The 144179-nt window shown below is 47.0% G+C and overlaps 4 protein-coding genes and 1 long non-coding RNA gene across 8 annotated transcripts; 1 reads left to right on the top strand and 4 right to left on the bottom strand.

The window, feature by feature from the left end:
• Positions 1-17675: 17675 nt before the first annotated feature.
• LOC140399493 (tubulin alpha chain-like) lies at positions 17676-22526 on the bottom strand. Its single transcript, XM_072489063.1, has 4 exons — positions 22326-22526; positions 22064-22212; positions 20198-20878; positions 17676-18095 (listed from the first exon to the last, which is right to left on the bottom strand). Exons 1-4 carry the CDS (start codon positions 22444-22446, stop codon positions 17796-17798), a joined length of 1251 nt encoding a protein of 416 aa, XP_072345164.1. The 5' UTR covers positions 22447-22526; the 3' UTR covers positions 17676-17795.
• Positions 22527-53370: 30844 nt separating this feature from the next.
• On the bottom strand, positions 53371-64022 carry LOC140398991 (tubulin alpha chain-like). Of its 2 annotated transcripts, none has more exons than XM_072488022.1 (5): positions 61708-64022; positions 57616-57838; positions 57074-57222; positions 54276-54956; positions 53371-53756 (listed from the first exon to the last, which is right to left on the bottom strand). In XM_072488022.1, the coding sequence occupies exons 1-5, from the start codon at positions 61723-61725 to the stop codon at positions 53460-53462; spliced, it is 1368 nt and encodes a 455-aa protein (XP_072344123.1). In that variant the 5' UTR covers positions 61726-64022; the 3' UTR covers positions 53371-53459. The 2 variants fall into 2 exon arrangements, with proteins under 2 accessions (XP_072344123.1, XP_072344124.1); XM_072488023.1 differs by lacking the exon at positions 61708-64022 and adding an exon at positions 58443-58465.
• Positions 64023-65034: 1012 nt separating this feature from the next.
• LOC140398990 (uncharacterized) lies at positions 65035-84884 on the top strand. Its single transcript, XR_011937607.1, has 3 exons — positions 65035-65090; positions 77595-77857; positions 84372-84884. It is a non-coding gene; the product is annotated as an uncharacterized lncRNA (long non-coding RNA).
• Positions 76789-93798, bottom strand: LOC140398989 (tubulin alpha chain-like). 3 transcript variants are annotated; one of them, XM_072488021.1, is made up of 5 exons: positions 93757-93798; positions 85462-85684; positions 85201-85349; positions 77648-78328; positions 76789-77181 (listed from the first exon to the last, which is right to left on the bottom strand). In XM_072488021.1, the coding sequence occupies exons 2-5, from the start codon at positions 85580-85582 to the stop codon at positions 76885-76887; spliced, it is 1248 nt and encodes a 415-aa protein (XP_072344122.1). In that variant the 5' UTR covers positions 85583-85684; positions 93757-93798; the 3' UTR covers positions 76789-76884. The 3 variants fall into 3 exon arrangements, with proteins under 3 accessions (XP_072344122.1, XP_072344120.1, XP_072344121.1); XM_072488019.1 differs by lacking the exon at positions 93757-93798 and adding an exon at positions 92705-92898; XM_072488020.1 differs by lacking the exon at positions 93757-93798 and adding an exon at positions 86263-86285.
• A 22336-nt stretch (positions 93799-116134) lies between these two features.
• On the bottom strand, positions 116135-120690 carry LOC140399492 (tubulin alpha chain-like). The gene is made up of 5 exons (XM_072489062.1): positions 120666-120690; positions 119928-120150; positions 119675-119823; positions 117049-117729; positions 116135-116520 (listed from the first exon to the last, which is right to left on the bottom strand). Exons 1-5 carry the CDS (start codon positions 120666-120668, stop codon positions 116224-116226), a joined length of 1353 nt encoding a protein of 450 aa, XP_072345163.1. The 5' UTR covers positions 120669-120690; the 3' UTR covers positions 116135-116223.
• Positions 120691-144179: the final 23489 nt, after the last annotated feature.

Genomic DNA, 144179 nt, shown 5'->3' with positions numbered 1-144179 from the left:
TGCGCTGTATTGTTCTATGTTCTATGTAGAGGCATGGATAGATTGAATAGCTAGAGACTTTTCTCCAGGGTGGAAATGGCTGTCACGAGGGGACATAATTTTAAGGTGATTGGAGGAAGGTATGGGGAGATGTCAGAGGAATGTTCTTTACACAGAGAGTGGTGGGTGTGTGGAATGCACTGCCAGCAGAGGTGGTGAAGTCAGAGTCATTCGGGACATTTAAGGGACTCTTAGACAGTCACATGGACAGCAGTAAATTGAAGGAGTGTAGGTCAAATTGATCTTTGATTAGGATAACATTAGCGCTGCATCGTGGGCCGAAGGGCCTGTAGTGTGCTATACTGTTCTGTGTTCTATGTTCTAAACCGGATCACCCGGAGGAAACCCACGCAGGCACAGGGAGAACGTACAGACGCCACACAGACAGCGACCCAAGCTGGGAATCGAATCTGGGACCCTGGAGCTGTTAAGGAACAGTGTTAACCACTACGATACCGTGCCGCACCAAGGTGTGTGTCGTTAAGCTGAGATCGATTTCCAGAGGGTTATTGTGATCTATTGATTGCATTTCTCAGTATTCCCAGAGAGGCCGTCTGAAACTAATAAAAATGTTAACAACTTTTTCCATGTACTTTATATATGGAAGATAAATGAGGATGTTTCTGATAACTGGGAACATATGTTCTGTGGCGCAGATGTCTCTTTCATCTGTAAACATCAGTATTATTGCAGAAAGTCTGGTATCAATGTGGTTATATTGACAAAACTATTTTGCCAAACTATGTTTTGTTGTGTCTGACAATGTTTGGTATAAGACTATTAAACATGCATGTATGCTGGAAGTGCGTCCAGCAGCAGTTCCTGCAAGCTCGGGTTTCAGAGCTGGAACTGCGAATCGGGACACAGGAGCATCCTGTGTCTGAGAGAATCTTGGATAGCACGTTGAGAGAGGTGGTCTCGCCGCAGTGGAAGGGAGTGGTTGCTGTGGTGCAGGGCTGAACCAAATTCTGGGGAAAGACGCCGGTGGCTGAGATGTTGGTGAGCAAGCATTAAAATGATAGCGACCACAACATCATACAGTTTAAGCTTGTTATGGACAAAGAAGTAGACAAGTTGAAAAAAGGAGTTCTGCATTGTTGAAGAGGGGAGATTAGTAAAATAAGGCAGGTTCCGGCCAAGGTAGACTTGGAGTAGCTACTTTTGTAGAAATCCAGAGAAGAGCAGTTGGGGGTGGGGATTTAGGGTATGGGAGGGGCGAAAAGGAAATGGGGGAACAGGGTCAAAATGTTCCTACAAGTGAAAGGAAGGACTAAAAAGCCCAGAGAACCATAGGCACTTAAAGATAACCAGGTATTTTTTGAAAGGGAAAAGATAAGCTTTTAGCTGGTACAAAGGGTGCAAATCAGCGGTGCAATTTGTGGAAAAAGTGCAGCGTGGAGCTTAAGAAAGTAATTGGGACAGCGAACAGGAAATATGAGAAAGCTCTGGCTGGTAAAAGTTGAGAAAGTCCCAGTAGATGCTCAAAGTATATTAATGGGAAGAGGGTAACCAGACAAAGAGATGGACCCATGATTGACCAACCAGGCAATCTGTGTGTTGAGGCAGAGGGCATTGGTAGGGTGAACGAATACTTCACACCCGACTTCATCCAAGAGAAGTAGGATAGGGGGTTGCAACTCAGGGAGAGAGACTGTGAGGTTCTTGAGCAATTTGACATAGGGAGTGATAAGATAATGGAGATGTTGTCTGGCTTAAAAGTGGACATATCTCCAGGACTAGATGAGTTGGCCCAGACTGCTGTGGGTGGCGAGGGCGGAAATTGCAAGGGCTCGGATGTAATTGTTAAATTCCTCTCTGTCCACGGGGAGATGCCAGAGGATTAAAGAACAGCGAATGTGGTTCCGTTGTTTAAGACGAGTTGAGGAGATAAGCCAGTGAGTCTCACGTCAGTGATAGGGAAACTATTGGAAAACATTCTGAAGAACATAATTTACATGTTCTTGAAGAGGCAAGGTATGATCAGAGTTAGTGAGCATGGCTTTGTCAGGGGAAGGTCGTGCCTAACATCAAATCTCTCAGATACAACTGCATCAAACCTACATTTCTTGGACACGACCTATCAGATCCTCAGTTATCAGGCACCCGGTTGTTCACTCCCATTTACCATAAATCCATCTATCAGGCATTAATTTCTCATCAATATAACAGTCACATTCCATGAGAAACTCTGTATCAGATCACAAGGTCTCATGACTATATCTGTAAGACCAAAATACCGCACACGGCTCCTCTCAGACCCACCAATGAACTCCTCATATTCGGGTGCGTCAGAATCCCATGTGTCAAGCGTAAGTCAATCAGACCCTGATCTGTCACAACACAACCGTATTCTCTCACCTTTACGACACACATCAATCTGCAATTCAACATATTTCACACCTACATATATCAGACACTCATCTGTCAATCCCATTTCTCTGCTCCTAGTAAAGCTGATGTATTTGGGGAAAATGGGAGAAAACCGGAGGGTGTTTGCGAACTGAGGATCGGATAAGTCGTGTCCAAGAATGCCTTTCCCATCAGCAGCACAGACATAAGAACATAAGAACTTAAGAACTAGGAGCAGGAGTAGGCCATCTGGCCCCTCGAGCCTGCTCCACCATTCAATGAGATCATGGCTGATCTTTTGTGGACTCAGCTCCACTTTCCGGCCCGAACACCATAACCCTTAATCCCTTGCTTCTTCAAAAAACTATCTATCTTTATATTAAAAACATTTAATGAAGGAGCCTCTACTGCTTCACTGGGCAAGGAATTCCACAGATTCACAACCCTTTGGGTGACGAAGTTCCTCCTAAACTCAGTCCTAAATCTACTTCCCCTTATTTTGAGGCTATGCCCCTTAGTTCTGCTTTCACCCGCCAGTGGAAACAACCTGCCCGCATCTATCCTATCTATTCCCTTCATAATTTTATATGTTTCTATAAGATCCCCCCCTCATCCTTCAAAATTCCAACGAGTACAGTCCCAGTCTACTCAACCTCTCCTCGTAATCCAACCCCTTCAGCTCTGGGATTAACCTAGTGAATCTCCTCTGCACACCCTCCAGTGCCAGTACGTCCTTTCTCAAGTAAGGAGACCAAAACTGAACACAATACTCCAGGTGTGGCCTCACTAACACCTTATACAATTGCAGCAGAACTTGCAGCAGATTGTAGTTTAGTCGGGCAGTATGGTCGGCACGGGCTTGGAGGGCCGAAGGGCCTGTTCCTGTGCTGTACATTTCTTTGTTCTTTGTTCTTTGTTCCCTAGTCTTAAACTTCATCCCTCTAGCAATGAAGGACAAAATTCCATTTGCCTTCTTAATTACCTGTTGCACCTTAAAACCAACTTTTTGCGACTCATGAACTAGCACACCCAGGTATCTCTGCACAGCAGCATGTTTTAATATTTTATCATTTAAATAATAATCCCTTTTGCTGTTATTCCTACCAAAATAGATAACCTCACATTTGGCAACATTGTATTCCATCTGCCAGACCCTAGCCCATTCACTTAGCCTATCCAAATCCCTCTGCAGACTTCCAGTATCCTCTGCACTTCTTGCTTTACCATTTATCTTAGTGTCGTCTGCAAACTTCGACACCTTGCCCTTGGTCCCCAACTCCAAATCATCTATGTAAATTGTGAACAGTTGTGGGCCCAACACTGATCCCTGAGGGACACCACTAGCTACTGATTGCCAACCAGAGAAACACCCATTAATCCCCACTCTTTGCTTTCTATTAATTAACCAATCCTCTATCCATGCTACTACTTTCCCCTTAATGCCATGCATCTTTATATTATGCAGCAACCTTTTGTGTGGCACCTTGTCAAAGGCTTTCTGGAAATCCAGATATACCACATCCATTGGCTCCCCGTTATCTACCGTACTGTTAATGTCCTCAAAAAATTCCACTAAATTAGTTAGGCACGACCTGCCTTTTATTAACCCATGCTGCGTCTGCCCAATGGGACAATTTCCATCCAGATGCCTCGCTATTTCTTCCTTGATGATAGATTCCAGCATCTTCCCTACTACCGAAGTTAAGCTCACTGGCCTATAATTACCCGCTTTCTGCCTACCTCCTTTTTTAAACAGCGGTGTCACGTTTGCTAATTTCCAATCCGCCGGGATTAAAGTCTAGTTAATTTTGGTAAATTATCACGAGTGCACTTGCAATTTCCCGAGCCATCTCTTTTAGCACTCTGGGATGCATTCCATCAGGTCCAGGAGACTTGTCTACCTTTAGCCCCATTAGCTTGCCCATCACTACCTCCTTGGTGAATACAATCCTCTCAAGGTCCTCACCTGTCATAGCTTCATTTCCATCAGTCACTGGCATGTTATTTGTGTCTTCCACTGTGAAGACCGACCCAAAAACCCTTTTCAGTTCCTCAGCCATTTCCTCATCTCGCATTATTAAATCTCCCTTCTCATTTTCTAAATGACCAATATTTACCTGAGCCACTCTTTTTTGTTTTATGTATTTGTAGAAACTTTTACTATCTGTTTTTATATTCTGAGCAAGTTTACTCCCATAATCTATCTTACTCTTCTTTATAGCTTTTTTTAGTAGCTTTCTGTTGCCCCCTAAAGATTTCCCAGTCCTCTAGTCTCCTACTGATAAGCTACTTTGTATGCTTTGTATGCTTTTTCCTTCAATTTGATACTCTCCCTTATTTCCTTAGATATCCACGGTCGATTTTCCCTCTTTTTACCGTCCTTCCTTTTTGTTGGTATAAACCTTTGCTGAGCACTGTGAAAAATCACTTGGAAGGTTCTCCACTGTTCCTCAACTGTTTCACTATAAAGTCTTTGCTCCCAGTCTACCTTAGCTAGTTCTTCTCTCATCCCATTGTAATCTCCTTTGTTTAAGCACAAAACACTAGTGCTTGATCTTACCTTCTCACCCTCCATCTGTATTTTAAATTCCACCATATTGTGATCGCTCCTTCCGAGAGGATCCCTAACTATGAGATCCTGAATCAATCCTGTCTCATTACACAGGACCAGATCTAGGACCGCTTGTTCCCTCGTAGGTTCCATTACATACTGTTCGAGGAAACTATCGCGGATACATTCTATAAACTCCTCCTCAAGGCTGCCTTGACCGACCTGGTTAAACCAATCAACATGTAGATTAAAATCCCCCATGATAACTGCTGTACCATTTCTACATGCATCTGTTATTTCTTTGTTTATTGCCTGCCCCACCATAATGTTACTATTTGGTGGCCTATAGATTACTCCTATCAGTGACTTTTTCGCCTTACTATTCCTGATTTCCACTCAAATGGATTCAACCTTATCCTCCATAGCACCGATGTCATCCCTTACTGTTGCCCGGATGTCATCCTTAAATAACAGAGCTACACCACCTCCCTTACCATCCACTCTGTCCTTCCGAAAAGTTTGATACCCTCGGATATTTAACTCCCAGTCGTGACCATCCTTTCACCATGTTTCAGTAATGGCCACTCAATCATCGTCATTCACGCTGATTTGCGCCATCAACTCATTTACCTTATTCCGAATACTACGAGCATTCAGGTAAAGTACACTTATGTTGGCTTTTTTACCTCTGTTCTGAATCCTAACACCTCGATCAGTAACCTCTCCTAAGTTGTATTTCCTCTTACTTTCTCCTAATTTTCCTTGTCGTCGAACCCATACCTTCATGTAACAACCTGCTGCGTCGCTTACCATTAATGTTTTCACTTCCCGTTTTATTTCTTTTAGTATTCCTGGTACTATTCACTGAGCTCCCCGCAGTCACTGTACCTTGTACTGTCGCCCTTTTTGATTTTTGACTATGGCTTCTCTGCCTTACACTTTCCCCCTTACTGCCTTTTATTTCTGTCCCTGTTTTACTACCTTCCAACTTCCTGCATCGGTTCCCATCCCCCTGCCACATTAGTTTAAAATCTCCCCAACAGCTCTAGCAAGCAGCCCCCCCAGGACATCGGTTCCAGTCCTGCCCAGGTGCAGACCGTCCGGTTTGTATTGGTCCCACCTCCCCCAGAACCGGTTTCAATGTCCCAGGAATTTGAATCGCTCCCTCTTGCACCATCTCTCGAGCCACGTAGTCATCCTCTCCAACCTGACATTCATACTCTGACTAGCTCGTGGCAGTGGTAGCAATCCTGAGATTACTACCTTTGAGGTCCTACTTTTTAGTTTAACTCCTAGCTCCCTAAATTCAGCTTGTAGGACCTCGTCCCGTTTTGTACCTATATCGTTGGTGCCTATGTGCACCACCACAGCTGGCTGTTCACCCCCCCCCCCCCCAGAATGTCCTGCAGCCGCTCCGAGACATCCTTGACCCTTGCACCAGGGAGGCAACATACCATCCTGGAGTTTCGATTTCGTCCGCAGAACCGCCTGTCTATTCCCCTTACAATTGAGTCCCCTATCACTATAGCCCTGCCATTCTTCTTCCTGCCCAGCTGCGCAGCAGAGCCAGCCACGGTGCCATGAACCTGGCTGCTGCTGCCTTCCCCTGGTGAGCCATCTCCCTCAACAGTATCCAAAGCGGTATATCTGTTTTGCAGGGAGATGACCGCAGAGGACACCTGCACTGCCTTCCTACTCTTGCTCTGTCTTTTGGTCACCCATTTACTATCTCCCTCAATACATTTCACCTGCGGTGTGACCAACTCGCTAAACGCGCTATCCACGACATCCTCAGCATCGCGGATACTCCAAAGTGAGTCCATCCGCAGCTCCAGAGCCGTCAAGTGGTCTAACATGAGCTGCAACTGGACACACTTCTTTGACGTGAAGGAGCCAGGGACAGTGGACGTGTCCCTGAGCTCCCACATCGCACACGAGGAGCATGACACGGGTCTGAGATCTCCTGCATACGACGCAGCATACGTGCCGGAAGACTGGTCTATAATTGGGGTGATGTCCTACCGATCCTTGACATCGCTCTGGACACCGTGATGCTGCTAGGAATCATATCAAACATGGTTAGGGAAAGCTTCTGCTCATTACCAAGTATCGCATATGCCTCTCCAATCCCACCCACGCTCCCTTCAGCTGATGCATCGGTTCTGCGCCATGTTGAAGACTACTTGGAGAAACCACTGAGGCCAGTTAACCTGTTGTGATAAATTGTGCAGGAACCACACCAGGTAAAAATAAAAATGATGTGTTCACCTGTTGAAGCTACAACAGAGGAATATTAAGGATCCAGAAAGCATAAACAAGAAATGTATAGAGCCAAGCGATTCCCCAACCGATGTTTAAGATCTGAGCTCTGCAGTCCAACCACATTCAGTTGTGGGCGGCGGTGGGCGATTCAACAAATCACACCTGCTCAAAAGTTAAGGCTGAAACATTTGCAAACCATCTTTAGCTAGAAGTGCCGACTGAATGATCCCTCTTGTTATCGCCCTAGGTCCACAGCTTCACTGATGCCCGACTTCAACAATTCGATTCAACCCATGTGATATCAATAAAGGCAGCACAGTAGCACAGTGGTTAGCACAGTTGCTCCACAGCGCCAGGATCCCAGGTTCGGTTCCTGGCTTGGGTAACTGTGCGGAGCCTGCACATTCTAAGTGAATGGGCTAGGGTCTGGCAGATGGAATACAATGTTGACAAATGTGAGGTTATCCATTTTGGTAGGAATAACAGCAAAAGGGATTATTATTTAAATGATAAAATATTAAAACATGCTGTGCAGAGAGACCTGGGTGTGCTAGTGAATGAGTCGCAGAAAGTTGGTTTTCAGGTGCAACAGGTGATTAAGAAGGCAAATGGAATTTTGTCCTTCATTGCTAGAGGGATGGAGTTTAAGACTAGGGAGGTTATGCTGCAATTGTATAAGGTGTTAGTGAGGCCACACCTGGAGTATTGTGTTCAGTTTTGGTCTCCTTACTTGAGAAAGGACGTACTGGCACTGGAGGGTGTGCAGAGGAGATTCACTAGGTTAATCCCAGAGCTGAAGGGGTTGGATTACGAGGAGAGGTTGAGTAGACTGGGACTGTACTCGTTGGAATTTAGAAGGATGAGGGGGGATCTTATAGAAACATATAAGATTATGACGGGAATAGATAGGATAGATGCGGGCAGGTTGTTCCCACTGGCGGGTAAAAGCAGAACTTGGGGGCATAGCCTCAAAATAAGGGGAAGTAGATTTAGGACTGAGTTTAGGAGGAACGTCTTCACCCAAAGGGTTGTGAATCTATGGAATTCCTTGCCCAGTGAAGCAGTGGAGGCTCCTTCATTAAATGTTTTTAAGATAAAGATAGATAGTTTTTTGAAGAATAAAGGGATTAAGGGTTATGGTGTTCGGGCCGGAAAGTGGAGCTGAGTCCACAAAAGATCAGCCATGATCTCATTGAATGGTGGAGCAGGCTCGAGGGGCCAGATGGCCTACTCCTGCTCCTAGTTCTTATGTTCTTATGTTCTTATGTTCTCCCCCTGTCTGTGTGGGTTTCCTCTGCTGCTCCGGTTTCCTCCCACAGTCCAAAAGTGTGCAGGTTCGGTGGATTGGTCATGCTAAAATTGCCCTTAGTGTCCAAAAAGGTGAGGTGGGGTTACGGGGATAGGGCGGAGGTGTGGGGCTTAAGTGGAGTGCTCCTTCCAAGGGCCGGTTCAGGCTCGATGGGCCGAATGACCTCCTTCTGCACTGTAAATTCTATGTTCTAAACGGCACACCTACTGGATACTGTAAAGGCTATGGACCCTTACAAAACTTTAGAAATGGTGCTGACGACTTGTATTCAAGAACTTTCCACACTAGTAGTCAAGCCGCCCAGTAGAGTTAGGACACTGGAATCTACTGTCAAATATTCGAGTAAATTCTAAACATAAACAAATCATGCCAATGTAACTTGGTTAGTAATCACCCACCACCATAGACGGGATCTTCAGTAAAGTTATAGATCACCAAAGACTGGACAGGTGAAGCATGTCATTAGGAAACCGAATAGAATGTTATCATTTATATCGAAGGGAATTTAATGCAAATGTTATGTTTCATTTATACCCAATCTAATGAGACCCCACTTGTGGATCTGTGTCCCAGTACCGGCCACGTTAGTTAATGAAGGATGTCAATGCGTTGGATGAAGTTCAGGAAAGGCAGTCATGACTAATGTCTGGAAGATGATTTCCGGTGGCGACCATGGGGTGAGCATTCGCGCGATGTGGCTACCACTCCTGGTGGACGTTTTGGACCTTTTCCCCGGCTACCGGCGGAGCTGAGTGATTATATAACGGGCAGGAGAGGTGGAAGAAGAGAGTATCCCATCGGTTTATGGATTTGTGGATCAGAAGTGGTCGAAAAACGCGGGAATAACTGTTCAAAGTTGGTGTGGAGCCTGCGACACATGGGAAGATGGCGGAGGGTTAGGGTCCGAGCTTACCAGCCCAGTGGTCGGCAGAAAAGCTAGTGAGCTTCGGCCACGAGAAGTTTGCCCAGCAGAGGAAGGAGAAATTGGAGGGGCTGGCAAGGGTGGTGGATTCCATAAAGGCCTGGAACGACCGTATGGAAATGAGGTTGGAGGCCCAGAGTCAGGCGATCCGGAACGTGGAGGAGTCAAGCAGCTCGCTTCGATGGCTTCGGGCAGCACGGTAGCATTGTGGATAGCGCAATTGCTTCCAGCTCCAGGGACCCAGGTTCGATTCCGGCTTGGGTCACTGTCTGTGCGGAGTCTGCAAATCCTCCCCGTGTGTGCGTGGGTTTCCTCCGGGTGCTCCAGTTTCCTCCCACAGTCCAAAGATGTGCAGATTAGGTGGATTGGCTGCGATAAATTGCCCTGGGTGTCCAAAATTGCCCTTAGTGTTGGCTGGGGTTACTGGGTTATGGGGATAGGGTGGAGGTGTTGATCTTGGGTAGGGTGCTCTTTCCAAGAGCCGGTGCAGACTCGATGGGCCGAATGGCCTCCTTCTGCACTGTAAATACTATGATAATCTATGATGGCTGTGGAGTTGGAGTTGATTAGAGATCAACAGATCTGCAGGACAAGGCAGAGGACTTGGAGAATAAATCGAGCAGGCAGAACTTGATTGTAGGCCTGCCGGAGGGCAATCAGGGAGCGGACACCGGTGCATATGTTTACTTGGCCCTTGGAAGTGGACCGGAAGCACAGGGCACTTATAAGGAAGCAGCAGAGAAACGAGCTGCCCAGGACGGTGATTGTGCGATTGCACCGGCTCCTGAAGTGGGCCAGGCAGATGAGGTGCTGCACTTGGGAAGGCAGTGAGCTGCGCGTCCATCAGGACCTGGGTGCGGAGCTGTCCAGAAAGAGGGCGAGCTTCAACAAGGTGCAGTCGGCTCCCTTTAAGAAGGGGGTGACGTTCAGCATGTTTTACCTACCACGTCTGGGGCTATCGTATGAAGGCCGGGAACTCTATTTTGCGTCGCCAGAATAGATGATAGAATTTATTAGAGACAATGGACTGCCAGGAGAATGAGGACATTGAACACTGGAGGGGTTGTTCTTATGAACCACTTTTGCACTGTACTTGGGAATGTAGCTCTGTTTTGGGCTTTGGGTCTGTTTGGTTTTGATGGGGGGTGGGGGTTGCTTTTTTCTTTGTGTTTGGTGGGGATTGTAAAGTTTGCATTGGGAGGATGGTTTAACGGGGGAGGGGAATCAATGGGGAAGTAGGATGCTAAGTGCCACGGGCGAGCCTACCAGACCAGCTGGCGGGGCTAGCTCATGGAAGCGCAGTGCGGGGGACGAGCAGGTGGTAAGTGTGTTGATGGGGTTTGGGATCATTATCTTGTTATTGGGTGGGGATGGAGGGAGGGCTGTCGAAGTCTGCTGACAGGCGAAGGACTGGTGAAGGATGACAGGTGAGTGTCGATGACGGTGGGCTCCCGTGGGCGGACCTGAGGAGGTGCGAGACGTGGGCTGGAGGCTGGTCTAGGAAGGGCAATGGTTGATCGGCAGTGGTGCGGAGTGGGGCACTCCCCGACCAGGCTGATCACATGGAATGTCAGAGGGCTGAATGGGCCAGTCAAGAGGGCCTGCGTGTTCGCATACCTGAAAATCTTAATGGCAGACGTGGCAATGAGGACCACGACACCACACAACCCTGCCATGGCAATCTCTGCAAGACGTGCCAGATCATCGACATGGATACCACCATTACACGTGAGAACACCACCCACCAGGTACGCGGTACATACTCGTGCGACTTGGCCAATGTTGTCTACCTCAGGCGCTGCAGGAAAGGATGTCCCGAAGCGTGGTACATTGGCAAGACCATGCAGACGCTGCGACAATGAATGAACGGTCATCGCGCGACAATCACCAGGCAGGAATGTTCCCTTCCAGTCAGGGAACACTTCAGCAGTCAAGGGCATTCAGCCTCTGATCTCTGGGTAAGCGTTCTCCAAGGCGGCCTTCAGGACATGCGACAACGCAAAATCGCCAAGCAGAAATTTATAGCCAAGTTCCACACATATCAGTGCGGCCTCAACCGAGACCTGGGATTCATGTCACATTACATTCATCCCCCACCATCTGGCCTGCGAAATCATACCAACTGTCCTGGCTTGACACAATTCACACCTCTTTCACCTGGGGTTACCCCATCTCTGGATCTGTAAAGATTTAATCACCTGCTAATGCCTGCATTCCAAGCTTTATCTGGCATCTTTGAATTTGTCTATATATATGTTTCTGGAACATACCTCTTCATTCACCTGAGGAAAGAGCAGCGCTCCGAAAGCTAGTGATATCGAAACAAACCTGTTGGACTTTAACCTGGTGTTGTAAGACTTCTTACTGTGCTCACCCCAGTCCAAAACCGGCATCTCCACATCAATGATAGAGGAGAGACACCTGAGAGTGGTGAATCAGAATAGGCTGTGGAAGGGGTGGATAGGGCAAGTATTCCATTCGGGGCTAGATTTCAAAACAAGGGGAGTGTTGATTCCGATGAATATGCAGTTGACATTTGAAGTGGGAAGTATAGTGGCGGACTCGGGGGGGGGGGGGGGCAGATACGTTATGGTGAGCGGGAAGTTGAATGGGATGCCGGTGGTGCTGGTGAATATTTATGCACCAAACTGGGATGACGTAGAATTTAAGAGGCGGGTGTTGGGGAAGATTCCTGATCTCGATTTTCGAGTGGGGGGGGGGGGGGATTTTAATATGGTTATGGATCCATGATTGGATCGGTCGAGTGAAAAATTGGGAGGGCATCAGCGGCTGCGAAAGAAAACGGGTTTATGGAACAAATGGGAGGCGTAGATCCGTAGAGGTTTGGGTGGCCAAGAACGAAAGAGTTCTTATTTTTTCCCATGTACACAAAGTGTACTCCCATATTGACTTTTTTGTCATGGATAGGACGTTGTTGGCTGGATTGATGGATATTCAGTACTCTGCGATAGCAGTGTCGGACCACACCCCACACCTGGTGTATTTACCGGTAAGCAAGGGAGCGGGGCAGCGCCTGCACTGGAGATTAGATGCAGGACTATTAGTGGAGCAGGAGGTGCGTGTGCTGGTGAGGGATGTCACTCGGAGATGTTTGGAGATCAACGATATGGGGGAGGTCTCGGCATCTACGTCATGGGAGACATTGAAGGCACTGGTGAGAGGGGAGTTCATCTTGGAAAGGGCACACTAAGAGCAGGTGGAGCGGGTGGAGATGAATAGATTTATGAGGGAGATCCTCCAGGTGGACAGGAGGTATTGGGCGGGGTTGTTGAAAGAGCGGCAGAAACTGCAGATGGATTTTTGGTTGTTACCTATGGGGAAGGCAGCAGGGCAGTTGACAAAGATGAGAGGGACGGAGTATGAATATGGGGAGAAGGCTAGTAGGATGCTAGCACACCAGCGAAGGAAACAGGGGGCGGCAAGGGAGATTAGAAAGTGAAGGATAAAGGGAGGAATACGATCTTGGACCCGGTGGGGGTAAATGAGATGTTTAGGGACTCTTATAGCAGGCTGTACGAGTCGGAACCCTCAGCGGGGTGGAGGGGATGAGGCAATTTTTGGAAGGACTGGAGCGTCCGAAGGTTGAGGAAGATCTGATGGAAGGCCTAGGAGCCCCAACTGGGCTGTTTGAAGTGGTGGAGTCCTGGAGGCTATGCAGTCGGGCAAGGTTCCCGGGCTGCTTGGGTACCCGTTGGAGTTTTATAAAACATTTTCAGGAGTGCTGGGGCCCTTGCTGGTAAGGGCATTTAATGAGGTTGGGAGCGAAGGGTACTCCCCCAATGATGTCACAGGCCTCGATTTCTCTTATCCTGAAGCGGGATAAGCACCCGGAACAATGTGGGTCCCACAGGCCAATCTCCCTTCTAAATGTAGATGCCAAGCTGTTGGCCAAGATCCTGGACCAGGCGGGGTATATTAAAAGGATCCAGTTAATGGGTAACATCAAAAGGCTGCTAAATGTGATTATGAAACCCTCCGAGGGAAGGGGGGTTATGGAGAGGGCCTTTGATCGGGTGGAGTGGGAGGATCTGTGGGAGGTCGTGGGGCAGTTTGGGTTTGGGCATGGTTTTGTGGACTGGGTCTGGCTGCAGTACCAGGCACCGGTGGCGAGCGTGCGGACGAACTGAGTGAGTTCAGATTATTCTAGGCTGCACCAGGGGACGAGGCAGTGATGTCCTCTCTCCCCACTGTTGTTTGCCTTGGTTATAGAGCCTCTGGCAATGGTGCAAAGAGGTTCAAATAACTGCCAGGGGATAGTGTGTGTCTATATGTGTGTGGGAGGGGGGGGGGGGGGGGGTTGGAGCACAGAGTCTCGTTATATGCGGATGACCTACTTTTGTATATTTCTGACCCGCTGGGGATGGATCGGACAGATTATAGTGATCCGAGGAGATTTCGACCGGTTTGCGGGATACAAATTGAATATGGGCAAAAGCGACGTCTTTACGATTCTGGCGAGGGGGCAGGAGAGGAGATTGGGGGGGGGGGCACCATTCAAGGTGGTGGGAGGGAGCTTTCGGTATTTGGGCATCCAGTTGGCACGGGAGTGGGAGCAGCTGCACAAGCTAAATTTAGCTCGGTTAGTGGAGTAGATGAAGGGGGGGGGCGGGGGTTTAGAAGGTGGGATATGCTCCCGTTGCCACTGGCGTGAGGGTGCAGACAGTAAAGATGACAGCTCTCCCGAGGTTTTTGTTTGTATTTCAATGTCTGCATATTTTTATCTCGAAGGCTTTTTTTAAGAGGGTGTACACGAGGATCTCTGATCGTATGGGCCGGTAAGATCCCAGGTAAAGAAGGGGCATCACGGTAGCATAGTGATGAACACAATTGCTTCACAGCTCCAGGTTCGATTCCGGCTTGGGTCACTGTCTGTGCGGAGTCTGCACGTTCTCCTCGTGTGTGTGTGGATTTCCTCCGGATGCTCTGGTTTCCTCCCACAGTCCAAAGATGTGCAGGTTAGGTGGATTCGCTAAGCTACATTGCCCTGAGTGTTCAAAATTGCCCTGACTGTTGGGTGAGGTTACTGGGTTCAGGGGATAGGGTGGAGATGTGGGCTTGGGTAGGGCACTCTTCCAACATCCGGTGCAGACTCGATGGGCCGAATGGCCTCCTTCTGCACTGTGAATTCTATGATAAGGTGCTGCCCGGAGCGGGGTCGAGGAGGTGGAGCGGGGAGAGGGGGGGGCGGCGGGGGGGAGGGGCTCATCCTACCGAATTTCAGGAACTACGGGGCAGTGAACATGGCAATGATCAGGAAATGGGTAGTGGTGGAGGGGTCGTTGTGGCAGCGGGTGGAGGCGGCATCATGCAGGGGCACAAAGTTTAGGGACACTGGTAAGGCACCTCTTCCTTTCTCGCCGGCTAGGTACTCCACAAGCCCGGTGGTAGTGGCGGCTTTGAAGATGGAGGAACAGTGATGTGAGAGTGGAGGGAATGTCTGTATGGCCATCAATATGTGGCAATCACCGGTTTGTGCCGGGGGCCTAGATGGGGGGGGGGGGGGGTTAGAGGTGGCAGTGAGCTGGGGTTGAGCGGTTAGGGGACCTGTTTATTGAAAGCAGCTTTCCGTGCCTTCCGAGGAGGTGTTTGGCTGCCAGATGGGAATGGGTTCCGCTACCTGCAGGTGAGGGACTTTGCATGGAGCAGGTCTCAACCTTTCCGCACCTACGCCCCAGGGGATACAGGATAATGTAGTGTCGAAAACAGGAGTGGGGGACGGGAAGGTCTCGGAAATTGATAAAGAGATCATGGAATGGGAGGGAACCCCGATAGGGGAGGTAAAGCGAAAATGGGAGGAAGAGTTGTGAAAGGAGTGAGAGTCAGGGCTGTGGAGCATGCCTTTGGTAGGGTTGATGCGTCCTCGTCGTGTGCCATGCTTAGCCTGATATATTTAGGGCAGCACGGTAGCATTGTGCATTGCACAATTGCTTCACAGCTCCAGGGTCCCAGGTTCGATTCCCGGATTGGGTCACTGTCTGTGCGGAGTCCGCACATCCTCCCCGTGTCTGCGTGGGTTTCCTCCGGATGCTCCGGTTTCCTCCCACAGTCCAAAGATGTGCAGGTTAGGTGGATTGGTCATGATAAATTGCCCTTAATGTCCAAAATTGCCCTTAGTGTTGGGTGGGGTTACTGGGTTATGGGGATAGGGTGGGGGTGTTGACCTTGGGTAGGGTGCTCTTTCCAAGAGCCGGTGCAGACTCGACGGGCCGAATGGCCTCCTTCTGCGCTGTAAATTCTATGATCTATGATCTCTATGACTGTGGAACGTATGAGCAGGCTCTTTAAAGGGGTGGAGGATAGGTGTGGGCAGTGCGCGGGAGGGCCCGCGAATCATGTCCACATGTTTTGGGAATGTCCAAAGCTTAGGGGATTCTGGCAAGGATTTGCCGGTCATGTCCACGGTATTAAAGATACGGGTGGTTCCGAGTCCAGAGGTGGCGCTCTTTGTAGTGTCGGAAGACCCGCGAGTCCAGGGGGCGAGAGAAGCTGATGTTTTGGCCTTTGTCCTCTTGGTAGCCGGAGATGGATCTTATTGGTGTGGAGGGACACGGAACCCCAGAAATCGGGGATATGGGTCAGTAAAATGGCCGGATTTCTCGGGTTTGAGAAGGTCAATTCGCCCTGAGAGGATCGATGCTAGGGTGTGCCCGGAGGTGGCAGACGTTTATTGACATTTGGGGGGAAAATTAAGCTGTCAGCAGATACAAAGGTGTGTGTGTGGAGGAGCAAGGGAAAGAGGAAAGTTGGTTGAGGCGGGAAACAGTTAGTTGGAATTGGAGACTGGGGAACCGTGAAGGTAAGCTAAGATGGCTGGGTATGGTTGGTGGTTGTTAGTTGGGTGTTTGTTATTTACTTTGTTGTTTTTCCTCTTGAAAATTGTTTAAAATTATAAATGCTTTAATAAAATATTTTCCAAATACTAATGCCTGGAATGTCTTAAAACGTAAGTTTGGACAGATCCGACTTCTATAGGCTGGAGTTTGGAAGAGTAAGATGTGATTTGTTTGAAACACAGGGGTCCAGAGATAGCTTATTTGGAGAGGATGCTTCCTCTTGTGGGAGAATATAGGTGTTACTGCCTAAACTCAGGGGACGTTCCTTTGGAACCCTCTTCCCAAATAGTTAAGAAAGCATTATCTTTGAATACTTATAAGGAAAAGGGAGATAGATTACTGGAACTAGGCGGATGCAGTTGAGGTTACTATTAGATCAATCACGATCTCATTGAACAACGGGGTAGGTTCGAAGGGCTAAATGGCCTCTCGTGCCTTGTTCGTATCTCTGTTTGTATGTTCGTAAATGTGTCAGGGAGAAAATTGCAGACCGGCTTGTCTTTTATCAGCTGTAAGGGAAAATGCTGGAATTAATTATACGTTGTATCACAAATGGACACTGGGAGAACATTGATATGATTGGCACTGTCACCGTGGTTTTGTTTGCAGAAAAACCTGCTTCAAGGCCTTGTTGGTGTTTGTTGAGAATTTTTAGCAACAGAATTTTTAAGGGGCACTAAGTGGATGGAGGATTCTTAGTTTCCGAAGGTTTTGATAAAATACCCCACAGGACTGTGGTTCATAAACGTTGGTCAGGAGGGAATTAAGTGGTATGGATTAGGATTGGGCTACATGCACAACACAGAGAGAAGGAATAAACGGATCATTCTGACTCTGCCACACTGTGACTAATTGGGTACTGTAGATTTTAAGAATCTCTGATCACTAAGCAGATTCAGGGCATTACTTGATGTGATTGGTAATTGAGTGCGGAACATCTTGATCAGGTAACATTAACCATCCCAATGTCGTGCCATCATTGGGATGGGTAGGGCCGGCTGAGGGAGTGTTTATGAGGAAGATGGATGGGACGGATTGTCAAGGTCCATGTGTTCAGAGACTACTGTGCCCAGAAGCTGGAAATCTGCAGGAAGTTGTGGAAAAGAACCCTTGGGTCAGGTTATCTCCAAAAGGTAGGGTAGATAAAGCGGGGAGAGAGATAAAGGAAGACAGACCAATTGAGAGAAAGGGAGGAAGAGAGGACGAAGAGTGAGGAACAGGAAGTTGGATTTTGCAATTTGCCTATCGTTTGCTCATTTAATTATAGCATCCGTCCCTGGTGCATTTATCATCTTTTCACTTCAGCTGTTGTTACACCTGGTTTCCACCCACTTTCAATGTCTAACTTTCATATGGAGAAAATCGTTGTATGGTTGTCATATAATTTATTTTATTAGTTATGATTAGTAACATCAACGGAACATTAAGTTAAAGTTTTTAAATTAATAAGTTGATTTTGGAACATGGAAAATTTCGTGAAAGCATTTGAATATTCCAAATAAATAAGTATCATTCTCCCTCCTCCTCCCCCTTTCGGTCCAGATAGGAAGAGTCAACACCCACTTCTTCATAATCCTTCTCGAGTGAGGCCATGTCCTCACGTGCATCCTGGAACTCCCCTTCCTCCAGCCCCTCCCCCACATACCAGTGGACAAAGGCCCGCTTGGCGTACATCTTATCGAATTTGATGTTGAGACGGGTCCAAGCAAAAGCAATGGCGGTGGTGTTGCTCAGCATACAGAGGGCCCGTTGTACCTTTGCCAGATCACCCCCTGGTACCACCGTCGGAGGCTGGTAGTTGATGCCAACCTGTAGGACGAAGGAATTAGGTTATGTAAGAAACAATTACAGCACATTATTTCACGGAAAGATATTTTTATGAAAGAGGAAATGTCTTTCACTGAACAAAACGTCAGCTCTTCAGCTCTTGACCCAGTTACAAAGCCACAGTTACAGACATAATTTAGAATTTGTAAAGACCCTGAACTTAGGAGTTAAACAGTTTATATTTTCGTGCACACTGAGCATGTGGAATATTTGTCCTCATGCAGTTAGTGCTGCTTTGCGGGTGGTTGGGACCCACAGGAATGTCCACAATAAGGATAATCTATTTCTTCTGTGTAGCAGAATTCATTATTTACATACCATTCCTGGTAATCAAATGCATTAAACAAGTATTCACGAAACGCAAGGGCCCAACAGTCAGAATGATTAGCACTAACCCTACTGCACTACCATTAGATGAAATAGAACTGCAATATTATTGTTTAAATGTTACTGATCAATCAATTATTTGACTGTATTATTAACATATTGCTAATAGATTAATACTGAATCAGTATAATCAAATTCGATTAATTGATTAATTATTGTTTTATAATAATGAATCTTCAAGAACAAAGAAAAGAACAAAGAACAAAGAAATGTACAGCACAGGAACAGGCCCTTCGGCCCTCCAAGCCCGCGCCGACCATACTGCCCGACTAAACTACAATCTTCTACACTTCCTGGGTCCGTATCCTTCTATTCCCATCCTATTCATATATTTGTCAAGATGCCCCTTAAATGTCCCTATCGTCCCTGCTTCCACTACCTCCTCCGGTAGCGAGTTCCAGGCACCCACTACCCTCTGCGTAAAAAACTTGCCTCGTACATCTACTCTAAACCTTGCCCCTCTCACCTTAAACCTATAACAATTTTTGCTGTAATGTTTGTAATGCAAAGCTTGCCCACTCTATTGTTGAAAACTGCAATGACAATATGAGTTCTTCGCGCTTTTACCTATCCTATCGCATTTACTATTTTGTGTTATCTTATTGTGATATATCTCACTTGATCTTTCGATTCATCAAAGGGCAGACTGATAGTAATCAACTATTTCCTGATAGATCAGATAGGTTGAAAGGCTATTTTAATGTAAATATTAAGATCCAGTTTTAATACCCATTTTCAAATGAAGATTTCAGCACTCATAACTTCAGGTCATGACAAAACACATAGCTTCAACAGAAACACAAAAGCCTGACACATGCATAAACTAATTAGAGATAAAAACAACATTTTCACTGAACAAGATGAAAAGGCTATTGTTCTGATGAACATATTTTCAAAGTCAGTTTGACATTAAGAAATAAGCTGTACCAGTAATCAAATCAAGGATAAGTAAGCACCATAGCAATGTGAAGGCACCATTGTCCAGAATACGGCTAAAGCAAAGTCAGCAGAAAACTAATAGAAACCAGTCTTGATAAAACCACAGAATCGCATTTCATAATATTCAAATATTCAAACATGAAACATTCAGAACGTATGTTGCACATTAAGGATTGACAGTTAACCATCGAATCAAATGCATTTGATTCTCACCCAAACCAATTACGACGACATAGAGGTGTAGACAGATGGCTTCAGACTGATAAAATTCTCTTTCAACACGATGGTCCGCACGGCCATCTTTATTCCTGGATCATCCTATACTTTGACCTAACTATTCGCTATCTCTAATTTCATATTTTCACTTTTCCACTCTAACTTTTTAAGTAAATGCAAGCTGTTTTGTCGTAAGCAAGAAACCATTTCTGTGTTATTTTGAAAGTTAAATTGTTTGTAAGTTACTTCTCTTTAAGTCCTTTGTTCGCCGGACTTTATTGAGAATAGATTTAAGTGTCTCTCAACTGTAATCAAATAGGGGCAATAAAAGATTCTTATTTGCATCCGAGACGTTTGACTAAAATTTCTACTGAGTTTTAGTGTTGTCAGACTTCACTAGATCCGCATGGTAGATCTCTTCAATCATGAATAGTGTGTGTGTGGGGGGGGGGGGGGGGGGTATGTTCCATTCCTGTTCTGAATGGAGAGGATTTCCCAGGTTTTCCATATTTCCGTGAGTTGAACACTAAACCCACACTTACCTTGAACCCAGTCGGACACCAATCAACAAACTGGATCGAACGCTTGCTCTTGATGGTTGCGATGGACGCGTTGACATCCTTCGGCACCACGTCTCCTCGGTACAGCATGCAGCACGCCATGTACTTGCCCTGGCGGGGGTCACACTTCACCATCTGGTTGGCAGGTTCAAAGCAAGAGTTGGTGATCTCCGACACCGAGAGTTGCTCGTGGTAAGCTTTCTCGGCCGATATAAGAGGGGCGAAGGTTGCCAGAGGGAAGTGAATGCGGGGATAGGGGACCAGGTTGGTCTGAAACTCAGTTAGGTCCACGTTAAGGGCACCGTCGAACCGGAGTGAGGCCGTGATGGACGACACTACCTGTCCAATAAGTCTGTTGAGGTTGGTGTAAGTTGGTCTCTCAATGTCAAGGTTCCGCCGACAGACATCGTAAATGGCCTCGTTGTCCACCATGAAGGCACAGTCAGAGTGCTCGAGGGTGCAGTGGGTCACCAGCACAGAGTTGTACGGCTCAACCACCGCGGTAGAAATCTGGGGAGCAGGGTAAACGGAAAACTCCAGCTTGGATTTCTTGCCGTAGTCGACAGAGAGTCTCTCCATCAGGAGGGAAGTAAAACCCGACCCCGTGCCACCTCCAAAACTGTGGAAGATGAGGAAACCCTGTAACCCTGTGCAGAGATCAGCCTGTGGGTTAAAAACACACAAAGCACATCAATTATGAAACTCTCTACATCTGTTTGGATATAAAGCCTGGACAGGAGGAATAGTGCTGATCTGTCAGTGTTGGGATGTGACAGTGGGACACTGGGATTGGGAAGTTTGCAGTTGAGATATGGAGCCACATTTGGGGAGGCGATATACAGAACCCAATGTTTTACGGCACGGTGGCACAGTGGTAAGCACTGATTCCTCACAGCTCCAGGGTCCCAGGTTCAATTCCGGTCTCGGGTGAATGTGTGGAGATTTCACTTTCTCCCGGGGTGCTTCTGTTTCCTCCCACTGTCTAAAGATGTGCAGGTGAGGTGGACACGCCATGCTAAATTGCTCCTTCGTGTCCAAGAAGGCTAGGTTGTGTTACTGTATTGCGGGGATCGGGTGGAGGCATGGGCTTAGGTAGGGTGCTCTTTACAAATGTCGGTGCAGACTCGCTGGGCCTAATGTAAATTCTATGAATTCAATGATTAAGGAACAGCAGAATCTCAGTGTCTGTTTTCAGACCCCTCTTAAACTTGGCCTCGTTCGAGAATGAAAGTTAAGACTAGATCGTGCGGTGAACCACAGGGTAGATGATCAGACATGAGAGTTCTCATTACATAATGGAGCGATGGTAGTCTCGTGCTAATGGAACATGAGTAGTTAATCATTCAGCCAGACTCATTAACTGGGGAACCTGTTCCGAATCCCATCATCAAAGCTGGTCGAATCGAACTTCAACTCAGTATCTGGAATTGGGAAGCAGGGGTGCTCAATGGTGACCATGATAACTGTCATCTATTGACATTAATACTCCACCTGGTTCAGTCATGTACGTTATTTAAGTAAATGTACACTTCTCCCCTGCTCGCGGCCTAAATGCCACTCCAGACCCATAGAAATGTGCTTCGCTATTTCCGGTCCACAAGGAATTACCCACATCTGATTGACAGAATGGAATTACAGTAGTGGGAGGGGGGCGGTGAATATGGAAACGGGAAGGGGCCACTGCGGCGGCATTGAGACGCATCAGCGGGGAAACATCAGTGAGTCTTCAATCCACGATTTCTGTGGCAGTGAGTAGCACAGGCTGATGGAGTCATTGCCAACTCCTTTCTCAGGGAATGTCAGCAGGAACACGAGACAGGAATGCAGAACACCAAAGCGAGAACTTACCACCTTCCGGACACGATCCAGGACCAGATCCACAATCTCCTTGCCCACGGAGCAATGGCCCCGGGCGTAGTTATTCGCCGCATCCTCCTTACCGGTGATGAGCTGCTCGGGGTGAAAAAGCTGTCGGTACGTGCCGGTCCGGACCTCATCTGGGGACAGGGAGCAGAGATGTTGGCAAAAGCGACACAGAGACTGAAGGAAATATTGCACAGTGTTTAGTGAAACTCTGACTGTTCAACCCATCAACAATCTCTCCTCTTACCAATCACGGTGGGCTCCAGGTCTATGAACACGGCTCGGGGAACATGTTTCCCCGCCCCTGTCTCACTGAAGAAGGTGTTGAAGGAATCGTCACCACCTCCGATGGTCTTGTCACTGGGCATCTGCCCATCCGGTTGGATGCCATGCTCCAGACAATACAGCTCCCAGCAAGCGTTTCCGATCTGCACACCCGCCTGACCAATGTGGATTGAGAGACACTCACGCTGAAGAGAGGAGAAAGCTGATTATTTACACAGGAATGAGGATCAGACATGTAATATTCAGAATGGTGATGGATGGCGAATTCCCCAATTCTGCTAATCTGTTGACCCATCTCTTCCCCATTGGGTCTGGTGCTGGCGATTACCCAAAGGCCAACAGAAATTCCGGATTTCACAGATTATCAATTCTGCCAAAATCTCCAAATCCATTTTGGCGGTTGGGATTAATGAACGCCGCAGCCCTTTCGTTTTGACCTGCCCCAACTCAAACAGCAATAACTAAAACCTCCCTCAATCAGGCCCCCAACTCAATTTATCCCCGCAATCAAACAGCCCAAGAGACTCCCAATCAGAGTCCCCTCGATGAATACGACACCAACCCCCTCCGTCTATCCCGCTAAATACGACCTCCCTCAATCAGATCCCACTTACAGGCCGGCCTAACTAAATCAACTCCCATCATTAAGTCCAGCCCCCGTTAAAAAAAAAGAAATTTCAATCAGACCCGCCCACTGTCATCGTCTGTTGATGCCTCTTTTTGTGCGGAACACAGTCTCTCTCCACATTCTATCCGTGTTCTTACCATAATGTCCTTCTATACTCGCAGTTCCTGCCAATGTGCTGCGTATGTGGCCGCCCGCGCTATTTATACAGCCTCATGATATTCCAGGTCGAGGATCTGATTGGTCTGTAAGAACAATGGATCCTGGTTGCTTGGAGATAGTCAAAAACTAAGAGAGTGAACAACGCTGATTGGGTGCTTTGTGCAAATTGCGGGGCCGCTTATGATGGGGGAAGCACAAGGCAACCAGGGAGGGAACATTTGACTCTCAGCCTCCCAGATGAACGGCAACGCAACTCCAACCCACATTATCAGGGGCACGGGAGGGGGGAAACCAGGAGTCAGACCCATTTAAACAGACTTCTATCAATCTGACGAATGGTACAGAACCACATCTTTCACAACGTATATGATAAACTTACGACTCTCAGAGGGAAGTCCATCTGTGACCCAGCTGTAAAACGTCCATCCTCAATCCCCCCATCTAACAGATCCCCATCTGATAAAATCCCACAAATCACAACACATTTGTAAGACCCTCATATCTTAAACGTCTTCGTCAGATTGTTGCTGTCAGTGCTACTCCGGGAGAATGCGAAAACTCCACATGGAGAGGGACCCTGGGGAGTGATCCAATCCGGATCGTTAGCGCCGTGAATCAGCAGCCTGATAGAAACATACTGATTTCTGGAGAATCCCTGAAGATTAGATAATGAGCGACATTGTGTTTATGAAGGGTACCAGATCTGTCTGCAGTTTCGCAGTTTGATATAGGTTTGGCAGTATGAACAAAGAACAAAGAACAATACAGCACAAGAACAGGCCCTTCGCCCCCCCCCCCCCCCCCCTTGGCAAAACCTTCAGCACTTCCTTGTGCCGTATCCCTCTGGACCCATCCTACCAATGTTATTGTCAAGATGCCTTTTGAACGCTGTTAATGTATCTGCTCCATAACCTCCTTGGCAGCTCCGTTCCAGGCACCCAGAGTCCTCTGTGTGAGAAAACTCTGCTAGAAGATTTGAAGCATTGTCTGAAAGTTGAGAAAATGTGATAATTAGCTGAGAGCTAATTGGCTGACCCTTATTTCAGTATTAACTTGATACACACCAGTTCGCTATTTTCCAACAATTGGCTGAACTGGGCTTTTTATATTTTCAATGGATCCGCTGTCGAGTGCCTCAGCAGCCCACAACACAACCATACCCACCATCACAGCTTCCGAAGTGAGATTGGCCTTCCTGAACGTGAACCCTCGGAAGGCGACGGGTCTGGACGGGATCACTGGTCGTGCACTCAGAGCCTGCACAGACCAACTGGCCGATGTGTTCGTGGACATCTTTAACCTGTCCCTACTCCGCTCTGGGGTCCCCACCTGCTTCAAGAAGACCACCATCGTACCAGTGCCAAGGAAGAGCCAGGAACGTGTCTCAATGACTACCGTCCGGTGGCCCAGGCTTCAATGAAGTGCTTTGAGAGGTTGGTCATGAAGCTCATCACCTCTATACTCCCAGAATACCTTGATCCACTGCAATTCGCATGCCGCTACAACCGGTCCAAAGCAGACACCATCTCCCTGGCCCTACACTTATCCCTAGAGCATCTCGACAACAATAACTCCTACATCAGACTCCTATTTATTGACTACAACTCCGTCGTCAACACCATAATCCCGGCCAATCTCACATCAAAGCTCTAAAACCTAGGATTTGGCTCCTAACTCTGCAAGTGGATCCTCGACTTTCTGATCCACAGACCACAATCAGTTAGAATAAACAACAACACCTCCTCCACAAAAGTCCTCAATACTGGGGCCCCACACGGCTGCATACTTAGCCCCCTACTATGCTCCCTGTACACACACGACTGCGTGGAAGAATTTGGTTCCAACGCCATCTACATGTTTGCCGACAATATTACCATAGTGGGCCGGATCTTGAATAACGACGAGTCAGAATACAGGAGGTAGATAGAGAACTGTTGCTTTTATTAGCCTTAGTTTTATTAGCTCTAATTCTGTCACCTTTGCTCACGAGTCGCCAGGTATCTTTCTGATACCGCCACGTGGTTCAAGCTCAAGTAATAATTAATAATGCAGCACACTGCTTAGTAAAAGTTAAATCAACGATCATTTATTATACAGCAATAAATACTTATACAATAATCCTACTTCTAGACTACTACCTACCACTAAAGGCCAATACTTAACTTTGCAAATGGCCCACCAGGTCAGGGAAATGAATGGTCTATCGAATTGGTTCTGGCCTGCGGGATTCAAAGGCTGGTACAAGTCGATAGTCAGGAGCGCCTATCTGGTAGCGATGGCTGGAGTAACACTTACAGTTTTCTTTGTCGAAGGGTCTCGAAGGTTGCGAGCAGGAGAAGAAGGGTCGATCTGAACTTGGCCCCTATTCTTATAGTCCCCAGGGGCTTCCCGCCTCTCGGGGCGGACCTCGTACCTGGTCCCACGTGATTGGACTTGGTCCCAATCACTTGGTTCGATATGCTCCAATAATGGGGCGATTCCCTGATCGGGGGGTGGTTGTTCACCTTCCTTTGTGTCAGCCCCTGCTGGCGCCGAAAGGTCTGGATCGGCTTTATGTTGCTAATATGTAGCAATTGTCCCCGGGGATGACTGCTTAATATGCAGATAGCTGGGTTGTTGTGATGTTGATGGCTGCAGGTATCGGTCTGGGCTGACTTCCCCAGAGCCGAATACACTGTTTTGCCTGCAGCTGTCCGTTTGAGTCCTGTTGGCTGATTTTCCCATCAGCCTCTTTCGTTCGCCATTTTAGATCGGGGTATGACCATTCTAATCGGGAATCAGCCATTTTAGGTGGCTACAGAACCTAGCGCAGTGGTGCAGCGACAACAATCTATCCCTCAATGCCAGCAAAACTAAATTGCCGGTCATTAACTTCAGGAAGCAAGTAATCAACGGGGCCGAGGTGGAGATAGTCAGAAGCTTCAAATTACTAGGGGTGAACATCTCCAAAAATCTCTCCTGATCCACCCACGTCGACGCTACCACCAAGAAAGCGCAACAGCATCCAAGGTTCCTCAGGAAACTAAGGAAATTCGACATGTCCACATGTTCAGTAACAACATTTACAGATGCATCATGGAAAGCATCCTTTCTGTTTCACCCGATGCCGATGTATGTTTCACCTGATGCCGGTATTATGTCGTTACATTGTGTAGCTTGTATTGCCCTATTATGTATTTTCTTTTATTTCATTTTCTTTTCATGTACTTAATGACCTGTTGAGCTGCTCGCAGAAAAATAATTTTCACTGTACCTTGGTACACGTGGCAATAAACAAAATCCAAATCCAAATCCAAATCTGGCTGCTTCACAGCCTGGTATGGTAACTGCTCGACCCAAGTCCGCAAGAAACTTCAGAGAGTCGTGAACACAGTCCAGTCCATCGCACGAACCTGCCTCCCATCCAATTACTCCATCTACACCTCCTGCTGCCTGGGGAAAGCGGGCAGCATAATCAAAGATCCCTCCCATCCGGCTTACTCACTCCTCCAACTTCTTCCAGCAGGCGGGAAGTGCAAAAGTCTGAGAACACGCAAGAACAAACTCAAAACCAGCTTCATCCCCGCTGTTACCAGACTCCTAAACGACCCTGACCTGTATGCTTCACCCGATGCCGGTGTTATGTAGTTACATTGTATACCTTGTGTTGCCCGATTACGCATTTTCTTTTCTTTTCATGTACTTAATAATGTGTTGAGCTGCTCGCAGTAAAATACTTTTCACTGTACCTCGGTACACGTGACAATAAACAAAATCCAAATCCCAAATCTAAATCTCCTGAAATCACTGACATCTCCTTTCCGAGGGAATGTGAGCAGGAACATGACACAGGAATGCAGAACCCCAAAATGAGAACTTACCACCTTCCGGGTACAATCTACAACCAGATCCACAATCTCCTTGCCCACAGAGCAATAGCCCACGGGCGTAGTTAAAAGCCGCATCTTCGTTTCCGGTGATGAGCTGCTTGGGATGAAAAAGCTGTCGGTAGGTGCTGGTCCGGACCTCATCTGGGGACAGGGAACAGACATTTCAGAAAAGGAGCGCAGAGACTGATGAAATATTCAAATGGCTTTAGTTAAATACTGACTGAACAACCCAACAACAATCTCTCTCCTCTTTCAAATAATGGTGGGCTCCTATCAATGAATATGTCTCGGGGAACGTGTTTCCCAGACCCCGTCTCACTGAAGAATCAAACAATCATAGAATTTACAGTGCGGAAGGAGGTCATTGGCCCATCGAGTCTATACCGGCCATTGGACAGAGCTCCCAACTTAAGACCACGCTTCACCCTATCCCCTTAACCCAGAAACCCGACGTAACCTTTTATACACTAAGGATAATTTAGCATGGCCAATCCACCTAACCCGCACATCTTTGGCCAACGGGAGGAAACGCGAGCACCCCGAGCACCCCGAGAAAACCCACGCAGACAGAAGGAGAAAGTGCAAACTCCACACAGTCACCCGGCAGCGGAATTGAAATCGGGACCTTGGAACTGTGAGGAACCATTGCTAACAACTTTCCCACCGTGCCCCAGCCACTGAGGCCACCAGCTATCCACCCCATGGGCTGCATGCATCGGACTGTCTAACACTGTTGTTTGCTGGCCCTTCCCCCATCCCAGGAGAGGGCCACCCACAAGAGCGGCGGCCCAGAGGAAAGGGAGTTGGCCTCCGGCCGCGAGGAAGTGAGACGCATCCCCATGAAAGGCATGTCAACTCCCAGCAACACCACCTCCACATCACCCTAACCACCACCCTCACCCCCACCATCACTCCCACACTACCCTCACCATCACCCTCATCCCACAGAATCCTCACCCCCACACCACGCCAACACCACCCTATACCACCCTTACACTACACCACCCCATACCCCCACCCAAACGCCCACCCTCATCGTCCCCCGGCCCACGGTCTAATCATGCATCTTTTCTTGTGTCTTACAGAACCAGCTGGTGATGGGCGGGTCCATCAGGCATACCCAACCCCCAGCCCGTGCCACAGCTGGAGATCCCCGTGAGCGAGCAGTGATGGGAGAAGTTCAGACACCTCCGCCTGTGGGCCGCCGGCAGTTTGCAGCCAAGCGGGGAGTGGTATGATGGAAGGTTGGGTATGCCGGTGGGGTGGGGGCGGGGGGGGGAAGGGGGGGGCGGGGGGGGTGGGGTGGTTCACCTTGCAGAACCAGGTGCCAAGTTGTGTGGTAAGTGGGTGTGCAGCACGATGTCTGCCTTGTAGGCTGCAGAACTGGCCGACCGGGGCTGGACACCGCCTCAGTCCCGTAGGGGGTCAACTCCGGCCACTCTGCCTGTTCTCGGTCAGCCCACTTCCCTGGCTCTGGCAGGGCCCCCACCAGGGGCAACCCAGCCAGTTTCGGGTCGTCAGCCCACAGTCGCTCTTCACTATGTTCCACTTCCTCTCTCTCCCTCATCAGCGACGATGCCAGTTTCATGATTTTTAAAAGCACAAGTGAATCGCACCATCAGGAACTCAGCCAATTATAGAATCATAGAATTTACAGTGCAGAAGGAAGCCATTCGACGCATCGAGTCTGCACCGGCCCTTGAAAAGAGCACCCGGCTCAAGCCCACGCCGCCACCCTATCCCCGTATCACAAGAACCTCACCTGATCTTTATAGACATGAGGGCAATTTAGCATGGCCAATCCACCTAATCTCTACTTCATTGGACTGTTGGAGAAAACCAGAGCACCCGGACGGAACACATGCAGGCACGGAGAGAATTTGCAAAGTCCACACAGGCAGTGACCCAAGGTGGGAATTGAACCCGGGAGAAGGAGCTGTGAAGCAACAGTGATAACCAGTGTGCTACCATGCCGCTCATCGGAAGAGGAGAATCGTGGAGGACACGGAGAATACAGGGTCAGGCCCTCTAATGGTATGCAAACATAAGAATATAAGAACATAAGAACTAGGAGCAGGAGTAGGCCATCTGGCCCCTCGAGCCTGCTCCGCCATTAAATGAGATCATGGCTGAACTTTTGTGGACTCAGCTCCACTTTCCGGCCTGAACACCATAACCCTTAATCCCTTTATTCTTCAAAAAACTATATATCTTTATCTTAAAAACATTTAATGAAGGAGCCTCTACTGCTTCACTGGGCAAGGAATTCCATAGATTCACAACCCTTTGGGTGAAGAAGTTCCTCCTAAACTCAGTCCTAAATCTACTTCCCCTTATTTTGAGGCTATGCCCCCTAGTTCTGCTTTCACCCGCCAGTGGAAACAACCTGCCCGCATCTATCCTATCATTTCCCTTTATAATCTTATATGTTTCTATAAGATCCCCCCTCATCCTTCTAAATTCTAACGAGTACAGTCCCAGCCTACACAACCTCTCCTCGTAATCCAACCCCTTCAGCTCTGGGATTAACCTAGTGAATCTCTTCAGCACACCCTCCAGTGCCAATACGTCCTTTCTCAAGTAAGGAGACCAAAACTGAACACAATACTCCAGGTGTGGCCTCACTAACACCTTATACAAATGCAGCAGAACCTCCCTAGTCTTAAACTCCATCCCTCTAGCAATGAAGGACAACATTCCATTTGCCTTCTTAATCACCTGTTGCACCTGTAACCCAACTTTTTGCGATTCATGCACTAGCACACCCAGGTATCTCTGCACAGCAGCATGTTTTAATATTATATCATTTAAATAATACTGCTGTTATTCCTACCAAAATAGATAACCTCACATTTGTCAACATTGTATTCCCCCTGCCAGACCCTAGCCCATTCACTTAGCCTATCCAAATCCCTCTGCAGACTTCCAGTATCCTCTGCACTTTTTGCTTTACCACTTATCTTAGTGTCGTCTGCAAACTTGGACACATTGCCCTTGGTCCCCAATTCCAAATCATCTATGTAAATTGTGAACAGTTGTGGGCCCAACACTGATCCCTGAGGGACACCACTAGCTACTGATTGCCAACCAGAGAAACACCCATTAATCCCCACTCTTTGCTTTCTATTAATTAACCAATCCTCTCTCCGTGCTACTACTTTCCCCTTAATGCCATGCATCTTTATCTTATGCAGCAACCTTTTGTGTGGCACCTTGTCAAAGGCTTCCTGGAAATCCAGATATACCACATCCATTGGCTCCCCGTTATCTACCGCACTGTTAATGTCCTCAAAAAATTCCAATAAGTTAGTTAGGCACGGCCTGCCTTTTATTAACCCATGCTGCGTCTGCCCAATGGGACAATTTCCATCCAGATGCCTCGCTATTTCTTCCTTGATAGATTCCAGCATCTTCCCTCAACAGTATCCAAAGCGGTCTATCTGTTTTGCAGGGAGATGACCGCAGAGGACACCTGCACTGCCTTCCTACTCTTGCTCTGTCTTTTGGTCACCCATTTTCTATCTCCCTCAGTACCTTTCACCTGCGGTGTGACCAACTCACTAAACGTGCTATCCACGACGTCCTCAGCATTGCGGATGCTCCAAAGTGAGTCCATCCGCAGCTCCAGAGCCGTCAATCTGTCCAACAGGAGCTGCAACTGGACACACTTCTTGCACGTGAAGGAGCCAGGGACAGTGGACGTGTCCCTGAGATCCCACATCGCACACGAGGAGCATGACACGGGTCTGAGATCTCCTGCCATGTCTTTAAACCTTCGGTTAGCTTCAACAATTTCAATTTCCAAAAATTAAATAAAAAAACAATGAAGAAAAACGGTGTTTACAGTACGAGCATTCCAGAACGCATTGATGCCTGTCAAGATGACGCTGAATTGCGAATTGGCATCAAATCATTGTCCGCCATGATTTTGGTTTTGGAACCTAACCTCCGCCCAATCGCATTTCCCGATACTTGGGTCCGCCAAAGCAGAATCCCGCCCAAGCAGAATCCCGCCCCAGAGCTCACAGATTTTCAATGCTCTCCGGATCTCCAAACCCGTTTTGACGTTTGGGATTAGTGAACACTGCAGCCGTGTGGGTCTCACCTTCCGCAACTCCAAAAGCATCAATCAACCCACACCCCTCCATCCGATCAATCAGACCCGATCCCAATTAATCGAACACTCGGTTTTTTCTCACTGGAACGAAGAAGGTTGAGGGGCGACCTGAGTGGGGTCACAAAATTATGAGGGGCATAGACAGAGTGGATAGTCAGAGACTTTCTCCCGGGGTAGAGGGGTCAATTACTAGGGGGCATAGGTTTAAGGTGAGAGGGGCAAGGTTTAGAGTCGATGTACGAGGCAGGTTTTTTGCGCAGAGGGTAGTGGGTGCCTGGAACTCGCTACCGGAGGAGGTGGTGGAAGCAGGGACGATAGTGACATTTAAGGGGCATCTTGACAAATACATGAATAGGATGGGAATAGAGGGATACGGACCCAGGAAGTGTAGAAGATTGTAGTTTAGTCGGGCAGCATGGTCGGCACGGGCTTGGAGGGCCGAAGGGCCTGTTCCTGTGCTGTACATTTCTTTGTTCTTTGTTGCTTGTAACACCCAAAGAGACTGCCAATCCCTTCTATGAATCGAACACCCTCCCCCGTGTCCCCCGCTAAATCCGACCTCCCTCAATCATACTCCACTTTCAAGCTGGCCCCCTAGTCCATCAATTCTCCCCACTAAGACCAGCTCCTTTCAAAACACGATTCAGTTAGACTCGCCCACTCTCAATTCTACTCGCCCATCAATCAGGCGCCACCAATCAAACACCATCAGACTCCACCAATCAACACCTGTTTATGGCTCTATCTATGGAACAGTGTCTCAGTCCACTTTCTATCATGGGTTCTTACCACAATGCCCTTCTATACTCGCAGTTCCTGCTAATGTGTTGCGCATGTAATAATAATAATCTTTATTATTGCATACAAGAAGGCTTATATTAACACTGCATTGAAGTTACTGTGAAAATCCCCAGTCACCACACTCCGTTGCCTGTTCGGGTACACGGAGGGAGAATTCAGAATGTACAATACACCTAACAAGCACGTCTTTCGGGGCTCGTGGGAGGAAAGTGGAGCATCCGGAGGAAACCCAAGCAGGCATGATGAGACGTGCAGGCTCTGCACAGACAGTGACCCAAGCGGTAATCGAACCTAGGACCCTGTCTCTGTGAAGTAACCATGCTAACCATTGTGCTATCGTGCCGTTTTCCATCAAGTTCCCAGACATCCAACCCACATTTTCAGGGGCCCGTGTGAGGAAGTCAGGAGTCAGACACATTTAAACTGAGTTCCATCAATTTGATTCATATCTGTTCAAACTAATGTCTTCAGGACCCATGGTACTGACCCATATCTTTCACAATGTATACAATAGACTGACGACACTCAGAGCGAACTCCAGCTGTGGGGGTCTTACAGATGTGTTGTAATATTTGGAATTCTACCAGATGTGGATCTGTTAGATGATGAGATGGATGCTGGATGGTTTATATAAACCATCCATCATCCATCTCACCATCTAACAGATCCACATCTGGTAGAATTCCAAATATTACAACACATCTGTAAGACGCCCATATCTTCATCATCTTCGTCAGAATGTTGCTGTCAGTGCTATATATTAATGGGGTTAACACTTAAGAAACTGGATGCGTTTGACAGGCTGGCTTTTGTGAAACCTGATTTGTTGAGTATGTAGACATCCTTTGTTATCTGGGAAGTGAGGGTTGAAATTGTCGAGACCTTGTCCATAGTTTTACCATCATGTTTTCAGATCGTTTGGAGAATTGAAAATCTTCACAAAACAGGCATGTACGGATACGAATCAGAGGCTGCTAAGGGTAACCTCCGTAATGGGGATCGTTTTAAAAATGGTGCTTGGGAACAAAATTAACTGTCACTTCGTCAGCCGTGTATGAATTAATTAAAGCCAACAAGTATTTCTTACGCTACAATCTAGTTTTTCTCATTGGCTGCAGTTTTGGATGCGGTAACAAACAATGAAGATCACGTTAATACCTTTGAGACAATGCTACATAATTGGTCTTTAAACAAAGATCGCGGAATACAAGGGGCAATAGCCACATGAAACCGGGATTGGCCGAGTGAGGGGAAACAGGGTTCAAGTGATTAATTCTTTTCTGGCCTGCAGGACGCTTTGCAGTTCAGTTCTTCAGAGGTCATTGAAACGACACTTGCTGCTCTTCACAGAGAGTCGCGATCCAGGCATGGATGGACAGGACACATATTCAATATTTGCAAAATACACAGAGATTTGATTGATACTGATCTATGAGGAGGAATCACATAATTTACAGTGCAGAAAGAGGCCATTCGGTCCATCGAGTCTGCACCGGCTCTTGGAAAGAGCACCCACTTAAGCCCGCACCATCCACCCCATCCCCGTAACCCACGAACCCCACCATTGGCAATTTAGCATGGCCAATCTACCTATCCTGCACATTTTTGGACTGTGGGAGGAAACCGAAGGACTCGGAGGAAACCCACGCACACACGGGGAGAATGAGCAGACTCCGCCGGGAATCGAACCTGGGACGCCGGAGCTGCGAAGCAACTGTGCTAACCTAACCACTGTGCTACCTGGGACGCCGGAGCTGCGAAGCAACTGTGCTAACCACTGTGCTACCGCGCTGCCCGATGTAGAATTGACTGGTACAATGGGCTGGCAAGTGGCCAATGACGTTAAATGTAGTGAGGGTAGAAAGGATTAATTTGAAGCAGGTGGAGAGGGAATTAAATATCGGCGGCATATTTGAAGGCCGATTATTTAGCAGCTTCTCAAAATTGGTAGCCCAATTCGGCCAGTCTTTTACCTCAGCAAGTCCTCAAGCAACTGGGTTAACCAGGAGCTGTGATTAACAAGTGCACGCAGGATTTTCTTCTATATTTCACGTTTATGAAGTGACTCATAATCTTGTTCCGAATTATTTCTACGACCTTTCCCATCACAGAGGTTGCCCGGGTGCAAGAACAGAGGGGCGTGGTTGACTTTCATTAAAGGAGGCAGCAGGCGTTCAGAAATCAGATACGAAATGACATGTTTAATCATGAGCTTTAAAACTAGGGGCTGAGAGTACATGGAACACCAGAGTGCATGAAACGTCAAGGAAATGCCGATCAATATATCTACATTAGAAAATGAGCCTCTGCTGAAGTACAGCGTCCATTTCTGTATAGCACATCTCAGTATGGATGTGGACGCACTCGGAAGAATTACCAAAAATGATTCCAGGAGTGAGGAACGTGAGTCACGGAGATGGATTGGAGATGCTCTGTCTGTGTTCATTGGAGCGAAAAGACTGAGGGCAGATTTGATAGGTTTGTTCAGAATCATGACGATTCTAGACCGAGTAGGTGGAGAAAAAGTATTTACAATGGTGAAAATATCGAGAACAAGAGCACGGAGATAAATGATATCGGAATTGAAAAGTCACCCATCCAGCACCCCTTGACAGCACTGGCAATATAAACCTAAACTCCTGAAGGACAGCCCATCATTCAAGGACCCATCATTGAATCATTGATTCTCCCCAGTAATCGACTCCACCTATCACTTGACAATCAATGTGATTGCAATAGATAATGCTGCAATGATCAGACAGAACATTGCTATTCAGCAAACACCAATTATCCCGCCAAGAACTGCCAAATCCGTCTATCATCCCTTCAATCAGATACTAATATGACGTGAACCAGAGAATAGGCACCGCACGGAAGGAAGTCGATCATGTCCTTGTCAGCACTCCCTGCAAGAGCAAATGACATTTTCTATATCCCGCGAGTCCTGTAATTTCTCCATCATCCAACTCTGCCTTGAGAGCCAGGACTGAATGTTCCTGCACTAGCCTCTCCAGCAGTACATCCCAGGCTATGAAACACGCGGTGTGGAAAATAGTGATTCCAGCTATTGAGATTGCTTCTGTTGTCATTTACATACAACGGGTTTGCTCCACAGTGTCATTGATGTTTACAGCATGGAAACAGACCCTTCGACCCAGCTTGTCCATGCTGCCCAGTTTCTATCACTAAGCTATCCCACGTGCCCACATTTGTCACATATCCCTCTATACCCACCCAGCCCATATAACTGTCTGCCTGTTTTTTAAAGGAAAAAATTGTACCCGCCTCTACCACTGCCTCTGGCAGCTCATTCCAATCCTCGGAAATCTCAACATGCGCAGCTTCACCATATCTAGTGGCAGAGAATAAAATGGACACGAGCATGTGTGCTTATGACACATGTCAGGTGGATCGTAGAACCGAGCATGAGCTTGAATATAGAAAGTTCGGAGGAGAAGTCAAACGGTAAATAAATGAGAAGAGGTGGACAGCTAATAGTGAGGTGTCTTCTACTCATATACATGATAACCAGTTGTAAAAGGCAGACTGTGCGAAGTAGGAATTAACGGAAGACAACATGGTGAAGTAATTCAGTAATTCTTAATACTTTGTAGTTTGATATTTATCACAGTCTAGCGCACCAAGGCTCTTGCTTTCAACTTCAACCTTGGCCTGAGCTTGGCACTCGGTCTCTGTTCTCTCCCCGTATCTTTTGCTTCCCTGTGGACAGCAGGCACTGGCTTTGGAACAGTGAAAAAAGAACAAAGAACAAAGAAAAGTACAGCACAGGAACAGGCCCTTCGGCCCTCCAAGCCCGAGCCGACCATGCTGCCCGACTAAACTACAATCTTCTACACTTCCTGGGTCCGTATCCCTCTATTCCCATCCTATTCATGTATTTATCAAAATGCCTCTTAAATGTCACTATAGTCCCTGCTTCCGCCACCTCCTCCGGCAGCGAGTTCCAGGCACCCACTACCCTCTGTGTAAAACACTTGCCTCGTACATCTACTCTAAACCTTGCCCCTCGCACATTAAATCTATGCCCCCTAGTAATTGACCCCTCTACCTTGGGGAAAAGCCTCTGACAATCCAGTCTGTCATTGCCCCTCATAATTTTGTCGACCTCTATCAGGTCGCCCCTCAACCTCCGTCGTTCCAGTGAGAACAAACCGAGTTTATTCAACCGGTCCTCATAGCTAATGCCCTCCATACCAGGCAACATTCTGGTAAATCTCTTCTGCACCCTCTCTAAAGCCTCCACATCCTTCTGGTAGTGTGGCGACCAGAATTGAACATTATACTCCAAGTGTGGCCTAACTTAGGTTCTATACAGCTGCAACATGACTTGCCAATTCTTATACTCAATGCCCCGGACAATGAAGGCAAGAATGCCGTGTGCCTTATTGACTATCTTCTCCACCTGTGTTGCCCCTTTCAGTGACCTGTGACCCTGTACACCTAGATCTCTCTGACGTTCAATACTCTTGAGGGTTCTACCATTCACTGTATATTCCCTACCTGCATTAGACATTCCAAAATGCATTACCTCACATTTGTCCGGATTAAAATCCATCTGCCATTTCTCTGCCCAAGTCTCCAAACGATCTAAATCCTGCTGTATCCACTGACAGTCCTCATCGCTATCTGCAATTCCACCAACCTTTGTGTCGTCTGCAAACTTACTAATCAGACCAGTTACATTTTCCTCCAAATCATTTACATATACTACAAACAGAAAAGGTCCCAGCACTGCAGAACACCACTAGTCACAGCCCTCCAATTAGAAAAGCATCGTTCCATTGCTACTCTCTGCCTTCTATGACGTAGCCAGTTCTGTATCCACCTTGCCAGCTCACCCCTGATCCCGTGTGACTTCACCGTTTGTACTAGTCTACCATGAGGGACCTTGTCAAGGCCTTACTGAAGTCCATATAGACAACATCCACTGCCCTACCTGCATCAATCATCTTTGTGACCTCTTCGAAAAACTCTATCAAGTTAGTGAGACACCATCTCCCCTTCACAAAACCATGCTGCCTCACACTAATATGTCCATTTGCTTCCAAATGGGAGTAGATCCTGTCTCGAAGAATTCTCTCCAGTAATTTCCCTACCACTAACGTAAGGCTCACCGGCATGTAGTTCCCTGGATTATCCTTGCTACCCTTCTTAAATACAGGAACAACATTGGCTATTCTCCAGTCCTCCGGGACATCACCAGAAGACAGTGAGGATCCAAAGAATTCTGTCAAGGCCTCAGCAAGTTCCTCTCTAGCCTCCTTCAGTATTCTGGGGTAGATCCCATCAGCCCCTGGGAACTTATCTACCTTAATATTTTTCAAGACGCCCAACACCTCGTCATTTTGGATCTCAATGTGATCCAGGCTATCTACACGCCCTTCTCCAGACTCAACATCCACTAATTCCTTCTCTTTGGTGAATACTGATGCAAAGTATTCATTTAGTACCTCGCCCATTTCCTCTGGCTCCACTTGCCTATCCTTCAGTGGGCCAACCCTTTCCTTGGCTACCCTCTTGCTTTTTAAGTATGTGTAAAAAGCCTTGGGATTCTCCTTAACCCTATTTGCCAATGACTTTTCGTGACCCCTTCTAGCCCTCCTGACTCCTTGCTTAAGTTACTTCCTACTTTTCTTATATTCCACACAGGCTTCGTCTGTTCCCAGCCCTCTAGCCCTGACAAATGCTTCCTTTTTCTTTTTGACGAGGCCTACAATACCTCTCGTTTTCCAAGGTTCCCGAAAATTGCTACATTTCACTGTACTTCGGTACATGTGACAATAAATCAAATCAAATCAAATTCCTGGAGCTATGCAGTAGACTATAACGCAGTATCCCTCGGGTTGCAAACTGCGGCTTCCTCTCTGTGCCACGTGCTATCGAGCATGTAAACAGGAAAATAGCGGAGATGAATGTGTGGTGTAAGAGTTCGTGCAGGGGATTCATGCATCACTGGGAGCACTTCTCTGGAAGATCGGGTCTGCACAAGGGTGATGGTGTACTTATGAAACACAGCTGGACTAATGTTCTTTCGGCCGGTTTGTTGGTGCTGTTAGGAACCGTCCAAACTAATTCGGCAGCGGGAGGGACACAGACGGTCAGCAGAATAGGGTCGCAGCATAATATTGTAAAGCAATCAAGTCAGAGAGAGTAGAGCTGTTTTAGCTCTCAAGGGGCTCTGGAATATCTGGATGGCGTGACTGGCGAGGAGCTAAAATGTGGAGGCATTGCATTCTTAGTTAAGGAGTCAGTTACTGTGCATAGAAGAGGTGATATATTGGGGGTGGGGCATCAAATTAAACATTGTGGGGCGTGTTTAGGAATAATAAAAAGGTGCAGCGACATTGCGAGGTGTTTATAAAATACCTCCAAATGTGCAGCGGGATTCTGAGGAACAAATATGTGCACAATTCACGATGGGGCGGGCGGGGGGGGGGGGGGGGGGTTGTAAAAAACAACAATATTAAGGGACTTGAACTTTTCCAACATTAATTTGGATAATCATAGTGTTAAGGGCCTTGGCGGGTTGATTTCTGAAATGGTACACAGGACAGTCTTTTAGGTCAATATGCGGAGAATCCAACAGGGGGTCTGGAAAAGCTGGACTAATTCTTCGGAATGAAACTGGACAGGTAGTTATGGTGCATCATAATTATAGCGACCGCTATATGGTACAATTTGATTTTTTTAGGGACAAAGAAATAAACAAGTTGCTAAAATAAGTTTTGGTTTGGGGAAGAGGGAATTTCAGTAAAGTATGGTAGGATCTGGCCAAAGTAGACCGAAAATAGGGTCTTTTGAGGAAATCTAGAGAAGAGGAATCGGGGCGTGGGTGATATGTATCCAAAAATGAAATTGAGCGGGTACAGGGACAAACTACTCCCTGCCGCATTATAGGAGGGGCTAACAAGCCCAGAGAACCATGTATGACTAGAGATATTCAGGAGATATCGCGAGGGAATAGATAAGCTTTTAGTGAGTACAAGGGTTGAAAATCAGCGGCGGCATTAGTGGAGTACAGCAAGCGCAGGGTGGAGCTTAAGAAAGCAATTAGGAGAGCAAAGAGGGTATATGAGAATGTCCTGGCTGGTAAAAGTAGGGAAAATCTCAAGATATTTTGTGAGTTCATCAATGGGAAGAGGATAATCAGGGAAGTAGGAGGGGCTATTAGGGCCGAACGGAAAAACCTGTGGGTGGGGCCAGTTGACATTGATAGGATGAACGAATACTTCGCACACGTTTTCATCCAAGATGATGAGGATATAGATATGGATCTCACGGACCGAGACTGCGAGAGCCTTGAGCAAATCGACACAGGGACTGACAAGAAATTGGAGGTGTTGACAGGCTTAAAAGTGAACATATCTCTAGGACCGGATGAATTGTCCTAGGCTCCTGTGGGAGTCGAGGGAGGAGGTTTCAGTGACTCTGACCCCAAATTGTAATGCCTCACTGGCCACGGAGAGGTGCCAGAGGATTAGTGAACAGCGAATGTGGTTCCATTTGTTAAAGAACAAAGACGAAAGAACAATGCAGCACAGGAACAGGCCCTTCGGGCCTCCAAGCTTGTACCAGTCATGATACCAACCTTGGCCAAAACCCTGAGCAGTTCCTTGTGCCATATTCCTCTATACCCATCCTATCGATAAATTTGTCAAGATGCCTTTTGAACGCCGTTTAGGTATCTTCTTCCACAACCTCCCCTGGCAACACGTTCTAGGCACTTGCCACCCTCTGCGTAAAATACCCGCTTCTCACATTTCCACTAAACTTTGCCCCACGTACCTTAAACCTATGTACCCCATGGTGACTGACCCCTCCACCTTTGGAAAGAGTGCCTGCCCATCCACTCTATCCATGCCCCTCATAATCTTGTAAACTTCTATTAGGTCACCCCTCAACCTCCGTCTTTCCAATGGAAACAGTCCAAGCCTATGCAGCCTCTCCACATAGCTAACACCCTCCAGACCAGGCAACATCCCGGTAAAACTCTTCTGCAATGTCTTCAAAGCTTCCACATCCTTCTGGTAGTGTAGCGACCAGAATATGTGCGCAATATTCCAAGTGCGGTCTTACCAAGGTTCAATAGAACTGTACCATAACTTACCAGTTTTTATACACATTCTGTGTGCTTTCATGACTGCCTTGTCCACTTGTGTTGACACTTTCAAAGATCTGTGGACCTGCACGCCCAGATCTCTCTGACTTTCTAGATTCTTAAGAATTTTGGCATTTACGGTATATTTTCCCCTATGTTAGCCCTACCAAAGTGCATTACCTCCATTTTCCAATCTCTGCCCAAGTCTCCAACCTATCTATGTCCTGCTGTATCCTGTGACAGTCTTCAACATTATCTGCCACTCCACCAACCTTGGTATCATCCGCGAACTTACTAATCAGACCAGCCAACTTTTTCTCCAAATTGTTCATGTATACTACAAACAACAGAGGCCCCAGCACAGATCCCTGTGGAACACCACTAGTCACAACCTTCCATTCAGAATAACACCCTTCGTAACTACCCTTTGCCTTCTGTGACCGAGCCAGTTCTGTATCACCCTTACCACCTCATCTCTGGTCCCCGTGTCTGCACCTTTTGTACCAGTCTACCATGAAGCACCTTGTCAAAGGCTTTACTGAAGTCCATGTAAACATCCACCGCCCTCCCCTCATCAATCATCCTTGACACCTCCTCAAAAAACTGCGTCAAGTTAGTGAGGTACGATCTCCCCTTCACAAAACCCTGCTGGCTTTCGCTAATCAGTCAATTTATTTCAAAATTGGTGTAAGTCCTGCCCCTGAGAATTCCCTCCAATAATTTACCTACGACCGACGTGAGGCTCACCAGCCTATAGTTCCCAGAATAGTTAAGAAGACTTGTGGGGATAAGCCAGGAACTACAGGCCACTGATTCTCACGTCAGTTATAGTGAAACCATTGAAGAAAATTCTGAAGTAGAGAATCAATCTCTACTTAAGAGGCAATGTTTCATCAGGGATACAGTAAGACGTCTTACAACACCAGGTTAAAGTCCAACAGGTTTGTTTCAAATCACTAGCTTTCGGAGCACTGCTCCTTCCTCAGGTGAATTCCCTGAGGAAGGAGCAGTGGTCCGAAAGCTAGTGATTTGAAGCAAACCTGTTGGACTTTAACCTGGTGTTGTAAGACTTCTTAGTGTGCTCACCCCAGTCCAACGCCGGCATCTCCACATCATGGCTATCATCAGGGATAATCAGCATGGCTTCCTCAGAGGGAGGTCATGCCTAACACAGAGGACTGAACATTTTCAGGTGACCAGGTGTGTAAAAGAGGGTATTGCAGTTGGGTAGTTTACATGGATTTCAGCACACCTTTGACAAGGTCCGACATGGGAGACTTATAAAGAAGGAAAGTGCAGATGTGATACAGGGTAATTTTATCAGGTTGATTAAAAATTTGATTAGTTCTGGGAGACAACGCGTGATAATACCGCAGAGCAAGAGTTATATCTGGGGGAAAGGCAATTATGATGCGATGAGGCAAGACTTAGGATACATCGGATACATTGGATGGAGGGGAAAACTGCAGGGGATGGGCACAATGGAAATGTGGAGCTTGTTCAAGGAACAGCTACTGCGTGTCCTTGATAAGTATGTACCTGTCAGGCAGGGAGGAAGTGGTCGAGTGAGGAAACCGTGGTTTACTAAAGCAGTCGAAACACTTGTCAAGAGGAAGGAGGAGATTTATGTAAAGATGAGGCATGAAGGTTCAGTTAGGGCGCTCGAGAGTTACAAGTTAGCTAGGAAGGACGTAAAGAGAGAGTTAAGAAGAGCCAGGAGGAGACATGAGAAGTCTTTGGCAGGTAGGATCAAGGATAACCCTAAAGCTTTCTACAGATATGTCAGGAATAAAAGGATGACTAGAGTAAGAGTAGAGCCAGTCAAGGACAGGAGTGGGAAGTTGTGCTTGGAGTCCGAGGAGATAGGAGAGGTGCTAAATGAATATTTTTCGTCAGTATTCACACAGGAAAAAGACAATGTTGTCGAGGAGAATACTGATTCAGGCTAGACTAGAAGGGATTGACGTTCATAAGGAGGAGGTGTTAGCAATTCTGGAAAGTGTGAAAATAGTTAAGTCACCTGGGCCGGATGGGATTTATCCTAGGATTCTCTGGGATGCTAGGGAGGAGATTGCTGAGCCTTTGGCCTTGATTTTTAAGGCATCTTTGTCTACAGGAATAGTGCCAGAAGACTGGAGGATAGCAAATGTTGTCGCCTTGTTCAAGAAGGGGAGTAGAGGTAACCCTGGTAACTATAGACCAGTGAGCCTTACTTCTGTTGTGGAAAAAAGCTTGGAAAGGTTTATAAGAGATAGGATGTTTAATCATCTGGAAAGGAATAATTTGATTGGAGATAGTCAACACGGTTTTGTGAAGGGTAGGTCGTGCCTCACAAACCTTACAGAGTTATTTGAGAAGGTGACCAAACAGGTGGATGAGGGTAAAGCAGTTGATGTGGTGTATATGGATTTCCGTAAAGCGTTTGATAAGGTTCCCCATGGTAGGCTACTGCAGAAAATACGGAGGAATGGGATTCAGGGTGATTTAGCAGTTTGGATCAGAAATTGGCAAGCTGGAAGAAGACAAAGGGTGGTGGTTGATGGAAAATGTTCAGACTGGAGTCCAGTTACTAGTGGTATACCACAAGGATCTGTTTTGGGGCCACTGCTGTTTGTCATTTTTATAAATGACCTGGAGGACGGCGTAGAAGGATGGGTGAGTAAATTTGCAGATGACACTAAAGTCGGTGGAGTTGTGGACAGTGCGGAAGGATGTTACAAGTTACAGAGGGACATAGAGGGACATTTGATAAGGTTCCCCACGGTAGGCTATTGCAAAAAATACGGAGGCTGGGGATTAAGGGTGATTTAGAGATGTGGATCAGAAATTGGCTAGCTGAAAGAAGACAGAGGGTGGTGGTTGATGGGAAATGTTCAGAATGGAGTACAGTCACAAGTGGAGTACCACAAGGATCTGTTCTGGGGCCGTTGCTGTTTGTCATTTTTATCAATGACCTAGAGGAAGGCACAGAAGGGTGGGTGAGTAAATTTGCAGATGATACTAAAGTCGGTGGTGTTGTCGATAGTGTGGAAGGATGTAGCAGGTTACAGAGGGATATAGATAAGCTGCAGAGCTGGGCTGAGAGGTGGCAAATGGAGTTTAATGTAGAGAAGTGTGAGGTGATTCACTTTGGAAGGAATAACAGGAATGCGGAATATTTGGCTAATGGTAAAGTTCTTGAAAGTATGGCTGAGCAGAGGGATCTAGGTGTCCATGTACATAGATCCCTGAAAGTTGCCACCCAGGTTGATAGGGTTGTGAAGAAGGCCTATGGAGTGTTGGCCTTTATTGGTAGAGGGATTGAGTTCCGGAGTCGGGAGGTCATGTTGCAGCTGTACAGAACTCTGGTCCGGCTGCATTTGGAGTATTGCGTACAGTTCTGGTCACCGCATTATAGGAAGGACGTGGAGGCTTTGGAGCGGGTGCAGAGGAGATTTACCAGGATGTTGCCTGGTATGGAGGGAAAATCTTATGAGGAAAGGCTGACGGACTTGAGGTTGTTTTCGTTGGAGAGAAGAAGGTTAAGAGGAGACTTAATAGAGGCATACAAAATGATCAGGGGGTTGGATAGGGTGGACAGTGAGAGCCTTCTCCCGCGGATGGATATGGCTGGCACGAGGGGACATAACTTTAAACTGAGGGGTAATAGATATAGGACAGAGGTCAGAGGTAGGTTCTTTACGCAAAGAGTAGTGAGGCCGTGGAATGCCCTACCTGCTACAGTAGTGAACTCGCCAACATTGAGGGCATTTAAAAGTTTATTGGATAAACATATGGATGATAATGGCATAGTGTAGGTTAGATGGCTTTTGTTTCGGTGCAACATCGTGGGCCGAAGGGCCTGTACTGCGCTGTATTGTTCTATGTTCTATGTTCTATGTTCTAGATAAGCGGCAGCGCTGGGCTGAAATGAAAATGAAATGAAACTGAAATGAAATGAAATGAAAATGAAAATGAAATGAAATTAATGAATGAAATGACAATGAAAAATAAAAATGAAATTAAATGAAAGGTGGCAAATGGAGTTTAATGCAGAAAAGTGTGAGGTGATTCATTTTGGAAGGAATAACAGGAAGACTGAGTACTGGGCTAATGGTAAGATTCTTGGCAGTGTGGATGAGCAGAGAGATCTCGGTGTCCATGTACATAGATCCCTGAAAGTTGCCACCCAGGTTGAGAGGGTTGTTAAGAAGGCGTACGGTGTGTTAGCTTTTATTGGTAGAGGGATTGAGTTTAGGAGCCATGAGGTTATGTTGCAGCTATACAACACTCTGGTGCGGCCGCATTTGGAGTATTGCGTGCAATTCTGGTCGCCGCATTATAGGAAGGATGTGGAAGCATTGGAAAGGGTGCAGAGGAGATTTACCAGAATGTTGCCTGGTATGGAGGGAAGATCTTATGAGGAAAGGCTGAGGGACTTGAGGCTGTTTTCGTCAGAGAGAAGGTTAAGAGGTGACTTAATTGAGGCATACAAGATGATCAGAGGATTGGATACAGTGGACAGAATGAGCCTTTTTCCTCGGATGGTGATGTCTCGCACGAGGGGACATACCTTTAAATTGAGGGGAGATAGATATAAGACAGATGTCAGAGGTAGGTTCTTTACTCAGACAGTAGTAAGGGCGTGGAATGCCCTGTCTGCAACAGTAGTGGACTCGCCAACACTACGGACATTCAAATGGTCATTGGATAGACATATGGACAATAAGGGAATAGTGTTGATGGGCTTTAGAGTGGTTTCACAGGTCGGCGCAACATCGACGGCCGAAGGGCCTGTACTGCGTTGTCATGTTCTATGTTCTACGTTCTATAACAGACATCTGCTTTAGTGACTGGGATTCACTGTCCCTTGATATAATACAGGGATCTGTGCTGGGTCCCCGATTTGTCATATGTATAATAGACATAGATGATTATGTCAGGGGTAGGATCAATAAGTTTGCAGATGACACAAAGAATGACCACATAATTAACAGTGAGGTTGATTGTCTTGGGTTACAGGAAGAAATAGACAGGATGATCGAAGGGGCAAATAAGTGGCAGATGGAATTTAACCCTGAACAGTTTGAGGCAATACCCGTGGGAATGAGTAATTTGATCAGGCCGCATTCAATGAATGGCATGACACTAGGTAGTTGTGAGAAACAAAGGGACCTTGCCGTATGTGTCCATAGATCCCTGAAGGTGGAACAGCAAGTGCCTTTATCAATCGACACATAGATTACAAAGGAAGATAGGTCATGTTGGAGTTGTACAGAACTTTGCTGAGGCCACAGCTGGAGCACTGTTTGCAATTATGGCTGTGACGTTACTGGTATAAGATTCACCAGAATGTTCTCTGGAAAATGTAAGTTATGTAGAAAGGTTAGATAGGCCTGGGTTATTTTCGAGCACAAAAGACTGAGGAGCAACATGATCGGCATGTAGAATATTATGAGAGGCATTGCCAGGGAGGATAGAAAACCTGTTCCCTGAGTTGAGCGGTTAGATTCACGAGGGGACACAGCTTTAAAGGGCAGAATGTAAGGGGAGGGGGGATGGTTGTGAGGATTTCTTTTTTTACCCAGATAGTGGTGATGATGTGGAATATAGCGCATGGGCGAGTGGTAGATGTGGGTTGCCTCACTTACATTACAAAGTCTGGGGATGAGCACGTCATAATATTCAAGGCTATGGACCAAGTGCTCGTAAATGGGATTAGTTAGGTAGGTCGGGTGTGCCCATGTCGGTGCAGACTCGATGGGCGAGGCGTCTCTTTTGCTGTGTGATTAGATGATTCTTGAATGTGTCGTCTGGTCAATATCGACTGTGATGCTGAAAGAAAGTTTTTTTTTTTAAATATTTTTATTAAGGTTTTGCAGAATTTTTCAGAATAAAACAATAGTAACAATAATAACAAAACAAACTAGAGTGAACATTTACATAGTGCAAAAAGAGAATATACAATAACAATTAAATAGACATAACCCCGCGTCACTCAGCCTTCCCCCACCATCCCAATGAAGCACTCACCCCATCCCCGACCCAGCCCCCTCTACGGATTGCTGCTGCTGCTGACATTTTAATTTTCCCTGAGGAAGTCGACGAACGGCTTGCCACCTCCGAGAGAACCTTAACGTGAACCCTCTTAAGGCAAACTTTATTTTCTCGAGGCCATGTAATTAACCCAAGTCTCTACACTCGGGGGCTTCGAGTCCCTCCATATTAATAAAATCCGTGTCCGGGCTACTAGGGAGGCAAAGGCCAAGATGTCGGCCTCTTTCGCCCCCTGAACCCCCGGGTCTTCTGACACTCCAAAGATCTCTATCTCTGCACTCGGCTCCACCCGTGTGTTAAGCACCTTGGACATTGCCCTCGCGAACCCTTTCCAGAACTCTCTAAGCTCTAGGCATGTCCAAAACATGTGGACATGGTTTCCAGGGCTGTCCTTGTACCTCATACAACTGTCTTCTACCCAAAAAAACTTGCTTATTGACGCTGCCGTCATGTGTGCCCAGTGGACCACCTTAAATTGAATTAGACTGAGCCTGGCACATGATGAAGAGGAATGAACCCTGCCCAGGACCTCTGCCCAAGGACCCGCTTCCAACGCCTCACCTAGCTCCTCCTCCCACTTGCCCTTGAGCTCCTCCACCGGGATTTCCTCCGCCTCCTGTAAGGTAAATGTGAGGTCATGCATTTTGGAATGTCTAATGCAGGTAGGGAATATACAGTGAATGGTAGAACGCTCAAGAGTATTGAAAGTCAAAGATATCTAGGAGTACAGGTCCACAGGTCACTGAAAGGGGCAACACAGGTGGAGAAGGTAGCCAAGAAGGCATACGGCATGCTTGCCTTCATTGGCCGGGGCATTGAGTATAAGAATTGGCAAGTCATGTTGCAGCTGTACAGAACCTTAGTTAGGCCACACTTGGAGTATAGTGTTCAATTCTGGTCGCCACACTACCAGAAGGATGTGGAGGCTTTAGAGAGGGTGCAGAAGAGATTTACCAGCATGTTGCCTGGTATGGAGGGCATTAGCTATGAGGACCGGTTGAATAAACTCGGTTTGTTCTCACTGGAACGAAGGAGGTTGGGGGGCGACCTGATAGAGGTCTACAAAATTATGAGGGGCATAGACAGAGTGGATAGTCAGAGGCTTTTCCCCGGGGTAGAGGGGTCAATTACTAGGGGCATAGTTTTAAGGTGAGAGGGGCAAGGTTTAGAGTAGATGTACGAGGCAAGTTTTTTACGCAGAGGGTAGTGGGTGCCTGGAACTCGCTACCGGAGGAGGTGGTGGAAACAGGGACGATAGTGATATTTAAGGGGCATCTTGACAAATACATGAATAGGATGGGAATAGAGGGATACGGACCCAGGAAGTGTAGAAGATTGTAGTTTAGTCGGGCAGCATGGTCGGCACGGGCTTGGAGGGCCGAAGGGCCTGTTCCTGTGCTGTACATTTCTTTGTTCTTTGTTCTTTGTCCTGGTAGATATCCGACACATCCAGGTGCCGGAGACCACCCTGTCCTGTATCCTCAGTGGCGGCAGCGTCGGAAAGGCCACGACCTGTTTTTTCAGGAAGGCTCGTACTTGCAGATATTTAAAGGCATTTATAGAATATATAGAACAGTACAGCACAGAACAGGCCCTTCGGCCCTCGATGTTGTGTCGAGCATTATCCGAAACCAAGATCAAGCTATCCCACTCCCTGCCATTCTGGTGTGCTCCATGTGCCTATCCAATAACCGCTTGAAAGTTCCTAAAGTGTCCAACTCCACTATCACAGCAGGCAGTCCAAACCTTTATTGGCGGCAGATTAAATTTGTCCTCTAGCGCCTTCAAACTGGGAAAGCTTCGGTCTATGAACAGATCTCCCATCCTTCTGATGCCTGCCCTCTGCCAGCCCTCGAAGCCACCCTCCATCCTACCCGGGACAAACCTGTGGTTGTTACATATCGGGATCCAAACGAACGCTCACTCCACCTTCTTGTACATCCTCCACTGTCCCCAGATCCGCAGTGTCGCCACTGGACCTGTGGAGTAACGGGTTGGTGAGAACTGCAAAGGAGCCGTTATCAAAGCTCCCAGATTAGTATCTTCACATGACGCCGCCTCCAGCTGCTCCCACGCCACCCCGCCCCCCCCCCCCCCCACCCCATCGGCCACTTCCTAATCATAGCTGTATTGGCCGCCCAGTAGTAGTTGCGAACGTTCGGCAGAGCAGACCGCCCCCCCCCCCACCCCGACTGCGCTCCAACAGCGATCTCCTTACTCACAGGGTCTTATTCGCCCACACAAAGCCCAAAATGATTCGCCCGCTTAAAAAAGGCCTTAGGGATGAAGATGGGGAGGCACTGAAAGACAAACATAAATCTCGGGAGGACAGTCATTTTCACGGTCTGCACCCTCCCTGCCAGTGACAGCGGGAGCATGTCCCACCTTTTAAAATCCCCTTCCATTTGCTCCACCAACCGGGTCAGGTTGAGCCTGTGCAGGGCATCCCATTTCCTGGCTACCTATATACGCAGGTAACAAAAACTTTCCTCTACCATCCTGAGCAGCAGCTCCTTCAGTCTCTCCTCCTATCTCTTGGCCTGGATCAGAAACAACTCGCTCTTTCCCATGTTCGGTTTGTACCCAGAAAAACTACCAAAATCTCTCAGGATCCGTAGAACCACCCCCATCCCCTGCACAGGGACCGAAATGTACAGGAGCAAATCATCCGCGTATAGGGAGACCCGATGTTCCACCCCCCCTTCCGAACCAGTCCCCGCCAGTTCCTCGAGGCTCTCAGCGCCATAGCTAGCTGTGCTTTCATTAGGGCAAATAGTAATGGGCAAAGGGGACACACCTGCCTCATTCCCCGGTGAAGCTCGAAGTACCACGACCTCAGCCGGTTTGTACATACACTTGCTACAGGCGCCTGGTACAGCAATTTCACCCAGCCAGTAAAGCCCTCACCAAACCCGAACCTCCCCAGCGTTTCCCACAAGTACTCCCACTCCACCCGGTCAAAGGCTTTCTCTGCGTCCATCGCTGTTACCACCTCTGCCTCCCCTCAATCTGAGGGCATCATAAAAATATTCAAAAATATCCGGACATTAGTATTGAGTTGTCTGCCTTTAACAAACCCAGTCTGGTCTTCCTCTATCACCCTTGGGATGCAATCCTCAAGTCTTGTGGCCAGAATCTTGGCTAGCAATTTGGCATCCACGTTTAAAAGCAAAATCTGCCTGTATGACCCGCAATGTTCCGGGTCCTTCCCTCATTTAAGAATGAGTGAGATCAACGCCTGTGACATTGTTGGGGGGGGGGGGGGGGGGTCCTTTTTCTCTAGCCTCATTGAAGGTCCTCATCAGGAGTGGGTTCAGTATTTCCGAACATTTCTTGTAGAATTCTACCTGGTAACCGTCTGGCCCCGGGGCTTTGCCCAATTGCATGCCCTCTATACCCTTGACAATCTCCTCCAATTCAATCGGGGCCCCCAGCACCTCCACCAGGTCCTCTTCCACCTTTGGAAACCTCAACTGTTCCAAAACTTGCTTCATCCCATCCGCTCCCGTCAGGGGCTCCGACACGTATAGTTTACTATAGAAATCCTTAAAGACACCGTTCACCACCACCCCCCTCCCCGGATCCAAGACCACGTTACTCTCCTTATTCTTTACTGCCCCGATTTCCCTGGCCGCGTCCCTCTTTTGCAGTTGCTGTGCCAGCATTCTACTCGCTTTCTCCCTGTACTCATAGACTGCCCCCCTTGCCTTCCTCAGCTGTGCTACCACTTTCCCTGTGGTCAGCAGTTCAAACTCATAGACTTTACAGTGCATAAGGAGGCCATTCGGCCCATCGAGTCTGCACCGGCTCTTGGAAAGAGCACCCTAACCAAGGTCAACACCTCCACCCTATCCCCATAACCCAGTAACCCCACCCAACAATAAGGTCAATTTTGGACACTAAGGGCCATTTATCATGGCCAATTCACCTAACCTGCACATCTTTGGACTGTGGGAGGAAACCGGAGCACCTGGAGGAAACCCACGCAGACACGGGGAGGTTGTGCAGACTCCGCACAGACAGTGACCCAAGCCGCAATCGAACCTGGGACCCTGGAGCTGTGAAGCAATTGTGCTATCCACAATGCTACCATGCTGCAGACTCCACCGCTCCCTCAGTAGACCCGCCTCGGGCGCCTCCGCATATCTCCTGTCCACTCGGAGTATCTCCTCCACCAGTCTCTCCCTCTCCGCTCTTTCTCTCTTTTCCCTATGGGATCGAATTGAGATGAGCTCCCCTCTGACAACTGCCTTCAGAGCCTCCCAGACCGTTGCCGCTGCTGCCTCACCCGTATCGTTTGTTTCCAGGTAATCCTGGAGGTTCCTGCTAATCCGCCCACAAATCCCTTCTTCCGCCAGCAGCCCCACATCCAGTCTCCAGAGTGGGCGCTGCCCTCGCTCCTCACTAAGCCGCAGGTGCGGGACATGGTCCGACACTGTGATTGCTGAGTTTCCTGTCCCCACCACCTTTGGGATTAACACCCTGCTCAAGACCAAGAAGTCTATGTGGGAATAAACCTTATGAACATGGGAGAAAAAAGAGAACTCCTTCGCTCTCGGCCATGCGAACCTCCAGGGATCCATCCCCCCCCTCCCCCCCCCCCCCCTGCCCATCTGCTCCCTAAAACCCTTCAGGTCCTTAGCCGCTGCCAGTCGCTTCCCTGTCCTGAACTTCGACCGGTCCAGTTCGGGGTCAATGACTGTGTTAAAGTCTCCCCCCATGATCAGGTTGTGTGAGTCTAAGTCCGGCATTTTGCCTAGCATGCGTCTCGTAAGTTCCACATCATCCCAATTCGGAGCGTAGATGTTCACAAACACCACCCGGACTCCCTCCCACTTTCCACTCACCATTATATACCTGCCCCCCTTATCTGCCACAATTCTCCCAGCCACAAATGCCACACCCTTACTGATCAGAATTACTACCCCACTAGTCTTCGAATCCAGCCCTGAATGGAACACCTGGCGTACCCATCCCTTTCTCAATCTCGTGTGATCTGCGAGCTTTAAGTGTGTCTCCTGGAGCATTGCTACGTCTGTCTTTAACCCCTTTAGATGCGCGAACGCACACGCTCTTTGGACCGGCCCATTCAAACCCCTCACATTCCACGTGATCAGCCTGGACGGGGGGGCTAACCCCGCCCCTCCCCCTCCTCCACCACCCCCCCCCCCCACACCCCCACCGCCGACTAGCCACCGCCCTTTTTTGGCCAAACTCGAGCCCATGCCCTTCGCTTTCTCGAGCGCCCCACAGGGAGGCACCGCCCCCGACCCTCAATTGGTACCCCGAAATTGATACTTCCTCTGTCAGCAAAGCAGCATCCCCCCTCCCCTCCCCCCCCAACAGCCTAACGGCCCAAGAAACCCCGCTAAGCACCAGCTGAGCACTTACTCCCCCCCCTCCCCCACTATGCTCCCGAGAGCCAGCTGACCCATGCTGACCCGGCCGCTCCCGCCCCTGGCGCCGATCAGACTGTCGCCTCATTGTCCGGACCCCTCTCCCCACATGAATAAACCAATTAAACTACCTCTCCAGCCTCTGTGAGTAAGTAGTAGTACGAAACGAAAAAATCTCCAGAAGATACTAACATTGCCCAAGGAGGAGACGCTTCTTGAACCAAGGTCCAACTTGCCGAAAAATCATACTAAGTACAGGGCCACCTCCCCTCTCCATATCTCAACTTTGCCGAAAACACTGCACCCTCCAGCCACCACCACAGCTCTTACATGCACTCAACATTGTATACAATCTTATAGTAGAAACGGTACCGTGTTACCCAGCCCCCACCACCGCATTCCACCAAAGCTTAACTCTCCTTTGATTCGAGTCAAGCTTTTCTTGTTTGACGAATGACCACGTCTCGTCCGGTATCTCAAAATAGTGATGCCGTTCCTTGTATGTGACCCATAGCCTCACTGGGTGTAGCATCCCAAATTTCACCCCCTTGCTGAAGAGGGTCGCCTTCACCTGGTTGAATCCAGCACGGCTCTTCGCCAGCTCCACACCCAGGTCCTGGTAGAAGCGTATCACGCTGTTCTCCCTCCTGCTGCTCCTTTCATTTTTTGCCCACCGCAAGACAAGTTCCTTGTCCGAGAAGCGATGAAATCTCACCACCATGGCTCTCGGGGGTTCATTCGCCTTGGGCTTCCTTGCGAGGGCTCTGTGCTCCAGCTCCAGGGGTCGAGGGAATACCCCCGTCCCTATCAGCGTCTCCAGCATCTTGGACAAAAATGCTCCCACATCCGACCCCTCCACACCTTCGGGGAGGCCCACAATTCTCAAGTTCTGTCTCCTGGACCTGTTTGCTAGGTCCTCCAGCCTCTCCTGCCACTTCTTGTGGATCTCATCCTCACTTTAAGGGCCAATACGACCAACTCATCCTCATGGTCAGGTAGCTTTTTCTCCATCTCCTTAATCGCTTTCTCTTGTGTCACCTGAGTTGCGATCATTTGGTCTATTGATGCTTTTATCGGGGCCAGCATGTCCTTTATAAGATCAGCAAAGCAGCCCCTAAGGAACTCCTGTTGCTCCTGTGACCACTGCGCCCATGCACCCTGGTGTACACCGACCTCGGCACCTGCTCGATACGCTTATGTCTGTTGGGACTTAAACGCTTCACCCGGCCAGTCCTGGTCCAGTGATCCATACAACAGAGAGCAAAACCTTTTGGCAGTGTTCGCTTCACCAACGTGCCCCAAAAAGTCCGTGAAAACACGTGATAAAAGGTCCGAGAGTCGGCTCCAGGCGGGAGCTGCCGAATGCGCGACCTACTCCTCCAGGGCCGCCACCAGAAGTCATGCTGAAAGAAAGTTATGTGATAGGTCAGCCTCCCAGCGTTCAGTAAACATATTGGGTCCACATTTTGCCATCATTTGATTAGTGCGGTAACGAAACAACAAAGTAATTGCAAACGATTGTAAACGTTAAACTTTCCTGCAAGTTCCAGATGCGAATACAATCTCACTAATCAAGCATTAACAAATCACGAATAACCAGGTCTTTCAAAACCCAATCACATTCTTGCTCGTAAACAATGAGCGGCCACTAAATCACACACAAATCAACTAAACCTATTATCTTTTCGATCCATCTATTTCTGGGGACAGTATTTTGATAATTGAATTGCTTTGTGACTCCCGGCCTGTGCGCTGTGGAGCTTGTTGGGCTTGACTTACTTTCTGTGTCAATTGACACTCAAGTACCTTCAAATATTTCCTTTTAGATCCCGATTTGCTACCCTTGCCATTTGCGGAGACAATAAATGAGAGCATTCCAAAATAATTTTTAAAACTTTATTGTCTTAAATAAACGTTATAATACCAATGTGAATTAAAGTTAAACCATTATAATTTGTAAATTAATGAATCTTATTCTTCCTCTTCGCCCTTTCTGTCCAGTGAGGAAGAATCGACGCCCACTTCTTCATAATCCTTCTCAAGTGAAGCCATGTCCTCTCGTGCATCCTGGAACTCCCCTTCCTCCAGCCCCTCCCCCACATACCAGTGGACAAAGGCCCGCTTGGCGTACATCTTATCAAATTTGAGGTTCAGGCGGGTCCAAGCCAAGGAAATTGCGGTGGTGTTACTCAGCATACACAGGGCCCGTTGCACCTTTGCCAGATCACCCCCTGGCACCACCGTCGGGGGTTGGTAGTTGATGCCAACCTATTGGAGAGAAGAAAACATGTTCGAATTCAATTGCTTACCATGCAGTTCAACATCAGGTTGCACAACCTCCCATCACTTTTCTGAATGTTTCATTTAGTGTTAATGCTTTTTCACTATTTAAACAGCGAGGTCTGGCCATTCCCTGGGTGATTCCCCTACATCAAGGCTCCAGTATAAATGGAGTATTGATATGCAAATTAGTTTACATTCAAAAGCAAATGAACTATTTTATAAGTGTAATTGCAGAAAGGTCTTGAGTGTCAGCAAGCTTTTTCCCTGCTCAAGGAAGGACTCCTGCTCGAGCATTTTGGTTTGAATTCAACGGTCAGGGAATTGGAAATCCAGCCCCACTTTGAGAGTTTCAATTGTTGCAGGAATGGGACAGTCTGTTCCGGTTTTCTGCCTCTGTAGAAAGACACCTTTGAAACGAAATGAAGTGAACACTGTTGATATGATTTATCGGAGTTTCACATTCTATGATTCCCTGTACCGCGTGGATTGGTCACAAACACTTACCTTGAACCCAGTGGGACACCAATCAACAAACGCGATCGAGCGCTTAGTCTTGATGGTGGCAATGGCGGCGTTGACATCCTTCGGCACCACGTCTCCTCGGTACAGCATGCAACACGCCATGTACTTGCCCTGGCGGGGGTCACACTTCACCATCTGGTTGGCTGGTTCAAAACATGAATTGGTGAGCTCCGACACCGAGAGTTGCTCGTGGTAAGCTTTCTCGGCCGAAATGAGAGGGGCGAAGGTTGCTAGAGGGAAGTGAATGCGGGGATAGGGAACCAGGTTGGTCTGAAACTCAGTCAGGTCCACATTGAGGGCACCGTCGAACCGGAGTGAGGCCGTGATGGACGATACTACCTGTCCAATGAGACGGTTGAGGTTGGTGTAAGTTGGTCTCTCAATGTCAAGGTTCCGCCGACAGACATCATAAATGGCCTCATTGTCCACCATGAAGGCACAGTCAGAGTGCTCCAGGGTGCAGTGGGTCACCAGCACAGAGTTGTACGGCTCAACCACCGCGGTGGAAATCTGGGGAGCAGGGTAAACGGAAAACTCCAGCTTGGCTTTCTTCCCGTAGTCGACGGAGAGTCTCTCCATCAGGAGGGAAGTAAAACCCGAGCCCGTGCCACCTCCAAAACTGTGGAAGATGAGGAAACCCTGTAACCCTGTGCAGAGATCAGCCTGTGGGTAAAAACACAGAAAACATATTAAAGAGGAAACAGAGAATGGAATCTCTCCTGAAAAGGACAGAGGAATCTAACATGACGTAATGTCCCCAGAGTCCCTCCCGTGATGGCGCACTGGGAGCTGCTGAGATTGAGCTGTAGGAGCTTGGGGGAATGATTAATGGACATTGCGGAGGCGACAGAGTTGTGCCATGGTGAAACAGCTGGGAGAGAATCGATGGAAGAGACGTTGTGGTAATATTGGTAGTTACAAATTCATCAGAAGTAATCTCACTATTGTCATGATTGGAGGAAATGTTGTCTAGATTGTATTGCATATGTATATATATATATTGCAGTAATGCTATTAAATGCTCGCGTTTGTTAATATGTCTGTTGTCGTAATATTAAAAAGAACCCGAGTTGAATATCCAGAAATAAATTTTGACTGCCAAACGTGCGATTAAGAACGAGTGAAAGTGAAGGAATCATTAATTGCAACCATGTTTTTAAAGAGACACCTCTTGGAACTTTGTTCTCATTGCAGGAGATTCCCTGACGAGTAGAAAACGTGACACATTGTGTTTAGCACATTTAAGCCGGTTATGGATCTCTGAGTATGATAAGAATGGAAGGAACCACGCCCCCCTGCTGTTTCGCAGTTTGGGACAGGTTTAGCAATCTGCGAGGAGTTTTGCAGCATTGCTTAAAGGAGATATAACGTGCGGTATGATCTGAAATCCAACGGGCTAACTTTGAACTCATTGTCAACAAGTTATAAAGCAATTGGCCATTTTCTAACAGTTGGCTTTACTGGGCTTTCTACGTTCTCGTGTATAATTAAAGGAGGATTTTGATGGAGAGATATGTTGAGTGAACGATTTAGGTAAAGGGAGGTGGAGACAGAGAGATATCTACAGGAACCTGTGGAGAGCTGATGGTTTCACATGTTATCTACCTGCTCAGCACCGTCACTTCGGGTCTTTGTCTGAGAAGCGTGGTGAGAATTCCATTGAATTGTTAAAGTTAAGCTTCTTCTCCTGAAGGATCATTACTGTTAATTACACTAAATTGTCACTTTACTTTCAATCTTTCATACTTGTTTCCTTTATAATGGTAGATATACTTTCTGAATTCATCATTCAAAATCACGGTAGCATTGTGGATAGCACAATTGCTTCACGGTTCCAGGGTCCCAGGTTCGATTGCGGCTTGGGTCACTGTCTGTGCGGAGTCTGCACGTCCTCCCCGTGTCTGCGTGGGTTTCCTCCGGGTGCTCTGGTTTCCTCCCACAGTCCAAAGATGTGCGGGTTAGGTGAATTGGCCAATGATAAATTGCCCATAATGTCCAAATTTCCCTTGGTGCTGGGTGGAAGTGTTGAGTTTGGGTAGGGTGCTCTTTCCAAGAGCCGGTGCAGACTCAAAGGGCCGAATGGCCTCCTTCTGCACTGTAAATTCAATGTTAATCTATGATTAATCTAGGACAAAGGTTCGGCACAACATCGTGGGCTGAAGGGCCTGTTCTGTGCTGTGTTTTTCTATGTTCTATGTTCTAAAATGTTCTTCGTCATTTGGTTACTTAAATTAACCTGCTGGTAGTTATGATTGGTGTTATTGCAAACAAGTGAACTTTATGAATATTCATTCAAATCAGTCAATGTTTCACAGTGGGATGAGGGGGAGGGTCACCCAGGGCCAGAAATTCAGAATGCGCTGAAATGCGCTTTGATCTTTTAACCTAATTTTAAAATAGGATGGATACATACACTGTTTTTCCACAAATTGCATTCATAGGTTTGAAGGAATATGGGCTTGAGGTATATTCGTGGGTCCGACAGGTATATTGATGCTTGGAAATTAACTGACTGGGTAAAAGTAAGGAGGGTTCCAGAAAAAACAGGAATCAGAGCATCGGCAATTCATCGAACTGTTGCCCCCATGGTTTTGGCCCCTTTGCGGGACTGTGATTGGCCTGAAACAACCCGTATAATTTTGCTGGGCAGCATAGGAGGAAAACTTCGCGCTCAAAACTGATCACGCTGATGGTGGTGGAATCACTGGCACCGTCTTTCTCAGGGAATGTGAGCAGGAACACGAGGCAGGAATGCAGAACATCAAAGTGAGTCAACCTACCACCTTTCGGACACGATCCAGGACCAGATCCACAATCTCCTTGCCCACCGAGCAATGGCCCCGGGCGTAGTTATTCGCCGCATCCTCCTTACCGGTGATGAGCTGCTCGGGGTGAAAGAGCTGTCGGTAGGTTCCGGTTCGGACCTCATCTGGGGACAGGGAACGGACACTTGAGACCAGGAACACAGAGGCTGAAGGAAATATTGCAATGCGTTTAGTGAAACTCTGGCTGACCAACCCATCATCAATTTCTTCAGGGGCAGCACGGTAGCATTGTGGATAGCACAATTGCTTCACAGCTCCAGGGTCCCAGGTTCGATTCCCAAGATGTGCAGGTTAGGTGGATTGGCCATGATAAATTGCCCTTAGTGTCCAAAATTGCCCTTAGTGTTGGGTGGGGTTACTGGGTTATGGGGATTGGGTGGAGGTCTTGACCTTGGGTAGGGTGCTCTTTCCAAGAGCCTGTGCAGACTCGATGGGCCGAATGGCCTCCTTCTGCACTGTACATTCTATGTAAATTCTATGTAAATTTCTCCTCTTACCAATCACAGTGGGCTCCAGATCTACGAACACGGCCCGGGGAATGTGTTTCCCCGCCCCTGTCTCACTGAAGAAGGTATTGAAGGAATCGTCACCACCTCCGATGGTCTTGTCACTGGGCATCTGCCCATCGGGTTGGATGCCATGCTCCAGACAATACAGCTCCCAGCAAGCGTTACCGATCTGCACACCCGCCTGACCAATGTGGAGTGAAAGACACTCACGCTAATGAGAGGAAAAAAGGTGGTTACTTCCACATGATTGAGACAAACACTTTACAGATTCAATATGATGGATGGAGAACAGGCTGAGGGGCAGCAAACATTCAGTTCCTGTACATCCCCGATTCCGCCAACACCCAATCGACACTCCATTGTATCCCTGTCCTCTGCCATGCAGATTCCTGCAAATCTGTATCACTGTCAGCCCACTCTGCGACTTCCCCGTGTCTCTGCAGCACCGCAAGAATATACACAACCATCCCTGTTACAATGACCGCGACTCATGTACACCCTGAGCAACTCCCGTTTAACTGTGGACCTCAGTCCTAGTGAGATTCCCGCTCCGTGTGAACCTTCCGTTCCCAGTAAATTCATGTTCTCCCTGATATCTTCTTGTTCCCTTTGCAATGCCGCCCATCCGTCGATTTTGCGGATCTCTCTCCTTCCTTAGGAATTGCGGCTGTCCCTGTGTTTCTAGACCATTCTGACTCCATATTGGATCCTGCAATGTTTCACAGATCCTCTACTCTCCCTATAGATCCTCTCTCCGAGTGAACATGTGATACTGCGGTACACATCCCATTCGCTCTTGACTCAATCTGACCTACCATGATTTCCTGTTATGTTCACAGCTCCTCTCAATGTGTTGCGAGTCTTCCCGCTCGCGCTATTTATACCGAATTCTATGAAGCAAACACGAGTTCCGATTGGTCATCGAGAACAATGCGACGCGGTTGCTCGGGGAAACGTTAACATAAAATGGAACGCCGGTTCACGCCGCTGATTGGTTGGAATCAATACAAGAAGAAACCATGTCGTAGTCACAGTCGATCATGAGAGGAGCTTTGCACAAAAGCGAGATAGGTCTCTTCTGTCAATCGCCAAAACGTCGCTTTGAGTCCAGATAATTATACCCCATCCACCAGAGCCTCGACAATTAGTCCCGATCAGTTAAAACCAGTTCCCTCGAAGAGGCGTCGCCTGTCAGACCCGATATATCAGACCAGACCAGATCAATCGGATTATTATCTATTTGACTCGCTGACATGTGAATTCCATTATTAAAATCAATAAATCAATATCTATCGAAGTGTATTCATCAGACACCATCCGGTAGACCAGTAAATATTAGAGCCCATCCAACAGACGCAATCCATTAATCCAGACATTCTCAGACCCCATCAATCAGGCAGCATCCATTTTAGCAGAATCCACAAGACACCACCTTTCAGGTGTCATCAAATATATCAGAATCCATCAGAGCCATATCATGGAATCATATAATTTACAGTGGAGAGGTGACCGTTCGATCAATCGAGTATGCACCGGCCCTTGGCAAGAGTACCCTACTTAATCAAACACTTCCACCCTATCCACGAAACCCAGTATCCCCACCTAAAATTTTTGGACACTAAGGGCAATTTAGCATTGCCCATCAACCTAAGCTGTACATCTTTGGACTGTGGGAGGAAGCCAGAGCACCCGGACGAAATTCATGCAGAGAACGTGCAGACTCCTCACAGACAGTGACCCACTACGGGAATCGAATCTGGGACCTGGAGCGATGAATCAACAGTGCTAATAAGCACTGTGCTACCGTGCCCCCCATATGTGAGGTACCATCCATTGAATCACAATCTATTAGACCCATCGAAGAGACAACATCCATTAAATCAGAACTTATCCGCCTCCATCAAAAATACACCATCCATTCAATCAGAATATATCTGACACCTTCCATCAGGCAAAATCCTTTGACTCAGAATATATCAGAGCCTGTCCTTCAGACACAATCAATTACATCAGAATAAAATCAGAGAATCATAGACATCTATCGCACAAAAAAGACCTTTCGGCCCACCTATGCATTCTGGTCCCATTTTCCCGCACTTGGCCAATAGTCACAGAGTCATGGATGTGACAGCATGAAAAAAGTCCGTCGGCCCAAGTTGTTCGCCGCTCAGTTTTAACCAGTAAACAAATCCAATTGTACCTATTTGGCCCATGTCCCTCTCCACCCATGTTACCCATATAACTGTCTAAATGTGTTTTCAAAGACAGAATTGCACCGCATCTGCTACTGCCTCTGGCAGCTCATTCCCAACACTCACCACTCTCAGTGTGAACGAGTTGCCCTTTCTGGAGCCTTTTGTATCTCCGCCCCCTCTCACCCTAAATCTGTGCCCTCTATTTTTAGATTCCCCTACCTTTGAGAAAATATATTGACTATGTACCTTATCTATGACCCTCATTATGTCATAGACCTCTATAAGATCACGCTAAGCCTCCTGTGCTCCCGGAAAAAATGTCCCAGTCTATCCAGCTTCTCCTTATAACTCAAGCCATCAAGTCCCGGTAGCATCACAGCAAATCTGTTCTGCACGCTTTCTAGTTAAATAATTTCCGTCCTGTAATATGGTGACCTCAACTGTACACTGTTTTCCAAGTGTGGCCTTACTAATGTCTTGTAGACTTCCGGTGGCGGCGATGTGCTGAGCGGACGCACATCAGGTGGCTCTCCTCCTAATCGGACCCAACATAGTCAATTTATTGGAAATTTCGGCCTACAAAACCCACCAAAACCCACCCGAATACAAAGGACACTGGAGAAGAACATTCCTGGCAACAATAGACCGGGGGACGGCGAGATATCAGGAGTATCAGTGAAGGAAAGGGTCAGAGCAGCGAGCGAGCAGACAGGTGACCACACAAGGCGACTCAAGATCCAATCCTTTCCTCCCTATCTTTTTGCGATTTGAAAGTGACTATTTCCCCTCTAAATACGGCCTTTAGCGCTTCCCAAAACGTAGAGGGTGAGACCTCTCCGTTTTGGTTGTTTTCCGTATACTGGATTGGATTGGATTTGTTAATTGTCACGTGGAGTTGTGGACAGTGCGGAAGGATATTACAAGTTACAGAGGGACATAGATAAGCTGCAGCGCTGGGCTGAGAGGTGGCAAATGGAGTTTAATGCAGAAAGGTGCGAGGTGATTCAGTTTGGAAGGAATAACAGGAAGACAGAGTACTGGGCTAATGGTAAGATTCTTGGCAATGTGGATGAGCAGAGAGATCTCGGTGTCCATGTACATAGATCCCTGAAAGTTGACACTCAGGTTGAGAGGGTTGTTAAGAAGGCGTACGGTGTGTTAGCTTTTATTGGTAGAGGGATTGAGTTTCGGAGCCTTGAGGTCATGTTGCAGCTGTACAAAACTCTGGTGCGGCCGCATTTGGAGTATTGCGTGCAATTCTGGACGCCGCATTATAGGAAGGATGTGGAAGCATTGGAAAGGGTGCAGAGGAGATTTACCACAATGTTGCCTGGTATGGAGGGATGATCTTATGAGGAAAGGCTGAGGGACTTGAGGCTGTTTTCGTTAGAGAGAAGAAGGTTGAGAGGTGACTTAATTGAGGCATACAAGATGATCAGAGGATTGGATAGGGTGGAAAGTGAGAGCCTTTTTCCTCGGATGGTGATGTCTAGCACGAGGGGACATAGCTTTAAATTGAGGGGAGATAGATTTAAGGCAGATGTCAGAGGTAGATTCTTTACTCAGAGAGTAGTAAGGGCGTGGAATGCCCTGCCTGCAAGAGTAGTGGACTCGCCAACACTAAGGGCATGCAAATAGTCATTGGATAGACATATGGACGATAACGGAATAGTGTAGATGGGCTTTAGAGTGGTTTCACAGGTCGGCGCAACATCGAGGGCCGAAGGTCCTGTACTGCGCTGTAATGTTCTATGTTCTATGTACCACTCTAAAAGTATTTTTCTGCGAGCAGCTCAACAGATCAATAAGTACATGGGAAGAAAAGGTAATTAAAGAAAATACATAATAGGGCAACACAAGGTATACAATGTAACTACATAAGCACCTGCATCGGATGAAACATACAGGGTGTAGTGTTAATGAGGTCAGTCCGTAAGAGGGCAATTTAGGAGTATGATAACAGCGCAGAAGAAGCTGTTTTTGAGTCTGTTCGTGCGTGTTCTCAGACTTCTGTATCTCCTCCCCAATGGAAGAAGTTGGAAGAGTGAGTAAGCCGGGTGGGAGGGGTCTTTGATTATGCTGCCCGCTTTCCCCAGGCAGTGGGAGGTGTAGATGGAGTAAATGGATGAGAGGCAGGTTCGTGTGATGGACTGGTCGATGTTCTGAAGTTTCTCTCTGAAGTTTCTTGCGGTCCTGGGCCGAGCAGTTACCATGCCATGCTGTGATGCAGCCAGATAGGATGCTTTCTACAGTGCATCTGTAAAAGTTGGTAAGGGTGAATGTGGACATGCCGAATTGCCTTAGTTTCCTGTTGAGCTTTCTTGGTGGTAGCGTCGACGTGGGTGGACCAGGACAGTTTTTTGGAGATGTGCACCCCTAGGAATTTTCTAACCATCTCCACCTCGGCCCCGTTGATGCTGACAGGAGTGTGTACAGTACTTTGCTTCCTGAAGTCAATGACCAGTCTCTTTAGTTTTGCTGGCATTGAGTGAGAGATTGTTGTTGCTGCACCACTCCACTATGTTCTCTATCTCTCTCCTGTCTTCTGACTCGTCGTTATTCCAGATCCAGCCCACTATGTTCGTATCGTCAGCAAACTTGTAGATGGACTTGGAATCAAATTTTGCCACCCAGTCGTCTGTGTACAGGGAGTAGAGTAGGGGGCTAAGTATGCAGACTTGCGGGGCCCCGGTATTGAGGACTATTGTGACGGAGGTGTTGTTGTTCATATTTATAGATTGTGGTCTGTTGGTCAGAAAATCGAGGATCCAGTTGCAGAGTGGGGAGCCAAGTCCTAGGTTTTGGACCTTTGATATGAGCTTGGCTGGGATTATGCTGTTGAAGGCGGAGCTGTAGTCAATAAATAGGAGTCTGATGTAGGAGTCCTTGGTGTCAAGATGCTCTAGGGATGAGTGTAGCACCAGGGAAATGGCGCCTGCTGTGGATGGGTTGCAACGGTTTGCGAATTGCAGTGGATCAAGGCGTTCTGGGAGTATGGAGTTGATGCGCTTCATGGTCAACCTTTCAAAGCACTTCATTATGACTGAAGTCAGGGCCACCGGGTGGTAGTCAATGAGGCATGTTGCCTGGTTCTTCTTTGGCACCGGTATGATGGTAGTCTTCTTGAAGCAGGTGGGGACCTCGGAGTGGAGAAGGGACAGGTTAAAGATGTCCGCGAACACCTCTGCCAGCTGGTCCACGCAGGCTCTGAGTGCACGACCAGGGATCCCATCCGGGCCCGTCGCCTTCCGAGGGTTCACTTTCAGGAAGGCGGATCTGACTTCGGAAATTGTGATGGTGGGTATGGGTGAGTTACCGGCTGCTGGGGCACTCGACAGCGGACTGTTGGGTACCTGATAAAACCGAGCATAGCATGCATTGAGCATGCGCTGCTACCGGAGATAGTGCTCGGCTTTGCTTTGTAGCCCGTTATGTTATCTAGTGCTTGCCACAACCGCCGATAGTTTGTATGTGACTCGAGCTTGATTTGATATTCTCTCTTGGCATCTCGGATGGCTTTGCGGAAGTCGTACCTGGATTTCTTGTATAGGTCAGGGTCGTCTGACTTGAACACCATGGATCTTTCCTTCAGTAGGGAGTCAATCTCGTGATTGAGCCATGGTTTCCGGTTGGGGAACGTACCTATTACTTTCTTTGGCATGCAGTCGTCCACACATTTGCTGATGAAGTCTGTGACGGTGGTGGCATTCTCATTTAAGATGGTTGCTGAGTTCTTAAATATGGACCAGTCCACTGTCTCTAAGCAGTCATGTAAGAGCTCTTCTGTTTCGTCGGACCAGCACTGCATGACCTTCTTAGCTGGATTCTCCCGCTTGTATGCCAGGAGAAGGAGCACCGTCTTATGGTCTGATTTCCCAAAGTGCAGTCGGGGGATGGAATGGTAGGCGTCCTTGACTGTTGAGTAGCAGTGGTCAAGAGTGTTGTCGCCCCTAGTGGGACAGGAGATGTGCTGGTGGAAGTTTGGCAGTACACTCTTGAGCTTGGCCTTGTTGAAGTCTCCGGTCACGATGAACAAGGCTTCCGGGTGTTCTGTTTCGTAATTGCTTACAACTGTGTACAGTTCGTCCAGCACCTTCCTTACTTCTGCCTGGGGTGGGATATAGACCGCTGTGATAATGGCTGAAGTGAACTCAGGTGGAAGATAGTAAGGGCGGCACTTCACGGTCAGGTATTCCAGTACCGGGGAGCAGTAGGTCGCCAGGTTCACCACATCCAAGCACCAGGAGGTGTTGATGAGGAGGCAAACCCCTTCACCCTTTACTTTGCCTGATGATGCTGTGCGGTCCACCCATTGAATTGAGAAGCCTTCAGGTTGTATGGCATAGTGGGTGAGGCAGTAAAACAGAGCACACTGCAGTCTCTTACTTCCCTCTGAGAGGTAAGTCTGGCGTTAAGTTCATGCAGCTTGTTTTCGATCGCTTCGACGTTTGCCAGGAGAATGCTGGGGAGAGGGGTCTTGAAACCACGTTGCTTCAGTCTAAACTGCAGACCACCGTGTTTCCCTCGCTTCCTCCATCGGCGGCTGCGGCTGGATGATCCTGGTATACGATGGGAGAATTTTGACCTTGTGGAACGTACGTGGTTGCGTCTGGCGGGGTCCAGGGCGCTGCCGGGGACCAGGGTGCTGGTTTCGTTTCGGGGTCGCATCTGGCAGGGTCCCGGGCGCTGGTTGAGGTAGGGGGTTTGCTAGGGGCGCATATTTGTGATCCGGATGTGGCCCGGCGTTCTGCGGGCATCTGAATACCTTGCAGCACGTTCGGGTCGTCGTGCGGGGTCTCCGCCATTTCGGGGGTCCTGCGTCGTGGGCAGAGGCTTCCTGAGGCAGGTTGGGCTGAGTCCCGTGGTCTGTTCCGTCCCTGGGCGCTCCTGGGGTCCGGTCTTGCAGTAGGTCCGGTCGGGCCTCCACGTGGATTTTTCTTTCTCCGGGTGTAAGGTCGGGTTTTTGGGCTGGCCTCTCTGGGTCGGATCGCCGGTCGGGTCGCTCGGGGTCGAGTTGGGCAGGGTCTCGTCATCGGTGGTCAGGTCGGGAGCTCCGTGGACTGGGCCTCGCGATCCGGGTCTGGCGTTGGTTGTTTGACCGGTTTGGGAGCTCCGAGGTCCGTGTCGGCTCCAAATCGAGGTTGGGGCTTCACTTCCGGTTTGGACCCGATCCACTTCCAGGTCGTGGAGGTCAGGTCGGGTGAGGTCAAAAGGACTCCACTGGCCTCGGAGGAAGTTCAAGCCTGCAAGAAATGATAAAAGAGAGAGGTTAGTAATAATGTTAGTCTAAGAATTAAATTTTAAAATATTAGAAAAAGTACAAGTTAAGTAAAAAGTGGATCTGTAGGGGGGAGCTCGCAGAGAGTCGCCTCGCTCCGGCACCATCTTATGGCCTGTGATACCTTTTTTGTTGACAGCCTTGTCGGCTTGTACGGCAGTGTCCAACCTCAGTGTAGGGCGTTGGGCCCTGCCCGTCGCCAACCTCATGTCCATATAATGTGGAGCATGGTCGGAAACCCCAATTGCGGAATATTCCGCTTTGATGAGCCCTGGAAGAACTGTTTTTCCCACTAAAAAGAAGTTAATTCTGGTACATACGTTGTGTTCTGGGGAGAAGGATAACTCCTTTTCTCCTGGGTGGGTGAACCTCCAGGGGTCCACTGCCCCCTTCGGCTCCATAAGAAGACCAGGTTCCTTTGCCATGATTGTGTTCTTTCCTGTTTTGGGTTTGATCTGTCAGTCATTGGGTCCTGCACCACCCCCCCCCCCCCCCACCCACCACCCCCCCCCCCCCCACCACCCCCACCCACCACCCCCGAATGATAAGTCGGTGCGTCACTATGTCAGGTTCTTCTGCCATGATCTTTTTAATGAATTTTGTGTCATCCCTGTTGGGAGCGTACACATTAACTAGAGGTACAGCTGCCCCACCCAGGGCTGCTGTTGTACCATCCCCCTGGGTCCGTAACCGTCTTTGTCATCCTAAACATCGTCATCTCACTGATCAGTATTGCCACCCCCTGGCTCTCGTCATGTATCAGGAATGTAGGTCTGTCCCACCCTTCCCTTCCTTATCCACAGTTGGTCCTGCTCTCTAAGGTGCGTTTCTTGGAGGAAGACTATGTCGGTTTTCATGTTAGGTGGGTGAGGACTCTGGATCTTTTCACTGGGCCGTTGAGTCCTCTTACTTTCCAGGTGACTATCCTTGTGGGGGGCTTCTGTCCCCCCGTTCCTGTGGGATTAACCATACTTACCTGTTGGATGCGCACCTGCACTCCAGGGTTTCCCTTTGTTAGGGGTACAGCTAAGATGGCTGCTGTCACTGCTCTCCCCATGCAGTAGGTCTCTGCGCTCCAGGGCTTGCCTTTGTCCAGGGGGCACCCAACATGTACGCCCACGTTGTGTCCGCCATGTGGGTCTGCCCCTGCACTCCTGGGTTTCCCTTGGGCCAGAGGCACTCAGCATGGCTGCCCACTGTACGGCTGACACCTGTGTAGGCCTCTGCACACCGGGGTCTCCCTTCGCCCTGAGACCATACTGGGTGGTTGCTTGCAGTGCTTTCATGTTCTAAGCCTCTGGTTGTCGCCCTTTGTAGCCTATTGCTCTCGTTCTACCCTGTTTTTCCCTCCCTCCCTGTGCACCCCCGATCCCCCCCCTTCCCCCCCCCCCTTATCTCCCCCTCCCATTTACCCATCTATTGTCCTTCTTTCCCCCAGTCCTATCCCTGTTTGCTCCCCCCACCCCTGTTGTGTGGTCCCCCCGCCCCCCCCCTCCCCCGGCCTGGAGCCGTCCTCCTTGTTGGGGGGGGGGGGGGGGGTTGTGGCCCTGCTCTGTCGCATATACCATCCCCTGAATAACAGACGTGTTCGGCCCATAAAGGAAAAGCTTTATACGGACAACACTTAATACCTGGTGACGAATCCGGGACAACAGATGCACAATAGAGACAGACCGAGAAATTGTCAACAAAACCTTCGAGGCCAACTCCCAAGGGCTGTACACCTCAGAGCCCCCAGCAGGGGAGTCAGGAATGAAACGGTTCCTCGATGGACTGGACATGCCAGTCGTGGGGGAGGACAGGAAATGGGGCTTGGACCCACCACTAGCATTGTGTGAGATCATGGAAAGTATTAGCTCCATGAAGCGGACCGATTGGAAGAGTTCCCGACCAACTTCTATAAATAATTTGCGACAGCACTGGCCTCAAACCTCAGACTCCTGCTGAACGTGATAATGACCCCATCATGGGAGACAACGCCAGAGGTGATTGTCTCCATGGACGCAGAAAAGGCCTTCGACAGAGTCGAGTGGAAGTACCTCATAGAGGTCTCGCTATGCAGATGACCTGCTCCTCTACATTTCAGACCCAGAAAGCAGCATGGAAGGGATCATCACGCTCCTTAAAGAGTTTAGTGCCTTTTCGGGCTATATGCTCAACTTGTGCAAAAGCGAGTCCTCCTCCCGGTACACCCACAAGGGGGAGCGGCAGCACTAGTGGGACTGCCATTCAAACAAGCCAAACATAAATTCCGCTACCTGGGGATCCAAATCGCGCATGACTGGAAGGGGATTCACAAATGGAACCTGACCAAACTGACAGAGGAAGTCAAAAAGGACCTGAGAAGATGGAATGTACTCCCACTCTCCCTCGCGGGGAGACTGCAATCAAAATGACCATACTGTCCAGTTACCTCATCCTACTTAGACCTATCCCGATCTATATCCCCAAGGCCTTTTTCAAATCACTAGACAAACTAATCATTGCGTTCCTAATGGTGGGGTGGGGGAAGAATGCAAGGATCCCAAAGAAGGTCTTACAAAAAACAAAGTCCAAGGGAGGGCTACAATTCTACAACTGGCCAGCGATAGCCAAATAAGTAAGGGGATGGATCAAAGAGCCAGAAGCCGAGTGGGTGCACGTGGAGGAGGCCTCCTGCAAGGGGACCTCTCTCCTGGCCCTCGCCACAGCGGCACTCCCATCCACACGCAAAAAACATCCAGCAGCCCAGTGGTGGTAGCCACCCCCCAGACTGACGGAGAGATTTCAGCTAGCTAGGGGGAACGAACTAAGGTACCTTCAACTTAAACACGTTCTACGGATGGAGTGGGGGGAAGAAGGATGGGAGTGTGCAAAGAACAAAAAGGGGAACCAGAGGGGGGTGGCGGGAAGACGAGGAAGGAGAGCACAGGAAAAGACAACCACGGCAAACACAGTAACAGAAAGTAATGAAATACAGGAGGAAGAAATGACGAACGACCGAAGCAGAGGTGAACGCACAACAACAACGGCAGCAAAGGCCGACAGGGAGAAGCAAGCAACAACACCCCCCTACCTACCGAGATCCATTGTTGTATTGCCGGGATTGTGATCACTCTCTCTGTACTGGAGAAAACAAAATGTATAAAAATGATAGAATGCACAAGATGGGCGTACAGATGTACTGTAATTGTCCCCCCAGTACCTCGATGTATCTATAGGGGCTGGTTCAGCACAGGGCTAAATCGCTGGCTTTTCAAGCAGACCGAGGCAGGCCTGCAGCATGGATCAATTCCCGTACCAGCCTCCTCGAACAGGCGCTGGAATGTGGCGACTCGGGGCTTTTCGCAGTAACTTCATTTGAAGTGTACTTGTGACAATACTCGATTTTCATTTATCATTTCAATTCATTTCATATACCTTCCCAGTCCGCCCCCCTCCCCGCACCCCCCCCCCCACACCTACCTACATGTTTTTTGTTACCTATTAGTCACCTGACCCTGGCGTGCTTGTGCCTGTTTAGTTAGCCACCTTACTATAAGCCATATCCTCCCCCCCCCCCCCCCCCCCCACCCCCCACCTCCACTATCTCAAGTTCCTGAAGTCACTACAAATCCTGTTCCACTTGCAGTTATTGGTAAAGTAAAACACAAAAGATCCATTCTGCTTGGGACAGAGTGATTAACTAATCAGAATATACTTGACTATTCAAAACTTAACGTTTGTAATTCCCAAATAAAATTACTTTATTGGAGTTCCAAAGCCAGAGCTCAGAGTGTGGACAAAGGAAAACCCTGAACCCAGCTCCTTGCCTGCTCCAAAAACCAATTCAAATTGAATCCAATTCAAGAGAGATATACCAGATCCATTAACAAGCAAGGACCAATTCTCTGCTGGTTTGAAAAGGGGTGGAGTAAGAGTTCTCCACCAGACGTCATTTTGCCACCACCCTTCTTTTGTTTAAACGAGAAACATGATCATGAACCTATTTTATTTACCCATCTGTCCTTTACTCTTCGTTCTACAATCTCAGAATTATTCCTTTTGCGTTGTGTCAGGGAAGTTTTAACTCTCGACTCATCCAATACCGGATTGGTCATATGCATTTCAACTGTCCCAACTTCCAATGAACCCTATCAAACTAATACTTTCTTATTCTTACATACGTGAATTTGTATCCTGATTTACATTCTCCGTGCGCCAAAACTACCCTGGAATCGTCAGTAAACATGGATCTTGGTTGATAACGGTTGAAATGAAAGGTTTGTTAATTACATTTCAGTTTGTTATCGGTTTGACTCAAACCACTCAAACTATGATCTCGAAATCACAATATCAGACGACACACAAATATCACCACACTCAAAGGAACCTAGCACTTCAGTGCTTTGACCAAAATTAATTAGGTAAACGTCCTTTTGTTCCTGTTCTAAACTTCCAAATTATAAACTCACGGTTACTTCTCAGAAGATAAATCTTAACAGAGATATATGAACACCCACAAACCAAACACATACATTCTCACAGCTCGCAAATATCACAGTTAACTCTTCCCCTTCTCTCGTGGCGACAGATTGTCAAAGAGACAGCAATTTCACAATCCTTTAATTCAAATACTGAACAAGATCCTCCATTGGCCTTCATCATAAAACTTTATTTATTGTATTCCATTTAAGTCAATTTCCAATGATTGATTTGATAGGCATTAGCTAATCTCAGAGACGTATATTTTTTTGGACGATTTAGAACAGATCAACTGGCCGTTGCAGGGGAATTTGCATACGTCCGTGTGCTCACCCTAACTTGGAGGTGTACCTGAACAAGAGACCCTAGCTGTTCAAGTGAAGATAAGCATCCAGCAGAGGGCAGTAGAGCGGAGCTGCTGATTGGCCGTTGCAGGGGAAATTTGCATACGTCCGTGTGCGCACCCTAACTTGGAGGTGTACCTGAACAAGAGACCCTAACTGTTCAAGTGAAGACAAGCATCCAGAAGAGGGAAGTAGAGCGGAGCTGCTGATTGGCCGTTGCAGGGGACATTTGCATACGTCCGTGTGCTCACCCTAACTTGGAAGTGGTTTGTGGAGGAGCTCTTGTCAAGTGACACTTAAACCCGAAACACTTCTTCAGTGTTTCCCTCCCTACCCCCTACTGTAACAAAAAAAACAACCGCTGTAAGGATCAAGAGGAAGGCTCGAGGGCAGGTAGAAGTGGAAAGTTGAACCGTGACATCACAGCCTGCAGGTAATGGATTGGCTGGTGACTGGTAAGTAGTTTTTATTTATTTTCCCTCAGGTGTTATCGTGCACAGGTTGCTGAGTGAGTGCTTGCTGAGAAGGGGAGTGAATAAGCGGTGAGCTCTTTCTTTCTTTTTTATTATCCAGAGGGGATGACAGGGAAGGTAGTGCAATGTTCTTCCTGCAGAATGTTTGAGGTGAGGGACGACATCATTGTCCCTGCTGATTTCATCTGTGGGAAGTGCACCCATCTCCAGCTCCTCAGAAACCGCGTTAGGGAGCTGGAGTTAGATAAACTTCGGATCATTCGGGAGGCAGAGTTGGTCATAGATAGAAGCTTCAGGGATGTAGTTACTCCGAAGAATAAAGATAGATGGGTGACGGTGAGGGGGGCTGGGAGGAAGCAGTCAGTACAGGGATGCCCTGTGGCCGTTCCCCTTAGAAACAGGTATACCACTTTGAATACTATTGGGGGGACTTACCAGGGTTAAGCAGTGGGGTACAGGTCTCTGGCACAGAGTCTGTCCCTGTTGCTCAGAAGGGAAGGGGGGAGGAGTAGAGCATTAGTCATTGGAGACTCCATAGTTAGGGGGATAGATAGGAGATTCTATGGGAACGAGAGAGACCCACGGTTGGTGTGTTGCCTCCCATGTGCCAGGGTGTGTGATGTCTCAGATCGTGTTTTCGGGATCCTTAAGGGGGAGGGGGAGCAGCCCCAAGTCGTGGTCCACATAGGTACCAACGACATAGGTAGGAAAAGGGATGGGGATGTAAGGCAAGAATTCAGGGAGCGAGGGTGGAAACTTAGGTCTAGGACAAACAGAGTTATTATCTCTCGGTTGTTACCAGTGCCACGTGATAGTGAAACGAGGAATAGGGAGAGAGAGGAGTTGAACACGTGGCTACAGGGATGGTGCAGGAGGGAGGGTCTCAGATTTCTGGATAATTGGGGCTCATTCTGGGGTCGGTGGGACCTCTACAAACGGGATGGTCTGCACCTGGACAAGAGGGGTACCAATATCCTGGGGGGGAAATTTGCTAATGCTCTTCGGGAGGGTTTAAACTAGTTCAGCAGGGGCTTGGGAACCTGAATTGTAGGTCCAGTATACAGGAGGTTGAGAGTAGTGAGGTCATGAGTAGGGTTTCAAAGTTGCTGGAGTGTACCGGCAGGCAGGAAGGTGGTTTAAAGTGTGTCTTCTTCAATGCCAGGAGCATCCGGAATAAGGTGGGTGAACTTGCTGCATGGGTTGGTACCTGGGACTTCGATGTGGTGGCCATTTCGGAGACATGGATAGAGCAGGGACAGGAATGGTTGTTGCAGGTGCCGGGATTTCGATATTTCAGTAAGCTCTGGGGAGGTGGTAAAAGAGGGGGAGGTGTGGCATTGTTAGTCAAGGACAGTATTATGGTGGCAGAAAGGACGTTTGATGAGGACTCGTCTACTGAGGTAGTATGGGCTGAGGTTAGAAACAGGAAAGGAGAGGTCACCCTGTTAGGGGTTTTCTATAGGCCTCCGAAAAGTTCCAGAGATGTAGAGGAGAGGATTGCAAAGATGATTCTGGATAGGAGCGAAAGCTATGGGGAACATTAACTTTCCAAATATTGACTGGAAACACTATAGTTCGAGTACATTAGATGGGTCCGTTTTTGTCCAATGTGTGCAGGAGGGTTTCCTGACACAGTATGTAGATAGGCCAACGAGAGGCGAGGCCATATTGGATTTGCTACTGGGTAATGAACCAGGACAGGTGTTAGATTTGGAGGTAGGTGAGCACTTTGGTGATAGTGACCACTATTCGATTACGTTTACTTTAGTGATGGAAAGGGATAGGTATATACCGCAGGGCAAGAGTTATATCTGGGAGAAAGGCAATTACGATGCGATGAGGCAAGACTTAGGATACATCGGATGGAGAGGAAAACTGCAGGGGATGGGCACAATAGAAATGTGGAGCTTGTTCAAGGAACAGCTACTCGTGTCCTTGATAAGTATGTACCTGCCAGGCAGGGAGGAAGTGGTCGAGTGAGGGAACCGTGGTTTACTAAAGCAATCGAAACACTTGTCAAGAGGAAGAAGGAGACTTATGTAAAGATGAGACCTGAAGGTTCAGTTAGGGCGCTCGAGAGTTACAAGTTAGCTAGGAAGGACATAAAGAGAGAGCTAAGAAGACCCAGGAGGGGATATGAGAAGTATTTGGCAGGTAGGATCAAGGATAACCCGAAAGCTTTCTATAGATATGTCAGGAATAAAAGAATGACTAGGCTGAGAGTAGGGCCAGTCAAGGACAGTCGTGGGAAGTTGTGCTTGGAGTCCGATGAGATAGGAGAGGTGCGAAATGAATATTTTTCGTCAGTATTCACACAGGAAAAAGACAATGTTGTCGAGGAGAATACTGAGATTCAGGCTACTAGACTAGAAGGGCTTGAGGTTCATAAGGAGGAGGTGTTATCAATTCTGGAAAGTGTGAAAATAGATAAGTCACCTGGGCCGGATGGGATTTACCCTAGGATTCTCTGGGAAGCAGGGGAGGAGATTGCTGAGCCTTTGGCCTTGAACTTTAAGTCATCTTTGTCTACAGGAATAGTGCCAGAAGACGGGAGGATAGCAAATGTTGTCCCCTTATTCAAGAAGGGTAGTAGAGATAACCCCGGTAACTATAGACTAGTGAGCCTTACTTCTGTTGTGGGAAAAATCTTGGAAAGGTTTGTAAGAGATAGGATGTATAATCATCTGGAAAGGAATAATTTGATTAGAGATAGTCAACACGGTTTTGTGAAGGGTAGGTCGTGCCTCACAAACCTTATAGAGTTCTTTGAGAAGGTGACCAAACAGGTGGATGAAGGTAAAGCAGTTGATGTGGTGTATATGGATTTCAGTAAAGCGTTTGATAAGGTTCCCCATGGTAGGCTACTGCAGAAAATACGGAGGCATGGGATTCAGGGTGATTTAGCAGTTTGGATCAGAAATTGGCTAGCTGGAAGAACGCAAAGGGTGGTGGTTGATGGGAAATGTTCAGACTGGAGTCCAGTTACTAGTGGTGTACCACAAGGATCTGTTTTGGGGCCACTGCTGTTTGTCATTTTTATAAATGACCTGGAGGAGGGCGTAGAAGCATGGGTGAGTAAATTTGCAGATGACACTAAAGTCAGTGGAGTTGTGGACAGTGCGGAAGGATGTTACAAGTTACAGAGGGACATAGATACGCTGCAGCGCTGGGCTGAGAGGTGGCAAATGGAGTTAATGCAGAAAAGTGTGAGGTGATTCATTTTGGAAGGAATAACAGGAAGACTGAGTACAGGGCTAATGGTAAGATTCTTGGCAGTGTGGATGAGCAGAGAGATCTCGATGTCCATGTACATAGATCCCTGAAAGTTCCCACCCAGGTTGAGAGGGTTGTTAAGAAGGCGTACGGTGTGTCATCTTTTATTGGTAGAGGGATTGAGTTTCGGAGCCATGAAGTCATGTTGCAACTATACAACACTCTGGTGCGGCCGCATTTGGATTATTGCGTGCAATTCTGGTCGCCGCATTATAGGAAGCATGTGGAAGCATTGGAAAGGGTGCAGAGGAGATTTACCAGAATGTTGCCTGGTATGGAGGGAAGATCTTATGAGGAAAGGCTGAGGGACTTGAGGCTCTTTTCGTTCGAGAGAAGAAGGTTACGAGGTGACTTAATTGAGGCATACAAGATGATCAGAGGATTGGATATGGTGGACAGTGAGAGCCTTTTTCCTCGGATGGTGATGTCTAGCACGAGAGGACATAGCTTTAAATTGAGGGGAGATAGATATAAGACAGATGTCAGAGGTAGGTTCTTTACTCAGAGAGTAGTAAGGGCGTGGAATGCCCTGCCTGCAACAGTAGTGGACTCGCCAACACTAAGGACATTCAAATGGTCATTGGATAGACATATGGACAATAAGGGAATAGTGTAGATGGGCTTTAGAGTGGTTTCACAGGTCGGCGCAACATCGAGGACCGAAGGGCCTGCACTGCGCTGTAATGTTCTATGTTCTATGTTTCAACTGTCTGCTGAAATGGTTAATTTTCCTCCAGAACCTAACGGGGCGGAGAGTGGGCGGATAACTTGGAACGCAATTGCGTCCCTTCACATAATCTAAAACTTATGTTATAATCTTTAATTTTACTCAAGTGTTTTTCTTGTTCTTTAAACTGATTTCATTTTCCAATATTTGCTATTTACCCAGTGTTTGAAAGAAATCGTACTGTGTTTTTCTCAAATGAATTGGCTTACTGCCGAGTTTATCCCGGAGGCACTGGCCTGGGTGGCTTGAATGGCTTAATCTGAAACTCAAGTCTGATCTTGAAAATTTGAAACAATCTGAATTTATTTTAGACACGACCCCAGTTGTTACGTTTCTAACTTTAATCTTCTATTTCCTTTACTCCTTTTTTTTTGTTCTGGGAGGGGGTCAGCTGCGGTGTCCAGCACGTGGCCCGGGGATTTGTCATCCCCAGATATTTCTGGAAAAAAAGCTTATGAGCTTTCCAGCCCTTTTTACTGTGCAGCAGTGTGTCTATTGAAATCCACCTGGCTTCCACATTTTATCAATTGGTTTACAATACTTCTGGGCGAGGAAAAGAGGTGTTGTACCTTCCGGTCCTCATTTCTCAATGAGCCCGAGGTCTGCATTTTGGATTTAGTTTCATTTGATTTTTTTTTCTTTTTATTTGGCATGTCTTTTTAATCTAAATAGTGATTGAACATCTAAACCTTGAGTGAATTCGGGGCCTCACCCTTGCAGGAAACCTCACCATACAATAAAGTTCAAATTGGATTTAAGCATCTTATCGCTAAACTTTTGTTTTGGTTTCCATATGGCACACAGGGGACCACTCCTGTCCCCACGCGAACTCTATCGTTTTACTTGTCATGATTGCGTGGGACTAGACCCATCAGGAATCTACTCTCAGAGGTCGGCTTTTACTGGAGTGTAACTTGCAGTCGACAAATTTCTTGGCTTTTTGTCGTATCACAAGTTAGTCACTTACATTTTCCACACCTATAAGCACTTTCAGACAATACCCTATAACGAACTACCCACCGCCGTTTGACTGCTGGTCAGATCCTGTTCACAGGTTCTGAATTCGTCAGCCGCCAAATTCTGTCCAGTCCCCGGGATAAGTTTACATTTATAATGAGTAAATGTACTCACTCGGGTCTCTGACGATATCGGTCGACTGAAGAATCCGAGTCACTGCACCAAACAGTTAGCGGGAGAGGATCGCAAAGAAATCACCCAACGCCCAGGGCTGCTGGTCCTCGCATCAAATGGTTTATTTCGTCGGCGGGGTGATGGCGTCTGGTAAAGTCTCAGACCACCTCTCCACCGAACAAAGGAAAACATCTATTCTTATACATTTTTCTAAACAGCTGCACAGCCCATTTCAGCTGAACCTTGTCCAATGATATTGATTATAGATTAGATATATTAGTTATATATCCAATTAAATTTGATATTATGAAATGTGGGTTGGTATCTTACCAGCCCCTGACTTCATGAAGAAGTCACTCATACTAGTTGTTAAAGTTATCTCTCCTACCTGCGTCGGCGACCTTGGGCTGGCGAGGATGAACCATGCTCCTTGTATTTCTCTGTGCATGTCTCCCTTGCCTCCCTAGAATCTCCCGTGTTTGTTTCCTATTTAATGCTTTAATATCACTCATCTTTGCCTCCCTGACTATCTCTGCTGTCTGTAATTAAATGATGTCATTTATACCAGTTTGCTACTTGACCCGGCTAATAGTTGCTCAGCAATGTGGTTAATTCAGCTAAAGGCCATTTTGTGTCTTTAGAATTGCTAACTCAGCAATTCATTTTGTCTAACTTATTGTAATTGTATATCTGCCCTTTCTGATGTTAGTAATTCTTAGGTTATAAAAATCACACGCATTGTTTATCCACTATCTATTCCTCCAAGAAGCCTCTTATACAGGCATCGAAGTCAGGGTACCTTTATCCAAAATCTTCTTTCTAAATCTTATTTCAACACCAGCCTCCCAGGATTCAGTATCATATTTGGTCGACATATGCGAGCATTTGACTAGTGCGATGGCGAAACTACAAAGTAATTGCAAACGATTGTAAACGTTAAACTTCCTTGCAAGTTCCAAATACGAATACAATCTCACTGATCAAAAATTTACAAATCACAAATAACCAGCTTGTTCAGAATTCAGTCGCATTCCTGCTCGTTACCCAAATCAAGCAGCGGCCACTAACTAAGGCACAAATCAATGAACCCCATTACATCTTCGATCCACCTATTCCAGAGGACAGTGTTTCGATTATTTAATTGCTCTGTGACTCTTGGCCTGCGCGCTGTGGGGCTTGTTGGACTTGACCTACTTTCTGTGTCCATTGAGACTGTTGTACCTTCAAATATTTCCCTTCAGATCCCGATTTGCAACCCCTGCCCGTTACGGAGACAATTAATGAGAGTATTCGAAAGAAAATTTAAATACTTTATTGTCTTAAATAAACTTTATAATACCAATGTGAATTAAAGTTAAACCTTTCTATATTACGAATTGTAAATGAATGGATCTTATTCTTCCTCTTCGCCCTTTCTGTCCAGTGAGGAAGAATCGACGCCCACTTCTTCATAATCCTTCTCGAGTGAGGCCATGTCCTCTCGTGCATCCTGGAACTCCCCTTCCTCCAGCCCCTCCCCCACATACCAGTGGACAAAGGCCCGCTTGGCGTACATCTTATCGAATTTGAGGTTCAGGCGGGTCCAAGCCAAGGAAATTGCGGTGGTGTTACTCAGCATACACAGGGCCCGTTGCACCTTTGCCAGATCACCCCCTGGCACCACCGTCGGGGGTTGGTAGTTGATGCCAACCTATTGGAGGAAAGAAAATATGTTCGATTTCAATTGCTAACGATGCAGATCAACCTCCCATCACTTTTCCGAAAGTTGCATTTAGTGTTAATGTTTTTTTCCCTATTTAAGGATCGAGGTCTGGCCATTCCCTGGGTTCTTCCCCTACATCAAAGCTCGAGGATCAACGGAGTACCGATGCGCAAATTAGATTACATTCAAAGGCAAATGTACGCTTTAAAAGTCTAATTACAGAACGGCCTTGAGTCTCAGCAAGATTTTCCCCTGTTCAAGGAAGGACTCCTGCTTGAGCATTCAGGTTTGAGAGTTTCCCATTGTTGCAGGAATGGGAACAGTCTGTTGCGGTTTTCTGCCTGTGTAGAAAGACACCTTTGTATCGAAATAAAGTGAACAGTTTTGTAATGTGTTCTCAGAGTTTCACAATCCATGATTCCCTGTGTCGCATGGAAAGGTCGCACACACTCACCTTGAAGCCAGTGGGACACCAGTCAACAAACGCGATCGAGCGCTTGGTCTTGATGGTGGCGATGGCGGCGTTGACATCCTTCGGAACCACGTCTCCTCGGTACAGCATGCAGCACGCCATGTACTTGCCCTGGCGGGGGTCACACTTCACCAGCTGGTTGGCTGGTTCAAAACATGAGTTGGTGAGCTCCGACACCGAGAGTTGCTCGTGGTAAGCTTTCTCGGCCGAAATGAGAGGGGAAAAGGTCGCCAGAGGGAAGTGAATGCGGGGATAGGGGACCAGGTTGGTTTGAAACTCAGTCAGGTCCACATTGAGGGCACCGTCGAACCGGAGTGAGGCGGTGATGGACGACAGTACCTGTGCAATAAGTCGGTTGAGGTTTGTGTAAGTTGGCCTCTCAATGTCAAGGTTACGCCGACAGACATCGTAAATGGCCTCATTGTCCACCATGAAGGCACAGTCAGAGTGCTCGAGGGTGCAGTGGGTCACCAGCACAGAGTTGTACGGCTCAACCACTGCGGTGGAAATCTGGGGAGCAGGGTAAACGGAAAACTCCAGCTTGGCTTTCTTCCCGTAGTCGACGGAGAGTCTCTCCATCAGGAGGGAAGTAAAACCCGAGCCCGTGCCACCCCCAAAACTGTGGAAGATGAGGAAACCCTGTAACCCTGTGCAGAGATCAGCCTGTGGGTAAAAACACAGAAAACATATTAAAGAGGAAACAAAGAATGGAATCTCTCCTGAAAACGACAGAGGAATCTAACATAATGAAATGTCCCCAGAGTCCCTCCCGTGACTATGATTTAGTGGCCATTACTGAAACATGGTTAAAGGATGGCCACAACTGGGAGTTTAATATCCGAGGGTATCAAACTATTCGGAAGGACAGAGTGGATGGTAAGGGAGGTGGTGTAGCTCTGGTATTTAAGGATGACGTCCGGGCAACAGTACGGGATGACATCGGTGCTATGGAGGATAAGGTTGAATCCATTTGGGTGGAAATCAGGAATTGTAAGGCGAAAAAGTCACTGATAGGAGTAGTCTATAGGCCACCAAATAGTAACATTATGGTGGGGCAGGCAATAAACAAAGAAATAACTGATGCATGTAGAAATGGTACAGCAGTTATCATGGGAGATTTGAATCTACATGTCGATTGGTTTAACCAGGTCGGTCAAAGCAGCCTTGAGGAGGAGTTTATAGAATGTATCCGCGATAGTTTCCTACAACAGTATGTAATGGAACCTACGAGGGAACAAGCGGTGCTAGGTCTGGTCCTGTGTAATGAGACAGGATTGATTCAGGATCTCATAGTTAGGGATCCTCTAGGAAGGAGCAATCATAATATGGTGGAATATAAAATACAGATGGAGGGTGAGAAGGTAAAATCAAGCACTAGTGTTTTGTGCTTAAGCAAATGAGATTACAATGCGATGAGAGAAGAACTAACTAAGGTAGACTGGGAGCAAAGACTTCATGGTCAAACAGTTGAGGAACAGTGGAGAACCTTCCAAGCGATTTTTCACAGTGCTCAGCAAAGGTTTATACCAACAAAAAGGAAGGATGGTAGAAAGAGAGAAAATCGACGATGGATTTCTATGGAAATAAGGGAGAGTATCAAATTGAAGGAAAAAGCATACAAAGTAGCAAAGATCAGTGGGAGACTAGAGGACTGGGAAATCTTTAGGGGGCAACAGAAAGCTACTAAAAAGGTATAAAGAAGAGTAACATAGATTATGAGAGTAAACTTGCTCAGAATATAAAAACAGATGGTAAAAGTTTCTACAAATATATAAAACAAAAAAGAATGGCTAAGGTAAATATTGGTCCTTTAGAGGATGAGAAGGGAGATTTAATAATGGGAGATGAGGAAATGGCTGAGGAACTGAACAGGTTTTTTGGGTCGGTCTTCACAGTGGAAAACACCAATAACATGCCAGTGACTGATGGAAATGAGGCTATGACTGGTGAGGACCTTGAGAGGATTGTTATCATCAAGAAGGTAGCGATGGGCAAGCTAATGGGGCTAAAGGTAGACAAGTCTCCTGGCCCTGATAGAATGCATCCCAGAGTGCTAAAAGAGATGGCTAGGGAAATTGCACTAGTGATAATTTACCAAAACTCACTAGACTCTGGGGTGGTCCCGGCGGATTGGAAATTAGCAAACGTGACACCACTGTTTAAAAAAGGAGGTAGGTAGAAAGCCGGTAGTTATAGGCCAATGAGCTTAACTCCGGTAGTAGGGAAGATGCTGGGATCATCAAGGAAGAAATAGCGAGGCATCTGGATGGAAATTGTCCCATTGGGCAGATGCCTAACTAATTTAGTGGACTTTTTTGAGGACATTACCAGTGCGGTAGATAACGGGGAGCCAATGGATGTGGTATATCTGGATTTCCAGAAAGCCTTTGACAAGGTGACACACCAAAGGTTGCTACCTAAGATAAAGACGCATGGCATTAAGGGGAATGTAGTAGCATGGATAGACAGTGGTTAATTAATAGAAAGCAAAGAGTGGGGATTAATGGGTGTTTCTCTGGTTGGCAATCAGTAGCGAGTGGTGTCCCTCAGGGATCAGTGCTGGGCCCACAACTGTTCACAACTTACATAGATGATTTGGAGTTGGGGACAAAGAGCAATGTGTCCAAGTTTACAGACGACACTAAGATAAGTGGTAAAGCAAAAAGTGCAGAGGACACTGGAAGTCTGCAGAGGGATTTGGATGGGCTAAGTGAATGGGCTAGGGTCTGGCAAATGGAATACAATGTTGACAAATGTGAGGTTATCCATTTTGGTAGGAATAACAGCAAAAGGGATTATTATTTAAATGATAAAATATTAAAACATGCTGCTGTGCAGAGAGACCTGTGTGTACTAGTGCATGAGTCGCAAAAAGTTGGTTTACAGTTGCAACAGGTGATTAAGAAGGCAAATGGAATTTTGTCCTTCATTGCTAGAAGGATGGAGTTCAAAACTAGGGAGGTTATGCTGCAATTGTAAGAGGTGTTAGTGAGGCCACACCTGGAGTATTGTGTTCAGTTTTGGTCTCCTTACTTGAGAAAGGACGTACTGACACTGGAGGGTGTGCAGAGGAGATTCACTAGGTTAATCCCAGAGCTGAAGGGGTTGGATTACAAAGAACAAAGAACAAAGAAATGTACAGCACAGGAACAGGCCCTTCGGCTCTCCAAGCCCGTGCCGACCATGCTGCCCGACTAAACTACAATATTCTACACTTCCTGGGTCCGTATCCCTTTATTCCCATCCTATTCATGTATTTGTCAAGATGCCCCTTAAATGTCACTATCGTCCCTGCTTCCACCACCTCCTCCGGTAGCGAGTTCCAGGCACCCACTACCCTCTGTGTAAAAAACATGCCTCGTACATCTACTCTAAACCTTGCCCCTCTCACCTTAAACGTATGCCCCCTAATAATTGACCCCTCTACCTTGGGGAAAAGCCTCTGACTATCCACTCTGTCTATGTCCCTCATAATTTTGTAGACCTCTATCAGGTCGCCCCTCAACCTCCGTCGTTCCAGTGAGAACAAACCGAGTTTATTCAACCGCTCCTCATAGCTCATGCCCTCCATACCAGGCAACATTCTGGTAAATCTCTTCTGCACCCTCTCTAAAGCCTCCACATCCTTCTGGTAGTGTGGCGACCAGAATTGAACACTATACTCCAAGTGTGGCCTAACTAAGGTTCTATACAGCTGCAACATGACTTGCCAATTCTTATACTCAATGCCCCGGCCAATGAAGGCAAGCATGCCGTATGCCTTCTTGACTACCTTCTGCACCTGTGTTGCCCCTTTCAGTGCCCTGTGGACCTGTACTCCTAGATCTCTCTGACTTTCAATACTCTTGAGGGTTCTACCATTCACTGTATATTCCCCACCTGCATTAGACATTCCAAAATGCATTACCTCACATTTGTCCGGATTAAACTCCATCTGCCATCTCTCCGCCCAAGTCTCCAAACAATCTAAATCCTGCTGTATCCTCTGACAGTCCTCATCGCTATCCGCAATTCCACCAACCTTTGTGTCGTCTGCAAACTTACTAATCAGACCAGTTACATTTTCCTCCAAATTATTTATATATACTGCAAACAGCAAAGGTCCCAGCACTGATCCCTGCGGAACACCACTGGTCACAGCTCTCCAATTAGAAAAGCATCCTTCCATTGCTACTCTCTGCCTTCGATGACCTAGCCAGTTCTGTATCCACCCTGCCAGCTCACCCCTGATCCCATGTGACTTCACCTTTTGTACTAGTCTACCATGAGGGACCTTGTCAAAGGCCTTACTGAAGTCCATTTGGAAACATCGACTGCCCTACCTGCATCAATCATCTTTGTGACCTCCTCGAAAAACTCTATCAAGTTAGTGAGACACGACCTCCCCTTCACAAAACCATGCTGCCTCTCACTAATACGTCCATTTGCTTCCAAATGGGAGTAGATCCTGTCTCGAAGAATTCTCTCTAGTAATTTCCCTACTACTGAAGTAAGGCTCACCGGCCTGTTCCCTGGATTATCCTTGCTACCCTTCTTAAACAGAGGAACAACATTGGCTATTCTCCAGTCCTCTGGGACATCACCTGAAGACAGTGAGGATCCAAATATTTCTGTCAAGGCCTCAGTAATTTCCTCTCCAGCCTCCGTCAGTATTCTGGGGTAGATCCCATTCGGCCCTGGGGACTTATCTACCTTAATATTTTTTAAGACGCCCAACACCTCGTCTTTTTGGATCTCAATGTGACCCAAGCTATCTCCACACCCTTCTCCAGACTCAACATCTACCAATTTCTTCTCGTTGGTGAATACTGATGCAAAGTATTCATTTAGTACCTCGCCCATTCCCTCTGGCTCCACACATAGATTCCCTTGCCTATCCTTCAGTGGGCCCACCCTTTCCCTGGCTACCCTCTTGCTTTTTATGTACGTGTAAAAAGCCTTGGGATTTTCCTTAACTCTATTTGCCAATGACCTTTCGTGACCCCTTCTAGGCCTCCTGACTCCTTGCTTAAGTTCCTTCCTACTTTCCTTATATTCCACACAGGCTTCGTCTGTTCTAAGCCTCTTAGCACTGACAAATGCCTCCTTTTTCTTTTTGACGAGGCCTACAATATCTCTCGTTATCCAACGTTCCCGAAAATTGCCGTATTTATCCTTCTTCCTCACAGGAACATGCCGGTCCTGAATTCCTTTCAACTGACACTTGAAAGCCTCTCACATGTCGGATGTTGATTTGCCCTCAAACATCCGCCCCCAATCTAGGTTCTTCAGTTCCCGCCTAATATTGTTATAATTAGCCTTCCCCCAATTTATCACATTCATCCTAGGAACATTCTTATCCTTGTCCACCAGCACTTTAATACTTACTGAATTATGGTCACTGTTCCCGAAATGCTCCCCTTCTGAAACTTCTACCACCTGGCCGGGATCATTCCCCAATACCAGGTCCAGTACCGCCCCTCCCCTAGTTAGACTGTCTACATATTGTTTCAAGAAGCCCTCCTGGATGCTCCTTACAAACTCTGCCCCGTCTAAGCCCCTGGCACTATGTGAGTCCCAGTCAATATTGGGGAAGTTAAAGTCTCCCATCACCACAACCCTGTTGTTTTTACTCTTTTCCAAAATCTGTCTACCTATCTGCTCCTCTATCTCCCGCTGGCTGTTGGGAGGCCTGTAGTAAACCCCCAACATTGTGACTGCACCCTTCTTATTCCTGATCTCTACCCATATAGCCTCACTGCCCTCTGAGGTGTCCTCCCGTAGTACAGCTGTGATGTGAGGAGGCGAGGAGAGGTTGAGTAGACTGGGACTGTACTCGTTGGAATTTTGAAGGATGAGGGGGGGATCTTATAGAAACATATAAAATTATGAAGGGAATAGATAGGATAGATGCGGGCAGGTTGTTTCCACTGGCGGGTGAAAGCAGAAGTAGGGGGAATAGCCTCAAAATAAGGGGAAGTGGATTTAGGACTGAGTTTAGGAGGAACTTCTTCACCACCCAAAGGGTTGTGAATCTATGGAATTCCTTGCCCAGTGAATCAGTAGAGGCTCCTTCATTAAATGTTTTTAAGATAAAGATAAATCGTTTTTTTGAAGAATAAAGGGATTAAGGGTTATGATGTTCGGGACAGAAAGTGGAGCTGAGTCCACAAAAGATCAGCCATGATCTCATTGAATGGTGGAGCAGGGTCGAGGGGCCAGGTGGCCTACTCCTGCTCCTAGTTCTTATGTTCTTATGTGATGGCTCACTGGGAGCTGCTGAGATTGAGCTATAGGAGCTTGGGGAGGACATTGTAGGACATTGCAAGACTTTGCGGAGGAGACAGCATGGTGCCATGGTGAAACAGCTGGGAGAGGATCGATGTAAGAGACATTGTGCTAATGTTGGTAGTTACAAATTCATCAGGAGTAATCTCACTATTGTCATGCATGTAGGAAGTTTTGCATAGATTCTATTGCATATGTATATATATATATATATATATATATATTGCAGTAGTGCTCTTAAATGTCCGCGTTTGTTGTACATATATTTGTTGCCGTAATAGATTTGTTGCCGTAATAGATTTTTTTTTTAACTGGTAGGACAGCCAGACAGAAAGTCTGTCTGACAAAGGTGCAAATAAAAAGGAGTAAAAGTGAGAGAATCATTCATTCCAACAATGTTTTCAAAGGGATGCCTGATGGAACTGTGTTCTGATTGCAGGAGATTCCCTGATGAGGAGACAACGTGACACATTGTGTCCAACTAAGCCGGTTATGGATCTCTGAGTATGATAAGAATGGAAGGAGCCACGTCTCTCTGCTGCTTCGTATTTTGGTACAGGTTCGGCAATCTGCAAGGAGTTTTCAAACATTGCTTAAAGGTGATATAACGTGTAGTCATTACCTGAAATCCAACGGGCTAACACTGATTTAATTGTCAACAAGTTTAAAGCAATTGGCCATTTTCCAACAATTGGCTTAACCGGGCTTTCTAGTGTATAATTAAAGGTGGATTTTCATGGAGTGAGATGTGGGGAGACATGTTGAATGGGCGATTAGGTAAAGAGAGCTGGAGACAGAGAGATGTTTACAGAAACCTGCGGAGAGCTGATGGTTTTACATGTTATCCACCTGCTCAGCACCGTCACTTGACGTCTTTACCTGAGAAGCGTGGTGAGAATTCCGTTGAATTGTTCAAATTAAACTTCTTCTCCTAACGGATCATTACTGTTAATTACTCAAAATTGTCACTTTATTTTCAATCTTTCATACATTTTGCCTTTATAATGGTTGAAATCAGGCGGGTTCTAGAAACAACTGGAATCAGAGCACCGCCAATTCAACGAATTGTTGCCCCCATGGTTTTGGCCCCTTTACCGAACCGCGATTGGCAGGAAAAAAACCGGCATAGTTTTGCTAGGAATGAGAGGAGGGAAAACTTCGCGCACTGATGAAATTCATGGTGATGTAATCACTGCCACCTCCTTTCTCAGCAAATGTGAGCGGATACATGAGGCAGAAATGCAGAACATCAAAGTGAGGCAACCTACCACCTTCCGGACACGATCCAGGACCAGATCCACAATCTCCTTGCCCACCGAGCAATGGCCCCGGGCGTAGTTATTCGCCGCATCCTCCTTACCGGTGATGAGCTGCTCGGGGTGAAAGAGCTGTCGGTAGGTACCGGTGCGAACCTCATCTGGGGACAGGGAACAGAGACTTGAGACCAGGAACACAGAGGCTGAAGCAAATATTGTAATTCGTTCTGTAAAACACTTACTGACCAACTCATCAACAATCTCTCCTCTTACCAATCACAGTCGGCTCCAGATCTACGAACACGGCCCGGGGAATGTGTTTCCCCGCCCCTGTCTCACTGAAGAAGGTGTTGAAGGAATCGTCACCACCTCCGATGGTCTTGTCACTGGGCATCTGCCCATCCGGTTGGATGCCATGCTCCAGACAATACAGCTCCCAGCAAGCGTTACCGATCTGCACACCCGCCTGACCAATGTGGAGTGAAAGACACTCACGCTAATGAGAGAAGAGGTGATTATTTAAGAATAATATTTTACAGATTCAATAGGATGATGGATGGAGAATGGGCTGAGGGGCAGCAAACATTCCGCCCCTGTTCATCCCCGATTCCGCCAAAACCTAATGGACCCTCCATTCTATCCCAGACCTCTACTGAGGAGATTTCTCCAGATCCTGGATCACTGTGAGCCCACTCTGCGACTTCCAAGTGTCTCTGCAGCACCGGAAGAACATACACAACCATCCCTTTTCCAATGACCGCGACTCATGTACACCCTGAGCAACTCCTGTTTCCCTGTGGACCTCAGTCCTGGTCAGATTCCCGCTCCGTGTTCTCCCTGATATCTTCTTGTTCCCTTTGCAATGCCGCCCATCCATATGTATTTTGCGGATCTCTATCTTTCCTTGGGAATTGCGGCGTCACTGTGCATGTCCCGTCTTTCGAGAACATTCTGACTCCCCATTGGATCCTACAATGTTTCACAGATCCTCTACTCTCCCTCTAGATCCTCTCTCCGAGTGAATGTGATACTGCGGTACACATCCCATTCGCTCTTGATTCAACGCTGGCCTACCATGATTTCCTGTTATGTTCACAGCTCCTCTCAATGTGTTGTGTGTCTTCCCGCACGCGCTATTTATACCGAATTCTATGAAGCAAACACGAGTTCCGATTGGACAACGAGAACAATGCGATGTGGTTGCTTGGGGAAACGGTAACATAAAATGGAACGCCGGTTCGCGCCGTTGATTGGTTGGAATCTGTAGAAGTGGATCACAGTCGATCATGAGAGGAGCTTTGGACAACAAGCGAGACTGGCCTCTTCTATCAGTCACCAAAACATCGCATTGATAGTGATACCTATCCACCAGAGCCTCGACAATTCGGCCCGATCAGTTAAAACCAGAATAGACGTCGCCTGTCAGACCCGATATATCAGAGCAGAGCAGACCAGATCAATCAGACAATTATCTATTTGACTCGCTGACACCTGAATTCCATTTTTAAAATTAATAAATCAATATCTATCGGAGTGCATTCATCAGACACCATCCGGTAAACCAGTAAATATTAAAGCCCATCCAATAGATACAATCCATTAAACCAGAACCTATTAGACCCCATCAAGCAGGCACCATCAATTATATCAGAACCTACAAGACCACATCCTTCAGGTATCATCCAATATATTAGAATGCATTCGATTCCATATATCAGACACCATCCATTAAATCATAAATATATCAGGGCTCTTTGTAACCACAGTGTGTGACTGTACCCCGTGTGTTGGACAAATGATCACAGAAGTATTCAGTTCAATCACAATCTATTTATTGGACACAATGTTAGTATATACTGAAGAAATCACTCGCTCATATACTCTAAGACTATGACAATCGATTTGAACGACCTTGACTTAACTTCCAAATAACCGGCTCGGTGCAGAGTACATAGAACATGGGAAATACAGCACAGAACAGGCCCTTCGGCCCATGATGTTGTGTCGAACGTTTGTCGTAGATTAAGAACAATTCAATCTACACCCCAGCATTCTACCGTAATCCATGTACCTATCCAATAGCCGCTTGAAGGTCCCTAATGTTTCCGACTCAACTACCTCCACAGGCAGTGCATTCCATGCCCCCACTACTCTCTGGGTAAAGAACCTACCTAGAACATAGAACATAGAACATAGAACAATACAGCGCAGTACAGGCCCTTCGGCCCACGATGTTGCACCGAAACAAAAGCCATCCAACCTACACTATGCCATTATCATCCATATGTTTATCCAATAAACTTTTAAATGCCCTCAATGTTGGCGAGTTCACCACTGTAGCAGGTAGGGCATTCCACGGCCTCACTACTCTTTGCGTAAAGAACCTACCTCTGACCTCTGTCCTATATCTATTACCCCTCAGTTTAAAGTTATGTCCCCTCGTGCCAGCCATATCCATCCGCGGGAGAAGGCTCTCACTGTCCACCCTATCCAACCCCCTGATCATTTTGTATGCCTCTATTAAGTCTCCTCTTATCCTTCTTCTCTCCAACGAAAACAACCTCAAGTCCATCAGCCTTTCCTCATAAGATTTTCCCTCCATACCAGGCAACATCCTGGTAAATCTCCTCTGCACCCGCTCCAAAGCCTCCACGTCCTTCCTATAATGCGGTGACCAGAACTGTACGCAATACTCCAAATGCGGCCGTACCAGAGTTCTGTACAGCTGCAACATGACCTCCCGACTCCGGAACTCAATCCCTCTACCAATAAAGGCCAACACTCCATAGGCCTTCTTCACAACCCTATCAACCTGGGTGGCAACTTTCAGGGATCTATGTACATGGACACCTAGATCCCTCTGCTCATCCACACTTTCAAGAACTTTACCATTAGCCAAATATTCCGCATTCCTGTTATTCCTTCCAAAGTTAATCACCTCACACTTCTCTACATTAAACTCCATTTGCCACCTCTCGGCCCAGCTCTGCAGCTTATCTATATCCCTCTGTAATCTGCTACATCCTTCCACACTATCGACAACACCACCGACTTTAGTATCGTCTGCAAATTTACTCACCCACCATTCTGCGCCTTCCTCTAGGTCATTGATAAAAATTACAAACAGCAACGGCCCCAGAACAGATCCTTGTGGTACTCCACTTGTGACTGTACTCCATTCTGAACATTTCCCATGAACCACCACCCTCTGTCTTCTTTCAGCTAGCCAATTTCTGATCCACATCTCTAAATCACCCTCAATCCCCAGCCTCCGTATTTTTTGCAATAGCCTACCGTGGGGAACCTTATCAAACGCTTTGCTGAAATCCATATACACCACATCAACTGCTCTACCCTCGTCTACCTGTTCAGTCACCTTCTCAAAGAACTCAATAAGGTTTGTGAGGCATGACCTACCCTTCACAAAGCCATGCTGACTATCCCTGGTCATATTATTCCTATCGAGATGATTATAAATCTTGTCTCTTATTATCCCCTCCAAGACTTTACCCACTACAGACGTGAGGCTCACCGGCCTATAGTTGCCGGGGTTGTCTCTGCTCCCCTTTTTGAACAAAGGGACCACATTTGCTGTCCTCCAGTCCTCTGGCACTATTCCTGTAGCCAATGATGACATAAAAATCAAAGCCAAAGGTCCAGCAATCACTTCCCTGGCCTCCCATAGAATCCTAGGATAAATCCCATCAGGTCCCGGGGACTTATCTATTTTCAGCCTGTCCAGAATTGCCAACACCTCTTCCCTACGTACCTCAATGCCATCTATTCTATTAGCCTGGGGCTCAGCATTCTCCTCCACAACATTATCTTTTTCCTGAGTGAAAACTGACGAAAGATATTCATTTAGTATCTCGCCTATCTCTTCAGACTCCACACACAATTTCCCATCCCTGTCCTTGACTGGTCCTACTCTTTCCCTAGTCATTCGCTTGTTCCTGACATACCTATAGAAAGCTTTTGGGTTTTCCTTGATCCTTCCTGCCAAATACTTCTCATGTCCCCTCCTTGCTCGTCTTAGCTCTCTCTTTAGATCCTTCCTCGCTACCTTGTAACTATCCATCGCCCCAACCGAAACTTCACACTTCATCTTCACATCTGACATCCCCCCCCTATATCTTCCACCATTCACCTTAAATTTATGTCCCCTTTTAATGGTTTGTTCTACTCGAGGAAAAAGTCTCTGACTGTCTAATCTACCTATTCCGCGATCATCTTATAAACCTCTATCAAGTCGCCCCTCATCCTTTTCCGTTCTGATGAGAAAAGGCCTAGCACCCTCAACCTTTCCTCGTAAGGCCTACTCTCCATTCCAGGCAACATCCTGGTAAATCTCCTTTGCACGTTGTCCAAAGCTTCCACATCATTCCTAAAATGAGGCGACCAGAACTGCACACAGTACTCCAAATGTGGCCTTACCAGGTTTTTGTACAGCTGCATCATCACCTCACGACTCTTAAAACCAATCCCTCTGCTAATGAATGCTAGCACACCATAGGCCTTCTGCACCAAAATGCCCAACACATCTTCCTTCCTAATAAGTATCTCGTCGAGCTTACCCATCTGTTTCAACATTGTCCTCTCCAACAACATGGCCCCTCTCATTCGTAAATACTGAAGAAAAGTACTCGGTCAGACTCAATGCACAATCTCCCGCTACTGTCCTTGATCGGCCCTGCCCTCGCTCTAGTCATTCTCATATTTCGCTCATATGTGTAAAAGGTTTTGGGGTTTTCCTTGATCCTACTCACCAAAGATTTTTCATGCCCTCTCTCAGCTCTCCTAATCCTTTTAGAACATAGAACATAGAACAATACAGCGCAGTACAGGCCCTTCGGCCCACGATGTTGCACCGAAACAAAAGCCATCTAACCTACACTATTCCATTATCATCTATATGTTTATCCAATAAACTTTTAAATGCCCTCAATGTTGGCGAGTTCACTACTGTAGCAGGTAGGGCATTCCACGGCCTCACTACTCTTTGCGTAAAGAACCTACCTCTGACCTCTGTCCTATATCTATTACCCCTCAGTTTAAAGTTATGTCCCTCGTGCCAGCCATTTCCATCTGCGGGAGAAGGCTCTCACTGTCCACCCTATCCAACCCCCTGATCATTTTGTATGCCTCTATTAAGTCTCCTCTTAACCTTCTTCTCTCCAACGAAAACAACCTCAAGTCCATCAGCCTTTCCTCATAAGATTTTCCCTCCATACCAGGCAACATCCTGGTAAATCTCCTCTGCACACGCCCCAAAGCCTCCACGTCCTTCCTATAATGCGGTGACCAGAACTGTATGCAATACTCCAAATGCGGCCGTACCAGAGTTCTGTACAGCTGCAACATGACCTCCCGACTCCGGAACTCATTCCCTCTACCAATAAAGGCCAACACTCCATAGGCCTTCTTCACAACCCTATCAACCTGGGTGGCAACTTTCAGGGATCTATGTACATGGACACCTAGATCCCTCTGCTCATCCACACTTTCAAGAACTTTACCATTAGCCAAATATGCCGCATTCCTGTTATTCCTTCCAAAGTGAATCACCTCCCACTTCTCTACATTAAACTCCATTTGCCACCTCTCAGCCCAGCTCTGCAGCTTATCTATATCCCTCTGTAACCTGCTACATCCTTCCACACTATCGACAACACCACCGACTTTAGTATCGTCTGCAAATTTACTCACCCACCCTCCTGCGCCTTCCTCTCGGTCATTGATAAAAATGACAAACAGCAACGGCCCCAGAACAGATCCTTGTGGTACTCCACTTGTGACTGTACTCCATTCTGAACATTTCCCATCAACCACCACGCTCTGTCTTCTTTCAGCTAGCCAATTTCTGATCCACATCTCGAAATCACCCTCAATCCCCAGCCTCCGTATTTTCTGCAATAGCCTACCGTGGGAACCTTATCAAACGCTTTGCTGAAATCCATATACACCACATCAACTGCTCTACCCTCATCTACCTGTTCAGTCACCTTCTCAAAGAACTCAATAAGGTTTTTGAGGCATGACCTACCCTTCACAAAGCCATGCTGACTATCCCTGATCATATTATTCCTATCTAGATGATTATAAATCTTGTCTCTCATAATCCCCTCCAAGACTTTACCCACTACAGACGTGAGGCTCACCGGTCTATAGATGCCGGGGTTGTCTCTGCTCCCCTTTTTGAACAAAGGGACCACATTTGCTGTCCTCCAGTCCTCTGGCACTATTCCTGTAGCCAATGATGACATAAAAATCAAAGCCAAAGGTCCAGCAATCTCTTCCCTGGCCTCCCAGAGAATCCTAGGATAAATCCCATCAGGTCCCGGGGACTTATCTATTTTCAGCCTGTCCAGAATTGCCAACACCTCTTCCCTACGTACCTCAATGCCATCTATTCTATTAGCCTGGGGCTCAGCATTCTCCTCCACAACATTATCTTTTTCCTGAGTGAATACTGACGAAAAATATTCATTTAGTATCTCGCCTATCTCTTCGGACTCCACACACAATTTCCTATCCCTGTCCTTGACTGGTCCTACTCTTTCTCTAGTCAGTTCCCTTTTCTTCAGTTCCCTCCTGGCTACCTTGTATCCCTCCAGTGCCCTGTCTGAACCTTGTTTCCTCAGCCTTACATAAGTGTCCTTCTTCCTCTTAACAAGACATTCAACCTTTCTTGTCAACCATGGTTCCCTCACTCGACCATCTGTTTCCTGTCTGACAGGGACAGACATATCAAGGATATGTAGTGTCTGTTCCTTGAACAAGTTCCACATTTTAATTGTGTCCTTCCCTGACATCCTATGTTCCCAACTTATGCACTTCAGTTCTTGTCTGACAGCATCGTATTTACCCTTCCCCCAATTGTAAACCTTGCCCTCTTGCACCTATCCCGCTCCATTACTAAAGTGAAGGTCACAGAATTGTGGTCACTATCTCCAAAATGCTCCCCCACTAATAAATCTATTACTTGCCCTGGTTCATTACCAAGTACCACATCCAATATGGCCTCCACTCTGGTCGGACAATCTACATACTGTGTTAGAAAAGCTTCCTGGACACACTGCACAAACACCACCCCATCCAAACTATTTGATCTGAAGATTTTCCACTCAATATTTGGGAAGTTGAAGTCACCCAAGACTACTACCCTGTGACTTCTGCACCTTTCCAAAATCTGTTTCCCAATCTGTTCCTCCACATCTCTGCTGCTATTGGGGGGACTATAGAAAACTCCCAACAAGGTGACTGCTCCTTTCCTATTTCTGACTTCAACCCATACTACCTCAGTAGGCAGATCCTCCTCGAACTGCCTTTCTGCAGCTGTTATACTATCTCTAATTAACAATGCCACCCGACCTCATTTACCACCCTCCCTAATCTTATTGAAACAGCTGTAACCAGGAACTACCAACAACCATTTCTGCACCTCTTTTATCCAGGTTTCCGTGATGGCCACCACATCGTAGCCCCAAGTACCGATCCATGCCTTAAATTCACCCACCTTATGCTTCTTGCGTTGAAGTATACACTCTTCAACCCATCTCCATGCCTGCAAGTTCTCTCCTTTGCAGTGTTCCCTTCCCCACTGCCTCACTACACGCTCTGGCATCCTGAACATCGGCTACCTTAGTTGCTGGACCACAAATCCGGTTCCCATTCCCCTGCCAAATTAGTTTAAACCCTCCCGAAGAGTACTAGAAAACCTCCCTCCCAGGTGCCCCTCTGGTTCAGATGCAACCCATCCTGCTTGTACAGGTCCTGCCTTCCCCAGAATGCGCTCCAATTATCCAAATACCTGACGTCCTCCCTCCTACACCATTCCTGCAGCCACGTGTTCAACTGCACACTCTCCCGATTCCTAGCCTCGCTATCACGTGGCACTGGCAACAAACCAGAGATGACAACTCTGTCTGGCCTGGCTTTTAAATTCCAGCATAATTCTCCAAACTCGTGTTTTACATCCACACCCCTTTTCCTACCTACGTCATTAGTATAAATGTGCACCACGACTTCTGGCTGCTCCCCCTCCCCCTTAAGGATCTTGAAGATACGACCCGAGACGTCATTGACCCTGGCACCCGGGAGGCAACAAACCATCCGAGAGCCTCGCCCGTGCCCACAAAACCGCCTGTCTGTACCTCTAACTATTGAGTCCCCTATAACTGGTGATCTCCCAATCTCCCCCTTCCCTTCTGAGCCCCAGAGCCGGACCTCGTACCAGAGACCCCGTCACTGCAGCCTACCCCTGCTAGGTAATCCCCCCCCCCCCCCAACAGTATCCACAGCGGTATACGTATTGTTGAGAGGAAGAACCACAGGGGATCCCTGCACTGACTGCTTCCTCCTCTTCCCACCTCTAACTGTTTCCCAGCTACCTTTGTTCTCAGTTGTAACTATGTCCTTGTAGCTTCTATCTATCACCCCCTCAGCTTCCCGGATGATCCTCAGTTCATTCAGCTCCAGCTCCAGTTCCCTAACAGGGTCTGTGAGGAGCTGGAGATGGCTGCACTTCCCGCAGATGAAGTCAGCAAGGACTCCGGTGGTCTTACTTACCTCAAAAATTCTGCAGGAGGAACATTCCACTGCCCTAGCTGCCATCACCTCCACTTCGTCTCGCAGTAAAAAAAAAATTTTTAATAGCTCACCTGCTCACAGCACTGAGTCTTTGTTTTAGGTTAGAGGAGGAGGGAGGGTGGGAGACACTACACGTGTAGTTCCTCAGGGTTCCACCCTCTGATTGGTCGCATCCAATCAGGGGCTGCCACAACACATTTGGGGTGGGCACTCAATGGCCAATCTTGGGCAGGCTCCAACCAGGAGCTCGGTGCCGCCTTGTCTGGAAGATAATTTAATGGACCTGATGGTGCCATTATTACTTCAATCGCCTTGAATGGCCCATTTCCAGGTGTCAGTTGGTGCATATGTCTGAGTGGTTGTTTGAAACCCCACAAGCTGCAGCATGTCTGTGTCCCAAAGCTGTCCACATTACCCATCATCCACTGCGATCGGATATTTTAGATGGCCACATATCCATCCTCTTGATCCTGAACGCGAAGTGTGTTGGATCACAGACTCGAACCAATTCCTGCCCTGCATCTCCAGTCACCTGTCGGCCAATCAAGGTCCTACTCTACTCTAATCAAAATACATTACTCAATATTACCTAATTCATTATTAAATACAGTTCAATTGAAAGGTTAATTCATGATTAACTACAATTCATTTTCAAATTAAATTCATTTCCAAAGACAGTTCATTACCAAATTAAATTAATCTCATACAGCTTGCTTATATTCAAACTTATTTACAACACGTAAATTTAAAGCAGCAACATCACCTTACATGCTATTTATCCTAAATATTAACACAAGGAGTCCAAATGACCCATTTAGCAGCAGTTGCTTGTAAACTTTGATAATTGGTACAGAGGTATAAATTCCAGGTTATCCTTTAACGCACTCCAAGAAAGGGAGCTCGGATTGTGAATATAGGTGGCTGGGTGACTCTGGCTTTCCACCTACAGAACCGAAATGTGAGGACGCAAATATATATTGCTGCAAACAGGATGAGGACTTGAAAGAGGTGGAAGATGAGTCATATTAGGTGATGGTTTTGAAGGCTGGGGCTCCAATCTCAGGCATCGTCCCACCAAGTGGTGATCTCGATTTCTGCCGTTTGTGAGTATCCCGGGGCATTTTTGCCCAATTCCTAATCCTTTCTCACGGCTTTTTGCTAAACATCCAATTTCAGGACACCCTTCACTTGAAAATCCCCACCAATTCCCTTTTTCGGCGGTGCGAATATAGCAACCTGATGAGGTCCCATTGGGCTTTTTGTACATTGCCCTTTGATTGTTACATCGAAATAGGATGCTTCTTTCATAGAATTTACAGTGCGGAAGGAGGCCATTCGGCCCATCGAGTCTGCACCGGCTCTTGGAAAGAGCACCCTACCCAAGCCCACACCACCCTATCCCCATAACCCAGTAACCCCACTCAACCAACACTAAGGGCAATTTTGGACACTAAGGACAATTTATCACGGCCAATCCACCTAACCTGCACATCTTTGGACTGTGGGAGGAAACCGGAGCACCCGGAGGAAACCCACGCACACACGGGGAGAACGTGCAGACTCCACACAGACAGTGACCCAGCCGGGAATCGAACCTGGGACCCTGGAGCTGTGAAGCAATTGCGCTAACCACTATGCTACCGTGCTTCTGTTGGTGTTTATCTATTATATACCATACTCACATTCCCCTGCACTAGGTGGGGCAAACCATAGATACCCTGAGTACAGCAATTTCATATTGTCCTGTGGTCTGAGTCCAGTGACTGTAATAGAACATAGAGCATAGAACAATACAGCGCAGTACAGGCCCTTCGGCCCACGATGTTGCACCGAAACAAAAGCCATCTAACCTACACTATGCCATTATCATCCATATGTTTATCCAATAAACTTTTAAATGCCCTCAATGTTGGCGAGTTCACTACTGTAGCAGGTAGGACATTCCACGGCCTCACTACTCTTTGCATAAAGAACCTACCTCTGACCTCTGTCCTATATCTATTACCCCTCAGTTTAAAGCTATGACCCCTCGTGCCAGCCATTTCCATCCGCGGGAGAAGGCTCTCACTGTCCACCCTATCCAACCCCCTGATCATTTTGTATGCCTCTATTAAGTCTCCTCTTAACCTTCTTCTCTCCAACGAAAACAACCTCAAGTCCATCAGCCTTTCCTCATAAGATTTTCCCTCCATACCAGGCAACATCCTGGTAAATCTCCTCTGCACCCGCTCCAAAGCCTCGACGTCCTTCCTATAATGCGGTGGCCAGAACTGTACGCAATACTCTAAATACGGCTGTACCCGAGTTCTGTACAGCTGCAACATGACCTCCTGACTCCGGAACTCAATCCCTCTAACAATAAAGGCCAACACTCCATAGGCCTTCTTCACAACCCTATCAACCTGGGTGGCAACTTTCAGGGATCTATGTACATGGACACCTAGATCCCTCTGCTCATCCACACTTTCAAGGACTTTACCATTAGCCAAATATTCCGCATTTCTGTTATTCCTTCCAAAGTGAATCACCTCACACTTCTCTACATTAAACTCCATTTGCCACCTCTCAGCCCAGCTCTGCAGCTTATCTATATCCCTCTGTAACCTGCTACATCCTTCCACACTATCGACAACACCACCGACTTTAGTATTGTCAGCAAATTTACTCACCCACCCTTCTGCGCCTTCCTCTAGGTCATTGATAAAAATGACAAACAGAAACGGCCCCAGAATAGATCCTTGTGGTACTCCACTTGTGACTGAGCTCCATTCTGAACATTTCCCATCAACCACCACCCTCCGTCTTCTTTCAGCTAGCCAATTTCTGATCCACATCTCTAAATCACCCTCAATCCCCAGCCTCCGTATTTTCTGCAATAGCCTACCGTGGGGAACCTTATCAAACGCTTTGCTGAAATCCATATACACCACATCAACTGCTCTACCCTCGTCTACCTGTTCAGCCACCTTCTCAAAGAACTCGATAAGGTTTGTGAGGCATGACCTACCCTTCACAAAGCCATGCTGACTATCCCTGATCATATTATTCCTATCTAGATGATTATAAATCTTGTCTCTTATAATCCCCTCCAAGACTTTTCCCACTACAGACGTGAGGCTCACCGGTCTATAGTTGCCGGGGTTGTCTCTGCTCCCCTTTTTGAACAAAGGGACCACATTTGCTATCCTCCAGTCCTCTGGCACTATTCCTGTAGCCAATGATGACATAAAAATCAAAGCCAAAGGTCCAGCAATCTCTTCCCTGGCCTCCCAGAGAATCCTAGGATAAATCGCATCAGGTCCCGGGGACTTATCTATTTTCAGCCTGTCCAGAATTGCCAACACCTCTTCCATACGTACCTCAATGCCATCTAATCTATTAGCCTGGGGCTCAGCACTCTCCTCCACAACATTACCTTTTTCCTGAGTGAATACTGACGAAAAATATTCATTTAGCATCTCGCCTATCTCTTCAGACTCCACACACAACTTCCCATCCCTGTCCTTGACTGGTCCTACTCTTTCCCTAGTCATTCGCTTATTCCTGACATACCTATAGAAAGCTTTTGGGTTTTCCTTGATCCTTCCTGCCAAATACTTCTCATGTCCCCTCCTTGCTCGTCTTAGCTCTCTCTTTAGATCCTTCCTCGCTACCTTGTAACTATCCATCGCCCCAACTGAAACTTCACACCTCATCTTCACATAGGCCTCCTTCTTCCTCTTAACAAGAGATTCCACTTCTTTGGTAAACCATGGTTCCCTCGCTCGGCGCCTTCCTCCCTGCCTGACCGGTACATACTTATCAAGAACATGCAGTAGCTGATCCTTGAACAAGCTCCACTTATCCAGTGTGCCCAACAATTTGCAGCCTACTTCTCCACCTTATCCCCCCAAGTCACGTCTAATGGCATCATAATTGCCCTTCCCCCAGCTATAACTCTTGTCCTGCGGTGTATACTTATCCCTTTCCATCATTAACGTAAACGTCACCGAATTGTGGTCACTGTCCCCAAAGTGCTCTCCTACCTCCAAATCCAACACCTGGCCTGGTTCATTACCCAAAACCAAATCCAACGTGGCCTCACCTCTTGTTGGCCTGTCAACAAACTGTGCCAGGAAACCCTCCTGCACACACTGTACAAAAAACGACCCATCTAATGTACTCGAACTATATCTTTTCAAGTCAATATTTGGAAAGTTAAAGTATCCCATAATAACTACCCTGTTACTTTCGCTCTTATCCAGGATCATCCTCGCCATCCTTTCATCTACATCCCTAGAACTATTTGGAGGCCTATAGAAGACTCCCAACAGTGTGACCTCTCCTTTCATGTTTCTAACCTCAGCCCATACTACCTCGGAAGATGAGTCCCCATCTAGCATCCTCTCAGCCACCGTAATACTGCTCTTGACTAGCAGCGCCACACCTCCCCCTCTTTTGCCACCTTCTCTGACAGATGTTGACGACGAGGATGGTTCCTGGATTCATCTGTGGCTGTGTCTGTCATCGGTGGTTGTTCGAGGGGATCAAGAATAGTGTCTTTTAAAATTTCTATTTTATTAATCTTCCTCTTTAAATTCCAATTATCCTTTATAATTATATTGGTTGTTGATTGTGACTCCACCATGTTGTTTTAAATAAATTTAGGAGTGGGACAAGAAATGCAAATGGGAGTGAAGGGGAAAATAAAATTAAGTATCCGTGTTTCTCACAGCCTATCTGGTCGAGGCTTGGAGTGGTTGGACACTGGCTTCGACCAATCTCCATCTTGAGCACAACTATATCTGGTTGAGGTTTTGCTTAACCAGCCGAATTTTAGGGCGGCCAGTTTTATAGATTTTCGGCCCGGGAGCACAGAGGGTTTTATTTTGACACAGAACATCTGACTTAAAAAGGGCCGAATTTTAGGGCAGCTCTTGTTTCATAGGAGTAGTGATCACACTTAGGGCAGCACGGCAGCATTGTGGTTAGCACAATTGCCTCACAGCTCCAGGGTCCCAGGTTCGAATCCGGCTTGGGTCAATGTCTGTGCGGAGTCTGCACATTCTCTCCGTGTGTGCGTGGGTTTCCTCCGGGTACTCAGGTTTCCTCCCACAGTCCAAAGATGTGGTGGTTAGGTGAATTGGCCATGCTAAATTGCCCTTAGTGTCCAAAATTGCCCTTAGTGTTGGGGTGAGGTTACTGGGTTATGAGGATAGGGTGGAGGTGTGGACCTTGCGTAGGGTGCTCTTTCCAAGAGCCAGTGCAGACTCGATGGGCCGAATGGCCTCCTTCTGCACTGTAAATTATATGAAAAATAACTGGTGTTTAAGTGTAAAGAGAATGTGGGAACGGCCCAATGGGGCCTGAAATGAAGGGTGAAAGAAGCAACGGTTTAGAGTGGGAAGTCTGGTGTGGAAATACATTCTGCATCCCACAAACAACTGGAAAGTTTAAACAGAGTTGAAGAGAAGATTAAGACCTGCCCTGCTGTGGAGATGCCGGTGTTGGACTGGGGTGAGCACAGTAAGAAGTCTTACAACACCAGGTTGCAGTCCAGCAGGTTTGTTTCAAATCACTAGTTTTCGGAGCACTGCTCCTTCCTCAGGTGAGGAACTTTAACCTGGTGTTGTAAGGCTTCTTACTGGTCTATACAGGGTGCAGAGAGATATTCCATCGTTTCCAAGGTGGTAGAGGAGAAGAACTGGAGCGTGCGTGGAGCACAGAGGATGGGTAGGCTCCATCAGAAATCGTACACCTTAATTATTTAGAGGTGTCCTCTTTTCATCATCTGAATGCCTCGAATAACCGGAGAACAGTGCGTGCCTCAGCTGTTCTACTAATATCCCCAGAAGAGGCTCATCCACTGAACCATCTGCGTCCCCCGGTTGCCCGATTCGCCCTTGCAGATTCACACAACATTAATCGGGTTGTTAGCTGTGTGGTTCTCCAATAGTTCGGTTCTAACAAGTCTCCCAGCGCGATCACGTTCCCACAGTGGCGTATTGGAGGATAGGCGGAGTTTAGGGCGGTCACGATCTGGGTTCAGGTTGGCTGAAGCAATGCTATTAGGGGAGTGAGTGAGAGCTGGTAGGGTGCACCGGTCAGTCAGTGGGTCTAAATCAATTAAGTCACTATATTCAGAAAGATCAAGCAGGTCTTCTATATCAAGCAGGCTGCTAGGTCCGCTAAAGTCAAGCCGGTCATGTGAATCAGATAGAAGTGTGGCGCCAGAAGGTGTGGGCGGGGCAAATAGGAGGGAGGCGTCATGAGGGGGGAGTGGTTGGTCGATGGTTGGGGCATCGTCATGTCCCATTGCCAAAGTGACGTGGTGGGCGTGGTTATATTGGGCTCCATAGGCTTTGGGTTGACTGATGTGGAACCAACAAGTCTTGCAGTTAGGGTACGCTGTTTTGTAAACGGAGAGGCTTACTTTATCTGAAATTATGTAGCAACCAGCAAACTTTGTGAATAGGAAGGAGCTTAGCTTGTACAACGAGATCATAAATTGCTGCCCAACTGTATATTCTATGGGGTGGACCTTTTTACCTAAGTAGGCTTTAGAACAAAGAACAAACAAAATTACAGCACAGGAAGAGGCCCTTCGGCCCTCCCAGCCTGCGCCGATCCAGATCCTTTATCTAAACCTGTCGCCTAATTTCCAAGGATCTACTTCGCTCTGTTCCCCGCCCATTCATATATCTGTCTAGATGCATCTTCAATTATGCTATCGGGCCAGCCTCTACTACCTCCGCTGGCAAAGCGTTCCAGGCACCCACCACCCTCTGCGTAAAAACCTTTCCACGCATCTCCCTTAAACCTTCCCCCTCTCACCTTGAAATCATGACCCCCCTTGTAATTGACACCTCCACTCTTGGAAAAAGCTTGTTGCAATCCACCCTGTCCATACCTCTCATAATTTTGTAGACCTCAATCAGGTCCCCCTCAAACTCCGTCTTTCCAACGAAAACAATCCTAATCTACTCAACCTTTCTTCACAGCTAGCACCCTCCATACCAGGCAACATCCTGGTGAACCTCCTCTGCACCCTCTCTAAAGCATCCACATCCTTCTGGTAATGTGGCGACCAGAACTGCATGCAGTATTCCAAATGTGGCCTAACCAAAGTCCGATACAACTGTAACATGACCTGCCGACTCTTGTACTCAATACCCCGTCCGATGAAGGTAAGCATGCTGTACGCCTTCCTGACCATTCTATCGACCTGCGTTACCACCTTCAGGGTACAATGGACCTGAACTCCCAGATATCTCTACACATCAATTTTCCCCAGGACTCTTCTATTGACCATACAGTCCACTCTTGAATTAGATCTTCCAAAATGCATCACCTGGCAATTGCCTGGATTGAACTCCGTCTGCCATTTCTCTGCCCAACTCTCCAATCTATCTATATTTTGCTGTATTCTCTTACAATCCTCCTCGCTATCCGCAACTCCACCAATCTTAGTATCATCTGCAAATTTGCTAATCAGACCACCTATACCTTCGTCCATATCATTTATGTATATCAAAGCAACAGTGGTCCGAGCACGGATCCCTGTGGAACACCATTAGCCACCTTTCTCCATTTTGAGACAATCCCTTCCACCAGTACTCTCTGTCTCCTGTTGCCCAGCCAGTTCTTTATCCATCTAGCTAGTACACCCTGAACCCCATATGACTTCACCTTTTCCATCAACCTGCCATGGGAAACTTTATCAAGTGCCTTACTGAAGTCCATGTATATGACATCTACAGCCCTTCCCTCATCAATTAACTTTGTCACTTCCTCAAAGAATTCTATTAGGTTTGTGAGACATGACCTTCCCTGGACAAAACCATGCTGCTTATCACTGATGAGTCTATTTTCTTCCAAATGTGAATAGATCCTATCCCTCAGTATCTTCTCCAACAGTTTGCCTACCAGTGACGTCACGCTCACAGGTTTATAATTCCCTGGATTATTCCTGCTACCCCTCTTAAACAAAAGGGCAACATTAGCAATTCTCCAGTCCTCCGAGACCTCACACGTGCTCAAGGATGCTGCAAAGATATCTGTTAAGGCCCCAATAATTTGGTCCCTCGCTTCCCCCAGTAACCTGGGATAGATCCCATCCGGATCTGGGGACTTGTCCACCTTAACACCTTTTAGAATACCCAAAACTTCCCCCTTCCTTATGCCGACTTGACCTAGAGTATTTAAACATCCATCCCCAGCCTCAACATCCGTCATGTCTTTCTCCTTGGTGAATACCGATGCAAAGTACTCATTTAGAACCTCACCCATTTCCTTTGACTCGACGCATAAATTGCCTCTTTTGTCTTTGAGTGGGCCAATCCATTTTCTAGTTACCCTCTTGCTCCTTATATATGAATAAAAGGCTTTTGGATTTTCCTTAACCCTGTTAGCCAAAGATATTTCATGACCCCTTTTAGCCCTCTTTATTGCACGTTTGAGATTTGTCCTACTTTCCCGATATTCCTCCAAAGCTTCATCAGTTTTAAGTTGCCTAGACCTTATGTATGCTTCCTTTTTCACCTGAGCTAGTCTCACAATTCCGCCCATCATCCATGGTTCCCTAATCTTGCCATTTCTATCCCTTTCCTTAAAAGACTCCCATATTTCAAATGTGGATTTACCCTTAAACAGCTGCTCCCAATCCACATTCCCTAGCTCCAGCCGAATTTTGTCATAATTGGCCTTTGCCCAATTTAGCACTCTTCCTCTAGGACCACTCTCGCCTTTGTCCATGAGTATTCAAAAACTTACAGAATTGTGATCGCTATTCCCAAAGTAATCACTGATTGAAACTTCAACCACCTGGCCGGGATCATTCCCCAATACCAGGTCCAGTATGGCCCCCTTCCCGAGTTGGACTATTTACATAGTGCTCTAAAAAAACTCTCCTTGATGCTCCTTACAAATTCTGCTCCATCTACGCCTCCAACACTACATGAGTCCCATTCAATGTTGGGGAAGTTAAAATCTCCCATCACGTCTACCCTATTGCTCCTACATTTTTCTATAATCTGTCTAAATATTTGTACCTCTACTTCACGCTCGCTTTTGGGAGGCCTGTAGTAAAGTCCCAACAATGTTACTGCACCCTTCCTATTTCTTAGCTCTACCCATATCGCCTCAGTGCTCGAATCCTCCATTGCGCCCTCCTTAATCACAGCTGTGATATTATCTCTGACCCCTTTTATCTCCCTCTCTATCCCTCCTGAAGCAGCTATGCCCTGGGATATTTAGTTGCCAGTCTTGTCCTTCCCTCAACCAAGTCTCAGTAATACCAATAACATCATATTCCCAGGTACTAATCCAAGCCCTAAATTCATCTGCCTTACCTGCTACACTTCTCGCATTGAAACAAATGCACCTCAGACCACCTGTCCCTTTGCGTTAATCATCTCTTCCTTGTCTACTCTTCCCCTTAGTCACACTGAGTTTATTATCTAGTACCTTACTGGCTTTAGTTGCTGCCTCTTTACTGACCTCTAATTCCTAATCTGGTCTCCAACCCCTCCCACATTAGTTAAAAACCTCCCCAACAGTGTTAGCAAAAGCACGCCCTAGGACATTGGTTACGGTCCTGCCCAGGTAATTGCCATCGATTTGTAATGGTCCCACTGCCCCCAGAACCGGTTCCAATATCCCAAAAGTCTGAACCCCTCCTTCCTGCACTATCTCTCAAGCCACATATTCATTCTGACTGTTCTTGAATTTCTACTCTGACTGTCTCGTGGCACTGGTAGTAATCCTGAGATTACTACCTTTGAGGTCCTACTTTATAACTTATCTCCTAACTCCCTTAATTCTGATTGTAGGACCTCATCCCGATTTTTACTTATATTGTTGGTGCCTATATGCACCACGACAACTGGCTGTTCACCCTCCCCCTTCAGTATGTCCTGCAGCCGATCTGAGACATCCCTGACACGTGCACCTGGGAGGCAACATACCATTCGGGTGTCTCGTTTTCGACCACAGAAACGCCTGTCTGCTCCCCTTACGAATTAATCGCCTACGACTATAGCCTGCCAGTCTTTTTCCCGCCCTTCTGTGCAGCAGAGCCAGCGACGGTGCCATGAGCCTGGCTACTACTGCCTTCCCCTGGTGAGCCATCTCCCCAAAATTATCCACATCGGTATATGTGTTTTGGAGGGAGATGACCGCAGGGGACACCTGCACTGCCTTCCTGCTCGTCTCTGCCTTTTGGGTACCCATTCCCTGTCTCCCTCACCAATCCTAATCTGTGATGTGACCAACTCACTGAACGTGCAATCCACAACTTCCTCAGGAACGCGGATGTTCCAAAGTGAGTCCATCCGCAGCTCCAGAGCCGTCATGTCGATTTCGGCGGCGTGAGAACAGCTGGTGAGTCAGTTTCAGCGGGAGCATTGCGGAAGGAGGTTGCTGGGAGGTAAGTCAACCTTTAAAAGCACTTGTCTTTGCAGGGGCAGGCCAGTCGATTTCGGCGGGAGAACAGCTGGTGAGTCAGATTCAGCGGGAGCATTGCGGAAGGAGGTTGCTGGGAGGTAAGTCAACCTTTAAAAGCACTTGTCTTTGCAGGGGCAGGCCAGTCGATTTCGGCGGCGTGAGAACAGCTGGTGAGTCAGTTTCAGTGGGAGCATTGCGGAAGGAGGTTGCTGGGAGGTAAGTCAACCTTTAAAAGCACTTGTCTTTGCAGGGGCAGGCCAGTCGATTTCGGCGGCGTGAGAACAGCTGGCTGGTTAGTCAATTTCAGCAGGAGCTGAGAATTTTTCTTTTTTTTTTTAATTAGTTTTTTAGGCGGGAACAGGAAGTCGACCCGCGGACGTCTGGGAAGACCCTCACCAATAAATTCTGGTGGAGAGGAAACCCGAGACACTACACGTGTAGTGTCTCCCACCCGCCCTCCTCCTCTAACCTAATAATAAAACCCATTGGTCTGAGGTAAGTACCATATTTTATTATATTATTATTATTTTTTATAAAAATTTAATTTAGTTGTTAGCCAGACCTTGGTAGAAAGTTAGAGGAATGGCAGGGAAGGGAGTGCAATGTTCCTCCTGCAGGATGTTTGAGGTGAGGGATGCAGTTAGTGTCCCTGCTGATTTTACCTGCAGGAAGTGCTGCCATCTCCAGCTCCTCCAAGACCGAGTTAGGGAACTGGAGCTGGAGTTGGAAGAACTTCGGATCATTCGGGAGGCAGAAGGGGTCATAGATAGCAGCTTCAGGGAATTAGTTACACCAAAGATTGGAGATAGGTGGGTAACTGTAAGAGGGACTGGGAAAAAACAGTCAGTGCAGGGATCCCCTGCGGTCGTTCCCCTGAGAAACAAGAATACCGCTTTGGATACTTGTGGGGGGGACGACTTACCAGGGGTAAGCCATGGGGTACGGGCCTCTGGCACGGAGTCTGTCCCTGTTGCTCAGAAGGGAAGGGGGGAGAGGAGCAGAGCATTAGTAATTGGGGACTCGATAGTCAGGGGCACAGATAGGAGATTTTGTGGGAGCGTGAGAGACTCACGTTTGGTATGTTGCCTCCCAGGTGCAAGGGTATGTGATGTCTCGGATCGTGTTTTCCGGGTCCTTAGGGGGGAGGGGGGATCAGCCCCAAGTCGTGGTCCACATTGGCACCAACGACATAGGTAGGAAAGGGGACAAGGATGTCAGGCAGGCTTTCAGGGAGCTAGGATGGAAGCTCAGAACTAGAACAAACAGAGTTGTTATCTCTGGGTTGTTGCCCGTGCCACGTGATAGTGAGATGAGGAATAGGGAGAGAGAGCATTTAAACACGTGGCTACAGGGATGGTGCAGGCGGGAGGGATTCAGATTTTTGGATAACTGGGGCTCTTTCTGGGGAAGGTGGGACCTCTACAGACAGGATGGTCTACATCTGAACCTGAGGGGCACAAATATCCTGGGGGGGGAGATTTGTTAGTGCTCTTTGGGGGGGGGTTTAAACTAATGCAGCAGGGGCATGGGAACCTGGATTGTAGTTTTAGGGTAAGGGAGAATGAGAGTATAGAGGTCAGGAGCACAGATTTGACGTCGCAGGAGGGGGGCAGTGTTCAGGTAGGTGGTTTGAAGTGTGTCTACTTCAATGCCAGGAGTATACGAAACAAGGTAGGGGAACTGGCAGCGTGGGTTGGTACCTGGGACTTCGATGTTGTGGCCATTTCGGAGACATGGATAGAGCAGGGACAGGAATGGATGTGGCAGGTTCCGGGGTTTAGGTGTTTTAGTAAGCTCAGACAAGGAGGCAAAAGAGGGGGAGGTGTGGCGCTGCTAGTCAAGAGCAGTATTACGGTGGCGGAGAGGATGCTAGATGGGGACTCTTCTTCCGAGGTAGTATGGGCTGAAGTTAGAAACAGGAAAGGAGAGGTCACCCTGTTGGGAGTTTTTTATAGGCCTCCTAATAGTTCTAGGGATGTAGAGGAAAGGATGGCGAAGATGATTCTGGATATGAGTGAAAGTAACAGGGTAGTTATTATGGGAGACTTTAACTTTCCAAATATTGACTGGAAAAGATATAGTTCGAGTACAATAGATGGGTCGTTTTTTGTACAGTGTGTGCAGGAGGGTTTCCTGAAACAATATGTTGACAGGCCAACAAGAGGCGAGGCCACGTTGGATTTGGTTTTGGGTAATGAACCTGGCCAGGTGTTGGATTTGGAGGTAGGAGAGCACTTTGGGGACAGTGACCACAATTCGGTGACGTTTACGTTAATGATGGAAAGGGATAAGTATACACCGCAGGGCAAGAGTTATAGCTGGGGGAAGGGCAATTATGATGCCATTAGACGTGACTTGGGGGGGGGGGGATAAGGTGGAGAAGTAGGCTGCAAGTGTTGGGCACACTGGATAAGTGGGGCTTGTTCAAGGATCAGCTACTGCGTGTTCTTGATAAGTATGTACCAGTCAGACAGGGAGGAAGGCGTCGAGCGAGGGAACCGTGGTTTACCAAGGAAGTGGAATCTTTTGTTAAGAGGAAGAAGGAGGCCTATGTGAAGATGAAGTGTGAAGTTTCGGTTGGGGCGATGGATAGTTACAAGGTAGCGAGGAAGGATCTAAAGAGAGAGCTAAGACGAGCAAGGAAGGGACATGAGAAGTATTTGGCAGGAAGGATCAAGGAAAACCCAAAAGCTTTCTATAGGTATGTCAGGAATAAGCGAATGACTAGGGAAAGAGTAGGACCAGTCAAGGACAGGGATGGGAAATTGTGTGTGGAGTCTGAAGAGATAGGCGAGATACTAAATGAATATTTTTCGTCAGTATTCACTCAGGAAAAAGATAATGTTGTGGAGGAGAATGCTGAGCCCCAGGCTAATAGAATAGATGGCATTGAGGTACGTAGGGAAGAGGTATTGCCAATTCTGGACAGGCTGAAAATAGATAAGTCCCCGGGACCTGATGGGATTTATCCTAGGATTCTATGGGAGGCCAGGGAAGAGATTGCTGGACCTTTGGCTTTGATTTTTATGTCATCATTGGCTACAGGAATAGTGCCAGAGGACTGGAGGACAGCAAATGTGGTCCCTTTGTTCAAAAAGGGGAGCAGAGACAACCCCGGCAACTATAGACCGGTGAGCCTCACGTCTGTAGTGGGTAAAGTCTTGGAGGGGATTATAAGAGACAAGATTTATAATCATCTAGATAGGAATAATATGATCAGGGATAGTCAGCATGGCTTTGTGAAGGGTAGGTCATGCCTCACAAACCTTATTGAGTTCTTTGAGAAGGTGACTGAACAGGTAGATGTGGGTAGAGCAGTTGATGTGGTGTATATGGATTTCAGCAAAGCGTTTGATAAGGTTCCCCATAGTAGGCTATTGCAGAAAATACGGAGGCTGGGGATTGAGGGTGATTTAGAGATGTGGATCAGAAATTGGCTAGCTGAAAGAAGACAGAGGGTGGTGGTTGATGGGAAATGTTCAGAATGGAGTTCTGTCACAAGTGGAGTACCACAAGGATCTGTTCTGGGGCCGTTGCTGTTTGTCATTTTTATCAATGACCTAGAGGAAGGCACAGAAGGGTGGGTGAGTAAATTTGCAGACGATACTAAAGTCGGTGGTGTTGTCGATAGTGTGGAAGGATGTAGCAGGTTACAGAAGGATATAGATAAGCTGCAGAGCTGGGCTGAGAGGTGGCAAATGGAGTTTAATGTAGAGAAGTGTGAGGTGATTCACTTTGGAAGGAATAACAGGAATGCGGAATATTTGGCTAATGGTAAAGTTCTTGAAAGTGTGGATGAGCAGAGGGATCTAGGTGTCCATGTACATAGATCCCTGAAAGTTGCCACCCAGGTTGATAGGGTTGTGAAGAAGGCCTATGGAGTGTTGGCCTTTATTGGTAGAGGGATTGAGTTCCGGAGTCGGGAGGTCATGTTGCAGCTGTACAGAACTCTGGTACGGCCGCATTTGGAGTATTGCGTACAGTTCTGGTCACCGCATTATAGGAAGGACGTGGAGGCTTTGGAGCGGGTGCAGAGGAGATTTACCAGGATGTTGCCTGGTATGGAGGGAAAATCTTATGAGGAAAGGCTGATGGACTTGAGGTTGTTTTCGTTGGAGAGAAGAAGGTTAAGAGGAGACTTAATAGAGGCATACAAAATGATCAGGGGGTTGGATAGGATGGACAGTGAGAGCCTTCTCCCGCGGATGGAAATGGCTGGCACGAGGGGACATAACTTTAAACTGAGGGGTAATAGATATAGGACAGAGGTCAGAGGTAGGTTCTTTACGCAAAGAGTAGTGAGGCCGTGGAATGCCCTACCTGCTACAGTAGTGAACTCGCCAACATTGAGGGCATTTAAAAGTTTATTGGATAAACATATGGATGATAATGGCATAGTGTAGGTTAGATGGCTTTTGTTTCGGTGCAACATCGTGGGCCGAAGGGCCTGTACTGCGCTGTATTGTTCTATGTTCTATGTTCTATGTGGACTAACAGGACCTGCAGCTGGACACACTTCACGCACATGAAGGAGCCAGGGGCACCGGCCGCGTCCCTGAACTCCCACATTCAGCACGAGGAGCATAACACGGGTCTGGGATCTCCTGCCATTTTTACACTTTACCTTAACTGATTACAAATATAATATCAAATAATCAATAAGTGAAACGAATAAAGATTTTACTTACCAATCACAATACTTACCAACACACGAAGAGGTACATTTCTCCCAGCTACTGCCAATTGGAGCACTTTCCTTACCAGCCAATCAGGTCACTGCTTTGCTGTAATGTCACTCTTCAAGGTAAGTTTTTAAAGTTTTTAAAGAGATAAACTTACCTTAAATTGCCCTTAATGTCCAAATTGCCCTTGGTGTTGGGTGAAGGTGTTGAGTTTGGGTAGGGTGCTCTTTCCAAGAGCCGGTGCAGACTCAAAGGGCCGAATGGCCTCCTTCTGCACTGTAAATTCAATGATAATCTATGATTAATCGAGGACAAAGGTTCGGCACAACATCGTGGGCCGAAGGGCCTGTTCTGTGCTGTATTTTCTATGTTCTATGTTCTATGTTCTATGTTCCCGACAGACCCCTGGTCACTTCCCCCACCGAAAATCTGAAGGCCGCTTTTCCGGCAGCTGTGTCCCCGCCGCTCTCCTCGCGCTCTTTCACTGAATCCCCGCGCTCTCTTCGCGCTCTTTCACTGTGTCTCCGCCGCTCGCCTCGTGCTCTTTCACTGTATCCCTGCCGCTCTCCTCGCGCTCTTTCAATGTGTCCATGTGCTCTCCTCGTGCTCTTTCACTGTGTCCCCGCCGCTCTCCTCGCGCTCTTTCAATCTGTCCCCGCCGCTCTCCTCGCGCTCTTTCACTGTCTCCCCGCCACTCTCCTCGCGCTCTTTCACTGTGTCCCCACAGCTCTCCTCGGGCTCTTTCACTGTATCCCCGGCGCTCTCCTCGTGCTCTTTCAATGTGCCCCCACCCCTCTCCACGCATTGTTTTATCCTATGTCTCCGCCACTCTCCTCGCGCTTTCACTGTGTCCCCGACGCTCTCCTTGCGCTCTTTCACTCACTGTGCCCCCGCGGCTCTCCTCGCGCTCTTTTATCCTGTGTCTCGGCCGCTCTCCTCGCGCTCTTTCACTGAGTCCCCGCCGCTCACCTCGCGCTCTTTCACTGTGTCTCCGCTGCTCTCCTTGTGCTTTTTTATCCTGTGTCTCCGCCACTCTCCTTGCGCTCTTTCACTGTGCCCCGCCGCTCTCCTTGTGCTGTTTTATCCTGTGTCTCCTCGCTCTGTTTTAGCCTGTGCCGCGCCGCTCTCCTTGCGATCTTTTATCCCGTGTCTCCGCCGCTCTCCTCGCGCTCTTTCACTGTGTCCCCGCCGCTCTCCTTGCGCTCTTTCACTGTGCCCCACCGCTCTCCTCGTGCTCTTTCACTGTGTCCCTGCCGCTCTCCTCGCGCTCTTTCACTGTGTCCCTGCCTCTCTCCTCGCTCTCTTTTATCCTGTGTCTCCACCTCTCTCCTCGCGCTCTTTCCCTGTGTCCCCGCCGCTCTCCTCGTGCTCTTTCACTTTGCCCCCGCCACTCTCCTCGCGCTCTATCACTGTACCCCTACCACCCTCCTCGCTCTGTTTTATCCTGTGCCCCGCCGCTCTCCTCGCGCTGTTTTATCTCGTGTCTCCGCCGCTCTCCTCGCACTGTTTCACTGTGTCCCCGCCGGCGGTTTCCTCGCGCTCTTTCACTGTGTCCCTGCCGCTATCCTCAATCTCTTTTATCCTGTGTCTCCGCAGCTCTCCTCGCGCTCTTTCACTGAGTCCCCGCCACTCTCCTCGCATTCTCTCTGCTGCTCTCCTCGCGCTCTTTCACTGTGCCCCGCCGCTCTCCTCGCGCTGTGTTATCCTGTGCCCCGCCGCTCTCCTCGCGCTCTTTCACTGTGCCCCGCCGTTCTCCTCGCGCTCTTTCACTGTGTCCCCGCCGCTCTCCGCACGCACTTTACTCTGCCTTTTCCTAGCTCCTAGTCGGACAGCAGCAGCCAGTTGGGCCGCTTTAACGTTTTCAGTGATCTGCTGCACTGCTTTTTCATGATTGAAGCTGTCATAGCGTCGGCCAAATGAAATGAAATGAAAATCGCTTGTTGTCACAAGTAGGCTTCAAATGAAGTTACTGTGAAAATCAAGTCTAAGTAAATATTGTACCCATTTTATGGGCCTGCCAGTCTAAAATCTCCGAGGGGTAAAGCCGGTGGAGCTGGAAACTGTGTTCCTAATAATCATTCGGGCGAAGGGGAGCACGGTGTCCCAAATAGTGTTCTGTTGTTGCACTGTCTTTCTGAGCCGCTTACCGTAAGCATGGGGCGAGCGGCTCCTTCTAGCGGTCCTGGCTGGCACTCGCGAACGGGTCTGTGGCATCTTGCCGGGGTAATGGGGTTTCGCTGAGGTCTCTAGGCTATATGGCGGTAGGTTTAGTCCACATTCACGGGCGAAATGTTACGATAGCTGACAGTTGTAACCGGGGCGAGTAAGGTGGAGCGGGTTCCCTTTGGATATTGTTTCCTGGGATATTGGACGTCCCTTCTGCCCTAATTTATCCATGCGAGTCCCTGGCTATTTGCTCTTGTAGGGACTTCCCATGCTCTGGATAAACGTCTAAGTCCCCATGCTTCGCGTGTGTCTGTTCTGGAGCAAGGTTGGCTGATGCTCATCACTATTAAGTTAACCTCTTCCCTTTCTTCCAAGACATACTTAATTTTCTGTTGGCGAACATCTTCAAAGAAGCAATGCTCAAATGTGATGATTTTATTACGCTCCCTTAACTAGGTTACTGTGAGCGGGGTGACGTAGGTAACAGCGGGACCTAAGGCATTCCCTCTCCTTGTTTCTGTAGTGACCGGATTCATTGGTGCCGCGGTGGTTTCACTACTCACTGGGGTTTGGATGGCGTGGTCAGCATCACCTGCGCAACCAGGGCTGCTAGTGCAGCTGGTGCGTTTATTATTGGGGGTTGCTTTCGACTCTCAGTTATTACAACATACATTTGTGTACTTTCCTGCCCAATCAGCCATCTCTTCTGCCTCTGTCCCTACTGTCCCGAAGGTATACATAAAGCCCTCTTGAACTGGGAATAATGAGTGAAGTCTATTTATTGGCAGCACGGTGGTTAGCACAATTGCTTCACAGCTCCAGGGTCCCAGGTTCGATTCTGGTTTGGGTCACTGTCTGTGCGGAGTCTGCACATCCTCCCCGTGTCTGCGTGGGTTTCCTCCGGGTGCTCCGGTTTCCTCCCACAGTCCAAAGATGTGCAGGTTAGGTGGATTGGCCATGATAAATTGCCCTTAGTGTCCAAAATTGCCCTTAGTGTTGGGTGGGGTTACTGGTTTATGGGGATAGGGTGGAGGTGTCGACCTTGCGTGGGGTGCTCTTTCCAAGAGCCGGTGTAGACTCGATGGGCCGAATGGCCTCCTTCTCCACTGTAAATTCTATGATAATCTATGATTTCTCACTGGCATTTGGTGTGGTCAGCGCTAGCCTGCCTTTGTTCTTTGGCAGACTGGTGGTGCGTCCTTGAAGTTGTCTGTAAATTGGCACATTTAGTTTCTCGCTGGGTGACCTTATGTTCGGTCTCCTCTCTTACTGAGACAGCACATTCTGTGCCTTGGCAGGCCTTGTCGTGCTGGGTTTGCAAGCTGCTAATATGTATTATACAGGACTGGCGAGCATGTTTAACATCCGCGATTTCCCTGTCCTTGGCAGCTAAATTCCCCAGGTGTTCCTCTTTTAGTTTCCTAATCTCCTCCTCTTCTATTAACTGACCGCGGAGTGTCTCTATGACCTCCTCGGTTCCTCTCAACTGAGCCTAGCAGCACAGTACGGCCATTGGTTTTTTACACTTTGGTACACGTCTTTTATATCTCACTTAAATATGCCCACCAAGTTTGCCCTACCTTCCCGGGACCTGACTCGGTGTTCGCGCAGTAATTTATCCAATAGGGGCCAACCTTTTCCCTTTAAATATTTCCTCAGTACAGCTTCCCATATGGAACACTTCTCAGACATATCGATTCCTTCTACTTCAGTTTGCTGTGAATTTATCCTCTTCTCTAATAAGTGGGCTGCCATTTCCTCTCTTTAAATTGAGAACAAGGGAATAGGGAGTCGATCGGACAAAGGGTACGGCTTGTTGCTATGTTCCGGCCAAATGCCTCTGAATTTGCATGCAAATTTGCAGAGTTTACCCTATCCTACCCTGTTAGTTTCACATGTGGTTACTGCACACTTCTGAAATTCGATTATTTGGCCAATAAGGAAATCACACTTCTGTTTTTTTGTTTTTACACTAATTGATCAATTTTGTGAAATCCTTCGGAGTAACAAAGTTACTTCGAATCGAATCCCATCAGAGTCGCCAGGAAAATGTTGCTCTTTGTAACTACAGTGTGTGAGTGTACTCCGTGTATTGGACAAATGATCACGCAAGCATTCAGTTCAATCACAATCGATTTATTGGACACAAATTTAGTTATTACTTAAGAAATCACGCGCTCATGTATGACTGTCGATTTGAATGACCTTGACTTAACTTCCAAATGACCAGCTCGGTGTAGGGTAGATAAGGCCTTATCCGTTCCCTCACGTGTGGCGGCTGGAGGTCGAGTGGGTTGTCTGTGTTGGATGGTCATCTTTTGGTTGATGTCGCAGATCCTTGAACTTAGCTGATGTTAGGAGCTGTGCTGCAGTTGGTGGTCCGGAGCCGGTCGAAAAGAGAAAGAAATCAAGGCTGCATTGTCTTTTAACTGGCTTGAGTTTTCCCTGCCCCTTTTGAGGGCGATTTTTGGGTCACTGTCAATCAATTTCTCAGGGCTCCACCCAATTGGTGACATCCAATCAGGGGCTGCCACATCACAGGGTGGGCACGCAATGGCCAATCCTGAGAGGGCTCCGAGCAGGAGCTCGGTGCTGTTTAGTCTGGAAGATGATGTGATGGACCTGATGGTCCCATTGTTACTTCAATCGTCTTGAATGGCCCATTTGCACGTGTGAATTCCTGCATATGTCTGAGTGATTGTTTGCAAAGCCACAAGCTGCAACTTGACTCTGTCCCAAAGCAGACCACATTTCGCATCATTCTGCGAGTGGCCATTGTAGATGGCCGCAGAGCAATATCTTAGAATCGTAGAATCAGGGAATTTACAGTACAGAGGGAGGCCATTCGGCCCATCGAGTATGCACCGGCCCTTGGAAAGAGCACCCTACTTAATACAACAGGTCCTTCCTATCCCCGTAACCTAGTAACACCACCTAATGATTATGGACACTAAGGGCAATTTAGCATGGCCAATCCACCTAACCTGCACAATTTGTGTACTGTGGGAGGAATCCGGAGCAGCCGGAGAAAATCCACGTAGAGAACTTGCAGACTCCACACAGACAGTGACTCAATCCCAGAATCGAACCTGGGACCCTGGAGCTGCGAAGCAACAGTGCTAATAACCACTCTGCTACCGTGTCGCCCATATGTCAGGCACCATCCATTGAATCACAATCTATTGGACCCAAAGAGCAGGCAACATCCATTCAATGAGAATCTATCAGTCTCCATCAAAAAGACACCATGCATTCAATCAGAATCTATCAGACACAATCCATCAGGCACAATCATTTGGCACAGTATATATCAGAGCCAGTCCTTCATACACAATGTATTACATCAGAATCAATCATAGAATCATAGAGATCTGTACCACAGAAAAGGCCTTTCGGCCCACCTATTTATTCTGCTCCTATTTTCCAGCACTTGGCCAATAGTCATAGAATCATGGAGGTTTACAACATGGAAAAATGCCGTTCGGCCCAAATTGTCCATGCCGCTCAGTTTTTACCACCAAACAAATCTCAATTGTCCGCATTTGGTCCATACCCCTCTACACCAATGTTAACCATATACCTGTCTAAAGGCAATATACCTGTTAAAAGGCAATTTTGCCCGCCTCTGTCAGCTCGTTCCAGACACGCCACCCTATGTGTGAAATAATTGTCCTGTCTGGACCCTTTTGTGCCTGGCCCCTCCCCATCCCTTAAATCTGTACCCTCTATTTTTAAATGTCTCTACCTTTGAGAAAATATATTGACTATGTACCTTATCTATGACCCTCATTATTTTATAGAACTCTGTAAGATCACCCTAAGCCTCCTATGCTTCATGGAAAAGAGTTCCCACTCTATCCAGCCTCTGCTTATAACTCAAGCCTTCAAGCCCCGGTAGCATCCTAACACATCTTTCCTCCTCGCTTTCAAGTTTCATAATTTCCTTTCTGTAACATGGTGACGAGAACTGTACCCAGTTTTCCAAATGTGGCCTTACGAATGTGTTGTACAACTTCAACAAGACGTTTCAACCGCTGTACTCAGTGTTCTGACCAAAGAAACCAAGCCTTCTTCACCCATCCTGTCCACCTGTACTCCACTTTCAAGGACCTATGAACCCGTATTCCAAAATGCGTTTGTCCTATAACTATCCGGACTACCCTACCATTGACTGAGTAGGTCCTGCCCCGATTTGATCGATCAAAATGCATCACCTCACATTTATCTAAAGTAAACTACGCTAGCAATTCATCGGCCTACTGACCCAATTGATCAAGATCCCGTTAAGATCCCAGATAACCGTCTTCACTGTCCATTATGTCACCAATCCTGGTGTCATCTGCAAATTTACTAACAATGCCTGCCAAATTCTCATCCAAATCATTAATCTAAATAACAAATAGCAGTGTGGAATGCAGTGCCTAGGCGGGTGGTAGAGATGGGTTGCCTCGCCTCCTTTACAAGGTCGCTACATGAGCACTTGGCACCTCTTAACATTCAAGGCTATGGGCCAATCTAGCAAATGGGATTAGTTAGGTAGGCCATGTGTTCTTCCCGTGTCGGCGCATACTCGATGGGCGAGGCGCCTCTTTTGCTGTGTGATTCGATGATTCTTGAATGTTTCGCTCTTGTCGATATTGAGTGTGAGAAAGTCGAGATAGGCCAGCCACCCAGGATTCAGTATCATCTCGACAATATGCGAACATTTGCCGAGTGCGACAGCGAAACTACAAAGTAATTGCAAACAATTATAAACGTTAAACGTCCCTGCAAATTCCAAATGCGAATGCAATCACAACCCCGAATCACCAGGTTGTTCAAACCCCAATCACATTCCTGCTCGTAACGCCCATTAATCAGTGGCCACAAACTGGCACAAATCAATTAAACCTTCGATCCAATTATTCCAGAGGACAGTGTTTTGATAATTGAATTGCTCTGTGACTCCCGGCCTGCGCGCTGTGGAGAATGTTGGATTTGACCTACTTTCTGTGTCCATTGACATTCTTGTAGCTTCAATAGTTCCCTTCTCATCCGATTTTCAACCCTTGCCGCTTGCAGAGACAATAAATGAGAATATTCCAAAATGATTTTAAATACTTTATTGTCTTAAATAAACTTTATAATACCAATGTTAATTAAAGTTAAACCATTATAATTTGTAAATTAATGAATCTTATTCTTCCTCTTCGCCCTTTCTGTCAAGTGAGGAAGAATCGACGCCCACTTCTTCATAATCCTTCTCGAGTGAGGCCATGTCCTCTCGTGCATCCTGGAACTCCCCTTCCTCCAGCCCCTCCCCCACATACCAATGGACAAAGGCCCGCTTGGCGTACATCTTATCGAATTTGAGGTTCAAGCGGGTCCAAGCCAAGGAAATTGCGGTGGTGTTGCTCAGCATACAGAGGGCCCGTTGCACCTTTGCCAGGTCACCCCCTGGCACCACTGTTGGGGGCTGGTAGTTGATGCCAACCTATTGGAGAGAAGAAAATATGTTGGGTTTCAATTGCTTATGATGCAGATCACATCAGGTTGCACAACCTCCCATCACTTTTCAGAAAATTGCATTTAGTGTTAATGTTTTCCCCTATTTAAATAGTGAGGTCTGGTCATTCCCTGGGCTCTTCCCCTACATCAAAGCTCCAGGATAAATGGAGTATCGATGCGCAAATTAGATTGCATTCAAAAGCAAATGAACTCTTTAAAAGTCTAATTGCAGAAAGGTCTTGTGTCAGGAAGATTTTTCCCTGTTCAAGGAAGAACTCCTGCTCGAGCATTCCGGTTTGAATTCAAGAGGCAAACCCCGAGGAATTGCAAATCCAGCCCCCCCTTTTAGAGCTTCACATTGGTGCAGGAATGGGGACGGTCTGTTCCGGTTTTCTGCCTCTTTAGAATTACGCTTTTGAACCGAAATGATCTGGACTATGTTGACATGTATTATAAGATCTTCACACTCCATACTTCCCTATACCACGTGGACGATAGCAAACGCCACACTTACCTTGAACCCAGTGGGACACCAGTCAACAAACGCGATTGAGCGCTTGGTCTTGATGGTGGCGATGGCGGCGTTGACGTCCTTCGGCACCACGTCTCCTCGGTACAGCATGCAGCACGCCATGTACTTGCCCTGGCGGGGGTCACACTTCACCATCTGGTTGGCTGGTTCAAAACATGAGTTGGTGAGCTCTGACACCGAGAGTTGCTCGTGGTAAGCTTTCTCGGCCGAAATGAGAGGGGCGAAGGTTGCCAGAGGGAAGTGAATGCGGGGATAGGGAACCAGGTTGGTCTGAAACTCAGTCAGGTCCACATTGAGGGCACCGTCGAACCGGAGTGAGGCGGTGATGGACGACAGTACCTGTCCAATGAGACGGTTGAGGTTGGTGTAAGTTGGTCTCTCAATGTCAAGGTTCCGCCGACAGACATCGTAAATGGCCTCATTGTCCACCATGAAGGCACAGTCAGAGTGCTCGAGGGTGCAGTGGGTCACCAGCACAGAGTTGTACGGCTCAACCACCGCGGTGGAAATCTGGGGAGCAGGGTAAACGGAAAACTCCAGCTTAGCTTTCTTCCCGTAGTCGACGGAGAGTCTCTCCATCAGGAGGGAAGTAAAACCCGAGCCCGTGCCACCCCCAAAACTGTGGAAGATGAGGAACCCCTGTAACCCTGTGCAGAGATCAGCCTGTGGGTAAAAACACAAAAAACATATTAAAGAGGAAACAAAGAATGGAATCGCTCCTGAAAAGGACAGAGGAATCTAACATGACGTAATGTCCCCAGAGTCCCTCCCGTGATGGCGCACTGGGAGCTGCTGAGATTGAGCTGTAGGAGCTTGGGGGAATGATTAATGGACATTGCGGAGGAGATAGAGTGGTGCCACGGTGAAACAGCTGGGAGAGGATCGATGGAAGAGACGTTGCGGTGATGTTAGTAGTTAGAAGTGAAAATATATGTTGCAAATAATATACCCTGCTGTGATATCCAGACAGAAGTGTGACAGCCAAACATGCAAATAAGATGGAGTAAAAGTGCAAGAACATTCATTCCAACCATATATTATTTTTCAAAGAAATGCTGAAGAAACTTTGTTCTGATATCCGGAGATTCCCTGAAGAGTAGATAATGTGAGACATTGTGTTTAGTCCAACTAAGCCGATCATCGATCTCGGAGTATGATAAGAATGGAATGAGCCACGTCTCTCTGCTCTTTCGCAGTTTGATACAGGTTGGGCAACCTGCAAGACGTTTGAAGCATTGCTTAAAGGTGACATTACTTGCGTCATTACCTGAAATCCTATTGACTAACTCAGATTTATTTATAAACATGTTATCGACCAATTGGCCATTTGCGAACAATTGGCTTAACTGGGCTTTCTATATTTGCAGTGTATAATTAAAGGTGCATTTTGATGCAGAGAGATGTGGGGAGACATGTACGTGACCAGTACATGATACGGGCAGCATGGTTGCACAGTGGTTAGCACAGTTGCTTCACTGCTCCAGGGTCCCAGCTTCGATTCCCGGCTTGGGTCACTGTCTGCGCGTAGTCTGCACGTTCTCCCCTTGCCTGCATGGGTTTCCTCCGGGTGCTCAAGTTTTCTCCCACAGTCCAAGGATGTGCAGGTCAGGTGGATTGGCCATGCTAAATTGCCCTTCGTGTTCAAAAAAGGTTAATCGGGGTTACTTGGTTCCGGGGATAGGGTGGAGGTGTGGGCTGAGGTAGGGTGCCCTTTCCAAGGGCCTGTGGAGACTCGATGGGCCAAAAGGTCTCCTTCTGTAAATTCAATGATTCTATGAGTGAAAGATTTAGATAATCAGATGCGGAGACAGAGAGATGTTTACAGAAACCTCTGGAGAGCTGATGGTTTTACATGTTATCCACCTGCTCAGCACCGTCACTCCTGGTCTTTGAGAAGCGTGGTGAGAATTCCATTGAATGGTTAAAGTTAAGCTTCTTCGCCTGACGGATTATTACTGTTAATTTTCACTTTACTTTCAATCTTTCATACGTATTACCTTTACAATGGTAGATACACTTTCTTCGTTCATCATTTAAACTGCGTTCCGTCATTTGGTTTATTTAGTATAACCTGGTGGTAGTTATGATTGGTGCTATTGCAAACAAGTGACCTTTATAAATTTTCATTCAAATTAGCAAATGTTGTCACAGTGGGATGAGGGGGGAGGGACATGCTATGCCGCAAATTCAGATTGGACTCCAAAGTAATTTGATCTTTAACATAATTTCAAAATAGGATGGATACATACTCTGTTTTCCCCAAATTGCATTCATAGGTTTGAAGGAATATGGGTTTATTCGTGGATCCCACAGATATATTGACGCTTGGAAATTAACTTACTGGGTTTAAATCAGGAGGGTTTGAGAAATAACGGGAATCAGAGCATCGCCAATTCACCGAAATGTTGCCCCACATGGTTTTGCCGCCTTTACGGGACCGTGATTGGCAGGAACCAATCTGAAATGTTTTGCTGGGGAATCCGAGGAGTGAAACGTCGCGCTCTAAACTGATGAAGCTCAGGGTGATGGAATCACTGCCAACTCATTTCTCAGAGAATGTGAACAGGTACACGAGCCAGGAATGCAGAATACCAAAGTGAGAACTTACCACCTTCCGGACACGATCCAGGACCAGATCCACAATCTCCTTGCCCACCGAGCAATGGCCCCGGGCGTAGTTATTCGCCGCATCCTCCTTACCGGTGATGAGCTGCTCGGGGTGAAAGAGCTGTCGGTAGGTGCCGGTGCGGACCTCATCTAGGGACAGTGAACAGAGACTTGAGACCAGAGGCTGAAGGGAATATTGCAATGGGTTTAGTGAAACACTGATTGGCCAACCGAGCAACAATCTCTCCTCTTACCAATCACAGTGGGCTCCAGATCTACGAACACGGCTCGGGGAATGTGTTTCCCCGCCCCTGTCTCACTGAAGAAGGTGTTGAAGGAGTCGTCACCACCTCCGATGGTCTTGTCACTGGGCATCTGCCCATCCGGTTGGATGCCATGCTCCAGACAATACAGCTCCCAGCAAGCGTTTCCGATCTGCACACCCGCCTGACCAATGTGGAGTGAAAGACACTCACGCTAATGAGAGAAGAGGTGGTTATTTAAGAATAACATTCCGCCCCTGTTCATCCCCGATTCCGCCAAAACCCAATGGACGCTCCATTCTATCCCTGTCCTCTACGATGGAGATTTCACCAGATCCTAGGTCACTGTGAGCCCACTCTGCGATTTCCTGTTACAATGACCGCGACTCATGTACATCCTGAGCACCTGTCGTTTCCCTGTGGACCCCAGTCCTTGATGGATTACTGCTCCATGCTAACATTCTGTCCCCTGTAAATTCATGCACTCCCCGGAACTCTTCTTGTTCCCTTTGCATCCCGCCCATCCATATTGATTTTGCGGGTCTCTCTCTTTCCTTGAGAATTGCGGCTGTCCCTGTGCATGTCCCCGTCTTTCTAGATCATTCTGACTCCCCATTGGATCCTACAATGTGTCACAAATCCCCTACTTTCCCTATGGACCCCCTTCCCGAGTGAGCATGTGATACTGCAGTACACATCCCATTCGCTCTTGACTCAATGCTGACCTACCATGATTTTCTGTTATGCTCACAGCTCCTCTCAATGTGTTTCGTGTCTTCCCGCTCGCGCTATTTATATCGAATTCTACGAAGCAATTACGAGTTTCGATTGGACAGTGAGAACAATGCGACGCGGTTGCTCGGGGAAACGGTAACATAAAATGGAACACCGGTGCACGTCGCTGATTGGTTGGACAATGTCGATCATGGGAGGTGCTTTGGACAACGCTCGCGACTAGTCTCTTCTGTCAGCCGCTACAACATCTCATTGAGTCCTGAGACTAATATCCCATCTATAAGAGCCTCAACAATCAAACCCAGTTCAAACCTTCCTGCTGAACAGACCTCGCCTGTAAGTCTCCGACATTTTCGACCAGAATCAATCAGACCATTGCCTATTTGCCTCGCTGACACCTGAGTTCCATTTTTTAAATTAATATATCAATTTATATCGGAGGGCATTCATTAGACACCATCCGGTAAATCAGTAAACATCAGAGCCCATCCAACAGATACAATCCATTAAACCAGAACCTGTCATACCCCATAAATCAGGCACCATCCATTAGATCAGAATCTACAATACCCCATCCTACCGCTATCATCATCAGAATCCATCAATCAGGCACCATCCATTTAATCTGAATCTATCCGAGCTGTATGTCAGGCACCCTAAAATTAATCACAATCTATCAGACCCATCCAAAAGGCACCATCCATTAAATCAGGATCTATCACAGCCCATCCATCAAGCACAATCCTTTGAATCAATGCTATCCTTCAGACACAGTCCATTACATCAGAATCAATCATAGAATCATAGAGGTCTGTAGCACAGAAAGATCCTTTCGGTCGACCTAACTATTCTGGTCCCGTTTTACAGCACTAGGCCCATAGTTATATGAGTCATAGAGTCATATTTAGCATGGAAAAATACCTGTCGGCCCAACTTGCCCATGCCGCCCAGTTTTTAACCACTAAGCTAGTCCCTATTGCCCGCCTTTGATCCATATTCTTCGACACACATCTTACCCATATAATTGTCTAAATGCTTTTTAAAAAGACAGAATTGTACATTCCTGGACTGCTGCCTCTGGCAGCTCGTTCCAGACACTCGCCATTCTCTGTGTGAAAGAATTCCCCCTCTGGACCCTTCTGTATATACTCCTCTCGCCTTAAACATATGCCTCCTGGTTTTAGACCACTCTGCCTTTCAGAAAATATATTGACTATGTACCTTATCAATGGGCAGCACGGTAGCCCTGTGGATAGCACAATTGCTTCACAGCTCCAGGGTCCCAGGTTTGATTCCAGCTTGGGTCACTGTCTGTGCGGAGTCTGCACATCCTCCCCGTGTGTGCGTGGGTTTCCTCCGGGTGTCTCCCCTGCTAATTGAAACAACTTCCCTACGTCCACCCTATCTAAGCCATTCGTTATCTTGTAAGTTTCTATTAGATCTCCCCTCATCCTCCAAACTCCAACGAATATAATTCCAGGATCCTCAGACGTTCATCGTATGTTAGGCCTACCATTCCTGGGATCATCCGCGTGAATCTCCGCTGGACCAGCTCCAGTGGCAGTATGTCCTTCCTGAGATGTGGGGCCCAAAATTGCTCACAGTATTCTAATTGGGGCCTAACTAATGCTTTATAAACCTTCAGAAGTACATCCCTGCTTTTACATTCCAAGCCTCTTGAGATAAATGACAACATTGCATTTGCTTTCTTAATTACGGACTCAACCTGCAAGTTTACCTTTAGAGAATCCTGGACTAGGACTCCCCTTTGCACTTCAGCATTATGAATTTTGTCACCGTTTAGAAAAAACTCCGTGCCTATATTCGTTTTTCCAAAGTGCAAGACCTCGCACTTGCCCACGTTGAATTTCATCAGCCATTTCTTGGACCACTCTCCTAAACTGTCTAAATCTTTCTGCAGCCTCCCCACCTCCTCCATACTACCTGCCCCTCCACCTATCTTTGTATCATCGGCAAACTTAGCCAGTATGCCCCCAGTCCCGTCATCTAGATCGGTAATATATAAAGAGAACAGCTGTGGCCCCAACACTGAACCCTGCGGGACACCACTCGTCACTGGTTGCCATTCCGAAAAACAATCTTTTATCCCAACTCTCTGCCTTCTGCCTGACAGCCAATCGTCAATCCATGTTAGTACCTTGCCTCGAATACCATGGGCCCTTATTTTACTCCGCAGACTCTCGTGAGGCACCTTATCAAAGGCCTTTTGGAAGTCAAGATAGATAACATCCATTGGCTCTCCTTGGTCTAACCTAGGGGCAGCACGGTAGCATTGTGGATAGCACAATTGCTTCACAGCTCCAGGGTCCCAGGGTCGATTCCGGCTTGGGTCACTGTCTGTGCGGAGTCTGCACATCCTCCCCGTGTGTGCGTGGGTTTCCTCCGGGTGCTCCGGTTTCCTCCCACAGTCCAAAGATGTGCAGATTAGGTGGATTGGCCATGATAAATTGCCCTTAGTGTCCAAAATTGCCCTTAGTATTGGGTGGGGTTACTGGGTTATGGGGATAGGGTGGAGGTGTTGACCTTGGGTAGGATGCTCTTTCCAAGAGCCGGTACAGACTCGATGGGCCGAATGGCCTCCTTCTGCACTGTAAATTCTATGATGATTTGTTATCTCTTCAAATAACTCTAACAGGTTTGTCAGGCACGACCTCCCCTTACTAAATCCATGCTGACTTGTCCTAATCCGACCCTGCACTTCCAAGAATTTAGAAATCTCATCCTTAACGATGAATACTAGAATCTTGCCAACAACCGAGTTTCGGCTAATTGGCCTATAATTTTCCATTTTTTTCCTTGTTCCCTTCTTGAACAGCGGGGTTACAACAGCGATTTTCCAATCCTCTGGGACTTTCCCTGACTCCAGTGACTTTTGAAAGATCATAACTAACGCCTCCACTATTTCTTCAGCTATCTCCTTTAGAACTCTAGGATGTAGCCCATCTGGGCCCGGAGATTTATCAATTTTTAGACCTCTTAGTTTCTCTAGCACTTTCTCCTTTGTGATGGCTTCCATATTCAACTCTGCCCCCTGACTCTCCTGAATTGTTGGGATATTACTCATGTCTTCTACTGTGAAGACGGACGCAAAGTACTTATTTAGTTCCTCAGCTATTTCCTTGTCTCCCATCACTAGATTACCAGCATCATTTTGGAGCGGCCCAATGTCTACTTTTGTCTCCCGTTTGTTTTTAATGTATTTAAAGAAACTTTTACCATCATTCCTAATGTTACTGGCTAGCCGACCTTCATATTTAATCCTCTCTTTCCTTATTTCTCTCTTTGTTATCCTCTGTTTCTTTTTGTAGCCTTCCCAATCTTCTGACTTCCCACTACTCTTTGCCACATTATAGGCTTTCTCTTTTGCTTTGATGCATTCACAAACTTCCTTTGTCAGCCATGGCTGCCTAATCCCCCCTCTGATAACCTTTCTTTTCTTTGGGATGAACCTCTGTACTGTGTACTCAATTACTCCCAGAAACTCCTGCCATTGCTGTTCTGTCTTTCCCACTCGGCTCTGCTCCCAGTCGATTATCGTCAGTTCCTCCCTCGTGCCCCTGTAGTTACCTTTATTTAGCTGTAACACCTTTACATCTGATTCCACCGTCTTTCTTTCAAATTGCAGATTGAATTCTACCATATTATGATCACTGCCTCCTAAGTGCTCCCTTACTTTAAGATCTTTAATCAAGTCTGGCTCATTATATAACACTAAGTCCAGAATGGCCTGTTCCCTCGTGGGCTCAATCACAAGCTGTTCCAAAAAGCCCTCCTGTAAACATTCAATGAATTCCCTTTCCTTGGGTCCACTGGCAGCCTTATTTACCCAGTCCACCTGCATATTGAAGTCCCCCATGATCACTGTGACCTTGCCTTTCTGACATGCACTTTCTATTTCGTGGTGCATTTTGTGCCCCTGGTCCTGACCACTGTTAGGAGGCCTGTACATAACTCCCAGTATGTTTTTTTTGCCTTTGTGGTTCCTCAACTCTACCCACACAGACTCCACATCATCTGACCCTATGTCGTTTAGTGCTATTGATTTAATTTCATTCCTAATCAACAAGGCAACCCCACTCCCTCTGTCCACCTCTCTGTCTTTTCGATAGGTTGTGAATCCCTGGATGTTTAAATGCCAGTCCTGAACCCCCTGTAACCACGTCTCTGTGATGCCTACCACATCATACCTGCCAGTCACAATCTGGGCCACAAGCTCATCTACCTTGTTCCGTACACTGCGCGCATTTAAATATAGCACCTTTAATTCTCTATTGACCATCCCTTTTTGTTTTCTTAGTGTGGTGGACCTTGGTTTACTGAGCCTTTCCATTTACTGTCATATTTTGTGGGATGGGGACTATCGTAACCTCTCCTCAGTTCTGTCTTTTCGTGCTTTTTTGTATTCCTAAGCAGCTACGCTTCCCACTGATTACTTCACCTCTTGGTTCCCTGACTTTACCTCCGCCCCCCCCCCCCCCCCCCCCCCGCAATCTCTAGTTTAAAGTCCTATTGGCCACCCTGTTTACTCTTTTCGCCAGAACACTGGTCACAGCTCGGTTCAGGTGGAGACCATCCCAACGGTATAGGTCCCTCCTGTCCCAAACCTGATGCCAGTGTCCCATGAAAAGGAACCCCTCTTTCCCACACCACTCTTTCAGCCACGTGTTAACTTCCCTTATTCTTTCCTCCCTATGCCAATTTGTACGTGGCTCGGGCAGTAATCCAGAGATTATGACCCTTGAGGACCTGTTTTTTAATTTGAATCCTAGCTCTTTATAATCTCTAAACAGGTCCTCTTTCCTAGACTTGCCAATGTTGTTGGTACCGACATGGACCAGAACAATTGGATCCTCCCCTTCCCTCTCCAGTATCCTTTCAAGCCGGTCAGAGATGTCCCGCACCCTAGCACCGGGCAGGCAACATACCATGTGGGACTCTTTATCCTGCTCACAAAGGATACTATCTATCCCCCTGATAATAGAATCCCCTACAACTACAACTTGCCTATTAACTCCCTCCCCTTGACTGGCCTGCTGAACCATGGTGCCTTGGTCAGCTGACTCATCCTTCCTGCAGCCCTGATCGCCATCCACACAGGGAGCAAGTGCCTCGTACCTGTTAGACAGGGTCAAGAGCTGAGGCTCCTGAGTTCCTGACTGCTGGTTCCCTTTACCTGCCTGACTTGCAGTCACGCCCCGCTGTCCTTGGCCACTGGCAGGATTTAAACTACTTACTCTGACAGGTGTGACTGCCTCCTGAAACACAGTGTCCAGGTAAGTCTCCCCCTCCCGGATGTGCTTCAGTGTTTGAAGCTCAGACTCCAACTCATCAACCCTGAGCCGGAGCACTTCGAGCAGCCAATACTTACTGCAGATGTGGTCGCTGCATCTCGCAATGGGAGCTGCCAGCTTCCACATCAAGCAGCTCAAGCACATCACCTGACCAGCCATCTCCAATTAATTAATTAGTTTAATTTAAGTTTACGAGTTTAGCTGTGTTTTTTTAAAAATTGAGGCAGATTTGCTATCAACCAATCAGATCACAGCTTCCCTCTGACCTCACTTTTGGGGAAACAACTGGAAAACAGGAAGTTACCGTTAGATTTTTATACTCAGAGACTGCTCCTCTTCCTCCTCCGAACGGCTCCCGAAATTAGGCCCGAAGAAAGAGAGAGAACAAAACAGTAGGGAAAAAGCACCTTCTCCCACTCTGCACCGAATTACCTCACTGCATCAAATTTCCAAGTTTCAAATTCTCACTCTGTCTGTGTCTCACTCACTGAGGCTGTGTCTCTTGACCAGCGCAATGCTTACTGAGTGCGCTTTCTATCTGACTTTTATACAGACTTTAGGATGACTCACACTAAAACTTCAAAGAGAAGAATACAATGTGTACCTTTGTGCCCCTAAACAGGCCTCAGGTGACTGCCAGATAACTGCCTCTCAGCAATTAGGGTGGGGGCAGCTTCAGCCAATCAGACACTAATCTACACTGCACTTTTAACTGAAAAACAGCACAATTACATTAACCACTTACCTTTCCTGGTTATCTCACTGCACCAAATTACCAAGTTTCAAATTCTCACTCTGTCTGTGTCTCACTCATTCAGGCTGTGTCTCTTGACCAGCACAACGCTTACTGGGTGCGCTTTCTGTCTGTCTTTTATACAGACTTTAGGATGACTCACACTAAAACTTCAAACTACCAGTTCAGCAAGGCGTCCCAACTCCTGTATTCAGTGTTCTGACCAATGAATCCGAACATGCCGAATGCCTTTTTCACCACCCTGTCCACCTGTGACTCCACCTTTTAGGAACTCTGAGCCTGTACGCCTAGATCTCTTTGCTCTATAACTTTCCCCAGCACCCTACCATTAACTGAGTAGGGCCTGCCCCGATTCGATCTATCAAAATGCATTACCCCACATTTATCTAAATTAAAATCCATCTGCCATTCATCGGCCCACTGGACCAATTGTTCAAGATCCAGTTGCAATCCCAGATGACCTTCTTCACTTTCCACTATGCCACCATTCTTAGTGTCAAGTGCATCCATACTAATCATGCTTCCTAAATTCTCATTCAAATCAGTTATCGAAATAACAAATAGTAATGTGGAATGCAGTGCCTGTGCGGGTGATAGAGAGGGGTTGGCTCGCCTCCTTTACAAAGTCTCTGGGTGAGCAGTTGACACATCAGTACATTAAATGGTTTGGGCCAATGCTAGTCAATGGGATTAGTTAGGTAGGTCAGGTGTTGTTCCCGTGTCGATGCAGACTCGATGGGCGAGGTGCCTCTTTTGCTGCGTGATTGGATTATCCTGAAACGTTGCACGGTAGCACACTGGTTAGCACTGTTGCTTCACAGCTCCAGGGGCTGGAGGAAGGGAAGTTCCAGGATGCACAAGAGGACATGGCTTCACTTGAGAATAATTATGAGCAAGTGGGCGTCGATTCTTCCTCACTGAACAGAAAGGGCGAAGAGGAAGAATAAGATTCATTAATTTACAAATTATAATTGTTCAACTTTAATTAACATTGGTATTATGAAGTTTATTTAAGACAATAAAGTGTTTAAAATTATTTTGGAATACTTTCATTTGTTGTCTCCGCAAGCGGCAAGGGTTGAAAATCGGGATCTAAAGGGAAATATTTGAAGGTACTTGTATGTCAATGGACACAGAAAGTAGGGCAAGTCCAACCAACTCCACAGTGCGCAGGCCGGGAGACACAGAGCAATTCAATTATCAAAATACTGTCCTCTGAAGTAGGTGGAACAAAGCTATAATGGGTTTAATTGATGTGTCCCTGATTTAGTGACATCTGATTGGTTGGGGTTACGAAATGAAATGAAAATGAAAATGAAAATGAAATGAAAATCGCTTATTGGCACAAGTAAGCTCCAAATGAAGTTTCTGTGAAAAGCCCCTAGTCGCCACATTCCGGCGCCTGTTCGGGGAGGCTGGTACGGGAATTGAACCGTGCTGCAGGTCTGCCCTGGTCTGCTTTCAAAGCCAGAGATTTAGCCCTGTGCTCAACCAGCCCGTAGAGGAATGAGATTGGGGTTTGAAAAACCTGGTTATTATTGATTTGTCAATTATTGGTGAGTGAGATTGTATTCACATTTGGAACTTGTAGGAAAGATTAGTGTTTACAATTGTTTGCAATTACTTTGCAGTTTCGTTATCGCACGAGTCAACTGATGACAGTATGTCAACCAATATGATACTGAATCCTGGGAGGATGAGTATCACACTCAATACAATAATAATAATCTTTATTGTCACAAGTAGGCTTACACTGCAATGAAGTTACTGTGAAAACCCCCTAGTCACCACATTCCGGCTCCTGCTCGGGTACACAGAGGGAGAATTCAGAATGTCCAATTCACCTGACAAGCACATCTTTCGAGACTTGTGGGGGGGACACCCGCAGGAATCCCACGCAGGCACATGGAGAACGTGCAGATTCCACACAGAGAGTGAACCAAGTGGGGAATCGAACCTGGGACCCTGGCGCTATCAAGCAAGTGCTAACCACTGTGCTGCCGGGCTGCCTGAAATGAATGGCATGAGTCTGAACCTTGTGCAGCAGGAGGTGGGGTTGGCCCTGCTCATTGCTTCTCTCCAGTGTCCCCAACGCACTTCTGTCCCTTGTCCGCCTACCCATTTCCACCTGGTCTCATCCAATGGCGTTCGGGACCTGTCCAGTAGTTGTCCGCACATTGCCCCACAGTTTTCCCCTTCCTTACTGTCCGTAGTCACCTGGGTTCTCTGGCAGTGTGTTCTCCGGGGCCATGGGGTATCCCACTGTCTCTTTGCGGAGGAAGTGTTTTATTTGTAGGTTCCACAGTTTTTGCCCAGTCGGCAGATCCAACTCCTCCGTCGGCGCTCGTCTGTTTCCTATATAGAAGTCGCTGACTGTCAGCATCCCTGCATCCTGTATCCATTTCCTAAGAGTGGTGTCTAGCATGGCTGGTGGTTTCCGTTGATGAGGAACATGGGGGACATCGCTGTCAGGCCGAAATGTTGCCTCATTTGATTCCAAGCTTTCAGTGTGGCTACTACCACTGGGCTGGATGTGTATCCCGTCTGGGGGATGGTAGTGCTGGCATGGCGATGGTCCGGAGAGTCGTCCCCCTGCAGGAAGCAAACTATGTCTATGCCTCTCTCTTACCTTTTATACATAAAAAAAACAACTTTTCCGATCTTCTTTTAAGTTACTGGCTAGCTCGCACTCATATTTTGCCTTCTCCCCCCGTATTACTTTTTTAGTTGTTCTTTGCTCGCTTTGAAAGGCTTCCGAACCCTCCGGCTACCCAATAATCCTTGCCACTTTGTATGCTTTTTATTTTTATTTTATGCTGTCCTTGACTTCCCTTGTTAGCCATGGGTGCCTTGTCCTCCCCTTAGCATGTTTCCTCCTCCTTGGGATGAACTTCTTTTGTGCCCCTCGAATAACCCCCCAAAACTCCTGCCATTGCCGTTCCACTGTCTTCCCTGCTAGGCTCCTTTTCTAATCAACTCTGGCCAGCTCGTGTATTTCTAGTTAGCCTTATTTAATTGTAATACTGTTACATATGATTCCAGATTCGCCCTCTCAAACTGCAGGGTAAATTCTATCAAATTATGGTCACTGCTGCCTCAGAGTTCCTTCTCCTTCAGTTCCCTAATCATGTCTACCTAATTACACATCACCAAATCCAGAATTGCCTGTTCCTGAATAGGCTCTGTCACAAGCTGCTCCAAAAAAACATCTCTTAGAAACTTCACAAATTCATTTTCTTGGGATCCGCACCCAACCCGATCTTCCCAGTCTGCCTGCATATTGAAGTCCCCCAAGATTATTGTAATATTGACTTTTTTACAGGCCTTTTCTATATCCTGATTTATTTTCTGCCCCACATCCTGACTACTTCTAGGGGGCCACCCATCAGGGTATTTTACCTTTGCGATTCCTCAACTCTACCCACAGAGATTCTATGCCTTCTGATCCTACATCGCTCCTGGCTATCGATTTAAATTCATTCCTTATTAACAATGCAACGCCGCTGACTTTGCCCATCTGCCTGTCCTTTCCATAGGGCACATTTAGATCCCAGCCCTGATCCCCTTACAGCCATGTCTCTGTGATGCCCACAACATCGTACCGACCATTTACTTTGTTCTGCTTACTGTGCGCATTCATGTACAACACCCTCAGACCTGCATTGACCACTTCCCTTCTCACACTTGTCACCTTTTTTGCTGTGCCTCAGTGTGATATTGTTATTTTATTTTGTTCGATTTCCTCTTCAGAGATAACGCTCTGGTTCTACCCCCCCCCCCCCGCCCCCCCCCCCCCCCCCCCCCCCCCCCCCCACCGCGCACCCCCTGCAATACTGGAGACAATCCTGCGGAGTGACTCTAGGAAACATCCCAGCCACGATATTAGTGCCCCTCCAGTTTAGGTGCAACCCGTCCTTCTTGTCCATGTCCCACTTGTCCCGGAAGAGATACCAATGGTCCAGAAATCTGAAAGACTAAACGGTTGATTCTTTAAAACAGAGATGAGGAGGGATTTCTTCAGCCAGAGAGTGGTGAATCTGTGGAACTAATTGCCGCAGAAGGCTGTGGAGGCCATATGACTGACTGCCTTTAAGGCTGAGATAGATAGGTTTTTGATAAAGAAGGGGATCAGGGGTTATTGGGAGAAGGTGCCACACAAAAGGTTGCTGCATAAGTTAAAGATGCATGGCATTAAGGGTAAAGTAGTAGCATGAATAGAGGATTGGTTAATTAATAAAAAGCAGAGAGTGGGGATTAATGGCTGTTTCTCTGGTTGGCAATCAGTAGCTAGTGGTGTCCCTCAGGGATCCGTGTTGGCCCGCAATTGTTCACGATTCACATAGATGATTTGGAGTTGGGGACCAAGTGCAATGTGTCCAAGTTTGCAGACGACACTAAGATGAGTTTAGCGTTTGATAAACTCCCCATGGTAGGCTACTGCAGAAAATACGGAAGCATGGGATTCAGGGAGATTTAGCAGTTTGGATCAGAAATTGGCTTGATGGAAGAAGACAAAGGGTGGTGGTTGATGGGAAGTGTTCAGACTGGAGTCCAGTTACTGGTGGTGTACCACAAGGATCTGTTTTGGGGCCACTGCTGTTTGCCATTTTTATAAATGACCTGGAGGAGGGCGTAGAAGGATGGGTGAGTAAATTTGCAGATGACACTAAAGCCGGTGGAGTTGTGGACAGTGCGGCAGGATGTTACAAGTTACAGAGGGACATAGATAAGCTGCAGCGCTGGGCTGAGAGGTGGCAAATGGAGTTTAATGCAGAAAAGTGTGAGGTGGTTCATTTTGGAAGGAATAACAGGAAGACAGTACTGGGCTAATGGTAAGATTCTTGGCAGTGTGGATGAGCAGAGAGATATCGGTGTCCATGTACATAGATCCCTGAAAGTTGCCACTCAGGTTGAGAGAGCTGTTAAGAAGGCGTACGGTGTGTTAGCTTTTATTGGTAGAGGGGTTGAGTTTCGAAGCCATGAGGTCATGTTGCAGCTGTACAAAACTCTGGTGTGGCTGCATTTGGAGTATTGCGTGCAATTCTGGTCACCGCATTATAGGAAGGATGTGGTAGCATTGGATAGGGTGCAGAGGAGATTTACCAGAATGTTGCCTGGTATGGAGGGAAGATCTTATGAGGAAAGGCTGAGGGACTTGAGGCTCTTTTCGTGAGAGAGAAGAAGGTTAAGAGATGACTTAATTGAGGCATAAAAGATGATCAGAGGATTGGATAGGGTGGACAGTGAGAGCCTTTTTCCTCGGATGGTGATTTCTACCACGAGGGGACATTGCTTTAAATTGAGGGGAGATAGATATAAGACAGACGTCAGAGGTAGGTTCTTTACTCAGAGAGTAGTCAGGGTGTGGAATGCCCTGCCTGCAACAGTTGTGGACTCGCCAACACTAAGGGTATTCAAATGGTCATTGGATAGACATATGGACGATAAGGGAATAGTGTTCATGGCCTTTAGAGTGGTTTCACAGGTCGGCGCATCATCGAGGGCCGAAGGGCCTGTACTGCGCTGTAATGTTCTATGTTCTATGTTCTATGAGTGGTAAAGCAAAAAGTGCAGAGGATACTGGAAGTCTGCAGAGGGATATGGATAGGTTAAGTGAATGGGCTAGGGCCTGGCAGATGGAATAAACTGTTGACAAATGTGAGGTTCTCCATTTTGGTAAGAATAACAGCAAAAGGAAACTGTACTCGTTGGAATTTAGAAGGATGCGGGATAATCTTATAGAAACATATAAAATCATGAAGGGAATAGATAGGATAGATGCAGGCAGGTTGTTTCCACTGTCGGCTGAAAGCAGAACTTGGGCATAGCCTCAAAATAAAGGGAGGTAGATTTAGGACTGAGCTAAGGAGGAACTTCTTCACCAAAGGGTTGTGAATCTATGGAATTCCTTGTTCAGTGAAGCAGTTGGGGCTCCTTCATTAAATGTTTGTAAGTTAAAGATAGACAGTTTTTTGAAGAATAAAGGGATTAAGGGTTATGGTGTTCGGGCCGGAAAGTGGAGCTGAGTCCACAAAAGATCAGCCATGATCTCATTGAATGGCGGAGCAGGCTCGAGGGGCCAGGTGGCCTACTCCTGCTCCTAGTTCTTATGTTCTTATGTTCTAAGGCAGGAGAATGGGGATGTGAACAATATCAGCCATGATTGAATGGCGGCGCAGACTCGATGGGCCAAGTGACGTAATTCTGCTCCTATGTCTTTATGGTCTTCTGTAATCTAAGTCGGCCTTCCTCACTCTTCACACCCCCAGCAATTTTCATATCATCCGCAAAGTTGCTGATCAACCGCCTTACATTCAATTCAATATCAGTTATATAACTATTGTGCTTTACGGGGCCCCACCGGACACAGGCATCCAGTCAGAGAAGCACTCATCTACCGTCACCTCATGCTCCCTGCCACTCAGCCAATTCTGGCAAATTTCCTTCGATGCCACGGGCTCTTAAATTCACTATCAGCGTCCCATGTGGGACCTTCTCAAAAGCTTTCATGAAGTCCAAGTAGGCTACGTCAAATGCATTGCCTCCATCTACACAACTAGTCATTGCTTCAAAAAACTCACTCAAGTCGGTGTGGCACTTCCTCCCCCTAACAAAATCCTCGGAATGTTCTTGATTAATCCCTCCCTCTACAAATGTAGACTGATGCTGTCTCTCAGAATAGCTTCCAATAGTTTCCCCACCAGTGGTCAGACACTTTAGTCTTTAGTTCTCAGTATATGCGTCCTCACGTTTTGAATAATGACTATCCTCGAGCCATCCGGCACCACTCCTGTGGCCAGAATAGAATTGATTAATTATTGTCAGTGCCCCTATTATTTGCCCCCTGCTTCACGAACAGCCTCGGATACATTTCAGCTCCACTGGAGATTGAGCATCTTTTAAGCCTGTCAGACCACAAAAAAATCCTATTTTCTGTGTAATTATTTACATTTGTCACAGTCCTTCTCTATAAATTACATACCCACATTGTCCCTATCACTACTGAACACCGACACAAGGTATTCATTTCCCACTTCGGCCCCTAATAGGCCGTACGCTTTTCCCTTAATGCACCTGGAAACCAATTTAGGATTTTCACGCTGGTATCTTTTCATGTCCTCATTTTTTATCAAATTTTCTTTTTTTTCGTTCACACTTGCACATTATATACTCCTACTATTTTAGGCTTCTGGTATTTTAAGCCCTCGCTAGCTGCCATAATCCCCCCCCCCCCCCCACCCCCGCCCTTTTCCGCATATCCAATGCTGTATATGTCTCTATAACTAGGTTCAGTGGCTTTTTTGGTCGCACCATTTGTCTTTATTGAACATGTTTCCCCTCTACTCTCTCTATTACCATCTTGAATGCGTCCCACTGGTCTGTCAAAGATTTAACTGAAAGTGTTTGCTCTCATTTCACATTGTGGGTGAAGGTAAAGCAGTGGATGTAGTGTACATGGATTTTAGTAAGGCATTTGATAAGGTTCCCCATGGTAGGCTTCTGCAGAAAGTAAGGAGGCATGGGATAGTGGGAAATTTGGCCAGTTGGATAACGAACTGGCTAACCGATAGAAGTCAGAGAGTGGTGGTGGATGGCAAATATTCAGCCTGGATCCCAGTTACCAGTGGTGTACCGCAGGGATCAGTTCTGGGTCCTCTGTTGTTTGTGATTTTCATTAATGACTTGGATGAGGGAGTTGAAGGGTGGGTCAGTAAATTTGCAGACGATACGAAGATTGGTGGAGTTGTGGATAGTGAGGAGGGCTGTTGTCGGCTGCAAAGAGACATAGATAGGATGCAGAGCTGGGCTGAGAAGTGGCAGATGGAGTTTAATCCTGAAAAGTGTGAGGTTGTCCATTTTGGAAGGACAAATCTGAATGCGGAATACAGGGTTAACGGTAGAGTTCTTGGCAATGTGGAGGAGCAGAGAGATCTTGGGGTCTATGTTCATACATCTTTGAAAGTTGCCACTCAAGTGGATAGAGCTGTGAAGAAGGCCTATGGTGTGCTAGTGTTCATTAACAGAGGGATTGAATTTAAGAGCCGTGAGGTGATGATGCAGCTGCACAAAACTTTGGTAAGGCCACATTTGGAGTACTGTGTACAGTTCTGGTCACCTCATTTTAGGAAGGATGTGGAAGCTTTGGAAAAGGTGCAAAGGGGATTTACCAGGATGTTGCCTGGAATGGAGAGTAGGTCTTACGAGGAAAGATTGAGGGTGCTCAGCCTTTTCTCATTCGAACGGAGAAGGATGAGGGGCGACTTGATAGAGGTTTATAAGATAATCAGGGGAATAGATAGAGTAGGCAGTCAGAGACTTTTTCCCCGGGTGGAACAAACCATTACAAGGGGACATAAATTTAAGGTGAATGGTGGAAGATATAAGGGGGATGTCAGAGGCAGGTTCTTTAACCAGAGAGTAGTGGGGGCATGGAATGCACTGCCCGTGGAAGTAGTTGAGTCGGAAACATTAGGGACCTTCAAGCAGCTATTGGATAGGTACATGGATTACGGTAAAATGATATAGTGTAGATTTATTTGTTCTTAAGGGCAGCACGCTAGCATCGTGGATAGCACAATTGCTTCACAGCTCCAGGGTCCCAGGTTCGATTCCGGCTTGGGTCACTGTCTGTGCGGAGTCTGCACATCCTCCCCTTATGTGCATGGGTTTCCTCCGGGTGCTCCGGTTTCCTCCCACGGTCCAAAGATGTGCAGGTTAGGTGGATTGGCCATGATAAATTGCCCTTAGTGTCCAAAATTGCCCTTAGTGTTGGGTGGAGGTGTTGACCTTGGGTAGGGTGCTCTTTCCGAGAGCCGGTGCAGACTCAGTGGGCCGAATGGCCTCCTTCTGCACTGTAAATTCAATGATAATCTATGATTAATCTAGGACAAAGGTTCGGCACAACATCGTGGGCCAAAGGTCCTGTTTTGAGCTGTATTTTTCTATGTTCTATGTTTGGACGAGTCATATCAGATCTTATTACAATCGTTCTTCCCCCAGTTTAGCACTTTGATTTCAGACCCATCTTTGTCGTTTTCCATAAAAATCTTGAATCTAACGGAGTTTTGATCTGTGTCTGAAAGATGCTCCCACACTGACACCTAAACCGCTTGCCCGGCTTTGTAACCTAAAATTAAGTCCGAAGACCCTCCCTTGTCGGAAAGAGGGAGAATAGATGCATGTGAATACTGTGCCCAATTTTGCTCCTCTGACGCTAGGGAGGGTTTCACTCGGGAGGAAGTGAAACATAGGTGCACAAGACTTGTTCTCGGAACAATGGGGCTCCGCTACGAAGGAAGATTGGGAAAAGTGGGGCTGCATTCCCCAGATATTCGAATAACCTCATCTTAATCCCACGGCATTTTACCAAGCAATCGGAGAAAGTGTTATATCTGCCCATTTACCTCCTCCCTGCTCATCATCCAATTCCCTAACACTCTTTTCGTGTGCTTCAGGGACGAGGTGAGTTTTTTTGTTGCTCATGTGGTGGTTAACGTTTAGTAATTTCTAACCCATAGGACCGTGTAAGCACAATTATTGAGTCTGCTCAAAACAGAGATTGACAGATTTCCAAATCCCAATAAAGTAAAACGATGTGATGATCGTGTTGGGGAAAAGGTATTGAAGTTGATCATGAGCCACGATCACATTGAATAACGGAACAGGCTCCCTCAGTTGAAAGGAATACTTTCCTGTCCCAATATTGTATTGCTATTGATCAAGTTGTCTGATCACCTACTGCGTGGATTCAATTACGTTCCTCAATCTGGTGGTATTTGAGTGCAGAATAACTTGATCCGATAGAATTAACTATCCCACTATTGTGCACTCATTGGGATGGGTAGGGCCTGCTGAAGGACTGTTTGGGAGGAACATGGTTGCGATTTATTGCCGAGGCTCATTTGCTCAAAGTCTCCACGGTACCCAGATTCTGGAAGGCTGCAGGTCGTGGGAAAGAACCCGCGGAGCAAGTATCACCAAGATAAAGGCGCGGGGGGGAGGGGGGAGAGATAAAATGGGAGAGAGAGATAAGGGAAGACAGACAAATGGAGAGAATGGGAGTAAGAGAGTAGGAATAGGGAGGAAGAAGAAATGGGATTATGCAAATAGGCTTTAGGTTGCCCCTGAAATGATGACACCCTTTCATGGTGCACCTTATCACTTCAGCTATTGTTGCACCGAGGTTTTCAACCGCTTTCAATTTCTAGTTCCATTTGGACAAAACCGTTACATGTTTGTCAAATAAATTTATTTTCTTAGTTATTATTTGTAACATCAAAGATACATTAAATTTAAAATAGAAACATAGAAAATAGGTGCAGGAGTAGGCCATGGGCCCATCGAGCCTGCAACACCATTCAATATGATCATGGCTGATCATGCAAATTCAGTATGCCACTCACGCGTTCTCTCCATACCCTTGATCGCTTTAGCCGCAAGGACCACGTGCAGCTCCCTCTTGAATATTTCCAATGAATGGTTCCAGCAGCTCTCTGCACTAGGGAATAAGTTCTCCCTCATCTCAGTCCTGAATAGCTTACGCAATATTATTAGGCTGTGACCCCTAGTACTGGATCCTCAACATCGGGAACATTCTTCCCGCATTTGACCTGTTCAGTCCCATTAGGATTTTATATGTTTCCATGAGTTCCCTCTCATTCTTCTAAACTCCAGCAAGTAAAAGCCCAGTCGATCCAGTCTTTCTTCATATATCAGTCCTGCCATCCCGGGAATTGGTCTGGTGAACCTTCGCTGAACACCCTCAACAGCAAGAATGTCCTTCCTGAAACTTGGAGACTAAAACTGCACACACTACTCAACGTGTGGTCTCACCAATGGCATGTATATGGCAAGATGTCTTACAACACCAGGTTAAAGTCCAACAGGTTTGTTTCAAATCACTAGCTTTCGGAGCACTGCTCCTTCCTCAGGTGAATGGAGGGGTAGGTTCCAGAAACATTTATATACATAAAGTCAAAGATGCAAGACGATACTTTGAATGCGAGCATTAGCAGGTAATTAAGGCTTTACATAGCCAGAGAGGGGGTAACCCCAGGTTAAAGAGGTGTTAATTGTCTCAAGCCAGGACAGTTGGAAGGATTTTGCAAGCCCAGGCTAGATGGTGAGAGGTGAATGTAATTCGACGTGAATCCAAGGTCCCGGTTGAGGCTGTACTCATATGTGCGGAACTTGGCTATAATTTTCTGCTCTGCGATTCTGCGTTGTTGCGTGCCATGAAGGCCACCTTGGAGAATGATTACCCGAAGATCAGAGGCTGAATGCCCTAGACCGGTGAAGTGTTCCCCGACTGGAAGGGAACATTCCTGCTTGGAGATTGTAGTGCGATGTCCGTTAGCCGATTGCCGCAGCGTCTGCATTGTCTCGCCAATGTACCAAGCTTCGGGACATCCTTTCCTGCAGCGGATGAGGAAGACAACGTTGGCCGAGTCACACGAGTATGTACCACGTACCTGGTGGGTGGTGTTCTCACGTGTAATGGTGATACCCATGTCGATGATCTGGCACGTCTTCCAGAGATTGCCATGGCAGGATTGTGTAGTATCGTAGTTGCTGTTCTGAAGTCTGGGTAGTTTACTTCAAACAATGGTTTGTTTGAGGTTGTGCTGTTGTTTGAAGGCAATTAGTGGGGGTGTGGGGATGACCTTGCCAAGATGTTCGTCTTCATCGATGACGTGGTGAAGGCGGCAAAGAAGATGTCGTAGTTTCTCCGGTCTGGGGAAGTACTGGACGACGAGGGGTACTCTGTTGGTTGTGTCTCATGTTTGTCTTCTGACGAGGTCAGTGCGTTTTTTTTGCTGCGGCGCAATGGAACTGTCGATCGCTGAGTCGAGCGCCATATCCCATTCATACCAGGGCATCTTTCAGCATCTGTAGATGTCTGTTACGTTCCTCCTCGCCTGGGCAGATGGAGGGCTTTAATGTATTTAGGGTTCAAGCTAGAGAAGTGAAGCATCGTGAGGTTATCCATGGGCTTCCGATTCTTCGATGTGGGTCCGAAGAATCACTGAAACGACTACACGATGACATCAATAATTTCATCCCACCATCAGACTCACCATGGACTACTCTCCAAAATCGGTTACATTCTTGGCTGCACTCATCACCATCAAGGACGGTCACCTCAGTACTTGAAATGAATGAAATGAAAATCGCTTATTGTCACAAGTGAGCTTCAAATGAAGTTATTGTGAAAATACCTGCGCCTGTTCGGGGAGGCTGGTACCGGAATTGAATCCGCGCTGCTGGCCTGCCTTGGTCTGCTTGATCAGGGATCGTCAGCATGGCTTTGTCAGGGGAAAGTGATGCCTAACACAGTTGATGGAATTTGCTGTAGATGTGACAGGGTGAGTAGATGAGTGTAGTGCAGTTTATCATGTGAGAGTACCTTTAAGGAATGGGTGTTGATAAATGGGTGTATATATAAGTATCTGTAGTGAGAGTATCTTTAAGAAATGGGTGTTTTTTCCTGCAGTGAAGTCAGAGAGTGCGTGGAGCTGGGCTGTCTGTCAGCTTTTCTTTACTTTCGTTTTAGGCTGTTTGCTGCAGGGTGTGTTTTAGTTTCGTTTTAAGAGCTGGATTGCTGCAGTCACAGCCAGAAGGTGAATTAGAGTCTCTCTCTGTAATCTAAAAACTGTAAATCGATCCTTTGGTGATTTAAAACTAATAACTGCTCTCAGTAGTGACTTTAACCTGATGTGCTTCTGTGAAAAGTGTTTTTTAAAGTCTTCTGGATGTTAAAAGGACAGCTTAAGGATTACCTAGTGTTGTACTCGTTGGGGGTTGTATTTAAATTAATAGTTGCTAAGATGTTCACTGTATGTTTTAAAAAGGATGAGTTCATAGAATAAACATTGTTTTGCTTTAAAAAGTACACTTCCATTTCTGCTGTACCACGCAGTAGAGTGGGCCGTTTGCTCCCCATACCACAATATATTAAAAGTTGTGGGTCAGGTGAACACCATGATACACTTTGGGGTTCTCTAAACCCTGGCCCATAACAAACTGGGGGCTCGTCCGGGATTAAAAGTCTATCTATTGGATTGGCTCAATGGACTTAAAGAAAGTGAGGGGTGAGCATATTGTGGTTGCTTTTTAGGTGTGGTATTCTAGTTTAAGTGTGGAGTGTGTTGTGGACAATGGCTCTTTCAGAGACTCTGAAGATTTTGGGGGTGGAGACGGTCACACCTTACGGACAGAGACTAAAAGCAGACTGTTAGATCTGGCAAAAACATTACAGTTAACATTACCTGACAAAATGCGAAAAGCGGAGGTAATTATGGCGGTGGCTACGCATTTAAAGTTGCCTGAGATACAGTTTGACTCATTGGAAATGGCAATAGTTCAATTACAAATTAAACAAATGGAACAGGAGAAAGACTTAAAGCAGCTTGAATACGAAAGAGAGGAAAAAGAAAGAGAGAAAGCGGAAAAAGAAAGAGAAAGAGAAAAGAAAAGGAGTGGGAAGAACGGAGAAAAGAAAGAATTGCCCTAGAAGAACAAAAAGAAAGAGAAAGGGAGATACAGATCAGGGAAAAAGATAAAGAGAGAGAGTTTGAACTTCAGAAAATGGCCATGAAATATGACAGTCAATTAAGATTGGCAGCCGTAACGGGAAACGTACAGTTGGATGATAGTGACGAGGATAGTGAGAAAGAGCGTCGAAGTCGAAGGGGAAGGCGTGGTGGGGATCTATTTAAATATGTCCAAGCATTGCCACGGTTTGATGAGAAAGAGGTAGAAGCTTTTTTCATTTCATTTGAGAAGGTGACTAAACAAATGAAATGGCAACAGGACATGTGGGGATTACTGATTCAAACAAAGCTGATAGGTAGGACTAGTGAAGTATTTGCATCACTACCGGAGGAGGTATCTGGGACGTATGAGGAGGTGAAAAACTCCATCTTAGGAGCTTATGAACTATTGCCTGAAGCCTACAGACAAAGGTTTAGAAATTTAAGGAAATAATTTGGTCAAACATATATGGAGTTTGAAAGGATCAAACAGAATAATTTTGACAGTTGGGTAGGGACTTTGAAAGTAGACCAAACGTATGAAGCTCTCAGAGAAATTATACTTTTGGAGGAGATTAAAAATTTAATTCCTGATGTAGTGAGAACTCATGTGGAAGATCAGAGGGTTAAAACAGCGAGGTTAGCAGCAGAAATAGCAGATGATTATGAATTAGTTCATAAATTAAAGCTTGGTTTCCGACATCAGTTTCAGCCTCCGAGGGTTAGAAACTGGAGACATGAGAAATACTCGTGGTAAAGGTAAAGGTGATCTGATGGGAGATAATAAGGAGAGTGTATCTCAGACTAAAAAAGAAATCCAGGAGGGTGGAAAAGAAATGAAAAGTTTCAGATGTTTTCACTGTAATAAACTAGGCCATGTAAAGTCACAGTGTTGGTGGTTGAAGAAAAGCACTGGGAAGGTTGATGTGGTAAAACAGGATAAGACAGTGGGGTTTGTTAAAGTGGTAAAGGAAAGCCCAAGTGAAGCGAAGGAGGTGTAAAAGACTGTACAGCTTGATCAAGAGGTGATTGATAAGATGGTGAAATATCACTTTTAAGCATTTACTTGTGTGGGTAAAGTTTACTCATGTGTATCAGGAGGAGCAGGTAAAGAAGTCACAATTTTGAGAGGTACGGGAGCTAGTCAATCGTTAATGGTAAGAGATGAGGAGTTATGTAGTTTGGGAAGAATATTGCCAGAAAAGGTGGTAATATGTGGAATTCAGGGCTAGAGGAGTGGTATATAAGGTAAGGTTGGAAAGTCCAGTGAAGAGTGGTGAAGTGGTAGTAGGAGTAATAGATAAACTACCTTGTCCAGGAATACAGTTTATCTTGGGTAATGATATAGCTGGATCGCAGGTGGGAGTGATGCCTACTGTGGTTGATGAGCCAGTGGAACATCAGTCAACTGAAGTGTTGAAGGACGAATATCCTGGGATTTTTCCGGATTGTGTCGTAACAAGTTCGCAAAGTCACAGGTTAGGACAAGAGGAGAAATCAAAGAGTGAAGATGAAGTTGAAGTGCAACTTCCAGAAACGATTTTTGATCACATAGTTGAAAAAGAACAAGAACAGGTGGAGAGTGAGGCGGATATTTTTAGTTCAGGAAACCTGGCGGACTTACAACAAAAAGATATAGAAATAAGACGGATGTATCAGAAAACAGACACGGAAGAGGAATCTGCCTTTATTATGGGGTGTTATTACCGTAAAAGTGATGTCTTTTTGAGAAAATAGAGACCCTTACATATGTAGGCGGATGAAAAGTGGGCAGAAGTTCATCAAGTAGGATTGCCAGTAGGGTATAGAAAGGAGGTGTTGCGAGTTGCACATGAAGTACCAGTGGGAGGTCATTTGGGAATAAGGAAAACTCAAGCTAAAATCCAGAAATATTTTTATTGGCCTGGGCTACATAAAGATGTAGTTAAATTTGTCAATCATGTCAAGTGATAGGGAAACTTCAAGCAGTGATAAACTCAGCGCCCTTAATACCCATTCCAGCATTCGAGGAACCATTACCAGATTCCTAATTAATTGCGTAGTACCGCTTCCTAAAACAAAAAGTGGGAATCACTTTTGACTATAATGGATGTGTCTACTAGGTTTCCAGATGCCATTCCAATACGTAATATTACAGCTAAAACGATTGTGGAGGAGTTACTTAAATTCGTTACTAGATATGGACTACACACAGAAATACAATCGGATCAAGGATCACATTTTACCTCAAGGTTATTCAAAGAAGTTATGGATTGCTTAGGAATAAAACAATTTAAATCAACCATGTACCATCCAGGATCACAAAGAGCGTTAGAAAGGTGGCATCGGACATTAAAGACAATGTTGAGGGCTTATTGTCACGATTATCCAGAGGATTGGGATAAAGGAACTCCATTCGTACTGTTTGCAATTAGGGATGCACCTAATGAGTCAACCAAATTTAGTCCTTTTGAACTAATTTTTAGGCATGAGGGAAGTGGACTACTTAAATGGATTAGGAAAAATTGGTGAATGTGAAATCGGACATTACATTATTAGATTGCGTGTCAAATTTTAGGGAACGATTAAATAGAGCAGGTGAATTGGCTAGACAGCATTTAAAAGGTGCACAACATGTGTTGAAAAGGGTAGCGGGCAAGAAATCCAAAGTTCGTAATTTTGCCATTGGAAATAAGGTTTTAGTGTTGTTACCAGTGGGAGGTGAATCTTTAAGAGCAAGGTTTTGTGGACCTTGTCAGATTGAAAGGAAGTTAAGTGAGGTGAATTATGTGGTGAAAACACCAGATAGAAGGAAGACTGATCGAGTGTGTCATGCGAATATGCTTAAAAGGTACTTTGAAAGGGAAGGAGAGACAAAGGAGGAGATTTTAATAATTCTAACTCAAAGTGACGAACCAAAATCCAGATGATTGTGAATTTGACATACCTCAAATTAAATTGGAAAACGAGGATGTTCTTAAAAATTGGGAGAAATTGTTGAGTTACCTTCCAGAGGAAAAACGGACTGACCTGAAAGAGTTATTGATATCACGTGGGCAAGTTTGTAGAGATAAATTGGGAAGTACTTAAATGGCTATACATGATGTAGATGTGGGAAATGCTGTTCCACTCAAATAACATCCATACAGACTTAATCCTTTAAAATTGGCACAGGTTAACAAAGAGATTGAGAGTGTGCTTAAAAATGGCATAAATGAAGTGGGTTGCAGCCAATGGAGCTCACTCATAGTGATGGTGCCTAAACCAGATGGTTGTGTGTGGATTATGGAAAGGTTAATGCAGTGACAAGAACGGACTCTTATCCTACCCCACGGTTGGAGGATTGCATTGAGAAAGTGGGACAATCAGCTTTTATTTCCAAACTGGATTTACTTAAAGGTTACTGGTAGGTACCTTTATCCGAAAGGGCTAAGGCAATTTCAGACTTTGTGACTCCAGATGGTGTATATACTGTAGCCATCTGGGGTGGCCACGTTCAGTGTGTAAAATGGACACTCGCAGAGCCTATAGGGAAATATGGACAATGAAAAGCAACAAGCAGGCACAGCGCCTGAATGTATATTTGGAAGGGAGTTTGCAGACGGAATCGAAACTCTGGGTCGATTTACATATTGATGGTCCATCTCCGAGGAACAAAGGACTAATGCTCAGGTAGCCGATACTGTCTCAGACATTCCGGTGCCTCTACCCCAACCAAAAGACACAAACAAAGCAAGGCCACCGGTCACCTCGGACACGCCCAGCCATTCATGCACCCGCCCCTTTATTGGTTTAGATAGATGACAATGATCAAGAAGCTGCCCAATTAATTGGGACCAAGTTTAAGACCCCCCTAATACCGCGCGAAGCCCCTCCAAGTATAAGAAGGAACCCCTGCCAAAGGTTCAGTCTCTTCGATTCGGCTCTCAAG

This window comes from Scyliorhinus torazame, chromosome 22, assembly GCF_047496885.1.
Source record: "Scyliorhinus torazame isolate Kashiwa2021f chromosome 22, sScyTor2.1, whole genome shotgun sequence".
Classification (NCBI taxonomy): domain Eukaryota; kingdom Metazoa; phylum Chordata; class Chondrichthyes; order Carcharhiniformes; family Scyliorhinidae; genus Scyliorhinus; species Scyliorhinus torazame.
The sequence above is the reverse complement of the archived record's forward strand: the minus strand, read 5'-3'. Positions and strand labels throughout refer to the sequence as shown.

Bases quoted from the DNA above. Each gene is read 5' to 3' on its own strand.
- LOC140399493 (XM_072489063.1), bottom strand. From the start codon at position 22,446: ATGCCCAGTGACAAGACCATCGGAGGTGGTGACGATTCCTTCAACACC. The intron at 22,213-22,325 runs GTAAGAGGAGAG...CCCTGTCCCCAG, and splicing joins CCTGGAGCCCACCGTGATTG to ATGAGGTCCGGACCGGCACG. The intron at 20,879-22,063 runs GTAAGTTCTCGC...TTTAACCCACAG, and splicing joins TGGATCGTGTCCGGAAGGTG to GCTGATCTCTGCACAGGGTT.
- LOC140398991 (XM_072488022.1), bottom strand. The intron at 54,957-57,073 runs GTAGGTTGACTC...TTTTACCCACAG, and splicing joins TGGATCGTGTCCGAAAGGTG to GCTGATCTCTGCACAGGGTT. The intron at 53,757-54,275 runs GTAAGTGTTTGT...TCTCTCCAATAG, and splicing joins GGTGTCCCACTGGGTTCAAG to GTTGGCATCAACTACCAACC.
- LOC140398989 (XM_072488019.1), bottom strand. From the start codon at position 92,821: ATGTTCAGGATGCCAGAGCGTGTAGTGAGGCAGTGGGGAAGGGAACAC. The intron at 85,350-85,461 runs GTAAGAGGAGAG...CCCTGTCCCCAG, and splicing joins TCTGGAGCCGACTGTGATTG to ATGAGGTTCGCACCGGTACC. The intron at 78,329-85,200 runs GTAGGTTGCCTC...TTTTACCCACAG, and splicing joins TGGATCGTGTCCGGAAGGTG to GCTGATCTCTGCACAGGGTT.
- LOC140399492 (XM_072489062.1), bottom strand. The intron at 119,824-119,927 runs GTAAGAGGAGAG...CACTGTCCCTAG, and splicing joins TCTGGAGCCCACTGTGATTG to ATGAGGTCCGCACCGGCACC. The intron at 116,521-117,048 runs GTAAGTGTGGCG...TCTCTCCAATAG, and splicing joins GGTGTCCCACTGGGTTCAAG to GTTGGCATCAACTACCAGCC.